We start from the raw sequence: 144,179 nt of genomic DNA on the forward strand, positions 1-144,179 counted from the left end.
TTAGAAATAAAAACAATAAAAAGATATTTTTTAAGGGGTTCTAGTCACAATAATAAAAAATACTTATTGGGAAAAATAAATTTGCTCAAATTTTTAAAGTGAAATGTGTGGTTTAAACTTTAAAGTATTGATACAGAGTAACATGCCAAAAAAAAGTTTATTCCATAAAAGCTCATCCAATTAATAATTTTCCCTATAAAAAACCTATATGAAGCCAAAAACATAATATAACATAAATTTTTCTTCCATTTTGGAACCAAGTTGTTAATTACCGACCGTATTGTGTAAACAATAGGTAGGTTATGTGATGGCAACAAATTTTGCATATCGAGTTTTCGGTGGGAACGTACTTCTCCATAGTAGGGAAGTGTAAATAAACTATTTTTAGCAACCTGTCGGTCTGTCGGTCTGTCGGTCTGTCGGTCTGTCGGTCTGTCGGTCTGTCGGTCTGTGTGTGCACGCGTGTATCTCAAGTTCGGCTGAACCGATTTTGATGAAATTTTATATGTAAGTTTGTTTCCACCATGGCACGGATCGATCAACTTTTGGTATATATCAGGCTTCGGGAACTGCACTTTTTAGCGGGCCTGTTTTATATTTTTGAACATTTTGAAGAAAATATTCAACCGATTTACTTGAACTTTTATGTATAAGCTCAGCTCGACCGTCCGCAAAAATTCGTATGTTTTGGAAGAAATCAGGCATCGGGAACTAGACGTTTACTACGGGCCAAATATACATTTTTGTGTATATAAAGAGAAATAATCAACCGATTTCATTGAAATTTAATATATGAACTCCTGGTATTAAAACAATGAACATATAAATTTTTTGGAAAGATCAGGGCTCGAAAACGGATTTACGGGCCGATTTTACATTTTTCACCATTTTGAAGAAAGTATTCAACCAATTTACTTGAAATTTCATATATAAGCTTTGCTCGATCATACGCAAAAATTCCTAACTTTTGGAAGAAATCAGGCATCAGCAACTGGGCGTTTACTACGGGCCAAATATACATTTTTGTGTATATAAAGAGAAATAATCAACCGATTTCATTGAAATTTAATATATGAATTCCCCGTATTAAAACAGTGAACATGTAAATTTTTTGGAAAGATCAGGCATCGGCAACTAGACGTTTACTACGGGCCAAACATACACTTTTGTGTATATAAAGAGAAATAATCAACCGATTTCATTGAAATTTAATATATGAATTCCTCATATTAAAGCAATGAACATATAACTTTTTTGGAAAGATCAGGGCTCGAGAACTGGTTTGCGGGCCGATTTTACATTTTTCACCATATCCACAGAACAAATTGATGGAATTTCTTTAAATTTGATATTTGAGTTTTGGTTGTTACCGAAACTAACTGGCGAGCATTTCAGGAAATTCGGGTAGCACAAAGCTAAACTCTACTAAGAGCCAAATTTACATTTTTCTAAGTATGTTAACTATAAGCTTACTAATGTCCTAAAAATTGGAAATAAGTATTTAACAGACATTTTTATATAATAATATTCTGTAACACTTTCATTTAACTAGACAATACACAATGCGGTCGGTTATGTGCTGACCACATCAGATTTTTTTCTTTGTAAATTTTGACTGTTTTCGGTGTAGCAGTAAGAATTAGTCAAAGATTTTTTAAATCGGAATCGGAATCGGAAATTTCACTATTTATTGCAAACGTTGGTTATTTGGTATATGATTTACCTTGTATTTGCGTGCAGCAAACAGTGATTGTTTATGTATGTGAAAGTTCTTTTCAGGCAAGGAAGTTTAAAAACTATATGGTATTTTTCAAAAAGCACATTAGCTTTAATATTAGAATGCTTTTGATGGTAAGTTGTTTTTACTAAATTATATTCCTTTCAAATTCCGTACCAAAGTTAATATACCCCTCACAAAGGTGCAGGATACAAATTTTCTCGAAAATTATATGTTTTAGTTTATAAAAACTTCTGATGAACTTAATTTTTATTTCAAATCAAAAAATTTTTTTAATTTTTTGGCAACATTAAAGTATGTAGAAAAATCTTCAGTATGTATGAAGATTTTTTTTTTAAAATATTTGCGTTTTTTTTTTCTTTTCGTTGAAATCCCATGTTGTAGCGCTCCAAAAATCTACACTTAAGTCGAAATAAATTTAAAATATTTGTTTAATATTTTTAGCTTTATGAAATTCTAATTTATGATGAATAAACTCTGTGGAAAAAAATAAAGAAGCAGGTCAATGGTGATTTTTTTTAAATTATATAATATGTATACATAAATTCGTTATGTATACATACTTCATAATCTTCAGAGATTCTCATTGACGTATTTTTCATCAAAATGTACATATGTATGTGAGTTTATATGTTTTAAAGTAAAATTTATTAAATTGAAATTCGAATAAAATTTTCAGAAATTTGAAAAGTTAAAATTAGAGTTAAATTCACAATAGTGTAAAAAATATAATTTTGTTTTATCAAAAAAAAGAATATTCTAAAGAAATATATAATTTAAATGTGTATGAAACATTTTTATGTATATGCAAATATTTATTATTAAAGTCATATCTTTGTTTTCATAAATAAACGAGTACTTTCACAAAGAAGAAAACGTTAAGCATATATTTGTTTTAGGTTATTCAGAAAATTTCTTTAATTTTTTGAAAAGTTAAATTTTTTTGCGATTATCTTAAAAAAACGGCTTATTATATGAATATAAATAAAGAGTCGCGAGTTTAGAAAAGTAATGCTCCATCGCGAACAACTTTAACTAATGAAAGCATTGTAATTATATTCTACGCAAATTAAAGACGCAAGCATAAAGAACATGTGACGATACATATAAAAACACTTATTATCCTTGTAAAAGTATAACAGAATTCATAATAAAAAACGTAAAATAGGAAGATCGAAAATTAATTGATTTAGAACAATAAAGAAAGAAATCACTAACAGCCGCAAGACTTTATCAAATTATAAAAGAATTAGAAAATAAAAGAGGGCGTTGGAGACGTTATAATACTATTATAATATTGTAATGTCTATAATATTATGAGGAATTGGAAGCTTAAATTATTTTATTCTCCTGAAATGGAATTCTTAATAAAATGATGTAAGCCATCTTATCTTTTAAAAACTCTTAACACAAAACAGATGAACCTGTCTCCAACATACACGTGTAACGCCGCATTACCATTAATTGTTCAAACATTGAAAAAAATTCTTCCAATTAATTAATAAAATCACATGATAGTATACAAAAAAACTGATTTAACACATGTTTTCGTTAAACCTCAACTATTTGGCTTTATTTTGTTATTTATAAAAAAATTTTATCGCATGTCCAAAAATCTGATAAAAGATTTTTTTCGTTTCTAAAAAATTAATGAACTTAAATAAAATAAAATCTGCTGGTGGTAATTCATGTGTTAATTTTAAAAGCACTACACAAAAAACACGAGAAAAAACAAAAACAATAAAAGTGGACAATTTAAGAAACTGTATAAAATCCCCTAAAATACTTAATCAGATTAATTCCATTAAATTTATAATCTCATTTATTCTTTTTTGGTAATTAAGTCACTTGTTTTCAAACATAGAAAAATGGCAAATAAAATTTAGTGTTTTTGGCACATTTTCAAAAAAAAAAATTGGAAAAATTATGAGTTTTAATTCCACACTACTGGAACTTTTGTCCGCCTGCTTACAAAACAAATAGATCTTAGTGTATATATTATTTCTCTACAACAATAATTTTTTTCCACCCCTTCTCCTTTTAGAACTATGGAATTTCAATATCGGGAAAATCCTGCAAGTTCCAAAATTAAAATACTAAAATGAAATGCGCTATTTTACAAGCCATGGAGCGGTGTACTAAATTTTTCATTTTAAATCTTTTTTAATTTTCAAAATTATGTTACTTGCTTAACTTATATATGTGAAGAGTTTTAACTTTTGGAAGATATTGAAAGCCAATTCTGCATTTGAAAACTTGAAACTGCTTTGTAATAAAAATGTGCCTAGTTCCTGTAACAATTACACATAAATTCAATAAATTTTATGCATAATTAATCATTGTTAATTTTTATTTCAATATTCTTCAACAATTTTATAAAATTACTGTAAGTTCTGTAGACATTCTTAGAAAAAGTTAATCGTTATTGTAGGTGAACTATCACAAGCACTCTTTCTTATTTTCATATCAAATAATTTTCTTTTTATATTCTATACACTGAAATATCTGTGAAGGTTCCTATTTGATAGTGTAGAATATGTAACGATATAAGCTTTACACTAAAAAAAGTGTGTCATTTTTTTGGCTTGCAATTTAGCAAGTAATACTAATGGTCCTGAAGTCCTTTGAAATACTTAGTTTCTATAGTCATTTTTTGTTTATGCAATCTTCTTATAGAGGAGCCAAGCACTACGCATACAAAATTTTTCTTATAATAAATAATATTTAAATACCAAAAGACAAATTTAATACTAAAAATCGAAGAAAACAAACAATAAACTGTTAAAATTAATTTTTATTAATATTTAATTTTTGTATCCTGCACCTTCGTGAAGGGTATATTAACTTTGGTACGGAGTTTGAAAGGAATCATCTGATGTACAATCATCTGATGTACAAAACTTTCACAAGTTGTTTCTTTTGTGCGAAGAACTGGCCCTATTATAATTGGAATAAATCGGATAACGGATTCGGGTAGCTACCATACAACTCCAAAAGCTAGTTTTTAATTTTTGAAAAAATTATAAAGTTAGATTTATGAAACTTAGCAGGCATGGTTGGACAGGTTTGAGTAACTGCCATACCACCATAAAGACTAATTCTAAATATTTGGAAAGCTGCACGTTTACATACTAAATGTCAAGGTGCAGGGTATAATTCAGTTGGTTTAGACCGACTGAAACTCTTTTACTTATTAAAATACATTTAAGTAAACTTAGTCTTTTTTTTCCTGTTTCTATAATCGTTTTTTATCACCAACAATATATTATACAATGGTAAAATGGATTTTAATCCTAAACAATTTTAAATGGGCATACAAATGATATTTTAATATTTTTATTATAATAACACCTTTCCATTTTATTTATTTTCATATTTTTTTTTGCGCGTGTATTCCCCAACTATGGTTATATTATGCTTAAAACATTTAAATAAAACATTCCCAAATATTTTTAATACACAAAGACATATTCAAAATTATGTTTTTTAATAAAAATTATATCATAAACCATGATTTTTATCCCATTTTATTATTATATAAATTCCTAATAAATCCATTGTTCATATTTTATTACTTTTTTTTCACAAAAAAAAACAAAATTTCGTTTTCTTTTATATACTTTAAATTTTTATACTTTATATTTTGTTATTGCAAAAAGAATACAAAAAAAGAAAGAAAAAAATTTCACCAGTCGCCCTCTACCCTCTATCCTGTACAGTTTAATCTAAATGTATGTCAAAAATAAACATTTTTCTCTTTCTTTTTATTTTATTTTTTTGTTATCCTTAAAAAAGCAACCAAACTCATAGTGCTCATAGCATAGCATTTGCGATTTAAAACATTTTCTTATTATGAATTATATCTAGTGTTTATAGATATTATTTTTCTGCCTTCCCTTTGTATTTCTATAAGGTTTTAGTAACAGAATTATATAATACAATATAAATATATAAGAATTGTTATTTTAAATCCTTTTAAATTAAACAGTGGTGAATCCGGCCCTAAATGCGATATTTATTAAATTTGAAGCATGTATGAAATTAGTACAAGATACCTTTGTTCTTCTGATATTGATCAAGTACTGGAGAGTTGAAAAATGATTATCACTATTAAATAAATTGACTCTATATTGGTGTCATTTTCCAAAAGGCCCTTATTAAGGGGACTTTAATTTAAAGAATTGTTGATAAAAATATCAATATGGTGTGGGCAATATCTAAAATCAAATACTAGGCCACATATTTTCAATGAAATCAAATAATTGTTAATTCTATTAGGAGCTCATTATTCTTGATTTAACATTTTGAATTAAAGTCCTTTTCGTCAAAATTTTAATTAATTCTTGAAGTCTTACTAAACAAACAAAGGTCTTTACGTGTTCAAATTGACGGTGTAGAACAAAACATTTTCAAATTCGATTAAAAAATACAAATTTTTAATATTGCTGAATTTATGGTTGTAAAGTATCATTAACAATTTTAATGTGGAAAATTTAATTATAATGTGGAATAAGTGAATTTCTAAGATTTTAGTAATTATGAAAAAAATTTGTCTAGAAGATTTTCGTATCGAATTTCACTTTACAAAGAAGACCTTATAATTTTCTTTGTTTGCTAATTTTATTGTTAAGAACGTAAAAGGTTTGCAATAACCTTGGGCAATAATATCAGCAAATCGTCACTGCTTTTAGAAATAAATTGTATACCTGATATAAAAAAGAAATGAAAACTTAAGAGGTGTTCCTCGCTTTCAATACATTTTTTGATATTCCTGAAAAAAAGTAAAAAGCTTTTATATAACAATCATGAATATTCTATTGCACAGTTTCTATCCTTAGGAAAGACAAAGCCAAAATAAAAAAAAAAGTATAAATAAAAATAATAAACATACTTTCAACACAGTTTACTTTCATCATGTACCATTGTGTCGCACCTGTGAAGCAACACTCTCATAGCAACACTCAACATTATTGTCATAGACAAATAATGAAAATGAGATATTAGAAATACGATGGCGCGCTTTATATAATCGCTGAGATGAAACAAGCTGATTACATTCAAAAATTTAATGATATACCAGTCAGATTAGATTTAATATTGAATTTATTGTGTGAAGTAAAAGATAAAATTGAATTGAAATCCTTTTTGTTTTAGTTGAAAATCGTGACTTATTAAAAAAATGTTATCTTGGCTTTTGAATTACTGAAATTTTATTTTTATTTAAAGATCAAATTAAATAATAAACTGAATATTTAAAAGGTTTCATTTTTGTTACGGGAGTGTTATTTTGTTGGCGCGACTACAAATGTATATGACGTCTATTCAAAATTATTATGTTTAAATATTTATATATGATTTTTTGTAAATATTTTGGGGCAAAACGAAAAAAAAAATTGTCCAACAAATTGCGTCTTTTCCTATAAATACTTCACAAATAATATCCTTTTCATCTATTCTATCTATATACCATATTACACCCCACCAACATCCGCATCCATTATAATATGATCTACCTCATCATTTTTATTTAACCCTATCCTTATACATAAAATATGTAATATTTTTTTATTATTATTTTCTTTTTTTGCTTTCCCTATTTCTCTATCTCTCTAGTATAGTACGTTATTGCTAACGTAATATATGCCTATGCAAAATAACAGCAACAACAATAATAATAATAATAAAAAAAGACGACAAGAAATAATATTCACTCTTTATTCAGAGTATAATCCGAACAAAAAGAAAAAAAAAAACAAAATTTTAGTACATCCTTTTCCACCTATTATTATGCCAGATTTTCTTTTTTAGGTGTATATTAAAATAACGGTGAAAAAAATTTCGTATGTCCTTTTTCACTTGTTATTTTTTACCGACCGTATTGTGTAAACAATAGGTAGGTTATGTGATGGCAACAAATTTTGCATATCGAGTTTTCGGTGGGAACGTACTTCTCCATAGTAGGGAAGTGTAAATAAACTATTTTTAGCAACCTGTCGGTCTGTCGGTCTGTCGGTCTGTCCGTCTGTCGGTCTGTGTGTGCACGCGTGTATCTCAAGTTCGGCTGAACCGATTTTGATGAAATTTTATATGCAAGTTTATTTCCACCATGGCACGGATCGATCAACTTTTGGTATATATCAGGCCTCGGGAACTGCACTTTTTAGCGGGCCTGTTTTACATTTTTGAGCATATTGAAGAACATATTCAACCGATTTACTTGAAATTTCATATATAAGTTTTGCTCTACTGGCGATGAAACCTCCTAATTTTTGGAAGAAATCAGGCGTCAGCAACTGGACGTTTACTACGGGCCAAATATACATTTTTGTGTATATAAAGAGAAATAATCAACCGATTTCATTGAAATTTAATATTGGAATTCCTTGTATTAAAACAATGAACATGTAAATTTTTTGGAAAGATCAGGGCTCGAAAACTGATCTGCGGGCCGATTTTACATTTTTCACCATATCTACGGAACGAATTGATGGAGTTCCTTGAAATTTGATATTTAATTTCTGGTTGTTACCGAAACTAACTGGCGCGCATTTTAGGGAATTCGGGTAGCACAAAGCGAAACTCTACTAAGAGCCAAATTTACATTTTTCTAGGTATGTTAACTATAAGCTTACCAATGTCCTAAAAATTGGAAAGAAGTATTTAACAGACATTTTTATAAAATTCTGTAACACTTTCACTTAACTAGGCAATACACATTGCGGTCGGTTATGTGCTGACCACATCAGATTTTTTTCTTCTACTATTTTTTCGTTGGTTTTTTTTTTTATTTGTTTGTTTGTTAATATTGTGTGTACATATACATACATAGAAGAAAGTCTGCTGGCCTAAATATAAAATCACCACTACCAGATGTGCTAAATTTATTTTTGACTGAGAAGAAAATTTTGTTTTCACTTTTAAACACACACATACCTAATAATATGTATGTATTGCATTTAAAAATATTTCTACAGATGTTTGTAATCAAATATGTTTGTATCTTTATTGTAAAGCTTTACTTTGTAATATTATGTACATAGAGAAAAAAGAAAAAAGCAAAACAAAAAATTCCCACAAAATAAAATGAAAACAAACAAAAATTCAAAATTATTTTTTGTGATCACCTTTCTAACCTTCACTAGGTGAAAATCCATAAAGTAAACAAAAACTTTCGAAGAAAATCAGAAAAATTCAAAAAGAGAATTTTTGTTCCTACCTCAACTCTAACTACGTACGCAAGTGCACATATCTACAAATTCATGTATCTATGTAGGCCTTACATACGTACACACATTTACTCTTTTATATAATATAGTTATGTACATATTGCGATATTGTAGTGTAAAAAGAGAATTTTGTTTGTCTTTATAGTTTATATGGGTACATCAGAAAAAAATGGATATAAAATAAAATTGAATTTTGTTTTAAGAGGAAAGATTTTGGAATATTTCATTTCCTTTAAAAACACAACAAAAAAAAATTTTTTTAATCCTAAATTAAATTGCATATATTTGGGTGCAATTTTATTTACAATTTTGCTTGTTTGAAAGACCAAATGTCCAAATCAAACTGAACACAAATATTATATAGAAATGAATGTGTTAGAGCAGATTTTTTTTCTCGGCTTATATCACTATATGGTAAATTTTATAATTACATTGTTTATATTTTAATATTTACAATAAGGCAAATACGTGCCAAATTCGTAATTGAAGAAAGTTTTTAATGAAAGTTTTTTGTGTCATAAATGCGAATTATTGCTTTTATAATCAAAATTTTAACCGCAAAGGTATACGCTTTTTTTTTTTGTACGTTTTTCAGGATCTCGTATTATGTACATTTAAAGACTGATTGTTTTAAGGCACTGTTAATACTTTTGAAATAAGTTATTTTTACTTGTATGGAAATATTTGTTTTAGATCTCATACAACTAAGTTGGAAACGTATACAATTTGATATGCATGTAGATAAAATTTCCAATTTTCACTAAGGTTAAAATGAATCTAATAAATTTCATGCTTTCTTTTATTAATAATTATTCTTTATCAATTGAAATTAAGTAAATAAATTGCAAAACTTAAAATGTAATTGAATTGAATAGGTGCTTCTACAATTTTAATTAAATTTCTTACATTTGATATAAAGATTTTAGTTGAATTTTAAAAGTGTTATTTAAATTTCAAAATTTAAGACGAATTTTTTGGAATGCTAGTGAAATAAATTTGGAATATATTTTGAGAATTAATACACATAAATAATTTAGACTTGTTTGTATGTCGTTCATTATTTTACGAGCAACACAAATAGATGTATTTATATACCTCAGATGAAAGACCGAAGGCTAAAAAGAAGGAAGATAAAGGGTAGAAATTATTTGAAAAAAAAGGAGGAAAACATTTTTATTGTTTCTTCCTTTTTTTCTTTTAAATCTGCGTTTCTTTATGATTAAAGTGTGGAAATTCGTTATAACAAAGTGTTGAAATAAGTAAAAACTTGGAAAAAAAGGATATCCTTTTTAACTTATAGGTATAATATTATAGCTCACTGCTAACCTAAAAAAAAGTGAAAAAATCAAAATATGTACGAAAGAACAAAAATTGAAAAATATGAACAGAAAATATTTTTGTGACCTTTCTTTAATACTGTGGTAAGTTTTTCTTTTTTATTTTAACAAACACCAAAATATTTTTATGCAAATCGGTTAAATGACAGCAAAAAAATTATTCAATTTGGAGATTTTTGTTAAAAATTTTAAATGATGCAATAAAAATCATGAATAATGTAAATTCGAGTTTTCTTATAAAAAATAATTTGAAAATATTAACTAAAATTAGTCGTTAGTTATGTTGAAGCAAAAATATTATGAGAGTTTTATTTGGGAATTGAATTTACTCACAGTATCTAGCTGAAGAACAATAAATGACAATTTCTGTATTAGGAGTAATTTAAACTTTGAATAAGCGAGACGAAGGTGAAGACAACGCATAGTTAAAATGATCAATTTTTAACAAAAAATGCTTAGCCATTCATTTTAATTTTTATTTTTATTTTTAAATTTTTATGAACAAATTTGAACATTTCAGCCAATTTTCAATAACTATTTCAAAACTATGTTCCAAACTAATGAAAAATTTTCGCATGTGCTTTTAACAAAACAAAAGTTTATAATATGCGCTTGAAACACTTAAAATGAAAAAAAATAAAAAAAGTTTATTTTGGTTTTAATTTTTTTTTACTAGAAATTTTAAAATTTAAAGTGATTTTTTCACATATTTTTTGGTTTCTCTTCATTTTCTCCTTTAAATCTAACCCAATAATCCCAACATATTGTAAAAGTATGCAGGGTGTTTCGCGTATGGTGGCGAATATCTTCATAATTCTTTGATAAATGTCCAGTAAAAAACTATGACGGTCACTCTATGCCGTATGGTATCTGGAAAACGAGTATATCTACACCTTTTCCCTTCCATACAACTTTTTGTTGAAAATTGATCAAAGAATCATCCCTGAAATTATTTAAAACCTTATGCGAAACACCCCGTTTATTATTGTTTATATACTTTTTGCTTTATCCTTGAAAAACTTTAAATTATACAATGTAATCTAAAAACGAATTCCATGAACTGAAAAAAAAAAAATTTTTACAAAAAATGTTAAAAAAGAAAAAAAAAATAAAAATAAATAAAAGAGTAACCAATTTTGACCCACTTTATCACATCCCAACCACACTTTATCATAATGCCATTCATATTATATTATAGTGTATCCTTATGTACACAAACTCACAAACATATACGTACTCGAACATTTGTAGCACATTATTAAAAATGTACGCATAAAAACATTTATTATTTAAGTATGCATATGTTGCTTGAAACATAATGTGCGAGAACGAGAATTACATACAAACATACATATAAGAAGACACATAATGTATGTATATTAATATATTATCTAGATCTACACAACGGACACACAATCGTCATTCTTATCACTTTCTATTAAAATATTTTATCAATTACAGTTACGTTTCATAATGATGGTGACGTCAGTTGCTAGACTTGTGCAAAAACCATATTATATAATCAATAAACCGTAATTATTTTTAAACAAAATTTAAGTTATTGAGGAGTAGATGATAGAAATAACTTAATTCGGAACAGAAATAAAAATCGGGCACTCTGTTTTATTGTAACGAAAAATGCAGTTATAATGGATATAAAATTTCACATTGTTAATATTGTTAAGTTAAGTTTATTTATTACGTTTTATTTGTTCCGTTATTAGTTTCATGGATATAGCTTTTCTTTATTAGACACTAACTAAAGATAAAATGTATCCGTTTATAGCTATTTATAGCAACAATTTTAATAAGAAAAAATATTTTAGAATCACATTACAATCATAAAAATCTAAAATGAATGGAAAATGTTCAATGAAAATCTTCGTAGAATCGTAAAATTTTGTTTAAGATTTGATTTGTATTTGATAATATAGAAAAAACTCAGGCCAGGCAAAAGACCATTTGAAATTCTAGTTCTTTTTCTTCTTGTACTCAACAATATAGAAATGAAATATTATCGTTGTGTTATATAATGGGCACGGTATAATAAAAAGGTATACAATTTAAACACTGATTAAAAAAATTGCTAACCATATGTTACCTTTAATCCCACGATATTGCGAAAGAAAATTCACTTAGTGGTGTCTACTAAGTAGAAAGAATTTCTTACTAGAGTCTGCTAAGAACAAAATATTCATCTAAATGGAAATTTCTTCATGCAACTGCAGAACAGATGGATGACGTAATCAAAGGAACGAGTTAAAGGCAGAAAAATTCATTCCTCTTGAAATTCGTAAAATTTGAATTTTTGACACCATATATTTCCAAAACCGCAAGCTTTCTCAAATTTTTATAAACGCAGAAAGCTAAAGATAAATTCCATGAAATTAAAAAATATAATTATTTTTCTTAACTCACACAATTAACCCTTAAAATCGAGCATTATGTTAACCCCTTTTTATATTAATTTTTGCTTTATTTCAAAGAATGCATAAATCGTTCATCCTAAATATATGCAATCCTAGAAATAGTTTTGTATATGAATGAAAATAAATTTTAATAGTATGATAGGTATATATAGACTGTATTTAAAAGCAGAATTTTCACTTGTTGAAGGGAAAAGTGCTACAATACAAACCGTTGGTTTGACCCAACTTTATTTTTTATATAATGGGCACGGTATAATAAAAAGGTATACAATTTAAACATCGATTGAAAAAATTGCTAACCATACGTTACCTTCAATCCCACGATAAAAGAAAATATTAAGCGGCTGTAATCGATTATAAATCAAAATTCACTTAGTTGTGTCTACTAAGTAGAGAAAAATATCATACTAGAGTCTGCTAAGAACATAATATTCATTTTTACAAACACTGAATATTTTCTCTTAATAATACGAGTATTTATACACAGACACAATATTTTCACCGTCAAGTTTTCTTGTCTGAAGTCAAGTATTTGTTTTTTCGTAATATGATTGATAAAACAACATGATAATATAATAATCACATTAGAATGTTTCAACTTTTTACCCTAATTTTTTATTATGAGAGATTTTCGGTTTTTTTTATTTTTATTGTAAACCTCATTCAGATTACTTTATGTGGATCCGCCGAACGAAATTTCCATTTCACTAATTTCATCTAATTTTATCTTCTATTTAAGTTCTTTTGAATTATAAAAAGTTAAAATTTCCTTACATTGAAATCCGTGTTAGGTTGAACACCGAACTATATTGCCAACCTTCGATTACGTAATATCTATAAGGTGATGTAAAATATTATTCAAATTAAATTATAAGAAAGAAATATCGAACAGTAGGGAAACTTTATCGTTTATAATCGATTTTTTCCTAATTGATTTTAAAAATTTTATAAAATCTTAAAAATTCAATTTGAATAAATTAGGTGCGAGAAAAAACCGAAAACTATTTTTTGACTTTTCAATCATCAAAAGGAAAAGTTTTACTAAAAGCTTTTTTTTTCTATGATTAATTGCATTCAATGTAATGCAATTCACTGATTAATTGCAAGATATTGAAATTCTGGGTGTTTACCTAAGGATCTTTTAAAGAGTTTTTTTTTGGAGAAAACTTTAAAATTGAGGAATTTGAAACTTTAACAGGGAGAATTAAATGAATTAAATGCTTGAATGAACGCATCATCAATTTAAATATAAATAATTTTGCATTTTGCATTATGAATTATTTTCAAAAGGTATAACAAAAAGGATAAAATTCTGAATAGTTGTCTTAAATGTACAGGCGTTATTAAAATCAAAAATTTTAAATATTTTGGTGAAAATTTTAAAAGTTCTTTAATATAGGAAAAGAAAACTACTTAAGCTAAAACCATCCTTTTTCAAACAAATTTATTTAACTATTAAAATTGTACCCTATACTTATATGCAAAAAAAAAATAAATTGAAAACTTTGTAAACGTGTTTAAGGGTTCATTAGTTTTTCTTGCTTACATTTCGCTCATTTTGCTTTGACAGACATTTTTAGGACTGTTTGTTTCTTTTTCTTTTACTTTTGCTCTCGAAATTCTTCCCTTAAAATTCTATTTTATTCGTCCTTTCTTTTTCATTTTGCTAAAGTGAGTGTTACATCGCGAAAATAATTTACACTAAAAATCTGTACGAAAATCAGTTTGAAAAGTATGCATGAGTTTTGGAATGTTTTATTGTTTGAGGCTTTTTCAACATTAAGAAATCGATTTCTTTTCATTTTCTAAAGTTTATCCAATACAACTCGTGATAATTTAAACATAATTGTATATTTCTAATCAGATAGAGACCAATATCAACGGGAAAAAGTAATAACCATTTAAATTTTAGAAATGTTTTTAAAAAGTGGAGACTTTAGTTTGGATCCTGACTGCAATTTACACCTTAGATTAAACTTTTATTATTATTATATGAATATTTAGAAGACATAACTTAAAAAATTATTTCAGAAAATGGAGATATAAAATTCCTACTATGAATCATACAATTAAAACCACTAACTTCTCTCATGACTCATTTCAAACCAAAATAGCAAAATTTGCTTTTACTGCAAGCTAGTTGCTACATATTGTACATGGCACTTCATTTCTATGAAAAGATTAACATATTATACAGAACGTCCTCTATAACAAAAAATCTTAAATCTTTGCTAACATATTACAAGATATACTTTTAAAAAATTATCCTTAAATGTAACATAATGTTTCACATATTTAAAGTTTTGCCTTTTTTTAACTTTAATATTATTCTTGTGAAGATTTATGTGGAATATAAATAAAATTCTTATATACTAGTACATATTTTCAAAACTTTAGATCTGATCTACTTCAATTAGTTAATTGGGTTGAATAAAATCATTACTCTATCTATTATGGTGATGAATAAGTGTTGGTATTTCAAATATATATATGCATCAATATTGTATATAAATGTATGTAGATAAATTAAGGCAAAAAACGAAAGAGAAAGTTAAAAATTTTAATGTATTCCAGTGAATTAACTTTTGAGTACTTGAAGATATTTTAAAATAATTAAAAAACTATCACCTAAAATAAAAATTTGTGAACATATTTTTTATCACAAATAACTATTTTACATATTACAGAATATTTACCTATATAATGCATGTATATAAAGCGTATATATAGAAAATTTAATAATATACTTAATTGGAGTTACTCCTGTTGCCCTTAAGTTTAAAATTTTTAATTATTTTTGGTTGGTAAATGACAAATTTGCCAGCTCTAGCATCGGTATTATAACTGAACTATTTTAATCGAAATATTTTTGATTTTGTTTTTAGTTTAAGATCATATAAAAATTTTTTAAGAAAAATAAGTTTTCTATGAGACATTTTACATGTAACAGAAGAAAACTGGGAATTTATTTGTGCCATATTTGTCCCGTTGACTTTATCACGGCAGGACCGTTGAATAGAATAAAAAAAGGAAAAAAACGAGGATAAATTAACGAAACAATACAAAAAGACAATGAAGATTAGTTCAAGAACTGGATCACTCATCTGCAGTACCATTCAACTAAAACATGTGTATACACGTTCCATAAAAAAATTTCTTATATACACAATCATATTCATAAGAGCTGGCTGGATTTTAGAAAAATTACAATATCCTATTTTGTGTTACGATAAATATCACTATCACTTAAAGTGATTTGGTTCTCTCCGAATAACCTTAAGTTTTTCTAAAATTCTTTTAATTGATTTAATAAAATTCGTTCATCTTTAACAGACCCACACCGTGAAATTTTCCAAACTATACTAAGAAGCTTTTTTATATCATATAGATAAAACGCGATATTTCCTTTTTTTATTTTACAAAACCATTCCAATGCTATACCCGCATACAGCAACATACACACTTTATCTAATATATTGTAGTGTGCACAAATAATAACGCTATTACATAGCATGCTTAGTACCATTTTCTTTAACAACATTACTACATACACCTAAACCCATAACTTTTATACCCTATGACTTAGAGATTTCTCTTTTTGCTATGCATATTCCTACATACTTATACTTTTTTGTATTGAACATTTGCACTTTAGTTTTTATTTGTTTTTTGTTTTTTTTGTTGCTAATCTTTTCGAGCATTGTGACATTTTGAAAAAGAAAAGCTTTAATTTAATTAAATAAATTGTTTTAATCCGGAATTTATGCTTCACATATTATTTATAAAATAATTAATTTAGATTGGAAAAACTTAAGCAAAAAAATTGAATTCAGTTCTGTATAATTTTTGTTGTACAAAAAATCTGGAGTAAAAAAAATATTGAAAGGAAAAATGTTTTTATATGTCCTTTTTAAGGATGTCACTTTCTTAATAAATTTCTTTTTTTTTGTTTCATTTTTGTTTCATACGAGTATATCAAATTAGTGTACAAAAACTGATACAAGCATGTATTTCCAATAAGATAATTAAAAAGAGAAGAGATAAATTTAAGTGGACAAAAAATTTTATCATATACCTACAAGTATAAATCTTAAAATCTTGACTGTAAAAGTCATAAAAACTGTCAAACCAAAAATAATATTAAAATTGTAATTGGTTATTAAAATTGAAATTGTAATGTTGAATTCGAATTTCTATTACCAAAAATTAAAATTTTGTAAGTATCTAAAATACAAAAATATATTCAAAATGATTGTGAACAGAAGTAGTTGGATCTAATCATTTAAAATGACGACATATTAAGCAAAACTTTTGATTAATTAAAATTGATTAATGAAACAAAGATTAACATAAATAGATTCTCGAATAAAATATTTACGGCAAACATATTCAAGGTTTGTAGTTCGAATTTTCAAATTACTTCTATATCCAAGCGTTTCTTAAAAAAATTTTTAATGAATTTTATTTTCAAACATTTCCGCGTCTCCTTTTTCCCATTTAATTTAATATTTACGAAAATCAATAAAATTTCAATTGACTACAAATCATTTCGTTGAATCTATAAGCCTTATTGAATTTCTACAAAAGCAAAAATGAAACAGTAAGTACCTTCTTTTTGGAAAGTGATATTGAACTTTTTTTTTACTTTAGTTGACCTTATATCAACTATGGTTTATTAATATTGTCCTCATTGTGCACATTTTTTTTTTAATTTTTTCGACTCCCTAAAAATATGCAATATTAATATCAAGTGAAAAATTATTTCTGAAATTAGAATTGGTTTTCTCAGAATAACTTGTTTTTTTTTGCTTTTTTTGAAGAAATATTCTACTTTTTTAATGACATAAAACAATTCTTAGAAAATTATACAATGAAATGGAAAAGATATATAAAAATTATTAGTTTAAAATAAAAACTGAACACTTCCAAAGCGTTTTCTAAAATTTTTAATAGCTATTGTTGAATACTAGCTAATTTCTTAAAATTTCATTTTCGTTTTGCAGTCAAAAATCGATTTTAGAAATTTTTATATATCAGCCCTGAAATTCAAACTGACTTTTAGAGAAAGGGAGAAGAATTGGTTCCCAATTTAATTTATTCCAAATACATTAAAATAGAAAAATAGAAACTTATTTTAATAAAAAATTTTTTCCAAACGAATATCAAAAACCCGACTTTTTGTTTAACCTTTAGGTGACCTATTATATGTACAAAACAAATCATATGAGAATAATGCACAGCAACCTCTTATAAAATATTCACGAATAAAAAAAATTAGAAAAAAAACTGTTTGTACATTCACTATATGGGAGGAAAATAGACTCTTACGTGTATATATAATAAAATATTCCTCGCATTTATTAATGATATCCTTTCTATTTCCCAACAAGATTCGAAACTTAATTATAACGTTTAGAAGTTTTAATTCATGCGGCTTAAAAATATATTGCCTTACAAAATATTTAAATTCCCAGGGATAAAATTGGAGTGGCAATTTCTTGCACATGCTGTAATTAAATCCTTCGTCCTAGGCTAGTTTCAAAAAGAGCAGTTTAACAACTTGCTATTTTAGTAGAAAAATTTACATTCAATCATAAAATTATTTTAAATAAAAAAGTTCAATCACAATTTTTTAAATTTTCCACGCCATAAACAAATTAATTGTCCATCGAAAAAATTTATTTTAAATGTAAATAATAAAAGTAAGTACTAAAAAAATTTCGAATGTAATTTTGTTATAAATTTTAAAAATCACATAAAAAAAACAGAATAATTTTTACTGTAAAAAAAAAAAAACTAAAGTTTTTGAAATAAATCCTGGCAATAATAAATTTAGAGCAATCACTTTAAAGTTTAGTATTTATAAAAAAATTTACGAGTGTAAAATTATTTTAGTAGGAAACTTTTAAAATTTTTATAAAATTCGAAAACGAATAAAAATTTTATGTTTCAAATTAGTAGAAATGAAAGAACGTGCGCTCCAAATTTTAGTTTTTCTTTTTTTTTTTCCATTTTGTTTTTTTTTATATCATTTTCTAAAAATACCAAATTAAATATTTTCCATTTTATATAAGGATTTCCAATTGACTTTTTACAAAATAGGGGCAGTTTATTTTTGTACAATTTAACACTAAAACAAATTAAGTTTATTGAAAACAAATTCGACCTTATCTAAACAACTCATGACCTCATTACAAATGAAAAGTAATGGAACTTAAAATCAACTTTTTATCAATTTTAGAGCTTCTCGATTAGCTTATAACTCTCGAATAAAACATGCAACTATATAAACAATGGTCATAATTTTTTTCTATACATACTTAATTTTCAATTTACTAGTATAGTCAAGGAATATTGATAACAATGTGGTGTTTTCATTAATCAATCTCGGTGAAGAGCACTTTATTTACTTTATATTTTGCTTTAAAACATAATAATTATTTGGAGCACTGAGCACAGCTTTTTACAAATAACTCGATACAAGTAAAAAAATTCCAAGTTTAGGCAAAATTCGTCAATTTTAAAACAAAAATTAAGAGGTTCAACAAAAAATTAACTTTTATGGACATGATGTATTTCTAATAGTTTGAAAGCCGCTTTTTGTTTTACTAATGACAATTCTGAATTAGGTATGATATTATATACCTGTTACAACGGTTTTGCTTCCTCTTATATTCTTGTAAGTGCCCAGTGGCAAAAAAAAAGGATAATTATTTTCAATTCCATATTTTTGGAGTTTAATTTGATCGTATCCTAAAATATGAAAAAAGTAATCGCTTGATTGCCTTTTGAATGCTTAAAATTATGCTTTATAGTGCAAATTGTTGCATTCTCAAAGATATGTCGAGTGAATTTAAGTCGAACAATATTTTTTATTTTTATCGCAATATTTGCTAGGTCGTTATCACTCCATAAGTGTCACGAATTTTGCAATAAGACATTAAGGCACTTTAATACAAAGCTGTTTACTAATTTCTTCAGTCTACTTACTTGTTTATTTATTTTTTCATCTTTAAATGATTTACTTCTTCAGTTTTACAAAAGCTAAAGTCTAAAAATACATCTTGATATTAAAAGAACTCATATTTTCTGCGTTCTATAAAAAATAAAGTGAGTTTCTGATTTTTTGCATTTTCTATTCCATATTTCCTTTAGAAAACATTCCATATTGTATTAGAACATCAATCTTTCACAACGTCACCTTCTTAAGTTTCTATCAACGATCACCTAAAAAAGTATGCTCTGTAAGTTACGATACTATACTAGTCAAATTTATTTTGACTCTAAAAAATTTGAAAGGGGATTTTGACTTTGTAGGTAAACTAAAAGAATTTTCTTTTCATCTTTCTCTAAATATCTTTGAAATTTGAGCGGTTTTCGTCCTTTTTTCCCATAAATATTAAATATTATTTATAAAACTTTGTGTCTTGCGTTTTTTTGTAAACATTTTATTTTGCCTTTATTCATTATTCTTGTACGAAAGCAAAAAAAAAACGATTAAATACATTAAAAAAAAAAATTTTTTTTTATTTGTTTTCAATTGCATTTTCGTCAAAAAGGAAAAATCCTTTTTTATTCCTAATTTCTTTCTTTTATTCTACAAGCATACTAAAGAAATCCTCGACACTTTATTGAAATTCCATATTTTTATTCATTATTTTTTTTAATGTCGATTTGCCTTAGCACTAAAATAAATATTGTGTTTCATGCAAAAAGAGAAAAAAAATAATCAAATATTCAAGTAACACGCTAAAGAAAACCGTCTCGCCATTTTATTTAAAACGAAAGATGAAAGTACTACCAAAAAAAAAATTTTTTAACTTAAAAATACAATTCGAAAAATTGGAATAAATTATACAAGGCAAAATTAAGGTTGTTTGTTTTTTCTTAATTAAACAAATTCTTTTTTTTTTTCAATTTTATGCAAATTGAAAATCCGCCTGTGAAATACTAAATTATGCGCTCAAAACTGACATGCCAATAAGAATTGAATTTGTGCAAAAAAAAAATTCATTCATATTAATATTAATTTTAAGAAATTTTGTATAAAAAAGTAAAAAATGGCAAAAAGTTTCCTGCCGATGAAAAAGACACATAATGCAAATCAGTGTTAACTCTTGTCAACTCTGTTGTGACATCAAAAATGAATAATTCTAGCTTTTCCACGTTAACTTTACAAAGATCTATTGTTTTTATAATATTATTAGAATTGTTATCAGTAAGAATTCGTGTAACACATAAGAAAATCAACTTGAATATTTTCTAAAGTATATTTATATTTAAAATGTTTAGAAGCGCTTAAGGCAGTTGCCATATTATAACCACATAGAAATTTTAATTACTTTTCTTCAGCAATATTTTCGTTGCGGCCGTAATATTTTCATTGCTTGGACGTAATTAAGGTACTGCATATCTGAATAATTTCTGATGTACAACAGAAATCGTTATACAACAAGTTATATGGCAGCCCAATAAGGGTTATTTTAAGACAGAAAATAATGACCAAATTTCAGTTAATGTTTATGCGAAATTCTAGCGTTATAGTCCTCGCAGCACTGAGATGTGGGAATAATTAATGTAAATTTGTGACAATAAATAAAAATAAGTGAAAATACATGACAACTGCCACGATCGTATCTAATAATTAATCTATTATTCTGACATTTAATTTCATAAAGCTGGTTGAAAATTTTCTCATCCTTTAAAGTACAGTTCTTGTTACACAGAAAGGAATTTTCTGTAACAAGCTTCATTTGCTTAAATATCACACCAAAATGAAAATTTTTAATTAATAAGTCTCCATTATTATTCAAAAAGTAACAAGAATCTTAGATTATAAAAATTGCAAATTTGTTCAATTAATAAATTAAATTTGAAATTTTAAATTCATTAAAAGTTATTCAGGTGATAATTTTACAATTAACCTTTCCATTAATCTATTAATAATAATTTTTGAATAAATTTTTAATACAAGAACTGAATAAAACTTAAGCATTAAAAACCTCTTCGGTACACATTTTACTACATTCTGACTGTAAAAATATTCCTTATATTTGAAATTACTTTAAATTATTTTGTAAATGAACACAATAATTTAAAAAAGAGTCTAAAAGGTTTTCCATTTAAAATACAAACCATTACAAATTAAATAAATCTATTTTTTGAACGGGTATCGAAAATTTTATTTATGTTAAAAATAAAATAAGTGTACGTCTACGTGAAAAGTACGAAAAAACATGTGGCATTATTTCAGACATTCTTTTTGAACACTTTACACTTGAATTATTCGCATAAAAAAAAAATTTATGGAATTATCATTTTTGAGTCTGCAATATTGTCTATTGTAATTTTCTATAAGAAAACCCCCTTTTTTTCACGTAACGTATTTAAACTCATGCTTAAAATTTTTCAGAGGTCGTTAAGAACATTTCTTTTTTTAACTATATATAAAATATTATAAATAATAAACGCTTAAAAAATGAAATTTTAAATAATAAAATATGAAATAATAAAATTATTGCTGATTTGTTTTCTTTTTTGGAATATGTGTCATGAAGTGGGTTCTCTGTTCCAAACATATTTTTAAAGAAATGGAAAAAAAATAAAGGAATTGAAAGAAAAACGAAAGAGAATTTTTTTAGTCTGGACAAAATTTATCAGATTGGCAAAAAAAAAAACAAAATGAGATAGAGAAAAGAAAAAAAAAATAAAAATTTTCCATTTGTGTTAATATTAACCATTCTTAACCTATCACTATTGACCTTATTTAAGGACTAATTTTAACATTTTTATGTAAAATTTTCTATTTAAGAGAAAAATCTTAAACGATATAAAATATGGTGTAAATCATGTTGGTTAAAATTAAGGTAAGACAACTGTACCATTTATTTTAAGTGTCTGTACCCAAAACAAAACAAAAGCAGAATCCCTTCTTCAATAACAGTTATTTTTAAAAGAAACAACACGTGGTCTTAAACAACTGATTTTCAAATTGAGAAAATAAATTTTACACATATTTGCCTTCTTTTAGATAAGCATAAAATAACTTTAATTTTCTGGAAAATTGAAGAAACTATTCATTTTCTTTGTTTAGCAACATTTAGAACAAATATTGGTAGTACCAGTTTCGTACGAAAGACACAGTACTATTAACCAAAAACACTCTACTATTGTAATGAATGTTAAAAATATAGTATAAAAGAAGAAGCTACAGAAAACTTAGCCCCGAATAATAATATATGCTTATATAAAAGCACAACTTCCTAATTTAAAAGGTTTGTTAAAACTACAGGACTAAAATCAAAAACATTAATGAATAAATTTGGGCCAAACGAATGGTTTGTATCGTGGTACTTTTCCCTTCAACAAATGATAACACTGCTTTTAAAAACAATCTGACTCTGTATTACATTATTAAAATTACTTTCATTCATATACAAAACTATTTCAAAAATTGCATACATTTAGGATGAACAATTTATGCATTCAATATCAAGCTTAACTATAGACTGAACTAAAATGTTCATCCTAAATATTTTAATTAAACACAAATTAACTTGAAAATTCAATTAAAAGTTTGCAAATAGTGTGGTTGTTCTTTTTAAAATCAGGAAAATTTCCAAGAATAAACAAAATTCTAGTTTCTATTCATATGTATGTACATAGGTGTATACCTATATAAAATCATACATCCATGTATGTTATAATGATAACCAGTATATGCACTTTAAATTTTTAAAATGAAAAGTAGATTTTTAAATTTTTATATTATGCGTATATTGAGCATGGGACAAGAACAAGAAAAGAAAAAAAAAACAAGCATGCTACAGCAGTTTTGATTTTTATTTCTAAAATACACAAATTTTCTTCAAGGTTTCGAAAAATTTTCATTAGATGAGAAAATAATTGGAACAGAAACTGAAATTTAAATTTTTAATAATAAAAAAAAAAATTCAATGTTGATAAATTTTTAATTTGAGGGTTAATTTTTAATTTAGTTTATATTGTTTCTACGATAACTTCGAAATTAATTTTCTATTTTTTTTTTGTGATTAGTAATCACAATAAAATCTAAAACAAGGATAATTTATGGAAATACACTTAATATATGGGAACTTAAATTTTTATAGTATGTAAATATGAAATAATTAATTTTGCAGATGAAAATTTTTTGACATTACTTGCATATCGAGATGTTAGTGCTACAACTAGATAACTCGCAATTATTGGTTTAGAGATATAAAATTTAGCAATAACAGATAATTTATCATGAAGATATCTAGTTTTGGCATTATAATTTTCAGATACTTAAGAACACTTTTAAGTTTAGATATTGGTCGGAGATGAAAGAGCATTCGATTTTATGACGTCTTGATCGATTATCTAAAAATATAAAATTTTCAAGTCATCTAGTTGTAGCATTAACCACACGATATATATGGCTTTTCGAAATTAATTAGTATGTTTATTTTATTAATTTTTCGGTAAAATTATATATTTTCTATTTAGGCAAAATATTTTAATTTTCTTTGAGAAAACACTTTTAGCAAAAGCAAAAAAAGTTGCGTTAAAAACCGCTTTTTCGGACTCATTTGAATTTATTATGTTAGAGTTCCTACTCCAAGACAAAATATAAAAGGCCTTAAAAATTTTTAAGTAGTAGCAGATACATTTTCTGAATACAGTTTTACCTTACTTTGCCGAGAAAATAATAAAAGCAGTATTGTAATACACTTTAGTAGGAAGTTTTCCCAATTCAATATAGAAAATTACATAAGAATACAAAATTGCTAACACAAATCGAAAATGACTTAGTGTTTAACTGAACTCCCATAATATACAATTAAAAAAATTTACTAAATTTTATAATTTAGCTATAGTGAAAGAAAACTAATTATATTTCTCATTCCGTTTAACATTTGACATTCAATAGACCTTGATTATTTTAGTGGCTTAATTTGCAAGTTTTTCAAATTTCCTTCAATTTGTTTTCATAACATTTTCCAGGCTTTTGTGTGACGTAATTCACTATTCTTAAAAAATAATGTTACAGAATGTAGCATATGACAAACTTGTATTATTTGCTTATCATTGTTTTGCGTAAAAAAATATTCCATTTACTTTCCACAAAAAAGTTACAATCTCAAAGAATGTAACTTAAAACCGCAAAAAATCATGATAATTCTTATTTCGATTTAAAATTTTATCGAAATTATATGAAATATGCAAAAACATTAATCGAAATTTTGTCAGTGCACAATAAAAAAAAATTGTATTAGATTTTCTGTATTTTGGTAGACAACACGTCATTTTTAATATAAAGGTTTTAATAGTACACATTAATTACTTGTAATAACTATTTAAAATTACTCAGAAACTTAAATATTACTTTTATTGCAAGAAAATGTGTTTGCGCGAATTGCAAGTGCATACGTATTTCGCGTGCTCGTTCAGTGATATTTGGGATCTAAAGTTCCGCAAGACTAAATTTAAAAAAGTCCTTGTAGAAAAGTCGGAATGGAGATTTTTGCTAGAAATCACTATCCTTGAAGAAAGTTTTTATCTTTCTTCAAAAAATTGTGGAACCCTTTAAAAAGTTATAGCCCCTAAAAGTCCTTCAAAGTATTAGAAATATTCTAAAAACGATATCTTGCAACAATTTGTTGTCTCGACATCACAATTATTTTTTAAATTTCGTAGACGTCGAAAAGTATCGACCTGTTTCTTTTACCCCGACGTGTATAGTAAATATCATTTTAGGGGCAAAATGTCCGAATTTAATCGCCATCTTAAACCTGTTTTTTTCACATTTTCAAGATCGTTTCTCTCTTATATGACAAAATGTATTGTAGGAATATAAGATTTTAACACTATTTTTTTTGAAATAATTTTTTGATATCTACAAACTAATAAAATCTGCCGATAAAATAGTTTATTTCGTCGAACAAACATTTTTTTACCTCGATTACTAAGTTATTTCTTCTCAAGCATAGGAAAGCTTTAAATTTCTTGTTTTGTAAAACTGAGAATATATTTTTGCTTGTTTAAAAGAAATGAGCTACTTTATTACCAAAGCATTTGATTTCAAATATGGTAAACAGTACCGTGTCGCCCAAAAATGATTCATTTATATCTAACCGTGATTGAAAATGCTAAGTAAAGAAAATGCAAGATTTCATATTCAACGGGTAAATGTAAATTTTGAATTTCTTATTTAAGTATTGCAAAGAAATATTTAAGTAGGTGTAAAAAAAAACATTGACATTTTTTTTCAATTTGCTGTCATTACCATATTTTTCTTTATTGTATTTACTCTCTGACTCAAACATACAAGATTACTGACTCTTTTAAAATTAGTATTTATGCAAAATTTATAGGCACACGTAAAAAAAATTAGGAAAAGGAATGATTTGTTGCAAGGATATTTCGAATACGGATTCATTTTAGGTTTGTTAGATTTTTTTCTCAAACTTTTGTCCTTAAAATATTTCATTACTTTTTTTTATTTTCGTCAATTTGATTTAATTGAGTCAAAAAGGGACAAAATAAATAAAAGAATTAGTTAAATAACCTCACTAATATGCAAGAAGCAAACATAAAGAAAGAGAAGAATTTAAGAAATTTTTTGTTATTTTAGACTAAGTAAATTAAAATGAGCGTGAAGAAAGTTATTTTGAAAATGGACTGAAAAACAGTTTTGCAATTTGTTGTAACTACTCAATTTCGAGTATTTTATATTTGAGTATTTTTCATTTTATTTGTTTATGTATAATTTAAACTGAAATTACAATGGAATTTTTACAGCGTACAAATAACGCGAGGCTGTATGCTGGCTTACAGGTAATATAAAAAGCATTAAAGTCTGTATCTCTTTGTAATTATATTAAAAACTTATTGGCTTAGAAATAGCACACTTTTACGAATATTCATTCCTATTCACGTAATTTATACTCAATTTTGATAATTCATAAACACAAAATACATAAGATGCTTTGCCTTACATAAAAAATTACAGCACTCCTGTATCATAAAATCCAAATTTTTAAAATTCCCCATTTCACAATAATTTATGAGAACGAAGAGAAACGAATATACATGGATCTAAAATAATGAGAAAGATCCTATTCAATGTGTAAAATTGACGCGATTAAAACAAAATAAGAAATATTTCGTAAAAAAAAATTAAAGAATATATATTATGTATAACACGCGTACATCATACATGTTTGCATACATAATATTATAGGTAAATTTAAGATCTATAAAAATTCATATGTTATTATTATGGAATGTGTAGATACATAATGTTATGTACATGTATATGCACGGCCTATATGATACTCGTTTGGTGGAATACTTAAACGGATAAATATGATGTGATCTACTAATATATTTAAACATTAAACACAATCCCTTTTTATATTATAAGGGTTCCATTCTGATGTAAATTGTGTTGATTGACACTTTCAAGAAAAAGGGATTCAAGGTGATAGTACAGAAAAAAAATTTGGGTTTTTAGTTTTTTTTTTGCTTTGGTGTATTTTGTTATTGTTTGATCGGTGTAAATATTATTTTCTAAACGGATTACAACAAAATAAATGATTCTTAAATTTTTTAAAATATAGACTGAGGAATTTTCAAATATTATTGTGATTGAGTGCGATTTATATGAAATTCGAAAATCCATTTATAATATGAACAAAAAAAATTATTGAAATTTTATAAAAATATTGAAAGTGAAAGTTTTAAACAGTGAGAAAATCTTTTACGTAGTTTTTGTAGAAAAATAGAAAAAATTGTAAAATGAAATTCCATTGGAAAAATTTTTTCTCGTTCTCCCCCCTCTCAAGCTTAAAATTATGTTAAAATTTTTTTTATAAATCTAAAATTTTTTCTTCTAAACGTATGCAAATTTAAGAACAGTTTATATTAAATCGACTGTTCCAGGAATCTTGTTAGACCTTACAAGTACTACGCTTTAATTGTTATTAAATCACAAATTATTAACCTTAATATTATTATTCATTTGAAAATTAGTTCATGTTTTCCAATAAAGCCTTATGTATACAAAAACATTTCCAAAAAAAGTTATTTGTCTCATAACTAGAATTTTTACCCTCATCGAAATAATACCAAAACAAAATAAAGTTGGGTCAAACCAATGGTTTGTATTGTAGCACTTTTCCCTTCAACAAGTGAAAATTCTGCTTTTAAATACAGTCTATGTATACCTATCACACTATTAAAATTATTTTCATTCATATACAAAACTATTTCTAGGATTGCATATATTTAGGATGACGCATATATGCAGTCTTTGAAATAAAGCAAAAATTAATATAAAAAGGGGTTAACAAAATGCTCGATTTTAAGGGTTAATTGTGTGAGTTAAGAAAAATAATTATATTTTTTAATTTCACGGAATTTACCGTTAGCTTTTTGCGTTTATAAAAATTCGGAAAAGCTTGCGGTTAAGGAAATATAAGGTGTCAAAAATTCAAATTTTACGAATTTCAAGAGGTGATAACTTGAGAGGGGGTGGAGATGGAAAAAAATTTTCTTCTAACAAAATGAACTATTTATTAATATCTAAAAGCTCCTAAAATTTCAAGCTTCTACAGTCTGGGGTCTAGAAGAAAAACGACATCAAAAATTTGGAAAAAAAGGACTTTAGATAACGGTAAATTTGAGCGGCCATTTTGTTCTTCTTAAGTTGAACTATAGTATACCACGCAAGGGGAAGCAAGCCACTGCCTTTCTGCGTTTGCAAAATTTCAAAAATGCTTATGGTTTCATTGCAACAAATATTTAAAAAAGGCCTTTTTTAGGTTTTTGGGGGGGTATAACTTCTAGAGGGGGGGAGATAGGTAAAAATTTTGTTCTACGGAAACAAGTTTCTAGTGAAGATCTATGTACGTATTAAATTTCAGCTTTCTATCTTCAAAGGTGTAGAAGTTTTGTAAACAGACACACGGACAGACGGACGGACGGACGGACGGACGGACGGACGGACGGACAGAGTGAAACTAATAAGCACTTTTTTCAAAAAATTTTTTGGAAAAGTGCTAAAAAAGGTATTTTAAAAATTTGTTTATTTCAAAAAATGATTTCAAAAGAATTTTTTCTTTTTTTTCTTATACACATTTTTCTTGAGATTGTTCTCAATATTTCAATAGAATTTTGAATAAACCGAATTATTCTAATAATATTATATTTAATTTGAATATTGTATTGATTTTTTTCTAGCTGCCTAAAGCTATGACTCGAAAATATTGTTGATATTTTAAAAATAACTATAAACTGAAAGAATTCTCTAAATTTTTTGGGAAAGTACCTTTGTATACAATCGAAGGTACCCATTTTTCGAAGATATATTGCGGTGTCTGAAGAGTATTATGCTCTAGTAGTGTGATTTTTAGTGTTGAAAATCATATAGAGAAATAATATAGTCTCAAAGTTTACATTAATGCGTCATGGAGTTGAGTACTTAAACATGAATCCTTTAACATTTTCAAACATAAATAAATTATATGTTTTTTTTTATTTCCTTTAAGTTTCGTCATTATCCTCTTATTTAAGTAAATCCTTGCTACTAAATATATTTTAAAATGTAACTATAAAAAAAAAGGTTTCACAAAAATGTAAAAAAATGCGTGTTAATCACGCGTTTGTCATGAACCTTATATTATAAAATATAACATAGTTTTTCACCTGCATTAAGCAAAATGAGACCGTTATTAATTATATGGGATTTACTTAAGATAAGAATATAGAAAGGACATGTATTTTTGTTATTTTCTTTTTTTTTCTTTTTCACTTTTTCTGTTAGAAACTCGTTTCTTCTATGTTATTTAAAGCATTCACAAATTATAAATAAGAATTTTGTTTCAATTTTATTTGAACTTAAGAAAATTTGTTAGGGATGGAAATGGTAATTGACAAATTTATTTAAAAAAGCAAAAATTAAAATTTAATGTAGATTTTAAAAACAATTTTGGTTTACGACAATAGTAGTATACTTGTGGTAATTGATAAGAACAATAAAATAAACGCTGTAACTCAGCAATAATTGTCGAAATTTTTTAAAAGTAAATTTACATTTTCCTGAATCAATTGAAGAGCATTTAAATTGAATTTTGCATGGCCAATTTTCAAAAAGAGAATCAACTACGGATTTTTTGAACCCTTTTCAAATTTGCTAAAAATTGTTATATTAGGTAAATTTTTTTAGGCATTGAAACTTCTCTTCACCTGGAAATTGGACAAAGATCTACGCATCAAAGAATTTTCGGAACGTTTTTAAACATACAACTAGAAAAAAATTTCTTGCAAGCAGACCAATTTTTAATCTTAAATACCTTAAAATTTTTATATGAAAAGCAAATATTAAATCAAAACAATGTTCCACTTACCGTATAGCAACTACTACACACACAATTGAACACAAAATTTGAAAATTGAAAACCTTACAATCTCTGGTATATTAGAAAATTATTTTCCAAACTTTATTGCAGCTATTTAAACCCATACCCCTATTTAATTAAAATTAAATAAATGTTTTGCAGTAGCTATTTTTAAAAATTTGTAAAAGTTTTGTAGGCACAGTTCAATGATTAACAATTTATGTTTAACGATTATTTTAATATTAATAAGAAAATTTGTGTTTCAACTTTTCCGACACTTTGTCCGGAAAATATCTTTTTAAAAGCAGTTTCAAATTGTTCACAATAAAACTGAAAAGTACCAGCACTCGAACTCTTGACTAAGACTAAATTGTTCTTCCATAATTTCTTTATGAGCCGCTCTATTAAAATCTATACTGATAAAATTATTAAGGAAATGAAAAAGAAATGTGAGAGTAATGAAAATCTAAAAAATGCACACAATCAAATTATTTTGACGTGATTTTTATTTTTATTCGTATTATGCACATTACACATACATGAAGACGTTTTCATTCTTGAAAACTGAAGGAGTCAAAAAAACAACCTTTATATAACTTTGTAAATAATGTTATAAGTTATAAATTATATAAACAAAGTTTTATATAACTTTGCTAAAATTTTAGCAAAGTTTCTGTTTTAAAATCTAGAATAAATAGGAAAATGGAAGAAAATTTTTATTTTTACTTTTGCTTATTAATTTGAAAAACAAGGCACTTTTTTCATTAGTAAAGTTCACTAGCGTTTTGACTTCTGATTCTACATAAAGTTTACAATTTTTTTGATTAAATGGTCACAAAAAGAGTAAAAAGTTGCTGTTGCAGCCCTATTGTCTCTGACTTTAAATTCATGTGTGAATTTTTTTTTTCTAAAATCTGAGAAAATTATAATTATAATCTACAATCTACACTCTAGGTTTAGCAAAAAAATTTGATAATGTTTGTATCTTATAGCACAACACATCGAATTTATCGTAATTCTATTTATTTCAAAGTAAGATCAAATTTCATTCTTAATTGCTTGCTTGTCCAAGAGTCGCTGTTTCTATTTTTAAATAGAATTATTTTAAAATTCTTTGATAACTTTCACATTTATTTTTACAAGTAAGAGTAAATTCTAAATATTAATTTAATAAATTTAGAACCCCGGTGAAGAACCCTTACAAATGTAAAACTTGAAATCAAGTTAATTTACTATGTATGTACAAATATATATCTAAATAATTTAGATCATGACAACGCAAAATTGTATAAATCGTGTTAAATATAAGAGATAAACTTATTTTAATTCCTTCCATTTTTTACAACATTTCCTTATTTTCACATGGGTACTTTGATATAGAATATGGTATACACATGAAGTACTCCTCATAGCACAATATGAATTTAATCCTATATAAAAGAATAACATCCTAATGGATAACGTCAAATTAATGCTGCCATAGAAATTTTTTTCATATTATGATAGAAAGAATAAAGGAAAATGTTTTTTTTTCTTTTTCTTACAATCCTCACGATACTCTTGATGAATTGCTAATTAGCGATTCACAATTTCACCAAATCATCTTCACATAAGAGACATGTGCACTTGTACGTATATACATACAAAGTTATTTAACCATATATGTATGTATTATTAGGATGAATATTATGAATATGTGTAAAAATAATTAAATTACTTTCACTCTAGGAAAACATTTTTTTTTCACTCAATTTTCACACAAGCAAAGAAAAATACAAGAACAATTTTACATTTCAGTTGAAAAAGGAAAATATGAAACCCTCTGTAAAAGAACGTGATGCGTAAAAAATGAAAAAAAAAAAATTTTTTATCATTAGTGCCATGCAAGAGTATGGCATGTTGATGCCACTGTCATCAGATGAAATTTTAATACTTTGTAGTTCTAAGGAAAAATAAAAATTTTGTATAAACTTTGCATAAATTTAAATTGTGTTTTTTTTGTGTAATTTTCCTGTTCTTAAACTTATTATAATGTTTGTACAATAAAAATGAAGCAAATAAATTATTTCAAAATTTATAAATTAGCATATTTTTATTGTTGTTCATTTTCAACTGCATGTTAATTGTAACGCTATTGCCAAACAGGAAAAATAAGTCAGAAACAAAACACGATTTAATTCAGTATAACTTTAGTGTTTATGTATAAGTAATAAATAAATTGAGCAAAATATTTTTCAATAGCGTTGATTGAAATATAATTGAAATGCAGCAAATTTAACAAACAAAGCATGTTCCTTAAAGTGCGACCAAAGAAGTCTTTGGATCGCGACAGCTCCGCACGGGAGCGCGCGGGAGAGCGAGGATATTATTCCTCGGTAACGGCTAGATTTATGGCCTTAACAATATCCGTAAAGGATGGATTGGAGCCGGTTTTCGAAGGCTCCGACGCCACAGGAACAGTGTTTCATTTTTCCTATCCCTTTTTGAGGGGTTGCTTTTTGGAGAGCTGTCATCTGACCTGCTCCGTTTAGATTTATGTTTTAGATCCTCTTGACCTCTGTCGGCAATTTTTAAATTAACCAGTTCGAGAGTCTTGTCGCGAGGCAGCCCCGTACGAAGCAGGTATCTGAGACGGATCTTCGCTGCGACATTTAAGCACCTTCCTTAAGGTTTTCTTTTCTTTTATCCATACACTGTAGGAATTGAAATGAGGAAAGGCGGTCGGCCACGACAAAGCCTGGGCAGTGGCAAGGCAATATTTAAAACGGAGGGGGCCCGGTGTCTGGAGTTCCGTGCTAGCGACCAAGTATTAACCCCCTTGGCCGTCAGCCCTAGCCGCACGTGTCTCACCTTGGCTTGCCAGCAGTAATATTTGAGCCACTTCACAACGAAAAGGTGGATTTCCGAAGAATGAGTTTTTTTTTTTTGCATTAAAATATATAATCCAATAGCATACTCGTATTTGTAATATTAAAAATAATAAAATTAAGAATCTTCTCTAACCAATTTAAATTTAATAACTAAATTAATTAAATTTAATAAAACAATATGAATTTTATTAATTAAATTTTTTATTTAACTTTCTCACATCATAAGTGTAACTTGCTACTGTTAGAAATTTAAATCATAAGAAGCAGGGGTCTAACAAAAATTGAAAAATAATACGACAAGGTCTACGCGAGAAAAACGTTTGGGAACCTGTGGTCTATACCTCCTAAAGTGGTTGTGATAAACGCTTATTATAAAACATTTGTTTTTAGAAATGAAGACTTTTACACAATTTTTTACAAATTTTTTGAAACCCCTACGATGTAAAGCCATTAAGACTGCTTGTTGTCAGTCGTAAAGTAGTGCATATACCATTTCGAAAATTTTAGCTAAAAAAATTAAGCTTCTTCACTTTTTATCTTGAACTTAAAATTATTTTAGTTTATGATGTTCAGTTATTTATGGGTTCAGTTCTCGTCAATATAGTTAATTTGCATGTGTACTGTTAGTGCAATAAAGAGATTACAATTTTTTTTTGACTACAATTGATTAAAAACAATTGAAAAACCGTTGGCGTAACTGAGGCTACTGATTTGTCTGCGGCCCAGGAATATTTAACATAATATCTGAATTTTTTTCATATCGAATATTACTGAATATAATAATATATTTCATAATAAAATCGGCATTGTAAAGTTGAACAAAATATGTCATACATCCCATACAGCAAGCAAATAGAGCTGATTTTGAATACTTATCCGAAATTTTTTTTATACTTTTTGTACTATTTCTTTCTCTATTTAGGTTGTTATTTTTTTTAGAATATGACACCATCAGGTCTATCCATTATACAATTTAATTTCGTAAAGGCTATTATTACCCAATTAACAAACATTTTCGAACTGATTAAAAACGATTTCACTTTCACAAATAATATAAAAATAAATTAATAAAAAAGGGTGGTTCAAATAATTCTTAACATTTTCATGGTAACATTCAATAATCAAATTGGTATTTACATTTTGCCTTATTTTTCATAAAGCGGTCAATTATGCTATAAATTAAATTTTAATTAAATTTCAACAAAATTGCTTACATCACAAAATTTTTTTTCTTATTGGTCTGTTTCTACAAGGATTTTAATTTCTATATTACAACTATATGGCAGCACAAACAACTTTTAACTAAATTCTTAATTTATAATACTTTTTATTTGTGCGACTTGTAAAACAAGAATTTTAAAAATTTTGTATATTTTTACGAGGGAAAATTTTTTTTCTATTATAAAATAAGTAGAAGTTTTTAAAAAGCAAACTTGAAGATTTAGCAAATATCTTTAGCATTTTTCGAAGCTCAAAGAAAAATGAGTCAATGATTTAAGTTAAGAGTGGAACATCTATAGCTTTTCGCCAATAAAATACAAAAATCTAAAGTACCAAAATTTAAAATAAGTTTCATATATTTCTTTTTCCTCGAGAAGAGAGCAAAACAAAATTGTTTTACTGAAATAATATATTTTTTATTGTAACTTCAAATCTATGTACATGCATATATGTCTAGATAGATAAAGAAATTTCTTGTTTTTGCTAACTTCAGTTTTTCCTATAAAATTGATTTTCGTATATTTTTTTGTTTCTATTTTTTTTACAATAAATTATTGAAAATTAAATTTCTTTCGCTGAAAAGTAGGGAAAATAAGACCATTACACTCGCTTCATAGAATTGTACTAGTTCTTGCTTAAAATTTTTCGAATATTAACTTTAGTCCTTCTTTCTTTGAATTGAGAAACAAAACATTATCAAAAATCCATGAAAAATGGATCACTGATTTTAAATGACAAGCAAAGAAAACAAAATTGTAACTTAATTTTTAGTGTCGGTTATTTAGGGCAAAACAGTTTTAATAAAGCAATCCACATTTGTGGTTTTTAGGGGTTCAATCCAGTTTGTGCTTTTTAGGGGTATTTATGACTTTTTGAGCAATCGAAAATGCGGAAATTAGAAATACTTGCCGAATTTTCTTTTAAATAACTTACAGAACTGGTATTCTGACGGATCATGTACCAGAGAACCAGAGTAATAAAGTTTTTATTAAGAATAAAATTTTAATTTATTAAGGTAAAGACGCATAATAACTATACCAAATTTTATGTAATACTTTCATAGTTACTTAACTTTTAAACTCACCAAAACTATACTTATGAATATTATCTTGGACTTGTAGTGCTGATATTATATACACATTTGTATATAAATGGGCAATACTAGTTGTTTGTCTATAAAATTACCAACATAAATAAAATAATTTGTTTTGCATGTCTGAGTAAAAATTTTGTGCTGATTTCTTTGAAAATATTTTGATAAATTCAAATTAGATATAAAAAATTTCTTTTTTATTTTTTTTTGTGTATTACTTAAGTCAATTTACTACCAGTTTTTCTTATTTTCCTTCTTTATGTACTTCCATTTCTATTGAGTAAGCATAAGTAAAAATGTGAGAGTGACAGTATAATTTTGTATGAGTAGAAACGCGTTTAAACAAAATTTCTTTGTTTTCATCCCGTATTCTTATTATTATTATTATATTTTGCCTTCAAATCCTTAATGAGAAAATATATCTTCCAAAACGCAATATTACAAATATTTTATCAACTGAGAGAGAAAAAACTACTGTTATTATTCTAGTATCCTTTAAACTTTTTTTTATTATTCTTCTTTCTTCTATTTTTATTACTTTGTTTTTCCTTCTTATTATTAAATGAATGTTTGAGTGTATTACTCTTTATAGTAATAATTTGAGTCTATATTTTATTTTTACTATTTTTGGTTTCAACAATAATTTTCTTCTCTTTTCCTCTTCTTTTTTTTTTGTTTCACGAAAAATTAACTTTTATTGAAATAAATTTTATTTGTTGTTTTTCTATATTTCCTGTAACAAAAATGTGTACTTATACACACATACACATAATATATGAAAAAAAAACATAAAAAAAAAGAGATTTTGGTATGTGTACAGAATTAACAAAATCTAGTATTTGGTTTTTACCCAATTTTTTATTGATCAGGTTAGGGAGGGGATGGAAGGACAAAACAAATTTTATTTGTTGTTTATATAAAATCAAGAACAAAAATGGAAAAATTTTTGTTTTTCATGTGTAATTTAATTGTGTGATAAAATTTCTAAAATAATTTCTAAAGTAAACGATAGACAAAAATTTGATTTTTAAACAAATAAATTTTTTTTTTAACTTCTTATATAACAATGTTAATATTCTTCTCTACACCCATGGGATTGAAATATGTGAATTTTCGGGCTTGATTTATTTTTTATTACAAATTATTTATAAATTAAATAGTCAAAATTAAGAATTATATAGAGCCAAGTCGATATTGGTACTTTTTGTGAAACTTTATTAGGTATGTAAACTTTATTAGGCATCAGAATTGGGAGATTTAAAGAATAACGTTCAATTTATTTATGCTATTCAAATGAGTTTTCAATTTTATTAATTTAACAGTAACAGTAAGTTTAATTATAAAGTTTCAATGCGATTTATATCATAGAACCCATTCTCTTCTTTATATTCAAGAAATCAAAATTTGATATCAAAATAACACAAATGAAAAGGCGTAAGAGCTAGTTTGTGAAAATAATAACAGTTACTCTCAAAATAAAAATAATTTAAAATAATTATGTATTTTATCTAAGTATTAAATGTAAGAAGTAGAAAATAATTATGTAAGTTTCTTTTTATAGCATAAAAGGAGGGACTTTCGTAATAAAAATTATTGATTAAATTTTTAATTCAAACTATGAGCATCTCGTCACGCTACCGTTAAATGTACAAATTTTATTTGTTAACAATTACAATATGTCGCAATGGCGTCTAATTGTATTTATATACGAGAAGGACGAAAAATATATAGAATCTAAACAAATTTTCTTTAGTTTTCGCAAATCTGTTAAAATAATTTTTTTTTTTTTTTTATATATTCATTTATTTCAAACCAAAGTAAAAATTGAATAATTCAATAGCTAATTATTTACTTAAAAAAATGCTTTTCGATATTCTTACACACCTCCCTACCCTCACATATGTATATGTGAGGGAGCTATATCATTGATTTTGGTTTTTATTAATTGTGCCTTTTCCTAAATATCTCATATCGACTTTATGAAAATTTTCAGAAAAATTATTTAACAAATACAAAAATTTACAAATACAAAAATAGAATCTTTTGTCTAATATCTCCATGAAATGTACTTACCTCAAATTATTGAAATGCTTCAAGTTGAATAAACTTTCTATGAAATTACAATTCCGGAATATTTCTAGAAATAAAAAGAAAATTTATTTTTTTTTTTAAATTTATATAGAAGTTATGAGTTGATTTTGTTTTAAAATAAGTTTTAATTATTAATAATTTTTTACTTTGAAGTTATTCGAAAATGTCAGTTTATTTCCCATCATTTTTTTATTTATTTTTCATTACTTTCATGAAATTCTGAATAACAAATAAAAATTCAGAACGGAACACTATCAGGAATTAAAATAGGAAGAAAAATCTCAAAAAGAAATAAAAAAAAAAGGATGTAAAAAGTAAACAGAAAAATAAGGATAATTACAGAAACAAACAAGTTGTTTGTAAAATCTAAATAAGTAACACAATTAATTACACAGAAAAAATAATTACGTTCATTTGCATGGCTTTCAGTACATGATAAATATCAAAATGAATCAAATGAAATTTTTCAACGAACATTTTTTTGGTAAATTTATTCTATGTGGATTAATCTCTTTTAATTGCCTTTAAATTAACATTCGGACCTGTACATCAGTCTTCACGAATGCTTCAGAACGTCTGCAGTTTCAAAGACACCAAATTGAAACATGACATTACTACGCAGAATTCGAGATGGCTACTGTTATTCGCCAAATATGAGGTTAATTCAATGATATTATGTCATAGATTTAAATCGACTTAAAATTTTTTTTACACAATTAATTTCGATTCTATAGAAATCCTCGTCATAGGAATCTGGAACAGGAATTTTTCGTTTTAATTTTCAAATACTTAAACACTACTATTTGTTTGACTAATAAAACTAATTCTTTGACCATAATGCAGCCTCTGAAAAAGTTATTAGTTCCTACAATTATTTCAGTAATGTAAATGTTTGAAAAATTCTTAGAATATCATAAAGAGCTACAATATAATTCTCTATATTTAAGTTTTATTCCTATAAACTTTTCTATAAACATGTGTAAAAGGACTCTTAAGCAGGGAAAATTAGATTAAAACCGTAAATCAAAGTATATACGTTTATTAAAATAAAATTTTTGTTATTCACATTAAAATTAATATTTACAATTTTAAGATGGAATCGAGCCCAATTAACTTCTACAGTAAAATGAATAATCTTTATAGAACAATGACTTTACGATGCAGTACAATAATTTACGAAGTTTCATTTTATATAATTATATTACACATTAACATTAACACCGTCAATTCTCATAATATTAAAATATTAAAAAAAAATATTTTTCGAATACTTTTTAACAATGAAATTTTATTCTATAACATAAAAGACAATATGATTTATTTTACAATATGAACAAAATAGCGTAAAAAAATTAACATTAAAGGTTGAATTATAATGAAATTTAATACGACAAAATGCCTAAAAACATTCTACAATTTCACAAAGTAAAATGAAAAAATCTTAAAAATGCAAAACCAAACCAAAAACAAAAAAAAAAATTAATAAAAATATAATCTTTTTTTTTTTGCCATTTGCAACGTCCTTAAGGAATTCTGGATGACCCAATAAAAAGTAATAATGAATAAAATATAACAGTTCTTTTTTTTTAACTTGGCAAAGCTTAACTGTCATAATATTTAAAAGTGTTAAAAAATGACACAATTTTCCTTTTACAGTTACTATGCATACGTATGTATATACATTGCAATATAAATTTTATAACAAACACACACACATATACAAATACAATACATGTATATTTAAACTTTTCTTCTTTTATTTTATAAGAAGAGACTTGCACTGTAAAAACAAAATACAAAACAAAAAAGTAGAAATCAATTTTCTGGCTGGCAAAGAGAGATTAACACAATTTCTTTCTCTCTTTTTTTAATAACAGAAAAAAAACTATATTCTTCCTTTTTACTTTCCCGATATATTAACAGAAAGCAAAAAGTTGTGATTTAAATTGCAAATTAAATTTTTATTCACTTTTTACCATTAAGGCATCATTTGGTGTTACAATAAAGTAGAGTTCGAGAGGGCTTTACAATTTGTTTGGCAATTGAAATTTCTTTATTTTAAATCTAATTTTTACCAATCAATTCCAACAATTTTCGAACCTGAATTTGATAACCTTAAGTTTCGAGCCTGAACCTAGTATTCTACATCATAATATTGTATATTTAAGTAATTAATTTCAGTCAGTTTCAACAAAGAATTGTTGCTATTTCAGTATTAAGCTTTATCGGACGCCATGTAGTTATTTACAGTATGTAGTTTTTTATTACAGATTGTAGTTATTTTTAATAAATATGAAAAAAAGAATTAGTTTTTTATTATTCATTTATATTCACTTCAATTTAACAATTTTCTTAAAAAATATTTATTGGACTATCACTATTCAGTTTTATAAAATTTTCTTTATTCATTTTTTGGATAAAAAATAAATTCGAACAATAAAAAAAGTTTTGAAATTTCACTGCATAACGTAAATTCTCTGTTAATAATGATAAACTGAAGAGATACTCAAATGAGCATTTAATAGACACCATGTTTCACGAATATCCAACTTGTCATTTCACATATGCCATACGGCCACTGCAGTAAACTACTGTTGCGACGTCATAACTGACTACGACCGATACTGGTTAATATTGAAATATCCAACAATTGTTCATTTATGAATATTTTTCATTGACTTACACTGATTGAATAAAGCTAATAAATTCAATAATTTCAGAAACATCATTATATCTCATAATTTGAACAATAATTTTTCGAAACTAATTCGGAGAAAAGGCGATTCTAGAGATATGAATATCAAGCAAAATCTTATGTTGCAATTGAATTATCTTAATTTTTAATACCTACACGAAATAAAATTATTTTCTTCTGTATTCCCCAAATATTCTCTTCTTAATTATAAATCGGGAAAGCAACACCACCATATTGTGTACTTATTTATATAGAATATTTTAAGTTTGTTTCCTTTTTCCTTTTGATATCTGGAACGGTGGGGATAATTTTATATGCCCAGCTGCATATTTCTGTAATAAATTTGTACTTTTCTTTGTATTTCTGTTTTTCTTTTTTCTTCTTCTTTTTGTTGCTCATTTCTGTACAGAAAATATTGTATAGCGACGACTTCTTTAGGACTTTAATTTTGTGTCCATGAAGAATATGAAAAAATATTTTATTATTGCTGAAAGCTATTATTACTGTTATTGCTATCTCTTCTACCTACACAATATTTCTGAATCTGGTCTTTTTATTGTTGCTATGTTTTTTAACGAAAAGAAAATTGTAAGTTTAAAATTTCCCTTTTTTTTTTATACAAAGTTTACCCGGTAACCACTTTATGTCAAAAAAAGATCATTTCAATAATACTGAATTCCTTTTATGTGTTTAAAAAAAAAACAAGAATAAAAAACGTAACAGGTAGAGAAATCAGAGCAACACATTATTGTTAAATGACGTTGAATTAAAAACCAAAAAAAAAAATATTCCCATTTATTTTAATTAAATATTTCAACAAAATATTTAATGTACTGTTTTAATTTCATATATGGGAAATACAATGAAATTCATGCATACGTTTTAAATCTTCAACACTTTTGTATTGTCATGAAATTGTTCAGTTCAGCTGCTTTTCAATTGTTTCAATTCAATAATAATATTGTAATTTACAATTGTTCTATAATCCGCAACGTTAACAAACGCGATAATGACAGATTAAAAGCACTTCCTTTAGTGAAATGAGGAAGTTTTTGGAGACCACAGTCATAACAAAATTGGGAGACATAGGTGGAATTGAAAAAGTACAACTTTCAATACAACTTCTCTGTGCTAGATTACTAATTAATTTTCTTAATATATTTGCAGAATAAGAAAAGCACAAAAATTTTTTTGTGCTTTTAAAACTCGTATTGTGTAAATTAATATAGAATTTGAAGCAGAGCTTTGTCCGAATTTGTTTTATGAAATAAATTTAGGTAAAGATAATAAAAACGAAAAATTCGCTATTTCATTCTGTTTTGATTTAAGTTAATTGTGTATAGCTAGGTAGCAATATTCGGATATTTAGTCTTCGTCCATTACCTTAATAAACAAACTTTTTTAAAAAAAGATACTCTTTATTAGCGAACAGCCTTTGTTCGGAAACAATACGTAAATTTTGTAAAATTTACCATTAAAGTAAATAACACTTACAGTATCATCCACACCAAGAGTGTAATTTTACACTCATACATTTTAAGTATTAAAATTAGAAATTTCCTCATTCAACTTTTCGAAGACTTTTTACCGAAATATCAGAAATGGCAACCGAAAATGTATACCTACATAAATAATATTAATTGACATGGATTTTTTATTTCCCTTTTCATTTTCCTTTCAATTTTCAATTTAAAATTTTCTTTTTGATTCAATTGAAATTCATGCTTTCATATTTGAAATTTAATTCTATCCATTTTAAATTTGGTATGAATTTTTAGATTTTGGTATGATATATATATATATATATATATAATGTTCTGCACTTATTTTCCGTGCTTAATATTATAAATTCAATATACATATATAAAATAAATATTGAAATAAGACTAACCAGCAACAAAATAAGTAAGCAATAATAATATTGTAAAAATTAGGCAATTCGGTACTAAATTATTTAATATTACTACAACCAAATTAGAAAAAAATGATTTGACAATCATTTAAAATAAAACCACACATGAAAAATAAATTACTGCCCCCAATTGTATGCAATTTTTTTTTGGAATCCGCCTCTAATTAATTTTGTTTCTCTTTAGTAAAACACTTTCTCTTTTTACCATTTTTCCAAAAAAAATCTCAAAATGTGATTATTGATTTCACTCTGTCCGTTCGTCTGTCCGTCCGTGGACGTATTTTCAAAACTTCTACAACTTAAAGATAGAAATGAAGAAGCTACAATTTTAGATGTACATAGATCTTTATATATACATATTTCAGATGTATAGAAGATAATTTTTACCTATCTTCCACTTTCTAAAAGTTATAGCTCCTAAAACCCCAAAATTCTTTTTTTTTTACTTTTTATTGTAGCGAAACTATAAGCATTTTTCAAATTTTGCAAACACTGCAAAAAGTAGTGGTGAACTTCTTCACTGCGGCATACCATATTTGAGCTTTAAAAAAAAAATAGCCGTTATAATATACTGTTATCTCAAATCCGTTATCTAGACCCCAGGTTGCGAAATTCTGAAAGAAAAAAATTTTATCCCATTCTTTCAAGTTATTGCCTCTCAAAAATTGTAAAATCGAATTTCTGGCACCCTATATCCAACACTGCAAGCTTTTCCAAGTTTCTGTGAAAGCAGATAGTTAACAGTAAATGCCATGCCATTAAAAAATATAATTCGGCAATTAACCCTTTTATTCTAGCATTGTGTTAACGGTTTTTTACCTTTTTTTACTTCATCCGAAATGTATGCAGCCTTTCAAATATTTTCGTATATGAATGAAGGTAATAATATAGATTCTTTTAAAAGCAATATTTTACCTAGTTGAAGGGAAAACTGCTACATTACAAACCATTAGTTTAACCTAACTTTATTGAAATTGTTTTTTAAATTTAAAAACAAAATATGTATGATGAATAAAACACGGTTACAATTATTTTAATTATATTTTTCCTCCATTTCTCTTATAGCTTAATATTCCAAAAAATATGAATTTTATGCCTATAACACTCGCATATCTATTGTTTTCTATTTATAGAGAAAAATTAAGAAGAAAGAAAATAACATCTTTATCATTTTTGTATTAAACCATATTGAAAGAATTATTTCTCTTTACGGTATATTCACGCATAAATTGAATAAAAAACAATTTCTTCCACGTACATAGCTGTATAAAAAAAATTGCGGTTCATTTTTAGCCACGAGTATATTGCAGTAACAAAAATTTAAAGCATTAAAAAAATCAAAAAGGAAAGAGGAAAATGCCAAATAAAAAAACACAAGCAGGAAAAAAAATAAATCCTCTAGCGATTATTTTCGTTATTATAAGAAAAAAAATCTTCAAGGTCGCTGCTATTTTCCTATTAACAAAAATTTTCAAAGCTTTTTATTATTTACGAATTATATAATATACATACATGCATTTATATAAACAGAAAACGAAAGAAAACTAATACAAAGAGCAGCTGAACACAAGAAACACAAAAAAAAAAGGAAAAATTACCAAAAACGTATTAACACAAGTCTCGCGTATTACCTACTCAGTGTATCTATATATACTGCTACTGTTTTGCGTTTTTATTCCGCATTTTGGTATTAAGCATAAAATGTATATGGCAATGTATATGGCACATAAAATGAGAAAAGAGGAATAAAGATTTTGTTGAAAAGAAAAATAAAATTAGAAAAGAAAAATTTAAGATCCTTTTGAGAAAACGCGACTTATCAAGTACCTACATTGAAATAAAGAAGAATCAAAATAAAAATAAAACGAAAGAAATAGAAAATGTTGAGCATGTAATCTTGTATTATATGGGAAATTCTATTGAAAAAAAAGAAAAACAAGAAAGAAAAATTCCTTTTCTTTTTCTTATTCAAATTTTCCTTTATAGTCTTCCATAACACCGGTTAGGTTGCATAAAAAACATACAAAATGTAAAACAACATTTTTGCTTTTCATTTTCAAAGCCTGGAACAACATGTCCAATTCAGTACGTTACATTCTTACTTGATTTGGGTGTTTGTTTTTTTTGCATTAAAAAAAGAAAATATTTTTTCTTTTCTTGATCCTAGTAAAATCCTACTTAGACATATAGAGTAAAAATTGAAAGTTTCTATTTCAAAACAGACATAAAATACATACATAAACACATATTTTATTCTTAATGCCTAATATGAAAATTAAAAAAAAATTTCCAAATGCAATGGATAGAAACATTAAAAAATTTTACATGGTTTTTTTCCATTGTTATTTTTCTTTTTTTCGTGCGTGTTTCGTGTGTATTTCGTGAAAGATATTGTTAAATGGATTATTCAGTAATTTGTAAAAAATAAAAATGTTAAAGTAGATTTAACACAATTATTATTTTAAAAATAATTTAAACGCCATGTTGACATAACATTCAAAGACAAAACGAGAATTTGTTACTGTTATACTTAAAGCACTTCAATTGTAGTAATTCTATACTATGTAGGTAAAATTTTCTGTTTGCAAAATATCTTAAAATTTTCGAAATAACTACATAAATCTAATTTTTATGTAGCATTACCCTAATCTCATTATGCAAAACAGGCTATTTTGTAAAAGGCAATGCTGTTCTTCCGAAATCATGAATCACTTTCAAAGTGAACTATATTCGATATATTGTTATAAAACAACATTCTTTAAAATAAAAATCCTAACATAAAATGGGTTCTACAAAGTTTTCTCTCCTAATTACATCTTCTGATTTCTAAATAAAAACAGGGGGTTTTTCTAAACTGTCAATTTCAAGTCCCTTTCAAAATAGTTTTGATTGGGCAAGAGTAAACTGAAAGCATTCTATGGTAATAGAATTTTAGTAAGATTCTATAGGAACATGAAATTGCTTCAAAAATATTATCGGGTCCCGATTACTTTCTAAATACAATAATGAATTAATGAACAGCGATTCTTATTTTGTTTAATTCCGCAATTTTAATTGAACACGAAAATTAAGAAAAGAAATGGAACTAAAGTCTCAAAAAATTTTAATACAAAAAAAATTTTGTAAAACTTCTATTAATATAGCGAATAGTTAAGAAAAAAAAAATTACTTGAAAGTGATGTTCAAAAAATATTTCAATTAAAATTTTCAGGTTCTTCTTCTAACATGATCACATCTTAAGATTCTCTCCTTTATGATCATCAACTTCATAATTGGAAACAAAATTTATTATTAAACGCTTAATGAAAACTTACATGAAAAAGTTTCCAAATAATTTATCAAAGAAAGTCATAAATTTTTATGGGTTATGATGTGTTCAAATTGTAATTAAGAAAATATAATGAAGACGTTCTCGAAACATTAATTTCAAAGATTAAAATAAAAAATCAGATTGCAGATATTTTAATTGGTTGATGTTGAATTGCAAAAATTGGCTTTAAACCAGTAATGCAGCCGGCAAAAATCAATAATTCAAACAATTTTCATTCAATTTAATGCATAAATAAACAACTAAATCAATTGAATGGCTTGAAATCTAAATTGAAAAATAAATTTGTCCAATACACGTAAATGTAATCGAAAACAAATGCAAAAACAATACTGAAAACCTTTGCTTTATCCTTGTAAGCGCTTCCTTGACGGACGAGGTTCAAGTCTATTATTACCTTTTGATAAAAATAAGAAGAAAATCTAGTTTGGCATATAAGTGCGTATTGGAAGAAGTTTTCTTTTGAAATATTAAAAAAATTAGCGAAAATTTCTTTGGTAACTTAAATTTAGTTCTTGCATATGGCTTTTGATTTTACATAATTAAATTCTTACAAAAAATAATTAGTTCCCTTAAATTAATAAGTGCCTGTTTAATATTCATTTAATCTATTAAGTTAATAGCAACGCATCTATTAAGTTAAGAAACAATCCAATTATTATTACATAACGCTTATTAGATTTTTCAGAAAAAAATTATTATTATTTAAGTTTCTTGCATGTAGAGTCATTATAATTCTAATCTAATATAATTTCCCAATTATTTACTTTTAAAATTTATATTTTATCATAGAAAATACCCTAATTTTCTTCTGAGTTTTCTCTTTTCTTTTCTTTTATATATATATATATACATATATATTTTAATTTCTCTTCTTTTTCGGGACTTTTTTTAATTCTTTTAAAAATTCTTGTATAAATAATAATAAAATTTTTTTCATCCCTATTAATTATTCCTGGAAATACTTAATTTTATTTTTATATATTTTAATTATAATAAAGAATTTAATTTTGTCCGTTTTAAGGACCTTAAATTTTCAATAAAACAACCAAATTTTTTTTTTTGAAATTTTATTGTTTTAAATTTAAATATTTCGTTATAAAATGAAAAAATATGAATGGTAAGCCTTTTATCAACGATCTTTTACTCCAAAATTTTTAATTTTATTATTTAAAAAAAAAAGAGAAATAATTATACGAGAGAAAAATAATTTTTAGAAAGCAAAAATTACAATTCCGAAAATATTATTGAAAGAAATGAAAAGAAAAACTTTTATTCAAAGAAAAATAAAAATAATGAGAAAAATTATATTTTGACTTTTTTGAAGGAGAATGAAACTGAACCGGTTTTATTACAATACAAAAATTATTCTGTCCCTCATTCGTCTTGCATTTCCGTTCAAGATTTCTAAATATAACCATTTTTTTCGGGTCTCTGCAATTCATTATTCTTTTCACATTCCTTACATTTTTTTTTCATTTTATTGAAAGATTTGACCCAAAAATAAAATTGTGTTTCTGTTAACTAAACAAAAAAATAAAAATTGTTTTTATGCTTCTTAATAAGTTAAAAATTAAAAAGAAAATCTTATTATGTTTTCCTTAAAATTAAAGTCTACCGGTCGCATTTTACAAATAACAAAAAAAAGAACGAACAAAAACAAGAAACAATCTATTATAAAAGTTATACACGAGCTTTTGTATGTTTGTATGCAAGAGTTCTAATGGCGGACACAACAATCGTTTGTACTTAAAAATTATTTTTGTTTTTGTTGGTTTTTAGAAAAAGGATAAAGTGGACATTTTGAAAAAAAAAAATATTTTGTTTTCATTTATTTTATTGAATGAAGAAAACAAAACAAAAATTAAAATAGGAAGGAGGAAAAATTTTAAATGAAAGAACCAATTAAACTTTTATTTTTTTATAGCGACCATCTATAAAATGAAAATCTAAAGGAGAAAATGCTTTGCTCTTAACTCAAATTATATCACATTTGTTTTTACACCAGAATATTTTTTTTTTATTTTGTAAAAGATCTAAACCAATATAATATTTTTCTCCGTTTAATTTTCTTATTGTGTCGAATTTCAAATAAAAAAAAAAAAGTTTTTAATGTGAACGACGACAAAAAGTAAAGTCTTTTAAGTTTTAAATAGCATTAAGAAAGAACAAAACCAAAAAACAAGAAGGAACAAGCGTTCTTGATAATTTGTTTCATGAAAAATTAAATCGTTTGACTTTCTACTTTAGATTCCTTGGTCAAAATATAAATTCATTTAAAATTTTCAAAAAAAAACACAATAAGAAAGAAACATCGAAAAAATTCAGCTTTATTGTTTTATTAATTCTTTCCATTTATAAAGTGACCAAAATTTAAAAATTATTTTGAAGGGTGCAAAATATCCAAAGTTTTAAAAAATTTACAAGTTTTTTAAACATTCATTTAATTTAAGCTTTCGTCTTTCCAATAAGAACTCATTTATTTTAGTACTTTCTTTGAGAGAATTCCTTTTTTCGAATTTCCCTTACAGGATTATTAGATTCGATAAACAAACTCAAATTCATTAGAATTATATTATTAGCCTTGCACATAGTAGTTTTAATCATCTTTTCTTTTGATCAAAAATTTGATAAAATGTGTATATAGAACGCGTGAGAAAATTTATTATTGCTATTGCGGAAATGTGTATAGAAAGTAGGGTGATTTTTGACTTATCATATGATCAATATTATCTATCAAAATTAATAAAAAGTTGGATTTTTATTTAGGCGTGACAACAAAATATTAGAAGTGAAATTTGTATTTTAATTCAGCTGGTCACTCTAATTTTTTTTGCTGAAACTCGAACAAAATTTTTAAAACCTTTTCACTATATCCACTCCAAATACTCTCTAAAATTTTGTTCTTCTTAGCACTTCTACATAAAAATTTGAAAAAAGTGCTTATTAGTGTCAACCTTTCTGGCCGGCCGTTCCCATGCTTGTTTAGAAACTTCTACACCTTTCAAGATATAAGGCTGATATTTGTGTAAAACTAATATCTTCAGAAGAAAATTTTTAATAATCATTCCTTCAACAATCTGAAGTTAAAGACACCAAATTCCTAAGGACCTAGGCCAGGCATTCAATTTTTAGTTTGCAACTAATGCTTGAGTGTAAAATCGTTGCGCGTAATATCTAAGTAACTAAACAATTGCGTCAATGCAACTCGATTGCGTTAGCTAAATATCGCAATCGACTTTAATAATTGCATGCGATCATACAGTTGCATGTGTGCGTGCTTGAATATAAACCTATGGAATACAAAAAAGCCTACAATCAAACATATCTGGTTGAGTCCTTAAAATGCAATTTTTTAATTATTTTATTATATCAAAATCAGAAAAATTTTTAAATTCTACAATATTGCAAAAAATAGGCGCTATTGCTTTCCTACTACGAAAAAACAAAGTTAAATCTTTTACATAATTTTTTTAAATGGTGTGTTATAGAAATCTAAAATTTTAGCAGATTCTAAGCATTGGAAAATAATTTATTTCGTTGGAAAGAAATTTTTCCTCCTCCTCCTATAACAAATTCCAAGTTTCTAAAACTTTAAACTTTTCTAAATTTCTATTAAAATAAAAATTTAATTTTTCTCGTCACCCTGAAAGTATGCAATATTTTCCATTCTGCCATCTATGGAAATATTTTTATGTTTAAACAATTTTTTTTCTTGTTCAGTGGAAAAGTGCTACTGCACCAGCAATTGATTTAATCCGAACTTGTTTACTTTATCTATTATTATTATTATTTCTCTTTTAACTACATAAGGAAACGAAATTGTTTTTTCGCATGAATGGAAAATTATTTCGAATTAATAGCATAGAATTGAATTTTGATTAAAGAAAATGAAAAAGAAAATTGAAAACAAAAGTTTTACTACGCTTTCAAGAAGACATAAAAAAAGAAAGAAAATTGTGTAGGACGTATCTAAAATTATATTGTCGCCTTTTACGGCTAAATAATCGTGCCACAATCCCAAATGATGGTTTATGATTTGGAATACGTAATTACAAGCTCCCAAAATATTTCTCTTGTAGGTATACCTTAAATTGCTTTCTCCGTAGCTCAAGAGAATATTTAATTAGATGTAAAATCAAAAGTAAAATGTAGGTAGAGAATAACATATATAAAATTAAAAATGATTGTGGATATTTACGAAATAATCAGAAGAGAAATTTAAAGCAGGTGCAAATAATGAAAGCATGTATTAAAAGCATGTATGGTAAAAACATACGCGTATACATAAGATCATAAATAAAAAAGCAAATATTAAAGAAATATTCGCGAGGGAGAGAAAAATTTTTTTAGTATTCTAACGAAACTTATTGATTGCATACTTACCAAAATATTTTATATGTGAAATCATGAAAAACTTTTGAAAAAATTTTCAAAATACTGATTATTTATTCTATCTGCAAAACTTCTATATATTTACATATTTTCCATTAGAATATATACAATATGAAAATATCTGTGAGTTCAAGGTTAAAAAAGAGGAATCTGAGAAAATTCTTTTTGTCACATCAGTTTCAATTTCTAGAGAACTTTAAGAAATACATATAATATGTGTGTGTGTATATAGACACAACATATTCTTAAATTTTTGAGATCCTTAAAAAATATTTTGAAATTATTAATATTTAAATTGTAAGCATATAATAACCTTAAGAGTGCTTGGTTTTTATAATGATTCATGAGATTGCTTTCATTTATATATGTAATTTTGTTCTAGTATCTTGCCAATTAAATTTGATAAAGAGCAAGAGAAAATTATTAAAATTAATAAAAGTTCAACCGTTGTAATAGACGTAAACTGTAACGTATAATCGATGTAAAATTAATATAAATGTTTAATTTGAAAATAACCAGGATTTTACCTTTTAAAAATTATTTTATATATTATTATTATTCAGAAACTGAAGTGTAATATAAAAGACACGACTTTCAGTAAATAGCTGTAAAAATATGATAAAAGTTTGAATAATTCGTTAAATTGCAGAGATTTACCGTTCGATAACGCAACTGATCTTTTACAGTATTTCTTAGAGTATTACTAAAATCTTTTACAGTATTCTCTAGAGTGAAAAACCTATATGTATTGGTTTTTACAAATCGAGAAACGAAAAAAAAACTGAACGGAACTTTATGAAAAATTGGTCGGAATATGTTATTATGGGGTAAACATTATGGAGTATACCTAATCTCTCTAAAAAGTAAAATTTTTTATTTTGTGGAGAATATGTTTCAAGATATTGGCAACACTTTTTCGAAGTTTTCGTAAAGTTATAATTATTATCATTTATTTTCTAATAAATATTATAGAAATTAAAATTTCCAATATATTATTTCAACATTTACCTCAATTCTGAACGAATATCAAATGTTTTTAATATTGAAAATCAAATTTGATGGGAGAATCATTATAAAATTAAAATTAATTAAAGAGCACTTTTAGGCGAAATAGATATTAAAGGGAAGAAATGTATTATTTACTCTAGCAACAATGAAAATAAATCATCTGGATGTATTTCACTTGAGCACTTCACTTTGCATTTCATTTTCCATTTCTTCTTTAAGCAAAACTTTATGCTACATATATTTCAAAGACCGGAAGGAATTTTAAGTAAATTATTACAATTAAAACCTGTACAATCTTCCATTAAAATAAAAAAAGAGGGTCTTTGAAGTTCGATGCATACTTCATGAAAAAGGAACCGAATATGAATGGTAATGGGCCTGATATCCTTATTATAAATATAATTGTAGTTTTGGCTTTATCTTAATTAATCCTATTTAAAGGTATTGATAATTATAAAAGCGGTAATAATTTGTAAAACAAAATCCAACATTTCGTATTATTATAATGTGCAGGGTAAAAGAAACTCGCAGGGGTATTCTCTAGAAGAGGTTATAAAACAAATCCAGTCGAATATAGATAATACGAACAACTTTTCTTTTTACTGACATGTTACACGATCGATTAGTTTTGAAAATCAGTTTAAATACTAACAATAAGTTTTTTAAATATTTTCCTAATAAAAAGGTTGAAATATCCTAACAAAATATAACAAATATCTTTCAAAAAGAATAATATTGCATTTGAATTAAATTTTATAAGCAATTGGAATGAATTCTTAGAAAATTCATTGCAAAATTATTTCGGTGCAGTCGGGCAATTTTTTCTCAACAATCACATAAATGGCATCATTTGAAATTCTAAAACTATTGATTAATTTTTTCACATTCCTAAACAGAATTTATTTTTCCTCAGATATTTTGAAAGGTACGTATGGCATGAAACAATTTCTTTAACCTTATGTGTAATGAAACCATAACGACAAACTGGAACCATAATATTGGAAACACAATATTTTACCAATCGAATTAATTAAAAAGCATAACTTATACTTTTAAAAATATACGCACAAATATACGTACGCTCACAAACCCTCACCGATATTTTTTTAATCACTCCGTCTTTAATTTACCAATAATCGAAAAGTGCGTACTTTATAATAATAATTTTTTTTCATAATTTTTACCGTCATTATTTTAAATGACGAACACTTAAAAAAAAATTATTTTTAATCAAATTACAAAAATTATAGTAAAAAATTCATGCCAAAAACATATTTCAACATTTTCATTACTTTGGGAGAACAATAATTTTAATTAATTACTTTAAAAAAGAAAAAAGCTTTTCTTTATTGTAATTTCATTTCAAAATTTTTAATTTTAATTATGTAAAGATGTTAAAATGGAAGCCCTTGAAATATTTCCAAACTGAAAATTTAAGTACACAAAAAGGTTGTTTACTATAAAATAGGGTGCTCCTTTTCTCTCCTCTGCAAATTTTTAAGTTCTTTTGTAGCATAACCACCTTAAATGATACTTTATTATTTTAATTGATATAAATTATTGTATCTACCTGAAAATAAAAAATAAAATTTTAAAATATTTTTATCGTTTCATTAATAACCGTAATTTTATTTGTTTTATGTTATAACAATTTTATTATAATAATCATAATTTTCTAGAAAACAAATGTGCTGCAAACCAGAAATGTGTGTGGTTGTAAAATAAAATAGTTATCGTTATTATTCTTAATTACCTGTTCTTAAGTTATTTTTAGATAAATTTTGATTCTTTAAGGTTTATTCCAGTCTTTAAATGAATGTAGTTTTTCTAAGTAAGTAATAAATCATATGAAGTTAACTCTTTATAGTGGCTTGGTTTTGGCACATACTTTCAACAAACACATGAGAAAAATAATATAAATTGTACAATGTAGGACGACGAGTGCGTTTAAATTACTTTACTGTTTAAAGCTTGAACTAAAATTGCTTCACAAAATTAAAGAACAAGTTGCTAAAATAAAGCATCATAGGGTAACCATGCCATTTCATTACCGTTATATCACAGCGGTCGAAATATTGTTATATTTCTTTCATTCACAGTTTTATTTTGTATGTGCGGTGTGAATAACAAATGCACTTTTAATAATTATTGCTAAATTTTGATTTATCAACTCGGATTAAATATTTAACACAACATCATATTCAAGAAGTATAGATATGCGTACCCATAATAAAAAAAAATTGCCGAGATATTGGCTCATCCTCTCGCTTACAGTTTCGATAACCTATGTATATTCGTCTTAGGGGTGCAATATTACTGAAGAGTAGCTTTCTTAAGGCAAAATTATAAGGGTTTTTCATATATTTAATAGTAAATATAAGCTAAGAAAGTTAGTCAGCTTAGAAGAAACAAGGAAGAATACATTGTATTCAATTTTTTTTTAATTCAATCAGAACTTCTATAAGTCACAATTTTTTTGAGTAGAAAATTGTAAATTTATCATTTTAGATACTAAAATACGTTAAAATGAAATCGTTTCCATCCGAAGACGCTCAAAATTTAGGGGCCAAGCTAGTCTTATTTACAATTAAATAGGGCTGAGGTGATATTTTAACCCGATAGATGGAAAGAACGTTAATTAAATTGCAAATAAATTTTGCTAAATTTTGTCTTCCGATCCAATTGATTCATACATATTATCTATTTTCCATTTTCAACTGAAAAATTTTTATTTCTTAAAATTTTATTATTACAATTATTAAAAATTATCATTGGTAGTAAAACATTTTTCGTAATATAAATATTTTTAGTACCAACCAATTAAATTGACTATAATAATGTTGAAAACTATATTCATATTAAACTACATTTATTTATGAATGAGTAGACAGATGGACAATTAAAATGAACATATTTGGTTACTTTTTAAACATTAAAAAAAAACAGAAATTTATGAATTTTATGATTAATGTGACAATATTATATTACAAAGTATACACAAAAAAGAAGAAACAAAGAACAAAACAAAAATTATGAGAAAAAATGAAAAATAAAATGGAAAATTATGGAAAAATTTTCATTATTTTTATTGCAGGTACCTTGAGATGTAAAAATATAACAAAAATTTATTATGACAAGGAAATTAATAATATTGTTGCTGTTTTTGGATGGTTTCTTTATTTTTATTTCTATATTTCGTGTCTTTCTATCCAGCTTTAAAAAAATTTTCAATCGCTTCCTATACCGTTTTGTTTTTTTTAAATGATATCAATTTTTTATTAGGCTTATTTAGTTGCCTACCTTTCTGTTTTATTAAAAAACAAAATATACAATGAAATTTGCGATAATTCAATTAATAATTGATTGTAATTAACTTTGATATTTCTGTGAATAAATGTTTTTTTTTCTCAAATATTTTTCTCTTAAATATTTTTTACTCAAACAAAATTTTTTTCTTTGAAAATCATCCCTTTAATAAATTTGTTGTTTTTTTTTCCTTTTAAAAAAATGTGCCAATTTTCTTCACAGAAACACAAATCACATCATAAATTGTCATAAAATTAAATGAATAGAAAAAAATAGAAAAAAGGAATTTTTTAAAGGATTGTTAAAACAACAGTGAGAAAACATTAAAAAAAGACAAATAAAACAAAGTAGGATATTGATGGAATAGGCCCAAAATAAAACAAAAAATAAAGGCGTGTTAAAAACATAAAATGCTCTACTAGTATTGAGTTAAAAAACCATAATATAAAAATATTATGGAGAATTTGATTTTTTTTTCATAACTTGTAACTCTTCATGGTATATTCATCATAATCATCAATATTCTCTTATAATTTTTATTAAATTCCAATGAAATTCAAAAAGGAAAAACGAAATAAAAACCAAAAAAATACGAATGTAAATCAGGAGCGAAAAAAAAGAAAAGAAAACGCCGTAATAGCAAAGGGCGCCATTTTCTTTTTACATTCAAAATGAATAAATCACAATTTTTAACATAAAAAACAAAAAGACAAAAACATAGAAAACGAAATAAAAAGAAATCTATAAAAATAATGTGATGGGATCCTTAAAATTTATCCTTCATGCTGTGATTTAAAGAAAGAAAATGAAATGAAAACACAAAAAAAAAAAAAAAAAATGAAAACAAAGCAAAAAATAAATTTATAGGATCTTAAATGTCTTATTTTTTAACCCCAATTTCACTAAAAACCTATAATGCATGGAATGTGACTTGAAAAGAGAGAAAAACAAAAATAAAAAATATTTTAAAGAGAAAAGCCGAAATTTTTTGTTAAAAAAAATAGAAAATTTCAAGAAAAATTACAATTTTTATCCTATGGTATTTAACACAAATACATAAGGATAAAAGTCAAATTAATTTGTAGTAGACATTTTTAAAGATAAAATAAAAATAATCACATTGAAAGAGAATTAAATTAATATTGGCAGCTATCGAAAATTTTATAGTCGGCTACTAAAATGGTATATAAGAAGTTGAATAAGAATGGCTTAGCCCATTATCGTAGTTTTAATATTTTTGATTTTTTTTATTCTCTACTAATAATATTTACAAGGAAACAATATTTCGAAGAAAATTTGGTGTATAATTTTCGTAACCAAGCGTTGTTGCTTTAACCACACATTAATCCATCAAATTATAATTCTGAAGCTTTCCATTCAAAGGAACTTAATGAGACACAAGAGTGGCCATCATTTAAAAAACTATTGAAAATTTTTTAAAAAATACATAAGATCCTTACAATTAAAATAAAATAATTCGAGGAGTACTTGAAAAACCTGAGCTTGATGGCAAAATTCTATTGAAATATTTAACGCCACCCGGTATCTGATCGGACATATAAAATATATTTTTGCAAAATAGATGACCTTACATATTGCATGAAATTCCAAAAACAATTAAGTATTTGCACTCATTCTATGCAACAGAACTTATTATTGAACCCATAATTGAAAAGTCTTTAACGTTTCCTAAATAAACCTTAACCATAATTTTTATAAAATAATAAAATTTATATAAAATAATATATATAAATATTACAGGACATAAAAATAATATTTACATATGTACATACAATATGTATGCATATGCTTACACTAATATAAAAGAACACAAAGGGTTGTGATTTTTACAATAAATATTTTTGACAAGAACACATACGATTTTTTTCTCCAACTTTTTAATAAATTTCTTCCGAATTTTTTATATATTTGACAGTTGATTTGACAGCCACAAAAATATAACAGAAATTTTTTTTTTTTGAAAATATTTGCATGATTTTTTAAAAGCATTTTTCTAAATTGATTTTTCTATAAATGTCTTAAATGTTAAATACAAACATAACTCTTTTTTTTTTTAGACATAAATGGAAGATTTCATAGGCAATTTTTGAATGTTTAAAAATTAAAATTAAATTATGAATTTAAAATTTAAAAAATTTATGTTAAACATTTTTCAATCATATTGTGTCTTTGAGATTCACAATAGAATAGAAAAATTCACAATAGAAAACATACACCTATTAAATTATCTAGCGAAATTGAAATTTTAAAAATTCAAATTCAAAATGTACTCTAGCTTTATTAATATCCAAAATAGTTCTTGCATAAAAATTAAAATTTTTTAGAAACACTTCATTTATAATATTGACGCGATTTCTTAGCATTTTAAGTACACGTATTTGAGCAAAAATTCTGAAACGCTTAAGAAATATTCTAATCTCGTATAATCAATTCGACCAAATATCCCAACAATTATTAACAAACATTAAATCAAAATTTATTAAATTATGTACACTTTTGAATAAATTTAAATCTTCACCACAATACTAATGAGAGCCTATGGCTTTACTGATTCTTTTAAATTTTTTAATAACAATACAAATTCATTATTATTTTAATTCTATCACGCTACTAAGCAAAAATTCTTACAAAGTTTTATTCTTAGTCAAATTTAAATATGACGTTGTATTCAATTTGTTTTAAATTTACCTTTAGCCAGCATGTCTGCTGAATAAAATAACCTTGTACCCAAAAATACCTACTATATAGTTCAAATTTTGTATTTACAATAAAGGGTGATATTTAAGGGAAAGATATAAAAAAAATTCAAATACAATAGGTCTGGTAACTTAATCTTTTTCAAACAAACAAGTTAAGAAAAAACGATATTTTTTATTCTTTAAAAACATGGGTTAAAAAGTTCAAGATTCTAAAATCTAAATATCACCATAATGAGAAAATTGGGATCAAATAACAGCTGGTAATCAAATTCATGTTTGTAACAATAATTAATAAAATAAAAGGAAAAGAGAAAGAATAAAATGGCTATATTGTTTTGCTCTCACGCATTTTTTTTTTTTTTTGGTAATTGTGTTGAATTTTAAGGAAGAGCGAGGAGGAGAAAAAAAATTTTATAATGAGAGAATGGAAAACTGATTGGACTAAGTACGAGTAATAGAATTTTACTTTGAAATGTTTGTTTTAATCTATGTTCTTGAATTTTTTCTCAAAATGTTACTGTCCCTGAACTTTCTTTAATTTCTATTTTAGAAAAAATGTCTCTTCCTTAATTTATTATTGTTTACCAATTATTATTTTTATAAACAAAATAAATATTTAGTAACATTTCGTGAATTTCTCGAATTATTTTACAATATAACAGGGTAATCAAATCAATTCTATATTATCAGACTCTAGGGACTGTACTTAATCAAAATGATTTTAAGAACACATATTTGGGAATAGTTTAATAATAGTTTTAATAATTTTAAAGAGATAATAATTAAAAGAACACAAAGAATGTGAAGATACAGCTTACAGCATGCCATTTAATTTTATGGTAACACACTTTTAAAGTTAGACACGAAAATAAATATTATTTTGATTATGATTCCATTATTCAACAATATTTTACTAATACTTTCTGCGTATATGGATAGGACACAGAACAACGTCAACTTAACTCTATGTGATTTAAAGTTTAAAAATTCCAAAATTCGAATATTAAAGGCTTGGCTATATTATTTAAAAGATAAAATCCTTGAGACAATATACTTTTTGCTCCAAATAATCTATAAATCATCGGATACCCACGTCTACTACAAACCTTCTCATACAATATAATCCCCGCATAATCTATAAATCTCCGAACTATATTATATGGAACGGCATAAAAATATATTGTCTTACTCAGCTTTTGATTGCCTTGAAGTGTCAAAAAATTTCGAAACTCTTCCTTTTTTTTCCATTCAGATCGGGAGAGTAAAAAATAACAAATATATCGCAGATAACATATACATTGATAAAATTTATATTATAACATTTTCAGGAGTAGGGTATACCTATAATTACAGTTCTTTTATTAGAGTATATTTTTGTAAATGATTCCTATATCTTCTTGAAAAATGTACATAAATTTTTTATTTTAGAACACAAAATTTTAAAAGATTTCGAGGAATTCAACGAGAACAATAATTATTATTATTCTTATGAATTTAGGACTGAAATTATTTTTCTTAGAACTTCTTTTATATTAGCCTTGTTAATTTTTTAGTCTGGATAATATTCAATGAATTATTTTGGCAGTATTGTTTTATTATGCAAATAATTTTGTAGAATACAATGTGAAAATAAAATAAGCGGAGGCATTTTACAAGAAAAAGTTTTAATGTAAAAAAAAATTTTTTTTTATTTATTTTGAGAAAACAAAATCAAATCTAAACTGATTTATTATGTACTTATTTTTAAAGCCGATAAAATATGCATAAGAATAACAAATATTTTAATTTTTCAATTGTTTACAAATGATCAATTAAATAGGATCAGGATAATTTTCATTTGAAAACGTAATTTTATACTTATTGCGTTTACTTTTGTTTCGACATTTTATTGTTTAATCAAAATCAGACTTAAGTTGTATGAAAATATTAGCAAAACCTTAGAAAGTTTATTTCTTAAATGCTTACAGTTTTAAATGAATATAATTCGTCTCAAACAGCCGATGTACTTATGGAAAAATCTATAATTTTTCCAATACAAGAATCCTTGCTTTAATAATGTATCTACTAATTTTTATGAAATCTTTTACAAAAAGCTCGAAATCACCAGCTGAATTCAATCAAATTTCAAACTACACACAATGCAACAAAATTGGGTGGTTTATGAAATTTTGTGAAGTTCTAAAAAACTGTAGTTGACCCCATTTATTTTATTTACAACGAATCTAACTTCGTTAAATATGTGAGACAAATTCTAAATATAATAGTCTTTCTTCCACTGTTGACACTATTTAATAAGATTGACATTGTTTAGACTTTCACTTCACAGAGTGCGAAGTATAGCTTGTATAGCTTAACTTATAAAAATATTGTTATAGAAGTTGTTTTTTTAATTAATGGATTAATATTATATTTTATAGCATCTGCGATATTAACCCGCGATTTACAATAATGCTTTCTTTAATAAATGGTTTACGCTTAGACGTCACTTCTGATAAATGCGGTTTAATATTTAGGATTAAAGATGTCTGATATTCAATTATTGCGATTAAAAATTTTCTTACAGCTTTCACACTTTTATGCTTTATAATTCTCTGCTAAATATTTGATAATTCTAAATAAAAAATTTAATTTTGTGACACTTTATAAAAATTACAGCAAGCAGACGTGAACTCTACTGCACCAACCAAATTTTCCTTTTTTGTTAATCTAATAATCAAACCCTTGCCGAATTTCTGTTGCCCCAAACAAGAGTCAAAATACTAATGAACTTTACTAATACAAAAAGTAATTTTTAAAAATTAAAAAAATAAATTTGTGAAACTGTTGAAAAATAAGAGTAACAAAGTGTTATAATGATCTGGTACGTATTCAAAAGGTCTATGTGGAAAAATCGAAATTTTATAACAAAAGGTTTGTTATGAATAATTATTTAAATTTTTTTTTTATTTGAATACTCGGTTTTTCCAATAACACTATTGCCTAAAATAAACTTTTAATTTCATTTCGTTACACAATATTTTTTTACATTTAGAAGTAATTACATAGAGAGCTTCTAACTCTTGCTAATAATATAATTCAACTCTGATCAATTTTTTATATTTTTAGAAAACTGATTAGGTCAAGAGATCTTGATTTATTGACACTCGTTACAATTTTCTTATAATATTTTACTTGGTTATCATAATTATTTTCTTATCTTTAAAAATAATCCTTTGGGTCTGGTCATAATATTGAGGTTACTTATCGTATATATATATATATATATAAAACACAGGATCCATATAATAAAAAATAATGAAAAAAAAATTTACTTCTTTACTTTTATTACAAGGTGAACGACTAACATAAATTCATTTCTAGGATTCAATGTTATTACGTTGTACATTTTATGTAGGTACCTAAACTTTTCTCATACTTTTTTTAATTATTTTAATTTTCCTCTTTCCTTTTCTGTAATAATTTTTTTATACTTTATTATGATTTAGTTTCGTTTCTGCCTCAAAATGTTTTTTGACTATGATGAATTAGTATTGAGTAATAGCTTTTCAATAGAGGGAGGAAACACAAAATAACAAAAAAAAAAGTATTAAATAGATTTTTAGGTCCAATAATAAAATGAGGTTACCAGTTTATCAAAAAATATGAAAACTATGTGATTTGGGTTTACTTAGAATCATAGACATCGTCAAATTTGACAGTTTTTAAATGGACATACTTATTTATTTGACGCGGCATTTTATATAACATCTATGTATACTAACTTTAATTTTATTCAACTTGCAAAATTTTTAAACTTTCTCTAAAAGATTTAATTCAGGATCATTTTTGATTGATTGACTTAAAAATCGTGAGCATATTATTGTGCACAACATCCCATTTTGTACGTGCTTTTTATTTTAATTATTTATTTATTTGTAGGCACAGTGACGGAAAGTTTTTATTAAGTAAGGTAGGTGGATGCTTTAAATTTTGCATGGATTTAAACAAAGATTTTCAAATTATGTAAAAATAAACAGAAATTGAAAAAAAAAATTTTATTGAAAATTCAACACCTACATTTGCTGTAAATTTTACCTGTCAAGAACTAAAAGAAGATTCAAAAAACAAAAATGTTAAATAGCTATAATCCAGTTTAGCACTGCAACCATTTTTAATTGTGTAAGAAAGCTACTGTTATTCGTTAGCAATCAGAGTATTATTAAATTTGTAAAAATTCAATGTATATTTACATAGAGATGTGCGCAGATATTGCTACAATTTCAGTATAAATAGTCCAGGTAATATTTGCCGAAAATATGTTGGTACAATGAAAATGTGATATGACCTTTAAAAAAATTTAAAGTAGCCTGACATTAGTTTCAGAATTGTTTAATAACCAGAATTGTAAAATAACTGCTTAGAAAACGTTGTCGATTGCCAATATTTCCTAAATTGAATTCATATATTAATTTTAAATCGTAGGGGACAGGCCCTCTTTATCAAACGTTTTAAAAATTTTGAAACAAATTCAAAATACTATTTCGCTACTATTTATTAAAAATATATATAGATACAATGATTACTAGTCTAGACTTTAATATCGAGACTTATGCTGAAAGACGGTAAAAAGTTAGGGTCTTTAAGCAGGCATGCTTTTTTTACTTTTACAACGATTTGATTGTTTACTTATATTTCATAAGTTTGTAGTCAAGCACGCACGCATTCAACTGTATATGATGGCGTACAATTAAGCAATCAAGCTAATTGGAATTTTCGTTAAACGTTAAAACAATCGATCGAATTTGGCGCAATAGTTTAGTTGCTTAGATGTGCGCGAAAGATTTTACAATCAAGCAGTAATTTGAAAGCTAAAAAATTGCATGTCTACTAGCCCTTAGCAATTTCGGCTAGTACAAAAATTTCATACTGAAAATTCAAATGAACACAATTTTTATTGGTATTTTTAAATGATATTCAGTATCACCAGTATTTTGATTTAATATTGTGATTTGGATCCATTAACACAATCCTTAAAGAAGACTTGTCAACAAATTGATTTCATCACTTTTCATTCTTAATACCCAGAATAATATGTGTACATCTGACAACTCTTCACATTCAATTTTATTCAGTTATCGATAAAGTTTTACACTTTTATTTTTTTATATGATATTTATATACAACCATATTATACATAAAAATATATAATAATATTATGTACATAAAAAAAAAATCGTGTAAAAAAATTCAATACGAATGATTATAAGTATTTTCAGCATGGCTTTTTAAAAGTCAAAATAAATTAGGTAGAAAGAGGAATGATTGATTTTGTTTGTTGCTCGCTTGATTATTATCAGCTCTTCCTACTTTTAATGTTTCTTTTCTTTTCTTTTTTTTACGAGTTTTCAATAGAAAATATATAATATGCAATATACATTTATATAATATCCTTGAACTATTATATTACACAAATCAAAACATTTAACCAACACCTTTTGGTTTTAAGAAAATACCAAAGTACTTCAAGGGTACTTAAGTTCTCTTTTCTTTAATAATTTTCTTTTTTTCTTTTCTTTTCTTTGTTTTCATATAATAGATAGCTACTACTCATACACGTACATCATCAAATATAATGAAAATAAGGAAAAAAAAAAAATTACAAGAGTATAAAATATATAAAAGGATACCTAAGCAAAATCTAAAATAGGAAATATACGCTACGCCTTTTTTCTATCCTTTTCTAACAAATTGCACAAAAATAATATTGTAATATAGGAGGAAAGCAAAAATTATTAATGAGAATAGTAATTTAGTCGTTCTTGTTTTACGGTTATGCGATTTGTTGATAATGAAATAAATTTTATAAGAAATTGGAAAAATCTTTCATCCTTAAATCGTACATATACGAGTACAAAAAAAAATGATTTTCAGATAGATACGGAAAAATTTTTTTTGTATCCTATATCTTATATTTTGTACACAATGTCCATATTATATAGTTTGATGTGGTGCATATAAAGAGTGAATTATATTATAATATTATTATATAATCCAATATTGTAATAGTGTTCTGAAAATCTATATGTAAAAAAAAAAGTATTCTCGTAATAACTATTTAATTTGAAAATCAATATTACTTCTTCAACACTAATACAAATTTCTGCCCTTTCATAAAATTTTTTTCTACATTATTTTTTTTTGAATAGATTATAAAAACGGGTTACCAAATTAAATTTATTTCTTTCTTTTACAAAGTGTTACTCATGTACTTTAACTCAATATGGAATATTTGAATCGAATGAATCGAAGATGAATCGAATTTTTTAAGTCACCCTGGTAAAATAAGTAGATAGCTACAGACCACTTGAATTAATAACTTCATCGACTCGAGACAAGTCATGCTCTTCAAATTAGATTATACGCATTCGTTGTCAATTAAGTTTCTGAGTTGATCACTTGTACTCGTACAACAGAGAAAATCGATTTTAGATGTAGTTATTGTAAATTTATTTTATACTTGGGGAAACAAAATTGCAGTAATTTTTTTTTCTCAATGACTCCTTAGCATCTGTAATAATATTCTTTATATCAAATTCAAGTTTAATTAACATGAGCACCATTGAGAAATTAGGGCGTTTACATCCTGGCACCGCAATAAGGCCTTTGAATAAAATCCCTATAGCATTACATCATAGCTCTAATAAACTTGCAGTATAAAGTAAATTAAATTTCTATGAGTTTTATACATTTATGCATACAATTTTTATGTAACTTTAAGTATTTAATGTAATATTGCAAATTTCCAAAGAAGTGAAATACGGAATCAGTTCTAGTGAAATAAATTCACTAAATAAAATCTAATAAACAATAAATAATAATTACTTTTTGATTAATGACAATTTCTCATTTTATTAAAAATGCAATTTGAATAAGTTTAACACTTTTACTGGAACCATTGCATTATATAAGCCTTACGAATTAATACACCAAAATTGGTAACCCGAAAATAAAGAAAGTGAAGATTTTTTTTTTTTAAATAATTTCCTTATTCATAAAAATTCAAAAGGGAAAAAATGTAACAAATCATTTTTGACACTTTTTTAAGTGAGAAAAATATTGGAAAATTATTGAACTATACAAGGATAAAGGCGAACAAAATTAGAACATCAGAGCATTAAATGAAAAAATTATATACAAAATAACTAATAGAAGAATAAAAAAGAAATTCATTTTATATTTTTATTTCTTGTGAAACTTGATTTCCTCAAAAAGAAGCTTAAAAAATAACCTAAAAATAATATAAAAGAAAAAGGAACTATTCATTTTTGTTGTGTACGTTTAAGAAAAATTCGAATGAAAGAACGAAAGCGGAACAAAGTCGTACATAATTTTCCTTTTATTTTTATTTACTCGGATACATGCTTAATAAACACCGAGCACGTGTAGCGTATATATGTATATGAAAACTGTTTGTCATGTTCTCATACAATTTTTTCTCAATTATTGCATTAATATAAACATTTTCGAGAAAAAATCTTGAAAAATATTTATGTAACAATGCCAATCATAATTTATTATTCATATTATTCGTGGAACTTTCTTCATTGAGCCTTTTCTGATGTTAATTTAAAACTGAAATTTTATTATATAATATAAAGATTATTTTTTATTTACGTAAAACATTTAAAAATTCAGTTTTTAAATAAAATTTTAGTGTGGCATACGAGTACGAGTATATGACTGCGAAATCGTAAATAAATAACTGCGTCGAATATAAAGTTACGCTGAACACATCAATATTTTCAAAAGAAATTTAAAATAATATTATGAAAAGATTCAAAATAATTATTTCTATTTCTTTATTGAATACGAGTTGAATCACTGAAATATATTTGCAAGAAACCAAGCATTTCCCAGAATTATAACGCAAAAAACAAAACATTGTGATTCGAATTTTTGTAAACTGAATTTTTTATAAATCGAAAATAATATTTTCTTGTCCTAATTTATAAATTAGATTCCAATTTTTTGTTTTTGAAAATAGACCAAAGAAATTTATTCTGCCAATATTAAATTTTTCATTAATAACTTTGCATTCGTCAGAATCGTCTTTTGAAGAACCTTTTTGAAGCTCCAAGTGCAGATAATTTAAATTTTCTAATTTAAACTATTTAGAGAGTCCCTTGAAAATTCGATTTAGCAATTTTAGAAATTTTTCGAAGCGCTATCTGCTTTTTTTTCGTACTCAAAACAGTTTACAAACAATTTAGAACTTACTAGAGCGTCGAAAACTTTTAGAATCGAATAAAGAACATGAAATATTGAGGGGTAAACATTTTCGTTACAATATGGTAACCGGGGTATATCATAAAATTGAAAATTTATAATATGTATTCGAAATTTAGGTGGGCAAATTATGTATTTTTTTTTGGCCAGGTGGCTAGCTTTTCAAAAAACATATTTAAATATTATTAAAATTTCAAATTTTTTGATTTGAAAAAAGCTGTTTAGTTTTAAAAAAGTGTTATTAAATTTTGTAAAAAAAAATCTAATGTGGTAAACATTATAACCAATATGTCAGCATCATAATCTAATAGAACCAACATTAAACAGCAATGTGTCTAGTTTAGCAAAAGTGTTAGAGAAGGTTATGAAAATACCTTTTAACGCCTCTTGTTAATTTTGAGGAAGTTGGTAAGTTTCATTTTGTGCCGCCCGAATAGCTTGAAATGTTCATGTGTTAGTTTCGGTAACAATTAAAACTCAAATATTAAATTTTAAAAAAATTCCATCAATCCGTTTCATAAATATGGAAAAAGAAGGTAAAATCGACCCCCAAGTTGTTAAGGGTTTAAGAGCCTTGATCTTTGCCAAAAGTATAAAAGTTCATTTTTTTGATATCCCGAATTTGAATATTAAATTTCAAGGAAATTGAATGATTGTTTTTATTTATATACCAATTTTACAGGTCTAAAAAGTTCTTGTTTCTGAAGCGTAACACATCACAAAAGTTGGTAAATCTATGTGACCTAGCCGAAATCAACTTACATATAAAATTTCATTAAAGTTAGTTAGTTCAGCCGAACTAGGTAAACCGACGGACCGATTGATCGAAATCTCTCTAATTATAGTCTATTTACGCTTTCCTGCCATAATAAAGTACGTTTCCACAGCAAATTCGAATTGCAAAATTTGGTGCTATCACATGACCCCCCTTATTGTATGCAATGCGAACGGTAATAAATAAGTCAGCTTGTTCAAGGATTTATTGTGATTGTGACTCAAAATTGCTATATACAGTATTAACTTTGCTATTCTTTACATTTAATATACAAAAAATTTTTTAAATTTCAAACGAAATGGAAAATTTTTTCTTTTACTTGGTACTTTATTTAGAAAACCAAATTATCTCATCATTTTGAAAAAATATTATCAATTTCTATTCTATTTTTTTGCCAATATTTTATTTACCAACTGTGACCTACTTATTTAAAATTAAAATTAAATGTTACAACAAAAAAATGAAAAAATTCCAATATTCTTGTATAAGTTCGCTCATATGTTTTTTTCGTTAAATTTCTCTTCAAATTATTTGAAAAAATAATAATAATAATTTTAATATTTATTTTAAATCAAATAAATTTATTTAAAACAAATGAATGTTTTCATTTCAAATTTAAAAAATTTTCCAATTTAATAAACCAGAAAAAACATAAAATAAATTTTCTCTTATTTAATAACTGCATTCTTAAAACACAAGAACCAAGGAAATTTTCTTCAACTCTACTTGATGAATTTATTTTTTTTGCTTGTTTTTTTTTTCAAATGACATTAAAGTCAAAATACATAATAATACGAATGAAAACCATAATATTTCTGGTGGAAGTATATTTATCCACCCTTACACTAGAAATATCCTTCTCACATACAAAACACTGTTATACAATTCCCTTCAAGACACATAATAAATGAACCGATTTGGTTCTTGATTTCTTGGTAATTTCCCACTTTTGATGCTGTTTTTTTTGTTATTTTTATTTTTCGTTTTTTACTTTTGTTTTTGTAAACAATATTTTATACTAATTCAATGTACATTAGTTGAGTACAACAAGCATTTATTAAACACTTATCTTGATAGTTAACTCTATACTCGAATCATATTTCATATGATATGGGTTTTATTTTGATCAAGACGAAAATTTTTTGAATATAATATACACAAGTACACATACACCCATATAACATAGTTTTATATGAACATATAGGAATAAATGTTTGATAAATTACATAAAAACAAGTTCATATGCGAGGCTCATATTTTACAAAAAGCGTACAAAAAAAAAAAGATTAAAAGAAATAAAGCACGTACAGTGTTACCACACATACTCATACCAGAAATAATTTATTTTTATTCAACTTAAAAGAGAAAAATCTGATTTTCTCTACATTCAGATTAGTTTCGAAAATGTGAAACGAAAAAAATCTTTATATTTACAACAATATTAAATTTTATATAGGTGTAGTGTATGAAAAATTGAATACGACTTTCAATAACCTTTCCTGAGGTTAGAAAGTAAAAAATTTCTTTTTATGTTTTGATATTGAATCGCAACTAATGAAGTAAAATGTAACAATTATTTTGAAATAAATTTTTTACATGATTATTTTCATTGGAAATTGTCATCTATATGTAGGTAGATTGCATATAAAAGAGGAAGAGTTATTTAGTTGAGGTTACAAGATTGTTATTGATGTTGTGATGTTACAAGGTCGCCAATCATTTTTATTTTCATCTTTTTTTATAAACTTTTATTTTTATTAAGGATTTTACCAAGATTTTGTATTGAAATAAAGATCAGAATCAGGGCTTGTTACTCTGCTATGCGGTAAAAGAAATTTATGTAAAAGAGAACAAATTGTTAAAATCTCATAATACTATACGAACACCTTAACAAATTTAAGAAGAAAACCAAATGAAGGAAAAGCTTTTAACATAAATAAGAAAAATATTTTACAATTTGAATAAGGGGAAAATGTGAATATAAATAAGAAAAACAAGTTAAATTTGATGTTACAAGATGGCCTTAATAAATTCCTTTCAGAACAAAGTTGCAACGTTCTAGCAACTCTTGCTTCGTGAACCTATCTCCCAATACTACCAATAACTCTTTGAATTCACAAATGTTTTGAAATCAAAGAAACTATAACATTATTGTTGTCCAATTTTTCTTATTCTGTGACTGTATAAAATTTTGTAAAGAATATTAGGTATTATAGAGATTTTGTAGGTATATATGAAACGCCTACAAGTATAACAAACACTACACACATTGCTGATATTATAAACACACACAGAAAACTTATTTTATTTTCCTTCAAAGTTTCTTAAGAGTTTCTAGACATTTTCATAAGAATATACAATAATTATATATATAACTAAATGTAAATGTATGTAAGTGTGTATAATAATATAGGTACATAATATGATTTAATCCTTCTGGGAATATTTTAAAAGAATAACAAACTTCTTTAAAGAAAAAATGAAAAATAAAATATGTTTAGCAATCGATATTTTTGTAATGTTTGTATGTTTGTATTTTTTATTTATATTTGCGTATACAAACACACATGTATAAAATTGAAAATATCTAGTATAACGAAATACGTGGGTAGTTTTCCTTTCCTGTTGTATACATTTTATTCAATTCCTTTTTGCATCAGATTTCAATTATTGTCCTTGGATAATAATTTTCTTTATAATATATATGTATATATATATATATATATCCATATTATTAACATACATACATTATTTTCTTATGAAGTTTTCATAATAAAAACAAAAATTATAGCTGATTTTCGTGAATATTTTTCTTTATTATTTCGTAAGGATTCAAGGGTGTATACACATGTGTGTAAACTTCTTTTAAGTTTTTTTCTTTATTTTTACATTTTGTAGGAATTTCTAAGATATTTTTGTAAACGCACGTACACATTATAAAATAATAAGAGATCTTTTTACCTGGTTTATTTTTATATATTAATTTTTCATTGTAAGTATTGACAGATTGAATTTCTTCTTATGTTTTACAAAAAAACAGCAGAAAAAAAAGGAAACAATCATTATTTAGGGTTAAAAACATTTTATTGGGTTCTATCAATACTTATTCCTACATATTTTGAGGGTGTTGTGGAGAAGATTGTTTATATATTTAAAAATTTATTTCCTATATTGTTTTTAAAATTTATATTGATTCTCCCTGGTTAACAATTTGAAAATATAGTAAGTTGAATTGATCCTTTTCTATTTATAAAAGAGTCTACAAAGAATAATCGATAACAATGTCAAAATAATGGACTTTCAAAATTATTGTATTAAAATATAATGTTTCTTGTTTCAGTTTATTATAAGACTTTTTGTTTAAAACTACTTTTAGAAATTCTGCACCTTGTAAATAATTACGAATAATATTGTAAGACAGTCATATTGAGAGACAATCTTTCTTGAAAGGTATTGATTTTAAAAACAAAAAACTTACCTCTACATCTGTTCACAAGATGATTTTTTGTTAGAATCAAGAATAAATTTATTTATTAAAAAAACCAGTAAAAATATCCTCAGTCTAAAGTGAATAAAACTGTTGAAATTAAAATATTTGGAACGTTTCAAAATACTTTGATACTCAATTTTAATACTTAAATTTATTGATTATAATATATGTATATTATAATCGAAAATAGAGATAGTTGACCGTTTCAACTCTGCCATACCCGTACGAATAAATGATTTTCAAATATGGGAGCTAATTGACATACAGTTTCATACAAACTCTTGCTTTTTATATGCTTAGTGATATTTTATACATTAATGATAGTTATACACAATCTTAAAGAGTTTATTGAAAATGATGGCCTAATCACCAAATTTGGTTAATCAAAATTTCAGTTTTGTGGCTTCAATAGTTTTTGAGCTATGTGCAAATAACTTATGACGGACGGACAGATACTGTGAAACCGACTTAGAATTCGACGCTGATTAGAAACATACACTTATGTCTATAATTATTAAACAATACATTCACGTAAATTCAAGTTGTCACTTGATATCTTAAGTTGCCAAAAAGTTATCACTTGATATTCCGAAGCTTAATCTAAATTTTTACCATAAAATAAATGAAAAACCAGGTTTATAGATCATAGCATAATATAAATTATTATTTTTCTATACTAATCGAAAAAATTAAGATTTTACAAATCCCTGACTCAAAAATAAGTTGTTTACTTTGTGCCACGTGCTCATAATTTGTCACAGTTTCGTAGATTTCTCACAATACGACTAACGTTTTATTGAAAAATCATGAATTTCACATTGGAAACTTTTGATTTCACTCTGTTTTTATAGAAAGGGGACAATATTTTTAAAATAAAAAGTTTGTTAAAATAAAAAAGTTTTTTATTTTACTTTTCTCCGGAAATCTAAAGAAAACTTCACCTTGAATTCATTTTATTTCACTTACACTACTATATGATCAATACACTATTCAAAATTTCGAATGTTAAACACATAATGCTCGTTACGAGTTTTATTATTTTACTATAAAAAAACAAAAAATTATATTGTTATTTGTAAAACAAAAAGACAAACAAAAATACTTTTACAAACTTTTAATAATTCAATTTGTAATAAAACAAGATACTTATGAACTTATATAACAGAATACTTACACAATATAATATTATTATTATAGCCTTATATTTTGATTTCGTGAGTATTTTTTTTTTGTGTATAAAGACATGAGCTATTCAAAACATCAAATTCTTGGGCTTTTTCCCGCATTTTTTTTTTTTTGGAATTTGTATGTTTTGTACATTATTTATAGCACATCTTAGTGAATTAATGCTTCCCACAGGCATACATTTTTATAAAGGACAACATAAAATTGTATATATAGTATAACATCAGTTCGAATTAATTCTTCTTTGGCATGCATGATTAAACCTAATAGCGTATGACATGCAATTTAATTATATACAGAAAAAGAAATTGTATGACATTCTGAGAATTCTTTCCTTTAAATGAGAATAAAAATATTATTTTTCTTAGAAAAAAAAAACATTTGGAAAATAATATATTTTTGCAGTAATGGCAGAGCTACATTACATACCAATCCCACTTATATTTTCCATTAAAAACGCAATTTTCATGAAGAATAAAATTAATATCTAATAAAAATGAAATGTATGGAAAATGAAGTAGGATGGGTTGTTTGTATAGAAGTTTCTAGATTTAGAAACGTAGAGTCCGCTTTTAAGATCTCTTAAAGATGTAATATATAAGGACTTTATTACTATTTAAATTATACACCTATCTGAAAATGAAATGCCTTTGCAAGAATAGGGTTCACTAACTAATACAATACCTATGAATTGAGATATTGGGCACTACTTTTAATTCATTCTTGTATGGAAAAAAATTTAAAAAAAAATCGTGGTTTAAGTTTTGATCGAAAACTATGCTAAAAATTTTCTTTCAAAATATAATAAATAATATAGGTAGGATCTATACACAAACGTTAATGGATTGAAAATTTAGTTTTTATATATATTGCATGAAGTTAATTTAAGTGACTCGAGCGGATTTCAACAAGGGTGCTCATGTGATGGCCCCAAAGTTCGTAGTTTTTAATTCCAGTTCAGTTTTCGAATCAAATGTACTATCTATCTGACAGACGAATTTGTCTTTCTTCACGAGTGCGCTAGTCTGTCTGTTAGATTTTCTAGATACCTATTTATCTAGTTCTTAAATAGTTTCGCTTACAATTAGCGCATGGGTGTTCTTTAACCATATTATGAACGGATAAATTTTTAGAGCATATCATGAGACGACAGCTCGACCTATACCGTACTGGTAAATTTTACTTTTACGTAATAATCGTAAATTTTATGATTATTAAAAAAATAATAAACTCATTTTTTGGAAATTTCATATTATATAGCCTCCCTATTATAATATGACGAGATGCCTATCTAAATTCTTAAAGACATCAGACGACAAAAACTGAACTGGAGCTCTAACTGTACCTGATATATAGCGAAAAAATCAACCTTGAAATTGTGTTGACATTTAATATTTTAATTGCGCTCGGTGAAAAAATTATCCGGCAGATTTTTATTTTGAACGGGAAACAAGACCTTTACTCGGGCTTCATTTAACATTTTCTGCCACTTAAGGAATTAATGTGCGAAATTTTTTTGATATTTAGTATTTGTAACAGAAACCAAGTGAAAAAGTTTTTAAGGAAATCTGATTCCCGAAAGTTAAACTCTTCTAAGAACGAAATTGTATATTTGGAGGTACGTATATAAATTAGAAAAGCTATTATTTCTCATAAATTATGGAATATGTCTTAAAAGTATATTTTCTCAATCTTTTGTGCAACTTTTTCGTCCAATAAAGAGGAACCATTATTTAGGATTTTTTTAATATTATTCGGAAAATTCCGGTCGGTTATTAGGTCACTTGAGATTTTTTAAATTGCTATGAATTACTTAATTCAATTCTTAAGGCTTAAACTTAATTTTCACAAAAACCTCACTCCAACTTTAAGGAAAATTTTATTTTATAAATTTTTTATTGAAGCAAAATTATAATTTATAATTTTATAAATGAAAAAAATAATGCATTAAATAAAGCAAATAATTTTTTTAGACTAAAAATATAGTCATGCATTTTTTTTGCAGTTGGATATAAGCCAAAATTTCATTAACATAAAATGCTTCTTGGTAAGATACGAGTATAAAAAGTAAATATTTATGTTTTGGACATCTGAATTTTAAAATTTTTTTTTTTATTTTTGGATATTAAGGATATTGAAGAGAAAAGCAATTTAATATCTTTAGAGCAAACATATATGCATAATGTTAAGTTTAATTGAATTAAATGGATCACAAACATTAAATTTAAATTCTTTTTGAAAATTATTTGATTTAGGAAATTGCAAATATGCAAATGTGTAAATGCATTTGAAAATTTATAGCACATAAATTAAAATCCTTTTTAATTTGAATCTGTGTTTTCAAATTTATACTTTTTATTTGAAAGTTGAAACACCAAAGCAAGTAAAGAAAGACTTGGTATAAACTATTTGTTTTGCATGTTGAATTGAATGATATTCAGTTTAATTGGCAAATATAATATTCTGGTAATCTATGAATAAAATGCTTTTAAAACAAAATATTACGTTCATTTTTCATTAAACTTATTCGGGCGACAGACAAGGCAATCAATTTATGATGTAAAATTATGTGCGAGTTTCGGGTCAGAACTGTAGCATTTCCTAATTTAAAAATCAATTAGAAATCATTGTCTATAGCGTGGCAGAGGTTCTGTGTTCCAAAAGAATTTAATGGTGAATGCTCTGTAAAAGTGAAATAAAGAAAATGTCGAGATGAAAATTTTAAACATCTGTCAAAGTTTTAAAGACCCAAAGTCGTTATTTAAAATTAATTGAGGTGAGTACTTTTAAGATGGTTGAGAACTATTACAAATGCTTGCTCTTTTACGTCTTTCGAGATTTCTATACTCCGTACGGGGTAAAAAAATTCATACACCCAGTAGCAAATTTTAATAATATTTCCAAAACGTTTTTTTGTTGTATGTGATTTACAATATTCAATATTTACTATCCAAAAATAAAAAGCTAAGGGTGTCTAACAAAAAATAAAAAACTAAGAATCGTATGTAGTTTGCAATTATTACTAAATGTTTTAAATCATTTTAAATCAATGAAAAAATCTCAAATATTTTGTTTCGTTAATTCTATAGCTGCTTTAAATTTAAGAACTACACTATTGATACAATGGGACTCATGATAACATTTCTTTTCTGTGTTCATTACTGAGCATGGGAAAAATGTAAATACCCACCGTTTTAATAATGTATTGTATCTATGTGCCCCGATAAGTATGCAAAATTAATTTGCCTGTTTAAGAAAATGCATTTAAAACTAAAGTGTGTGTAAGTTATCAATTTTTCATTCTAGAAATATGTGGTTCCTTCCTAAGAAATTATCTTTTCTTTTTTAATTAACTTTAAATTTCAATATTATTAATAATAATATTTTTATTTTATATTTAATGACTGTAACATACGAATTTTAAATTTGTATTCTTCTAACGTAGAATTTTCTTCCTATAATGAAATTTAAACTAAAAAGAACTTTATCATTTCTTCCATGTACACATTATGTACTCAATTAATATTTGACTATAAAAATATGCTATTATAATAATTATGACGTGTTTTGTACATATTAGTGTACAAAATAATAATATGATATTGGTAGCTTCTTGTTCCTACAGAAATTTCATCGATTAAATTTTATTTCAATTATAATACCATAAAAATTAATTTAATCTAAAATAATAGGTGCTATTAATGATATTGAATGAAAATTGACAGCATTGAAGACAAAACATATTTTTTTTATTTAAAATTTTAAATAAAGTACTTGTAAATTTTCACTATACTTACAAAATAATATTTTACGAAATTAATATAATTGAGTGTAATTAAGAGTTTTTGTTTTTGAAATAAAATGAATATACTTAAAATTATCTTATAAGTCTTAAAATAAACCCCTATATATTTAAAACTAAATTATTAAATTACAAAAGCTTAAAATATTAATAGGATTTTCTTTTTTGAATAAAATCCATTATAATTATAAATTTTGAAGTGGCTATTAACATCACAATAATCTTAATTTTGTAATCTACTTCTAGAATGTTTTAATATTCACTATAATAATATCTAATAATATTTATAGATAATTGATATAGGAAAGTAATTATTCTTAGTAATTATTTTAATACAAAATTATAAATATAACAATATCATAATATAAAGTACGTTTGTACTCAGATTTTATTAACAAATCAACTTTACCAATATAAGTTTAATATCCTGCTTTATTAATATCACCATAAAAATAATACTTATACGTTATATTGGATATTAAATACACAAGTTTTATAATTTCATGAAATTTTTTTTTAAAATTGAAAATTACCCAACAGAATTTTATCAGTTTCTTATTCAATTTCTTATAAACCACAATAGAATAATTTAATTTCTTATTTCGTTATTCACAGTAAAAATTAATAAATATATGCTCAAGGTTGTATACACAATGTACTATCAAAGTCAGAATATAGTTCCATATATTATTATATTTTCATGTGTGTGTATAAATACTTTAAAATGTTATCTATATTTATAGGAACTAAAATAGGTTATAAAATTATTTGTTACTTTTCACATTTTATAGTAATTATTCCTTATGGACAAATTACATAGAATATTAATGGGAACAATTAAAAGTAAAGGTAAGTATAATGTAAAAGAGCTTTACGGCAATCATTATCATTATTATAATTATTAATAGTTTTAATTTTATCGATTTAACATATTATTATGCGTGTATGTATTATTGTACAAATTTACATTTATGTGTTAGTACAACATACATTTAAAATTCGAAGATATAAAATAGTGTTAATTTATCTTTTGGTATTAAAATGACTCCAATGCTATTAAGATTCCTAGCAAAAAATTACTTTCATTATTTCAGTGGAATTAGCTGTTTTCTGACAATAACTGGGAAAAGATAAAGGTGTTCGTTTTGAAATTTTCTTTTAAATTACCACAACCATCTCTAAAACAGGAAATTTTAAAAATTTGTTACGTAATTTAGAAGTAAATTAAATTTTAAATTTCAAAAACAATTTTAATTAATTTGAAGCGAAAATTAAATTAAAGTCGGACTCGGAACATAATAATAACAAAATTGTAATTTCATTTAAGTTTTAATAGGTTTTGATGTGATTATTGGCTTTTATTAAATAAATAACTTCCATTTTCAATTAAAGCTCATCTATGTACAATTGACAAACTGACAAATTTCCTATTCTTATATAACTTAACAAGAACGAGTTAAAATAAACGTTTTCATAATATTGAGCTACTCTTAAAAAAAATTCATAATATATCAATTGATTTAATTTTTAATTTCGTAATAAAAGTTTCGACATAAGTGAAATTGATATCAAATTTAAAACTTGAAAACTAGTCTCATGTTTTATGCAAGTATGCTGCTTTGTACTCACGGCCTCAAAGAAAATGAACGACAATTAAGCGAAAATTTTCGTATTAAAATAATTCAAAATTAGTAAAATGTTTTACGAATTATATACATGCATGGGTATATCTCTGCTTTTCAATAATGTGAGTAAAAAAAACTGGACATGATAAGCTCTCTTGTTTGTCTACAAGATTACGCCTAACTTATTTATTTGTTACTTTACAATTTTCTAATTTTTCCTTATTTTCTCAAAATAATGTTTCAGTTTTGGAATTTAATAATTTCAGGTATTGGAGTACAATAAACCACCACGAATATTATGATTTGACAATTTTTAGTCAGTAAATGTAACAATGCCTACAAAGTACTTATATGTATGTATGCGCTTGTTACCTAAACAAAAATTGTTACTGAAAAAAAAAACGCTGTCCTACATTCAACCCCATAAACAAATTTACTTTTACAAATTGACAATAAATAAATTTAATCAAAAATTAATTTGAAAACTTTATTCAAAAAAAAAAATTCTAACATTTCAATTTAAAAAAACAAAACACGTAATAAAATGCTTCAAGCCGTAAAACTTTTGACTCATACAAACAGTACTGTTACTTCTCAGTACACCTAAACAAACCAGTAAATAATAAATTTTCTTTGAAAGAAATTTGTTATGTTTAATCTGGTTATGACTGAATTAATTAATAAGTGTAATAAAAGGTATGCAGATGAAAAATAATCAATTAGACCTTGTATTGTATTTTATTAATGATGAAGAAATTTAAAACCTTAATTGTGTTTATTTTATGTAACATACAATATATATATATATATAATATAAGCTAAAATACCTGTTTTATAAATATTTTTCAAAAATTTCTTCAGAATGTACGCTGTTGAAACATACGTAAAAGTATACAGTATAACCAAAAAAAATTGAACTGCGGAGAGAAAAATATTTTTCATAGTTGGTTAAGTGAATGTTTTTAGTGAGGGTAAGTTTTATTTTGTTGTTTCTTTTTTAAAGACCAAAGAAAAAGTGCCTGTAGAATTTTAACTTAATGGAAATTTCTCCATGCATAATGGAACGAGCTAAAGGCAAAAAAATTGATTAAAAAAATTTTTTTCTCCTCGAACTTGACTCGAACCAGTGACCTACCGGATTCTAGGCGGACGCTCTACCAACTGAGCTACAGAGGTATGAAGAAATTGCCGGCGAAATGTTCTCTACATTGCTTTATACTGTAATCTACATGATTACTAAGTATTTATTTACATTGACTGCTACCTGTAGAATTTTCAGGACATTTTAAGTTCTCTCTAAAGCTATCTCATTAAAATAAGTTTTAAGAATATTATAAGTGGGTATTTTAAAGCATAAAATTTTTTGGTAAATTGATGCGTATCTACGATTTTTCTCTTTCGGACTCGTTTTTTCTCATTGCAAATAACCTTCCTTTCATTCACAATTTTTTGTATGTCATTTTATATATTGGATGAGCTCATTCCATTCAAAGATATGTCATAGTATGTCAGAGAGCCTCATTCCATTTAAAACAGATGTGAAAACTATGTGATCAAGACATTTAATTTTCATTATTTTCTCCAGTTTCTATTTCTTTCTAACAATATAAAACAAGCGAGGTATTTTTTCTCAATTCTACGGCAATAGCTCGTCATCATTTGAAGCAGTGTAAATAATGCAATCAGTTTTTCGGTCACTTCGAAAATTTTTTTTATGGCTATTTTTCTCACTTCAACTGATTATTTGACGCGAATATAGATAAGAGTTAATTATTGTATATTTAATTTTTTTTCTGTTTAAAGAACGTCTTTTTTTCGAAAAATACACAAATAAGACACAAAATATGTGATCTACAACCATTAAGTTCGTTTTAAACAAGTTATACTGCATGCGATAACATTTTGTTTTTTGTTTCGCATTCAAATTACATAATGAAACCGCAAAAACAAAATAAAAATTCTCTCCCCTATAATAATATTAGAACATTTTTCATAAAAATGTCATTAAAATTTTTTTTAATACATAATGTATGAAAATGCTATGCGACGAATATGAGTGAACCCACCCCACCGTTTCTTAGTATGCCAGTCAATATTGTTTATTTAAGTAAACATAAAAATTATGTCATGTATGTATCCAAAAGGATCTAGGGAAAAAAGAAAATTAAATATTCTCCATATATTTAAATTTTATTATATAAAATTTTTGTTTATTTTTTGTTTTTGTATGCTAATTTAGAACATAAATAACAACATATTCTCCCATAACTTATTCAACAAAAATTAATTTTGGTATTAAACCATATTAATAAACGAAACAAAAACAAAATGTTAAATGAAGGCACTGATGAATTTTACTATAGCAGAATGCATACCCCTTCCATATTACATTTAACTACATTATGTATTATAAGAACCCCTCTTTGAAAAGAAACTTTGAATTTTTTTGATTTTCTGTCAAAAAGAAAATAATAATAAAAAAAAACCAAAACAAGAAATCACTGCATTATTATATAAAGCGTGTAAATTCCATTTTAATAAAAATGAGTGTTTTTTTTGTTGTATTTGCTGCAAAAAAAAAAGAAACACAACCAACAAACTTTCCTTGTTTTGTAACTTCATTTTAGATGTATGGCTATTTACACCCACATAAACCAAGAAATTTTTGTTTTTTTTTTTATTTTTTCGCTTTTATATTGTTTTTGGTGTTGATTTATAGAATTTTTTTTCTATACCAGCATCCTTTTATTCATTGAAAATAATACGGGTGGTAAGTTTTTGATTTGATATTCTTTTCTAAAATTAAATTCATCAGAAATGTCTTCTATTTAATATAAATACATGTGTACCTATGTATGTTTTATGACATTCGAAATCATGAATTTTTTTTTTAAGCACACGAACAAAATGTATGTACGTACAACATAATAATTTTAATAAAGTTTTGTAAATGTAGTTGTGTGTGTGTTTTTTTTTAAATATTGGACTTAACACATGTTATAACCTATACAATATTAAATGGGTGATTCTTTGGAAATTTATCTAAAAAATTTTTTAAATTGAAATAGAACGCAGAAATATCATCTACAGTAAGGGAACAAAGAGGTACAAAAAATGATAAATAGAAGCGTAAGTACCCACTGAGAAATAAAAAAACAGTAGTCACAATTAATGTTTTACGTGTAACTGTAAAGAGTGATTCACATCTCTTACTGACATATTATTCAAAACATTCTAAAAAATTGAAGAAATGTTATAACTCTTATTATATTACTTGCTAGTTGCAGACTCAACTTGGACCTCATATTCAATTCTCGTAATAAAATTTTTTGATTGCAACTAATAATACAGTTTGTAGCGCGATCGAAACATTGTTGATATGCGAATTAAAAAATTTTCTGAATTTTTTTCGAATATGCTTAAAACTATTAGAATTTAAATTCTTACTTTATACAACTCTTAGCAACCGCATAACATGAAACAAGTAATGGTATGCGTTTGCACCAGATTTTGTAACTGAGTTTTATGGGAAACCAAGTTTCTCCCTACTAAAAGGCGATTATGAACTGAATTTCAAACAGAATTTAAAAAAATTTGCATCTGAATTTGTTTTGCGTATATAACGGTTTGATAAACTATGTGGATATGTAGTAATTCGATCTTTATTACACGCATAGATGTTATATTTTTTCTCACACGAAAAGGAAAAATCAACAAAAACTTTTATTGAAATTTATTATTGGAACCCTCCATATTAAAACAATATCAACTAGTAAATTTTAGGTAACATTATGGCTCGGAAATAGAGATTCGTAAGTCGCCGTACATTTTTTACTATTTTTACATTTTTTACTATACTCGTATCTAATTGAAACTAATCAAGGGGATTTATTAAAATTTAATATTTGACTGCTGGTTGTAAACAAAATTAACTTGAAAACTTTGCGGGGAAATCGGTGCTTCTCTAAACTTCTGCTAAGAACTAAATTTATATTTTTCTTTACATTAAGTTAAAGATTTACCAACTTTCATATAGAATTTGAAATTTGTGTTTAAGGAACATTTTCATAATCTAATTAAACAATTTAACAACACTACCAATTTTTTAATACTATACCAATTTACATAAATAATGTTGTTAATTTTGGAATTGCTCGAATTTAAATAATGCATGTTAATAAAAAAAAAAAAACGAGAAAGTTAAAATGTCATTCACATATGTTACATGTTTATATTGCATATCCCCATTGTCAAATAGCGTTAATTATGAACACTCCATTTTCCTTCTTTTGTTAAAATAATAAAATATTAAAATGTAAGTTATTATAATATAGCTTACACTCTATATAGCTTACATGTATATATTATGTATTATTTACATCAATGGAATATAAATAGAATGTAATTAAAACGAACAAGGATACAAGTCAAGGGATTTCAATGCATATAAGGGTTAAAAGATGAGATTATTTTAATTTTATTTTTGTATTGCCCTTATTTTTTTGCTCCTGTTTTTGTTTCTCTTCGAGACTTTTTAATATATATACATATGTGTAGGAATAATTCCAAAATTCAAAGATACAAGTATTACAATTATAACAATTTTTGTTGCAGTATTTATACATATACATAGTTCTTAAATATGGCACTTATATTTAATACAAAGTGGCAACTGAAAAATGATTTGACAAAGAGAACTCTCTAACAAAAAAGAATCACAAGCAACAGAAAAAAAATCTCTTTTTTATTCTTTGTCAATTTGATATTTTTATGGTAGAAATTTATTTTACAATTTATAATACAAAGAATCTGAATGTCGAAGGAGACATAATAATAATGTTATATAATGACATAAAAGTACATACAATATGTACATACATTTATATGAAAAAAATTTTTAGGGTACAAATGCAAAAGAGTTTTCTATGATGAATTCATCAACCTTGCCGGAAATTGTAATTTAATAAGAAAATTAAAACGAATTAAAAATTTTTTATATGATCCTTTAGAGAGAAAAAAGGTAAAAGAAATTATAAAAAAATTTTTTATTAAGATTATAAAAGTAGAAAGAATTTTTAAAATGAATTTAAGTGTAAAAGTGTAGACTATTGTGATTTGGTATATGACAAATTACTTTTGAAATAATGTTGCAACATAACGTATGCATGTTCGAACATACATGTATGATCATACATAATCATTTTTATTTTATTTTGACATCACTTGAATTTCTGTAAAATCAACAATATATTTTTTCTTCCAGGTTTAATTTGAATTGCTTGCTTCGACTCTAGCGTGCTTTACATTTTGTGATATTACTAATTGCGTATAGCAGAAGTAGCTTATGCTTATAATGAAAAATTTTAAAATAAATGTTCAGACTTCATTCATCGCATACATTTTTGTAGATTCTTATGCAGAAATATACAACGACAATCTAATTGTCTTTATTAATCAAATTTTAAGAATTTTATTTGAACATTAAACTGTTATAAAGGCATGACGTATGAATTTAGCTTTCCAGAATGTTAATGTTTTTTCATATTCCATTAATAATACACACTATGAGTTCTAAATTTTATAAAATAATTATGTTTTTGATTAAAATCAGAAATTTACGCGTTTTATACAAAATTATAATTATATTGTAAATTTTAGTTAAACTTTTAATGAATTGTATGGCTACTACCATACTTTCAAAGAATTTACCCGAATATTTTGCCACTCTTGTATATGGCTGGTTGGCTCTAAATAAATAATATTAAGCAAATATTTCGATTTAAAAACTGAAACAATGTTACTATGAAAATTACTATAAAAATCAAACGTAACTTTAATAGGAAACTGAAGAAAAATATTTGAAAAAAAGTCAAAGAAATTTGAAAGAAAAATAATTTATTCTAAATTATTATATTCTAGAAATAACTCGAGAAATTAGTGTGTTCACCGTAGGAAATTAAATTGAACAGATTTTAATCATCAGGAAAAAAATAATTTTTCTTAATAATAATTATTTAGTAAAAATGTTAATAAAATCATTGTTCAAAAGTTATGATAAAGAAACTAACGCACACCAAATTTGTAGTTTTAATATTTTATTTAATTCATAAAATAAACCGAACCGAACTCCTGAATTTATGCAATATTTTGATAAGTTAAAAAATATTTCGTAGATTACAACCGATGTATATGAAAATCCTAATATCTACAGCTATTTTAGTAAGAATAATAATTGCATGAATTATAAAACGTGTTTTCATTTTCTAAATTAATTTGGAAAATACCAACATTTAAAATTAATTTGGCAAAAATAAGAAAATACAAATTCACTTATACCGGAAGAAAACACATAAATATTATATTTTGTGACAATTTGTTTAAAAAAATTTTAGATTTTCATAAAACAGAAAAAAAAATTGTTATAGATATGTGCTTACCTAAGTTTTATATATACATATGTACAAATATAAATTTTAAATGTATGTATATTCTAAGCCTTGAAGAAAGATATTTTTTTCCATTTGAAGAACCAAAAGCAAAATATCCTGCCATAATTGAAATTATTTTTCGAATATTTGATTTTATAAAATTTTATTGTTATTTTATTTTCCGTAGGCAATATTAAAAAAATATACTTATACAAAAAAATAATAACGGTATCTATATCTCAATTATATTTGAATCAAAAGCAAAGAAAATATTTCTGATAAATAAATCTTTTTTTTATTTTTTTGTTCGGTAAAATATTTCAATAAAAAATGTAATTTAATGTTGTACGCAGGAAGATTTTGTTTACATAGTATAGGCCCTCTTTTTGGAATAATTAATTTTACAATGACTTCCTCTGGTTTTTTTTTTGGAATTTTTACAAGAAATAAGATATCTTTTCTTATTTATTGCTTTTTTTTTGAAAATATTGACAATTTTTTCCCAAAATAAAATTAAATACTTGTTTTATTTTTCTTTCTTTGCCAATGGATTCTAAAGAAATATATTGGCAATGAAAATTTTATTTAAGATTTATTATGAAAATCTTAAATTCGCTGATAAAATTTGAACGGAGCGCTTGTAATCGCAATTATTTTTAATTATATTTTCATTAAGTAAAATATTTTTTTGAGAACAAATATTCTCATGATAATTTCCAGAAAATTAATTATGTATTATTATTTTAAGTTTATAATATTTAAAATTTTAAATAACAAAAATTATAATAATTAGTAATTCATTAATAAATCCTAATAAAATAATAGGGAGTTAGACTACAAAGCGATCTACATAGATTTTTATTTATTTTAATGTGTTAGCAAAATACATTTTCCAAAATAAAATAAATTTACACTATATTCATAAAAAATTTACTGATCTAGATTCAATGAGTCCATATTATGAGATTTGTAACAAAGAAAGCACACACAAATTATTCGTTAAACCACCGAAACCAACTCCACTAAAATTTTTAGAAAATAAAATAATACGGTGCAATAACAACAGAATCCATCCTTGGCACAAAAGAAACAACTTGTGAAAGTTTGGTGATATCTGCTTTATTCGTTTTTGAGTTATCGTTCGATGAGACCAACGGACAGATGACTCCTTCAAGCGATTATAAACACCGTACCAAAGTTAACATACCCGTCATGATGGTCAATATTATAAAAATCACATTTCATATTAAACATTATTATTAGCAGGTTATATTATTCGGTTTACAGAAGAAGGGAGTTTATGGTTTAGGCATCATATCTATCCTTGGTCGCGGACATCATAGATTCAATTAAGAATAAATGATGGAGGCACATTGTCACCATGTTTTACAAATCTTAATTCTGCAATCTACTCTTCCATTGTAACTTTAAGGGCAGCTTAAAAAGACAAATGTTACTTGATGTCTCTAATAAATGCATTCTATTTATAATCGAGTCTTTCACACGCTGTATATCTACAATATAGGCACATTAACAAACATGTACAATAAAGGCTTGTGTAATATTATTAATAGATTTTAATTTAGGAAAATATTAAATAAAATGGTAACACAATACGAATAAAATTTTACATTTATAGTTACTTAAAAAACCATAAATTATGAAAGAAAATCTGTAAATTTGTTTTGTGACAAGAAAAAAGAAAAACTAAAATAACTTATATATTGCGCATTAGTATGTCATAATATTTCAATTTTGACTTTAATTAACCAAAAATAAATTAATGATTTAAATAAAATTGAAAAAAAAATCCACAAGCACAAGTTTCTCTGAAAATTTTATAATTTTACATTGGAAAACAAAATATCTACACAAAGAGTTCCTATTCTTGGTGGAAATATTTACAAATATAACAATATCTACATAATATTCTATTTGTATACATACTTATTATGTACCAATAGGAAAAAAATATAAATCAAAAATGTGAAAATCTAAAAAATTTCATTATTCTAATATTTCACCCAGTTATCACACCATTAATTTATTAAAAATTTTATAAGTATTTTTAGCATTAAAAAACAACAAGGAAAATACAAAACAGCCGAAAGGAAATCTTTTCAATTAATTTATTACTTTATTAGTTTTCAATCTACAATCCCTAGTGTATAATAATTCAAAAAATGTTTTTTATTTTTAAATAAAACAACTTTTAAATTTTTGATTCTCGAACTCTGTAAATAAATATTGTTATTATTTTATACACGATATACATACACATATACAGTGAAATATTAATGGAGGAACACCTTATGCTATTCTCTCTTTATTATGAGTAAAACAATACAAACAAAATAAGTGAAAAATAAAGTTGGGTCAAACCAATGGTTTGTATTGTAGCACTTTTCCCTTCAACAAGTGAAAATTCTGCTTTTAAATACAGTCTATGCATACCTACAGCACTATTAAAATTATTTTCATTCATATTTAACTATTTCCAGGATTGCATATATTTAGGATGATGCATTCATGCAATCTTTGAAATAAAGCAAAAATTAATATAAACAGGGGTTAACATAATGCTCGATTTTAAGGGTTAATTGCGTGAGTTAAGAAAAATAATTATATTTTTTAATGTCGTGGAATTTACCGTTAAATTTTTGCGTTTATAGAAATTTGAAAAAGCTTGCGGTTTCAGAAATATAAGGTGTCAAAAATGCAAATTTTACAAATTTCAAGAGGCCATAACTTGAGAGGGGGTGGAGATGGAAAAAAAATTTCTTCTAAAGAAATGTTAATGTCTAAAAGTCCTTAAAATTTCAAGCTTCTACAGGCTGGGGTCTAGAAGAAAAACGACATCAAAAATTTGGAAAAAAAAGACTTTAGATAACGGTAAATTTGAACGGCCATTTTGTTTTTCTAAAGTTTAGCTATAGTATATCGCGCTAGGGGAAGCAAGCCGCTGGATTTATGCGTTTGCAAAATTTCAAAAATGCTTATGGTTTCATTGCAACAAATAGTTAAAAATGGGCATTTTTAAGGTTTTGGGGGGGTATAACTTCTAGAGGGGGGGAGATAGGTAAAAATTTAATTCTACGGAAATAAGTTTCTAGTAAAGATCTATGTACATACAAAATTTCAGCTTTCTATCTTCAAGGGTGTAGACGTTTTGTAAACAGACACACGGACGGACGGACGGACGGACGGACGGACGGACGGACGGACGGACGGACGGACGGACGGACGGACGGACGGACGGACGGACGGTCGGACGGACGGACGGACGGACGGACGGACGCACAGAGTGAAACTAATAAGCACTTTTTTTTCAACATTTTTTTGGAAAAGTGCTAAAAAAAAAAATTTTCCGTAATTTTTTTTACTCTCACTTAATTTATTTTCTTTTAGCATTAAGAAGAAGCTTTTCTTCTATTTTTGAAAAAAATAAAACAGAAATGATTTCCTTTGGATCATCTATACCCAAGAGTTTTCCCAGCTTTTCATTTTGTTCTTAAATAAAATTATAATCTTATGGAATAAAATTGCTCTAATCGTTACACTTTTTGAAGATGAGAAGCAGATACTTATTATATTTTTTTTTTCCTTCACTCCTAAGAGGAGCTTAGGGCTAGCCCATAATATCATAAACAATCTTGTCGAGTTTCAGTGTGTTATACAGTTTTAACTAGGTACGTGACTAGCCTGCCGTAATTATATTTTTTCGTTTTTATATTAAATATTTAAGGTTATCGATATTTATTGTTTATTTTTCGAATATTATGGATATATGAATACTTGTGCACTAATTTTTTATTTTGGTGCTATAACCACTGTACCAATGGTCAGGTAGATACTTATGTATAATATGTAATATACAAAGGCAAATTCAAATTTGAATACTAAGTGAAGATCGCTATATGAACAAAATATAATCGGCAGACCAATATTAATAAAGCTTAACAAAATATCAAAAAAAATCCTAGAAAATCTGAAAGTCTTTTTCAAAATCTTGCTAATATAATTTTCATGAATCCGAAGGTGCTCGCTAATTTTAATTAATTGTAATTATTTACCGTATATTTAATATTTTCTTTAATATATGTAGTTTCTTTAATAGAATTCTTCTAATAAATTAATTGTCCAAATCTTAAAAATTCTTTTAAATATCTAATAAAGTTGACAAAGGCATAATACTCGTATTATATATTTTCCACGATTCTAGCTTAATAATTAATTTAAATATCAAATATTAATTATTCATGATCAAAGATTAGGAATGTATATTAAGAAATAGTAAAAATAAAATTAATAGTTAAGAACATGGAAGTAGAATTGGTCTAAAAGAAAATTAAATACGTGCTTTAACTATTAAATAACTTTGACATAAACTAATGGAATTTTACAACACTACCTAACGTTAACCAATAACGTTAAACAACACCATTAGCTGAAGAGAATCAGTGCATGACATATTAAGTGGCTTTGTATTCCAATAGGACGAACAATAAAGTAGAGTATAATGAATACAGGGTTAAACTGAATTCTAGTAGAAAATTTTCAAAAATTTAATTTTCAAATTGAGAAACATCAATATCTAAAAAATTCACAATGGTTTTCAATAATATCTAAAATTTTTTTATTCCTTGTTAATAATTTTCTTTTTTTTTCAGTTTTTCTTTTATGTTTTGTAGGGTTTTATCAGGAAGGAAAAAATCTTCTTCCATTAAGGAAAAAAAGTCCTTTTTAATTTTAACGCGTAGAATTTTTTAAAAAAGATTATAGAACAAAATAATAGCAAAAAATTACAACAATAGAAAAATTTGAATAAAAAAAAATAATTTAAAAAAAAGCTTAAAGTTCCTCGTGGGCATACACAAAAAAAATATTATAAAAAGAAAATGATAAGTGAAAACACAGCATTATTTTCTTTGTTGTTGTTTTATGTGTAGATTTTATGTGTACAAAACAGTGTAACATGTTCTTTAAAATAAATAATAATAAAAAAAAAATTAATCTAAATTACACAAGCATTATTTATTACATAAAATTGGAACCGCATTCTTTATATAGCTCTAGGATATTATAAATGATAATTTTTTATTATAGGTGTGTTAGCCATTATTTTGATATTAATTTATTAATGTACATTTAGACCCTGTTCTTGGAATTTAAAAACATGCTCCAAAGAACTGTTGAATTTGTCAAATAAAAAAATAAGAAAAGTAAGCAGTTATTATTATATTGAATCACAAGTTCAATTAGCTTGAAAGCATAACCTGAAACATAATACAGAAATTTCCATAAACGAAATATAGCAAAAAACACGAACTTGACTCACGTTTAATTATTTTTAGCAATTGTATAACTGCAAAACAGATGATTTAACTACCCTAATTAAAACAGTTCAATTACATTGACGATAAATTAAAAAAATATTTGCGAACAAAATTGATTTCTAACATTTCTTTATGAAAATTAATAAGGGGGAGTGTTTTTCTAGAAAATTCTTTTAAATTATTAATAAAATTATAGCATCTGAACTGTTTATGGTAATAACAATTGCCACAATTACCACACTGTCATTGCATTATAACATATATATAAGGTGTTGCAACATTTTTTCGTCTAATTAAAATGTAAATTTCGTAATAAGGTGCAAATGGTATAATTTCCAATAAATACTTTTTTCTTAACGATATGACGCAGTAATGAAAATGACTCTTAACCATAAAAATTAGGAGCTTTGTTTTGAAAGTATTACTTCCCATTGCCTTGAAGATTTCTTTTAGATTTTTTCGTTGATTCTAACTAATTCACACAATTACTTATATACCCCCACAAACGTGTTTCCAAATTTCTGTTCTGTATTGCGTGAACTTAAGATTTATTAAAATCTTAAATAAAATATTATCATCCGTCATAATTTTATAAAATTTTAACAGTGTTATAAATTTAAATTTTACGATTTTAGTTTAAAGTTCATGTACTCTAAATGTTCAAAATTATATGAAAATTTTAATTAAAAATTTGATATTTTAATTTGTATGTTTAACTTACTTTGAATATCATAAACAAAATTTCCTCATTATCATAATTAACATAAATTATTTTTGTAAACTAACAAGATTTTCCTTCTCTGTCTTTTCTTTTCTTCTAAAATTTTAATAAATATATTTATGAGGATGTTAAAACATAAAACAAACTTTTATTTAACATAAAATACATAATTTTATAATTTATGAGTTTATTTTCTTCTTAATTTTACATAAGTTTTTCAAAACAGTTTTTTTACCATGACATAATAAATTATTAAACGCCTATATTCTTACTGTACGACAACTTATACTTAAAAGTTCCAAATATCTATTAGAAAGGATAACAACTTTTTATGTACTGATGTATGCGTAAGGATAAACAAACACCTTCATAGCTTCTCTTTATAAATAGTTTTTTGAAAATATTTTTTTCCTATTCGTAAGCTAATGAATTTAAAAAGTATTGTTTTAGTAAATTAGAAATTCTATTCCCATCAGTTCTTTATTAACACAAACTACAAATTATTTTTCATTTTAAAATACGAAATTTCTTTGAACATATTTTTTATGTGAAAGACTTATAAAATACGATTTTAAAAAAATTTTATTTAAAATTATTTGTATGCAGTCCTTTTCAATTGATGAGGACAAAAATGTTTTCTTTAAAAATAATCTAAAATAGCTGATATTAATCTTATTGACATAACCAATAAACAAGAATTATATTATTCAATAAAAATAATATTGCATATCTTCAAGATAAACACAAATACATATTAGAAAAAGAAGCATTAAAGTGATGGTCAAATTCAACATCCAATAAGGTAAAAATTATATTTTTTCATGGCGTAAAATTTACTGTTATCTTTTTGCTTTAGCGGGAATTTAAAAGAGTTTGCAGTTTCAGGAAATTTAAAATTTTTCTATACAGCATTAAAAATATTATTTACCGTTTTAGAAACTGCTAAAATTTCATACGTTTACAATTTATACAAGTGATAAGTCTAAGAGCAAGCAATGTTTCTGAAATTTAAATAGTTGTAAAAATTTTGCAAAAACACGTACAGAAGGATCGACAAACAAAATAAAGAGCAGATATGCGAACGGGCAAAGTAAAACTAATGAGTTTCTTGTTTGAAAATTCTGTTGGAAAAATTCTGTAACGAAACGGAGTATTCTAGTTTAATTGAGTATACAATAAAACTCAATTAATTTGAATTTCATTTTTAAAATTCAGCAAAACCTATATCTAAATTTAACGCTTAAAGCGTTCAATTCATTGATAATATATTGACAATCAATATCTGAACGCTCACACAATTTGGAAAACACAGAAGATTATTTTCCTGATGTATTGATTTTGTCCTGAAGGTCAGCCATAATTTCCAGTAAAATTAAAACCATTAGATACCCACTTGTTTGTAATAAGAAGAAAATCTTAATTCCTATTTCGAAACTATTTGAGTGGGAGTACGGAAAATAAAACGCAAAGAGCAACTGAAATTTCATTCAAATGCTTTAAAGAGCTTCTTCCTCACATAATTTCGGTTTCATTTGCATCAAATTTTAAATTGTAGATTGAGGCGATAATTTAAAAATCTTATAATGAAAAATATTTTATTATGATTTAAGTTTGTTTCTTTTTTCTTTTTTAATAAGGGGTGAAAACAACTTTTTTTCCCTTCTTTTATTAGTTATTATTTGTGTTGTTATGAATGGAAAAAATATGGAAAAAGTATGAGAACAAGAGCAATAAAGTGGAAAAAAAGGAAATTCCGATTTCAAAAAAAAAATTTCTTCTTCTTCACAAAAAAAAAAGGTTAAAATAAACTTTTAAGCAAAATTTCAAAAACTTTTACTTTTCATGTTAAAAAAAAAGAAAACGACAAGAGTGTAAACAAAGTAATTTTACTCGGCTGTAAATTTTCAATTACCATCTTTTATAATTTACTTTATACACATAACCACATTCATGAATATTGGGACTTAAGCATGTATGTGTTAAATAGTAACAAAATGTGTTGTGTGTTTTGTACACCATACACTTGTTTTAAATATTACGCACAGGGTATTTTTCTACTATTAGAACTTTCTTTGAAAACTTTAAAAAATTTACATATGAAGACAAATCCAGACTTTAATCTAACTGCCTCTTAAAAAAAAATCTTTTAAATGCCTTACCCAACTTTGATTTGCATTGTAGTCTGCTGTTATTTTTAACAAACTGAAATTCTAATATATATTTGAAAGAATTTACTTTCACTTATATTCGAAACTGCAGTGCAAAGGAATAATATATGGTAAGGTAAAGACGTCGATTGTATTGCAATTAGCGCAGAAAACCTGTACAGGCCGGCAAAAGATAATCGTTTAAAACTACATAATTCAAATGCTTCCCCTTTCGTTCAAAACAAAAAACTGTTAAGACCAAGGTGTTCGCTTATGTATCTAGAGTGGCATGTTATACGCAAATTTCATATGCACAACTTATCACCAGTTGATTTGTCACCAGCTTTAAACTTTTCGGTGGCAATTTTGGAACTTAATAAATAATTTGTAAATATATAAAGTCAGATCTGTACCAAAATCAAGTACGTTATGTGAAAATAGTTTCGAGTAAAATTGTTTTTCATATTTTTTTTTTTGCCTTTGACTGGTTGAATTTCCATTGAACCATGTTCAGTAAGCTATATTATTTACCAAATTTTGTATGACGTACCCACATTAATTAAAAAAACACCATGTCACCTTGTACATGGTGTTTTTTCAAAGGCGTACAAATCACAAATTATTTAAAATGAAAAAAAAAAATGTTATTATTTTTTTGGTTTTTTCAAATTTTCTCTAAATTTATTTTTAGTGTATACTCGTACCTTTCAATGAATAAGAGTTGTGTATACAGTCTTATTATTATTACAACAAATAATCTGAGGGCAAGAATATTAGATTCTCTTTTGTTTTCTTATATTCTATTCAGCAGGATAAATAAGAGATATAGGTCCTTCCTTTTGTATATTATTAAAAAAAATATAAATAAAATTTTCTTTTGGTTTTTTGTTGTTGTGTCTTAATATCTTATCTTTATACCTAAAATGTTGACTTGAAACAAATGCCATTTCAAAGGGCAAAACATAAAGAATGAGAAAATTAATTTACCCTTAGAAAACGTTGTTTTCTATTAAAAAATTTTTTTTTCTTTAATGTTTTTGTTTTTTGTTGTTGTTTTGTATTGCTCTAAGAAGTTTTTTTAAAATTTGTGTTATCTGGACAAGACAAATTGTTTTAAACCGGAGGAAATAATTTTTAATTTTTAACAATATTGGACACCATATTGTAAAGACGGTTTTTTGCTTTTTTATTGAAATTTTATTTTTTATTTTTAAAAATTTGTAGCTGTTAAAATTATTGTTTTATATGATAATAACGTGTCAAAATGTTACGTTTAATAAAAATAATATAGACAGCTTCTTGTTCATAGTAATAGCGCATATAATCTTGTCCAAATTAAAATAAAGTTCAACCGATTTTATTTTGTAACATTTTAGTTAACAGTTTTCATTAAATCTTCAATTCTTTCCAGTATACTACATTTATTTTGTAGTTTAGTTCTTTATTCTATGTATGCTATGTGGATATTGGAAATTTTATCACTGTAAGACTATTATAACAAAATCAATCTTAATATGAAATTTTTGGAGTTTTATGAAATTTCTGTGTCCAAACTTTATTAAGTACAAAATTTATAATAAAGTATCCTTTTATTTTTAATTACCAAGGCAATCTATAGTTTTTTATCTTTATTATTAATTCTTATAAGAATAACCAAATTGAAATTTCTTCATGCAATTGTAGAACAGATGGATGAAGCAATCAAAGAAACACGAGTCAAGGCAGAAAACTTCAAAAATTTTATTTGCTTAAACTGGACTCAAATCAGTGACCTTACGCTTACTCTATCAGATGCTCTACCAAATGAGCTACAGAGGTATAGAGAAATTACCACCAAATTGTTCTTCACATTGCTTATATGAGATTAAAAGTATCCATTTAAATTATTTTTAGTCCAATTAATAATTTTTAGTCCATTGCACAAAGATTTTTTTATTTTTATAGGGCAATTTTGAATATAAAACTTAACTGTGATGGAAATTCTCGCATTTTATTCTAGTATTTGACTAAATAATGACATATTTTGGATTCTATAATTTATAAATAAGACTTTGTGGTTTAAATTCATAATTAAATGGGACAGTAGCACAAATACTTTCGGGTACTTGAGATTCTGAAACTTTTTTTCAGTCAGTGAGAATTCTGTAATTCTTTCTTAAGAAAATAATTACACTACTACCAATCAGTTTTTAAAAAGTTTTAAAAATTTCTCTTAATTATTTTTGAATTGAACTTGGTATTATTGACAAAATTATAAAGTTGCTAAATATCTAATTTAGCACATTTTATTTTAAAAATATTATCCGGTATAACTTGACTCTTTCTCAAAAACAATTTTCAGTTCATTTGAATTTTTACATTAATAATCTCTCATTAATAAGCTTCTCAAAAATATTTTTTCACTTCAAAAAAATTAAACTGAAATTTTTGGTCTTATTGAAATTTCAATTATTTTTTATTTTTTGTGTTCCTTGGAAGTAAAATAACTGATTTTCTTTTGCTTTTCTTGTACAAATATTCATTTATTACTTTTTTTCTTCAGTATTTTATTTTCTTAGAATGGGAAATAAAATAAACTGATTAGAAGTATACAAAGTACAAAAAATGTCCTTCAGGGTAAAAAATTTTATGATCTGAAAATCAAAGATAATAAATTTGTTTTACCTTTTATTCTTCAATTTTTATGAAAGAAAATGCTTTGTTTTTTTTTCCCCAAAACCAAAAAGGCATCTAGATTCCAAAAATTTGAAAATGGTTGTTCTTTTTTCTTTTGTTTTATTTTAAATACAAAAAAAATTTTTAATTGAAAAAAAAAGAGTTAATTAAAAATTTGGAAAAACTTCATTTATTTTAATTTTATTTACTAAAAAATCCTTGAGAAAAATTTCAAAAATCTTAACAAATAAAAATAAAATAAATAAAATATTCAAAAGTTCAAAGATTTTTGAAAATTTTTTCTTCAATTTCTTCTTAGAAAAAGAATAACAATATTTTAATTAATACTTAATAATCCTTCTAGATTCTATATAAATTTCTAAGAATTCTTAAATCACTTTAATATCATTGAAGGTCATCATTTTTCATTTTGAGCATTTTCAGTACAATATAGAAATGAAACCAGTAGTATAAAAACTGTGGTTCTTTCCATTATAATTATTTATGAAGTATTTTCATATTTTTCATATATATATATATATTTTTTTAAATTATTTATATCCTTCCAAACAGTTTACCATGGAGTCATCATTTTTAAATGCTCATCTTAAAATAAAATTAAGTTTTAATTTGACTTATAACAAACCAATTGTTGATTTAATTCGAATTTGAAAATTCGAAGTTGAAAATCGTGAAAACAGAATTTTATTTGCAGTAGACATGATCATAAAACTCGTGATCTTAGGTTCTTATTCGAACTCAGAAATGTTACTCTCAGTAAATTTTGTTAGTAAATAAATTATAATTTAGTAATACGTTCCGGTAATTTTTGAACTAGTTTTCTTGAATCTCCACGAAACAAAGAACTAGGCAAAAATTTCACCATAATTCATTACCGTAAAATTTCATTCTGAATGTGAAAATGTTTCATCCATTTACTATTAAAAAATATAGTGGCAATTCTGTCAACTTATTCCATCGGCTTATAAGAGCAACAAATTTCTAATATTTATTTTACAATTATTTACAAATTTCAAGGCCGTTTTGCTAATTTAATTTCAATATTCTCACATCTTTTAACTATAACAGAAAAAAATCCAAATAAAAAAGGAAATAAATACAAAAAAAAAATTTTGTGAAAAAGAAAATGAAAAACATAAAAATAAAATTAAATTTCAAAATCCTCATGTTTCACTCCTTTTAACTAAATATATAAATAAATTAGGCTAATCCTTGTATACGAAAATTAAATGAATATGACAACAAAAAACTTCTTCCCACGCAAAACCATTTTGTAAAATATAATTTCTATATCCTTTTTCTTTGAATTTCTTTGAATCCTTTAAAAAATTTCCAGCTAGTATTTGCTTTTTTTTTGAGAAATAATTTATTAAATTTTTTTTAATATTTATAAAATGTAAAAGAAGAGTAGGGAAAACGTTAACTTAATCATAATACAAAATTTTTCAAGAATTATTCACAAAATCTTACCTTTATTGCTATAAATGAAAAAAAAAAACAGGAAAAGTCAAAAGCCATTTAAACCAAAAAACCCACAAAATGAAAGTTTCCACTATACAAAAAATCACAAAAAAAATATAAAATAAAAAGAAGACATGAAATTTTCTAACGTAAAGAAAAAAATCTATAACTGTGCGAATCAGAATTTTTCATAATAATGAATTTATTTTCCTTTATCAATCAAAATGACTTTTCTTCACTATTGTAATAATTTCCTAAAAGGATCACAGAGCATACATAATATAAAAAAAACCAAAAAAAAATCCATAGGAAAATTAAAAAGGGACCATTTTTATATTTTTTCCCTAGTTTTAGGAATTTAATAAAATTTATTTGTTATCTCGCTTCTTTTTCTGTTCAAAAAAAACAAAGTTGTTAACAAGTACCTTGATCTTAAGAATTGTATCGTAAGAATCCAAATACAAAATGAACACTTCTATTCTATCAAAACCATGTTCTACCACCATACAGCTTCGATCCAATTCAAATTATCATCCTTTGGGATTTGATCCTTATATACAAAGGTGTAGCAGCAGTACAAGTTAACTATACAAAATATCCATTAACGCGAATCAAACTCTTTCATTACCATGATGTCCCAAACAAAAAAAAAAGGGAGAACTATAATTTTAAATGCAAGAGTTTACAAATTCAAGTTTATGCATATTCTTTTCTGTACTTTCCTATAATATTCTTCCATCAATTTTATAAAAAACTTTGAAAAAAATATGCAGGTATCAGTCAATGTCCTTCATATTTTCCAAGAAGGAAAAAATATGATTATGATATTAATTTCTGTGTAACTAGTAGAATAATATGTTCATTCATAAGGGCTTATATATGAACGCGTTATGTGTATGGTAATGTACATGTACAATGTAATAATATAGGAATCTAACGTTGTATGGGTGGCCATGTAGAATTTATCTTAAAAAGTTGAAAGTTTCAAAGTTAAGAGGAGAAAATTCATAACAAAGATAAAGAAAAATGAAACGAAAAAAAAATTTGTTTGAAAAAACTTTTTTTTTTCTTTTTTCTTATTTTTTTTTTTTTTGGGTCTTAGAAACAAAGTTTTATTAGTTTTGAACATTTTAATTTCTTCAGGGATGAATAAAATCAACAAATACACGTTGTCGTAAGTTAGAAAGTAAAAAGTCTTCTTCTCATATCTTTTTTTTGTTGTTGTATTTGTTTTTTTTTAAAAAGGTGTTTATTTTTGTAATTTTATTTTCTTGCTTTTTTTTGTTATACTGTTTTTGGTTGTCATTTTCCTGCTCTTGCTTCCCATCTTTTAACTTTTTATTCCTCCTTTTAATTTTAAATAATTTCATAAGCATAAAGGAATGTAATAACAAAGATCTTACATTCGTTGAAATAACAGTACTTTACTGCAATTTAAAACAATTTTTACCGTTGTTTATTACATTACAAGAGAATAGGAGAAAATTATTTGTTGTTGATATGAAAAAATATGGTTAGAGATGGGAAACATGTCACTTTTGTGTTATATGCAGTTGAGCTTCCAACTTTCTAATTCCAATATAAAATTATTTTTGCAAAGTTAAACGGGGTCAATCGCAATAATGAAACATGGAAGTGAAGACAGAAATAAGAAGAATGGAAACGTATTTTACATTTTAATACTGGAATGCATGCAACATTAATTGTTGGGCAGGTAAAGGCAAGAACACACGAGAATTATCCAATACATTATCTGCTTACTCATATTTATATTCTTACGTAACTCGTATATATTTTATATCGTTATTCTCTATTCAAACACAACATTGACTTATAATCCTACTATGAGAAACGTAAGTGAAAAACACTGCAGAAATTTTAGTTTTGAAGTGGATAACATCCAAATTGCTGATACACTATTTTAAAATCTCATCAAATATAATATTATAATTAATATGTTATAATTTCATTGAAATATCAATGCTATTCTTATCAATTGGCAGTGAATAATCTCAGAACGAAAATATTCGCGGATTTCTAATTAAAAAAATAAGCTAATCATGATAATAAAAATCAGAAATCAAGATCAGATTTTGTTCAAGAAAGGGTGACTTCCATATTGTATAAAAACAGTTTTTAAACCGCCTTTAAACTTTAACATTTTTACTAGATGGTTAAAATAATGTTTAAAAAATGTGTAAATATTTAACAAACAGAAAGATTTTATTTAATTTTACATTCAGTGGCAACATCGCTTAAACGAACATCAGAAATTTTTTTGAGCCGCTTTCTGCTTTTTTCTGCGTATTCAAATTTGGAACTTACTACAACATCGTAAGTTTCTCAAATATAATATTTTCTACGTTGTCGTTTTTTAAAACATTGAAGCGAAAATGATTTTTTTTCAGAATATGGAGTCCAGAGAAAGTCTTTAGGATACCAAAAAAAATTCTTTTAAATAAAGTCATTTGTTATCGAAAATACTTTGATTTGAATTTTAATTTCGCTTGAATTTTAATTTCGCTCTTAATTCTGTAAAAAATTTTAATAATTTTAATATATTAATATGGTAAATTTTTAGAGCTATTTAACTATGATTTCCAATAGAATTTGGTAAGAACTCAATAATCAAATTTATCAAGTCAAAATTTAACATAAAATTCGGCAAATATATCGTGATCGTAAATCAGGAAATCTTATTTTTATACCCTCTCTTGCTCTTCACATTATCGACAAAATAACTTTTTTAAGCAAGTGACATCTCTGTTCCTTATCTAAATATAGTTTATAATTTTGTGGTAATAGAATAACAGTAAAAATTCCTTATTGGTCAAAAAAACATAAAATTAAAGAATACACCGGATGATAAAGAAAACTTCATTTTTCAAAGGTAAAAAAAAAATTCAAACGAAAAAATTAAGGGAAAAAAACACACAGAATATAAGAAAAATAAAAACTTTATTTAATTTAAATTGTTTATTCAAATGACTTTTATCATCTCTAAAGTTGTTAATAACAGTCAGGCTCACCAGAGAACTAACTTTCAATGAAAATTACTTCCATTTCTTCAATTCTTTTTTTTATATTGTCCATTTCTATACTTTAAACTTGTATACGATTTTCTTGATCTCTATATACAAATTTTTTTTTTTTATTATTATTTTTGTATCAATACAAAATTTCAAAATCAACAGGAAATTTTATTTTAAAGAAAATTAAATTTATTCAAAATAGAAAAGCAGTTACTTTCGTTCTATACAAATAATAAACTTTTTAACAAATTTTTTCTTTTTTTCTATTCAAATTAAATTTTATGGTGACCATAGTGCTTGAATTAGGTTATATAGAAAAATTATGTGTGAAGAAATAAAGCAAGTTTCCAATCAGATCACTTTTGTGTGATTGCAGGCATCATTTTTACATTGAACGTAATTTAAAAATTTCATTTGATCTAAAGAAAATTTATTGTTATTATTTTCAAATGTCCTGATTTACAAACTAGCATTGTACGGAAGAGCTAAAACAAACAACATTTGGATGTAGAAAATTCGAGTATTAGATTGCTAAGCAAAAATATCTTCATTATTATTTAATTAGGATTTGTGAAGAATGTGTAAACATAAGAATTTATTAGTATGGCAGACACAAAAAGAGATAAATTTCAACAAATTACTACATATTACAATTTATAGCCAAACATAATACAAAATTTTCAGAAAGGTTCGATTTAAACATCATCATTTTAGTCTCATACTGATTGTTTCATACTTGCACATTTCTTTGATATTGAAAAACTGAAATAGGGAATCCAAATACGGATTTCGGAATTCCGGATTTCTGGAATGCTAAACTTCATTTGTTTTTATAATATTCGAATTTCTGAAATCCAAATTAATAGATTTCCAGATTATTCGAACTTCTGACTTGAAATATTTTAAACAGTTACTTTTCCTTTCGATTTTTTTTTTTAAAATAATTCCGAAATTTTACCGGAATTCCGAATTTCATTTCATGTAATTCTGAAAATTTCGAATTTCGTTTTTTTCATTATTTTAATAATTTTTTACCAAGAACTTTGTTAAATAAAGCCATATTTAATACGTTGTCTGTCCTTATTAAATTCCGATATTCTGTACGTGTATTGTAAAACAAATATGTATATATATATATATATATATATATATATATATATTAATAAATGCACGTTATATATATACATTTCGTAGAATTTAATAGATCTAATGAAATAAAAATATTATCTAGTATAAATAAAGCATAAATTTCAATTGAAAAGAAGTTCAGAAACTTTAGTTTTCCACCTACATTAAGAGAATCAAAATTACGTCAAAAAAAAAACTTAATTAACGGCATTGCCGCAAAAAAAACTTTCTATTTTTAAAATATTTTTATTGTATCGTTCCACATTCTGCACCAGATGGTTATGATTACTCAATACTACCTATCTACACCATATTATTATTCTAAAGTCGATTAATATTGTTTCTGTTTTCGAAAAATAAGAAAAAAATTTTCCTCTATTTCCCAGTAGGAAAAGATATTGTGTTTTGAAGCTTGAAGGCATTTCATTATTTAAATTTTTTCTAACATACAAAAGCAAAAATAATGTTAAAAGAATATTTTTACCAGAATAATTCCTCGTTCCTGTTTCTGTTTTTTTTTTTATTTTATGTTTTACCTTCAAAGATGCAAAATATTATTAAATAAGTAGAAACTATAAATAGAAAAAATTTTAATTTTTTTTCTGTACTTTTTGGAAAGTGATGATTTTTTTTAAAAGTAAAATGAAAAAAAATTTTTTTTTTTTTATATACAAAATTAAATATGGAGAATAACTTTTAATTTTTAAATTATAAAAAAAAAAGTAAATATTAAGAAAAACTTATTTTTGAATAATTTTGCAATGCAAAATTCTGTAATATTCTATACTTTTACACAATTTATAATATGGTAAAACAAACCTATAAAATTTTAATGATTTAAAAAGTTTTAAATATACTAGTTTGCGTTTTCTATAAACAGATCAAAACTAAACATAAATTAATTTCAAACTGGTAGAAGGAAAATTTTATAGTTTGGTTAACGAATGCTTACTTAAGCGTAGATTAATTATAAAACTCAAATATTTAAAATATTAAACTAAATAAATAAATAAATTTTCGAGGTTTCTTTATTAACTTTATTAATTCCTCATACAAAATTTATTTTATTAGAAAATACACGTGTTACAAATTTTGAGTGGAAACTTTTTAGGTGAGTTGATAAATAGATTAATTTATTTTATCTCAATACTTATATGAACAACTTAATTTAAAAACTCAAACATTTCTGCTACGTACGTTACTTAAAATTATCCGGGTATCTACCACATCTAGGTTGACGCGACTATCCGAGGATACTTTTAGACCAAGTAGGTTTACATCGTTGTGATACCGCTGGATCTCAATATCCCCACCCTGAGGTGAATCAGTCCGCCCTGTATAAACCTGTTTAGATCTCTCTTAGGCATTTACATTTACCAGGTTCGTAACTCGTAAAAAAAAATGCATGAGAACAGTAAACAAACCACCGTCTTCATTGTATTGAGAAACTACACTGTATCTCAAGTGAAAATTTTAAAATTTTGCTACCACTATGATTTTGCTTATTGAACCTCTCCATCACCTGTTACAGTACTTTTAATACAGAAGTAAAAAAAATTTACTTTGCATAATACAAAAAATTCCCAAAATCTTCAGGTTTAAATTCTATCGTTTATATTAGCCGACAAAATATTTTCAATTACATTATTTTATTATCATTACCTTGTAATAATGATTACCTTGTTTATCATTAAATTCTTGCACAAAACATTATTTTATATTCAGTTATTTTCTACTTTTAGGCAGTAACTGTAGTCAAACTTTCTGTAAAAATTTATTTTTTTTTTCCTAATTAAATTTGCATCTCAACCCCTGAAAGTATGCAATTTTTACAGAATTTTCTGAAAAAATTTAAAATACTGAACATAACTATTACGTCACAAATTTTCTAGGTAAAAGTTCTTATCAACATATTTTTTTATTACTTTCAATGATTAAGTAGATCATATTTCTACTATTTTGCCTTATTGTTGTACATCATTTTTTTAATAACCTACCGAGTCCAAATTTTTTACTTAAATAGCTATTTCCATATTGAATCAAGGTATTTTTGTAATTTTATTAAAACCAGTTTTTAATTTTTTTTTAAATATTAAATTTTTTGTACAACATTTAAAATTCTCTATAATTTTTATAAGTACATAATATAAATGTTTATTGAAATATAATAAAAAGTTACTTACCTTTATTAAAATATTTAAAATGGAAATTTCTTTATTGTGATGATATCAAATTGAATTCCTGTAAATAAGAAAAGAAAAAAAAATTAAATAAATAAATATAAAATTAATATACCAAGAAGAAAAATGTAACAATAATAAAGTTGATAGTTTATTAAAATAAGATTTTTTACTACGACCATCATTAAATAAATTTGGTTTTTTTCATAATAATTTTTGAGTATCCTTAAAAAAATATTCATTAAAAATAAAATTCACAAGGACAAAATAATGCACAAACCAAACCAAGCCAAGCAAATATCAACCCAATATGAGAAGAGAAGAGAAGGAATGAAAAAAAAAATAAAACATAATGTAAAACGAAAACCAATTACCTTAATCACTTTAATCGGCAGAATCCTTTTAAGATAAGTATCCTACTGCCGCTTTCCAATCTTATCTACTCAAATTTTTATAAGTACCCACCTATATTTATACCTATATTCCCCATTACTTAAAATTAATAAGATTTTTATTTTTTTTTTCTGGTTTTTTTTTTAATATTATAATGTTATAAAAATTCTTAAACATCTTTATTTACATATACACAAATAAAGCTATGAATGTGTATACATAAGTATTTTATATAATTTTCTTCGCTTTTATTATATTAGAGAACTACACCAATAAAAGTCTGTTTCGGTTTATTGGTATATACGACAGCATAAAAGATCCATGAAATTGAAAACACAAGACGATTACTTAAAGGTAACAAAATTAAAGCATTATAGAAACACAACATTGACAAAAGTAACATTATAATTCCAAGGGACAAAAAAAATGGAGAAGACACTTAACAAAAAAACAAAAATAATAATTAAATACCTCATTCCACAACTAATGATCCTTCATAAAATATATGGTTACTGTATCCATTAAGTTAAACGAAGACGTGAAATGTACATAGGTAGATAAGCATTTCAATAATATAAACGATCAACTAAAATTCTAATGTAAAAAATTTAAAAAGGAATCATTTTATACATTACAGTATATTTAAGGAAGTTTTGTCCTATAAACCCGGAAGAAAAAAGCATTAATGATCGAAAATCAAAGTACAATTTCTTAATTTCGATTAAACTAATCTTTATTTTTTTTATTTCTTTTTCGGCTGAACTTTAGATAAAATTTATTTTTATGATGGTCACCATCATAATATCCAGCCAAAAACAAAAATATAAAACAAAAAATACAAATTATGCCAAAGTAAATTGAAGAAAATCTATTTTTACTTTTTTCGCTTTGTATGAGTTTCCTTTTTATAACGATTGACCTACCTGAACTTGAAAGGTAAAATGGAGTTAAAAATAATAAAAGGCAAAATAACACAAAACAATTCAATATTAGACCGAAAAATTAGACCTTCCTTTATCATCAAATACCTATAAATATTATACATACATACATACAATGTTATTGCTGTGTAATACCGTTACCCAATGCCAATATTAATAAAGAAATGTACATATACACATTTTATATTATGTCCTTCTTGTTATGTCTAATAGAATTTATTTTATTCTTCAACAAAAAAACAAATAAAAATGAAAATGAAAGAATTAAATACTAAAATCATCCTGGGAACAGCATGAGTTTTAAAGTATAAAAGAGGCTTCCAAAAAACAAAATAAATAGAAAAATCTTTTAATACAAAAATTTAAAACCTACCCACCTGTTTTGATTTTTTTTTTTTTTTTTTTTTATTTCTGTTACTTTTGCAATTGCCATTTAACCTGGATTTTTCTATTTTTCTAAATGAAGTTGTAATGATTCGAATTTTTTCTTTTTATTTATCATTTTTATGCATATCTACTTATTTTAACACTTATATACATACATACATACATACGTTTATATTTTGTGTATATTTTTAAAGAAAATTGTAGAGGTTGGTTAATATTTTTTTATTTTGTATATTTAAAAAAGTTCAAATTTTTGAAAAAGGTCACTTCAATTGAAAAAAAGAAAGGAGAAAACAAACAAGAGCGGGATAAGCTCTTGTAGAAACTTGTAATAGCAAACTTTTTAAGAATTAAAAAAAAAGGTTTTAAAATCTAAAGTAATCTCTTGGTTAGACTAAAATGGTTGAATGTAAAATTTTAGTATTTCGGTATAAAATTTAAAGAGATTCACAATATTAATTATTAAAATGCCTACAAGTATGTAAAATAAAAAATTGTAACTGGAATCTTCTTGAATTGAGATTAATATTGTAATTTGTCAAGTGAAGAAATCATTAGATTTGGCCTGAAATTAAACATTATTTATATTAGCATTAAAATATAACATCATTTAATTATAGCATCAAAACTAATTTCTGGTATTTTGAGTAAATAAATTTGACTATAAAAAATGTGGCCGTAATTAACGTAAGCTAAAACAGCTTAACGAATGGTCGACGCTCTTAAAACTCAAGTCATATACACATTTATATGTATTTCAATGCAATGTAGCTTCCTTTCTAGTAAAATTAGTATAACATTTTGTCCAACACTTTGAAAACAAGAAATATTTCAATGATTTTGTACTATGATTTGAACAATTTTGTCAAAATTTGAATTATTTAAATTTTAATTCTCTCTGTCTGCCTTTAAAAATCAAATTTGTAAATATTTTAAGGAAGGATTTAACTCTTTTATATACAATTAACGTATATACATACAATATTGTGTATATTGTAATAACTTTACAAAAATTTTTAAAATATAGTTTGTACAGAGAGAGGTCAGTAATAGAAAATCATTCAAGTATAACTAAATTGTTATAAGAAGAAGTGTTGACTTGTAATGCATAAAATTTAACAATCCACAACATTTTTTTATAAAAAAATATACAAACATTAAAATGCTTGCGTTTTTTTTTTATTTTGCCTCCTAATCGCTTGTATTCATTATACATAACGTATACACATTTATAATTACATATTCGACCTACACATACTTCTGTTATACGTATAATATATTATACATATCGAATAAAATAATAACAAGATAGGGGTTTCCTTTTTTTTTTCTTTTATTTTTACAGAACAGTAAATACAAATCTTAAAAAATATAACTATGTAGAGAGCACGAACAACAGGCAAATGAAAAATTTTCTATATACATACACACATACATACGTATAATGATAAAACATGTAAAAGGTAAGTAAAGAAATAAAAATAAAGGTTCATTTTCTTAGACAATAAATGGCATTAAGAATTGGTTCATTAAATATAGAAAAATCTTCAAAAAATATAAAATTGTCAAACAAAAAAAAAAAAGGATATTTGGTTACAAATAAATTAAGGGATTCAAAAAAATCTATAGAAGAGGACAAAATACGAAATGTGTGTGTTTTGTACGTTTAACATAAAATTTAAAATTTTTTTTTTATTTTTTTTTTCTATTTTTGGTCAAATCTCCCATGAAAATGTAGACAAAATAATCATTGTAAAAAAATTTTATTCATAGTCACAAACATTCGAATACATTTTAATATGAAAATTACTGAAGTAAATGGTTGACTATTTTAAAATACCATGTAACCCAGTTTATTTTTTTCTTATGTTGCTCTTCTTTAAAAAATGTATGAAAAAAAAGAAGATTATAGAATTAAGTAAGCTTTAAATAATGTTCGATTTTGGTTTTTGCATAAATTTCTACTCATTTCTTTTTACTTTTTCGGTAACAAAAAGAGAATATCCTTTTAAAATGTTTTTATATTTTGATTTTGTACTTTTTCCATTCTATTTCTGTTATGTCCATCTTATGGATGAGATTCATAAGTTTTCGGTATAATAATGTCAAAATCAAAGCAGAACATAAAAAATATGTAAAAAAAACAAAACCAAAAATAATTTTAATGTTTATGGGAAAATTATTCAAATCTTCTAATGTCCAATAAAGGAAGGTTTAAATTAAGAATTATAACATTATAATCTGTGCTATACGCATACACTCTTGTTTTATGATTGGAAGAATGTATGAATATTATTAAATTTTACTCTGTTTAAAGGAAAAACTTCAGATCTGGTTATACTATGTATATTTATATTTGAATAATATTCAGAAATTTGACATAATTGCTTGCTTTTTCCGATTTCCTTTACACTTGGCAAACCATAATTTATGACCAAATTTGATAAAAATAAATTAAGAAGAAACAAATTCATTTAAAAACACAGTCACATTGAATATTGGGTATATTTTTTAGGAAAAAAAAATGTTATTTTCGAAATTTGTTGCAAGAAAACAGTTTTTTTTTTCTTTCCTTCTTTACTCTTGAACATAGGGCTAGTGCATGATATCATAGATAGTCATGCTCCAGTTTTATTGCATCATAGAGTTTTAACTAGGTAGGTGACCATACTGCCGTAGTTGCAAAAACTAACAAAAATTTATTAAAAAGTATTTACCTTTTTCATATAAAAAAAAAATAAATTAAATTGTAATTTACAAAATTTTTGATATTTTCCTGTTTTATTGGAATTTTACTAATTGAGATTTTTTTCACATAATTTGTTGTTAAGACATTATTTATTAAAATTAACCGCTTTTGCTCCTAAATTAACCAGTGAACTGATATCTTTGGAACATATTATGACATGTAATATTCAGATATCACGGAAATGAAAAAGATGTGGCGAATTTCCTCATTTTATAACGTAACGAAATTGCTTTGTAGACATTATGACGCAAATTTGCTCAAATTTTTTTTCAGTGTATACATACTTATACGTTCTTAAGAGTATTGAATTAATACACATACACGCATAATTGAATATTTTCATTTTAAAAAGCAAACATTATCTCTTTTTTGGTAACTATAATCAAGTACATACATTTTACTTATTGTAAATATGTATATGGATGTATGTACTTACATTATTTTAATGTGACTGAAAAAATAAGGAATTATTTTTGAAAAAACTACGACCATTTATGGTCATTAAGGGATTTTCTTACAGTATATAATTACATATTTCATTAAAAGAACAAAATAATCCAAAATATAGGTGGAATATCTTTTATCTGAAGAAATATTTTGTAGGTTTATAGAATTTTTATTAAATTGGCCATTCAGTTTTAAAATTTTTTTTACCCATATTGATTTCACATACATATATGTATGTTTGTAGGCTATTTTACTTAAATATACAAAATAAATTTCAAAAAAGTTGAATGAATGCTTGTTGCTTTTGTAAATATGTGCATGTATGTGTATAGGTATAATTTTGAAATTAAAATAAGTTTAATATTTTCCAAAGGTACGGTTTTTTTCTTTCATATTATCAATAAATTGCCATATTTTTCCTTTTTATTTTTAACATTTATTACAATTTATTGTGGAAAGATTTTAGTTGAAAAAGAAAATGAGGAAATTTTCTGTAAAAATTTGAAACCTTATTTTAAATATATGAAAAAGAAATGCCTTGAAAAAATTATATAATTTATGAGGTACTCTAATGCAAAGCAGGAATTGTAATTTATAAAAAAATATTCGGAAGTAAGAATTGATTCTAAGGTATAAAAAAAATGTATTTTTTATATTATTGAATTTTCCAACTATATTGTAATTAAAACGAAATTTAGTTCAACATAATTCTGTTAGAACAACGAATATTTTGGGGATTTACTGGTATATTTTTTCCTACTAGTAATAAAAATACATGATGGATTGCTCCGTGTTATAATTTTTAGAGTATGTAGGTATTCAGTGAGTGGAAGTTAAAATTTTTAAACGAAAACGAAATGCAGTTTTAAACAAAATGTTGTTTATTAAACATTTACAATAATTTTACAATAATTTACCGTTATTTAGATAAACACATGAATTTTTTTATTAATTATAAAAAATAAAAAAACAGTGCTAATTAAATAATTGTTTTTTTTGTTATTCGTCAAAATCTGTTCCACAAGATTATGAAAATATTCTTTAAAAATTTCTTTCAAAGTTAAAGGGTCCCATTAAGAGCTGTTAACATAATTAGAAAAATGGAAATTTAGATCTAAGAAGAGTTTAATTTTTTGTTATTTTTAGTAGTAAACAGAACTATTAAATTGAAAGAGATTCTGTTGATTAGTTCTCTAGACATGGTGAAAAATGTAAAATCGGCTCATATAGTGAAAGTCCAGTTTCTGAGCTCTCGTTTATTATTCTTTTCACTTCTCTTGGGTTCGAAATATTAAATTTCATGAAAATTGGTTAATTTCTGTTTTTCAGTTCAGTTCCGAGGACCGGACATATCCCGAAGATTGATCATGGCATAACCACAATAAAATCATATAAATTTTCATGACAATTATTTCAGCCGAAATTGAAATACGCGAACACAAAAACATACCGAAATCTTGCCAAAAATAGTCTTCCATGTCAAAGCGCATTTCTGTCGGAAAATCGACAATTTGGTGCTATCACTAACCCTTCTTGATTTTATGTAATGTGGACAGTAATAATTTTTCTCTATTGAAATTCCGCACAAGCCAATATATTATTAGGGCTGTTAAGTTTGATTAAAGCCATTGAAATTTTTCGACTGCTTGTGGTAGGCTCCATATAATTTTATAAATTGTTCAATCATAGCTCAGAAAAATATGAAGCTACAAAGCAGATATAGAAATTTGAACAAACAAATTTAGTGATGTGGCCATCACTTTCAGTAAAACTCTTTTAAGTTATATAAGTTTGTATGCTAACTAATATTGGCAAAATAACACTAAATGACTAGATAAAAAGCAAGAGGTTGTATGACCCTGTATGTCATTTATCTCCGAAATTTAAAATCATTTATTCGTACGGGTATAACAGCGTTAACACGGTCAACTTTATCTATTCTCGTTTTTCGTGAAATTAAATTTTAAAACTAAAATTGGAAGTCTGTCGCCTGTTATAATTCAATAAACTGAAGTGGAATCTTAAATAATGAATTTTATTTCAACGATCTGAATTCGTTATTTTTTTTTTAAATGCTAGAAAATTCATTTTAAATTCAACAAAAAGAATTTTTACATGCGTGGAATTTATAAATTATTTAATCATCATCCCCTTTATTCTTTCAATTCTAAAATATATGAAATTTACTATCCCTATTTTTACTGAATTACGATATCATAATTTTACGAAATAAAAAATTCCCAACATAATTTTAGATCCTTATTTTTCTTGTCTATCTGCAAATTTTCATGTTGCACATTTTTCATGTTGCAAAAGTTTTAATTACATTTCATAAATTTTTTTTTATTTTTTTCATCATTATATAAAAAGTTTTGAATTGAAACAATGCTTCAATGTGTTACATGTGTTATTCATTAATATTAATCGGTATAGGGTGATGCTACTATTATCTTAATGAAAACAAAAGTAAATTTGTGATGATTTGCTTATTGTCATAGAATTTTTAATTTTTTTTTTTCATCATTATAAAAATATGAATTATAACAATCATATTTTTTTTATTTGTGTTTTCGAATAAGAGCCACCCTCTAGCAATATGAGAAATTCACTGCATTTTTCAAGTTTATTGTTATAACCCTTTAACAAGCCTATTGTTCTTAAGCTATTATTCTATATCTATATTCTAAGATACGAGTATATACAGTTATTTATCTTACGATTTCTAGGTAAGTGGAGCACACGTTTCAATTAGATAAAATGTTTTTTTTCTAGATTAAAGAAAAATTAAGCATGAACGTGAATCTAATGCAGTAGATTTGTTTCTTATGTTCTTGTATACATAAAGTTTTTCCTTTGAAAAAAAATTTTATTTGAAAAATTTAATGGCTCGAACGGAATATTCGTTTCATTCGTTAATTGTTCTGAATTCCATTTTTTGATAATTTCAAGTAGGATGTCGCGTTATTATAAAAATTATCTTGAAACTTTTTACAACCAAACTGTCTAAAATTACCTAAACTAGTAAATAGTTTTTTGTTGTATTAAGTTATCAAAAACTAAAAAGAAAATTATGAAACTGAACTGAGTGTTTTAATCTCATATGTTATTCTAGGGCATAGGTCTTTTATTTGAAAACTGTATTTGTTAAATTTCAAAAAGTATAAAAAATTTTACCTCAAAAGCAACTTACCCATATAATTTTTGCCTTAATTTATTTTATATCTTAATTATCAATAAGAGCTTGTGAGAGTAGAGAGCCACTACTTGTGAAGTTGAACGCACACCATTTAGCCTATTGTAATTATTTTAATTTTGCACCAAAATGCTTTTCAAATGCTTTTATTTAAATTTTTTTCCACTTTTCCAAAAAAACATTTGAAAAGAAGTGATCCGTTTACAAAACTTCTGCTCGATTGAAAATAGAAGCTGCAATTTCAAATGTACATAGATTTTCACTTTATAGCTAACCCCTCAAACAGATATAGCTTCAAAAAACCCTACAAATGCCAACTTTACTATTTACGGCAACAAAACGACAAACAGTGTTTAAATTATAAAAACGCTTCTAGATTAGTGATTGACTTCTTTTATAGCAGCATATCATTTTTTTAATCTGCGAGTTTTACAAATCTGATATTGTAGCAGATTTTAGATACTAATAATATATTGTTTTTTGAAGAAAATTTATCGTTCTACTTGTAAGCTCTCAAGTTACTTGAAAATTCCATGCTAACAAAAAAATACAATTTTCTTAACTGAAACAATTAATCCTTGAATTCGAGCCTCTTTAACGCCTGTTTAATTTTTTTAAAAATTACATACATATATTGCTTATCCTAAATGTATGCAATTTTTGAAATATTTTTTTATGTGAATGAAAGTAATATTTTAATAACGTAGTGGATTATTTTTAAATGCAGTATTTTTATCTGTTGAAGCGGAAAGTACTTTATATTGCAAACTATTGGTTTGACCAAACTACATTAGTACGTGAAATGATTGAATACGATAAGTTATGCTTAATATATCGAAACTTTAAATAAACGATTAAAATATTTTTCTCACCACGATATTACTTGGTGAATTAAATAGTTTTAACGCTTTCTTCTTAACTAAAATTGTTTACGAAAATATTTAATATCCAGTGTACATTATTGGAACATAATTGACGCAATATGGAAGTTTTATTTACGAAAAAGTAATGTTCACAATTTTCTGATAAATATTAAAAGTTTTCTATAAGAAGTTTTAATTCATTTTGAATTTATTTGATAATAATAAAAATTTCACATTTTGTATCCAATTTTAATTTCAAAATATTTTAATAATATTTAAACTCATTGAACAAATAAATTCTTAAACATTATCCTTGAAACTGAAATTGGTTTCACTAAAAAATTGGAAGCAATTTAAAGTTTATGCGCAGTTGAACAGTAAACTAACAGTAAAAACTAACATTCTGTTCATGTAATACAAGTAGTAGTTTGAAGATTTTAAAAAATTTTTAAAATTAGCTATGCCTGTTTAGTTTTTCTGTTCATAAGTTTTTCTTTTTTACTAAACAAAATAAAAATATTAGTTAAATTGAAAAAGAAAAAACGATTTTTTTGTTGGCGCAGGAAATATTCGGGAAAAGAAAATAGTCACAAATCTCGATTAGTTTAAGGACCATTTACAAGTAATTTAAAGTTTTTACATCACTAAAATTGTAAAAGAAAAATAAAATAAATTTTTTTTTGAATTTTCAAAAAACATTTTTATTTTTTTACACATACATTCTTATTTATGTTAGAAATAACTTTAAGATTATTAAAAAAATTATTTTTGAAATCCATGGAAAGTAGAACTCCTCTTCTTTACGTTAGAACTTTCATTTTTATTCTAAAAAGTCAGAATATTTTTCATTTTATCGTTATAAAATTTATTTTAAGTCCTTCAACTAACTTCAAACATTCACTTTTTTTTATTTGTTATTGATTCGACATGTACATACATATGTACTCGTAAATGTACAGTTAATTTAACGTAAAAAATAAATAAAATTGAAATTATTTTCGTATGATATCCTGTAAAAATTAAATTCAGTGTTATTGACGTAAGGATTTTGAGTCAAGGATAACATAAATGTGTTATTTGTTTCGTAATGAGTAGCAGTCAAAACTATATGAATATTTTAATTTAGAAATATATAAGCTCGAGTTATATTATAATAAGATGATAAATTTGAATTTCATTAATTCAAAGAATGTGAATACTTTAAGTAGGTAATTTCGTTTTCTATGAATTTGTCTTTGGAATTATTTTAAATCTATTGAAAAGGTAATAAAATGCAAGCAGACAACTTGATACATTTTGATATTTACAGAATGCTAGTTTATTATGTGTAAACCATCTTATTGTACATAACAGTTTTTCCAGATAACTTGTAATTTAAAATTATTACAATAAAATAATATTAAAGTTCGAAAATTATCCATCATTCGTGTATACGAAAATTGTAGATCATTAGAATTGAATTAGCTACAGTTTATCTTCAGATTTTCTTAAAAAAGTTTCCTGAAGCTTTCAAGCTTCGAAATTATACTAATTTTAACACATGTTTAGTTATCTTTTTTGAGGTGATGACGAGAAACGCAATAAAATAATTAACGACGGCAATTTTCATATTTTGAGGGAAAATTTCAAATGACGGAAATATCCTTATTTAACGTCGATGCGTTAAAATGAAAAAAAGTTTCAATCTGTTCTATTATCAAATGCAAGTGTTTTCAAGCAGAGAACAGAAAGTGAACAAGATCTATTTATCATACAGTATTGGCTATAATTTAATTTACTTCTACTCCATTCTACTTTTAATGTTGCAAAATAGATTAATATACAAAAATATTTTCGAAATAATATAACATACACTCTTACATATACAAACACAATATACATATGAAAGTGTATAATATAATTCAAAAGTTTTTTTTTTTTTAACTTTTGATTATTTTATATTTTATATATTTAAATTTGGTATATACATAATAATACTAGATAAAATATTCTAATATCAAGGATAAAGAATGAGAGGAAGACAACAACAACAAAAATAAAAAATAAGCTATGAAAAAGGATAATACAAGGATACCAATATTATAATAAAAAATATATTATATATGGTTGTTAGTATGTAACTAACTGATAAAAATAAACATTAAAAAAAATTAAAAACAAAAATGAAAAAATAAAATTGTTACGAGATTTCTGGCGACAATAAATGACGGCGCGGCATGTCAAGCATATTTTTCTAATGTTGCAGAAAGAAATTGCTGATTTTCATAAAATGGCAGTGTCATAGATGAGATTTGATTTTATTTATTTATTTTTTTTTTATTTCTCTTCCTTCGGTTGTGTTTCCTATATCGTCAATTTTATTTAGAAACTTTCATACAATTTTCATATTACATGTTTTATTTACATACTTATATGCATGTACATATGTGTATTCACGTATGAATACAAATAATATATACGATATAGCTATTACAATATGTACACATTTTAAAAAGCAGGATAATTGATTTAAACTAAAATACCAAAAAAAAAAAACATTTTTTTAATAAAAGATAAATTACGCAAACATACACACATTTTATAAATTGAAAACATTTAAATAACACATATACAAAGAAAATACATAAAAAATAGAAGAAAACGTCACTTATTTTATTATGTTAAACTTAGTTTGAATATTAAGTGACAGTCGCTGTAAATAGGTTAGAAAAAGAAGTTTAATAAATTTTTTTAGAATAAAAACTTATTTTGCAAAAATATTTTGTTCTAATTGTGATTGAATGAATATTATTTCAGCTGTCGGATTATTTGCTGTAAAAAATAAAGTTGGTTTAAACCACCGGTTTGTTGGAAAGCAATATTTCCTTCAAAAACTGAAAAGACTGTAAAAGCAATTTACTACAATAAGTTATTTAAATTGCATACATTTAGGATGAGCAAAAAAAAATAAATTAAAAGAAGGTTTAACATATTGGTTGGATTGGACGAACCGTATGGAAATAAGATTCTAGTAAAGAACGTGTTCATTTCAACTTTCTATCTTCAAGGCTGTAGAAGTTTTGTATACAGACACACGGACAGACGGATGAACGAATAAGCACTTATTTTCAAAATTTTTTGGAAAAGTTCTTAAAAAGTAAAATGTTAGCAATTAAAAAAATATTATTGTACAATTGCGAAATAGATTATATTGAATTAGGAAATAACTACTGATATCAAGTTAAATATAAAATTAAATCTCAAATTACTTAAAAAATTCAAAGAACTTATGCAAAGCAATCCTGTAATCACTCACACATTATCACATGAAGTGCAGCAATCTCGTTCCAAATGTTGCATTTTTAATCAAAAATCTAGGTTTTTACTAATGCTCGTGGTAGACTCCAAGTAACGAAATTGTTCTCTTAGAATTGTAATTAAAAAATTTTTCTATTTAAGAACAAAATCTAGGCTCGACTTTTGGTGGACCTTTTTGCTCAATCATTGTCAGTAAGGACATGTAAGTAAATCATTGTCATTTAACGTATATTTTAAATAAATATGCTCACAACTTTTGATATTACCAGAAAAATTAATTATAAATTAAATTTAATATACCAAGTAAGCATCTTATAATTACGACTTAACTGCTAATTGGCATAATATGTATAACAAATAGCTATATAACAAATAAAAAAGAAATCTTTTTAAATCATTCCAATTTATTTTTTCATTTTACAAAAAATTTTTAATAAATAAAAAATATTAGTGTGAAAAATAAAACACATGCACATTACATCCAATAAAAGTATTCACTTTTGCTGCTTTATATATGTGTGCATGTATGTACGTAGTGAGGTACTTAAGCTTAATACCATGCATTTATTGATTTCTATCAATTTAATTTTTACAAAATTGAATTTTTATTTGAATAATTTTTGTTTACTTTCTAACGTAAAAGTTTTTCAGTTTTTATTCAATAACCTTGAAAATCGTAGAACCTTCAGAACGATATATACGTTCTGAATTCAAGGTTCTTACGCTTCGAATCAAATGCAAGTGTTTATCACATATAAAGGTCATACTTAACCACTTAATAATCTTTAATTGAAAATATTTGTATATTAGTTTGATTTCTTTGTCTGCAATTCTTTTGCAAATTCTATTAGAAATCTAATATATAGCTACTGCAAGGCAGTGTGCATGGTATTTATTTGGTCCTAATAAATTTTTGATATTAACAATATTTCTAAAGGTATGAATTGTATTCAATTTGTGTAGAAGTTTCTGCATTATTGAATAAAGAAAGAACTTTATAAATTTTATTGAAAAGTTGAAATCAAAAGATTTTTTTGCATTACCTTGTAAAAAAAAAACTTTAAACTAAACAAATATCGGTCTTTGTTAAATTTGAACAGACGAATCCTCGTTAAATACAGATAATTTACAAATATTTAAATTAACTTACATAAATAAATTATTGAAATTCTTCTGAGAGTTATAAATATTGTAAGTATTAATATTATAGAACGGAAACTGCTAGTTCGTATACATTCAAATCAAATCTCGATTTAACTATTAGGTTATTAATTTTAAGAAGTTCAGATGTAAAATCAGTCACAACGTGCTAAATGTATAAAGTAAAAATATTTGCAAAAATATGGCTGCAAAGGCGTATATTTATTCAAGCACATTATTTCATTATAGAGCCAGTATTGGACATAGGGATAGAAATCGTTATTAAGAAATCTATTGTTTACAGAAAATTCAAGAATAAATCACGATCGGATTTACATTTTAGAAAAATAGGGGCCCACATCAACTCGAAGAATCGAAATTTTCGACCCTACCCTGCACTGTTTAAAAAATTAACCTTTGTATATTAAATTGATTTTAGTTATGCATTAAAGAGAAAAATAAATAAATTTATTTTAATTTTAAATATAAAAGAAAACAAAAATTTATATATAAAATGGTACATTACGTTGTTTAATTATTAATTATAATCAAATCAAAGAGAATTATTAAATCAAACAAAAGTAATTTAATAAGGCTTCACAATATTACATATATATATAATATATACAGGAATACAATCATTTTAACTCAGCATACTTAATTATATTTAAATTAATTCCGTTCATATTAAATCAATTACCAATATAACATTGAATTATTTATCAAAGTTTCTCTTATATAAAATAAAGGTAATAAAAACAAAAATGGTAGGTAGCTATATACTTACTTAATAATAATAAAGAAAAATAAATATATAAGGTTAATTTAATTTTATATGTAAAATATTTAATAATAAACCATTTTATTACAATCAATCAATAATAAATAACCTACATTAACTTTTAATTATGTATGGTATTGGTATATAAAAAATTTACATTTCAATTTTTTTTGCCACTGTCAAGATTGTAAAATTGGTTTAAAATAGCATTTTGATTTCAAAAGAGATACCATAATTTAAAAAATATTAATTATGCACTAGCATAGATACATACTTTTGTGACATATACATAATATACATGCATTATTGTATATGTATATATATTTAAAATTGTTGCCCTTTTTTGGAATTCAGAAGAGCTTTGGTATACCACAAAAAAAAAAAGAAAAGTTATGTATATTTTGCTTATTGTTATAAAATATAAAACTGGGTCAAAAATTTATACATTGGTTTTCGAATGCGGTTTAATGAGAAAATTTCATTTATAAATTGCACACAATTTGTAACAAATTATATGACGTCCTATACATAAATGTTAATGTATACGTACTCTTAATATTATGTTTATAATATGTAATTTCTACCTATACCTATTTCTTTTATATAAATTGTACTGTAGCATATAACCTACACTCATACCTCAAATACGATAATACTATAACGATAGGGTTTGTTTATAATGTTAATTATAACAAACCATTTTAAATGTTTATAATGTATGTACATAGTTAAAATTTTTAGCTTTGTTTCGCTCATTTTAGCCTCTTGAACCATATTCAACACTTTCACAAAGTTTATAGCTGTAGGATGTAATATCAAGTTCAAAAGCAGTAGGCTCAACATAATATTAAAATGTTATGAATGTGAGGCAAGATATTCACTATTATTGTATCAGCATTGGCATTATTTTACAAAAGTTAATCTATTGTTTTCATTTTTAGAAGCCAATTTTATTAACATTGAGTCTGTAAATAGTGAGTAACACATCAACCATTTGTTGAATTTCTAAGAAAGCAAAAATTATCCTTTCAGGAATTTTGCAAAAGGGTTTTGAATGTAAGAATAGGTTAAATGTTCCCAAATTTGAGTTCGATCGCCTACAGTCTGTTATTGTTACAACAAACAGTTAACATAATAATACCATAAAAATCAGCATCGAAATCGCTGGCTAATCACAGCTGTACTAGTTGATACAAATATTTTTACACAATTTTTTAAAAGGCATTTTGTAGTTGAAAATACGCCAAATATATTTGGCTTTTTTGGTCCTCTTTCTAGCTGGCATTTAGCCCTTTTTAAATTTTACTGATTCCAACACTGGCCTTAAGTTAATTGGAGTTTAGTCAAACTTATTACTATTTTACATTTTTAAAATTTCAAAAATGTTTAAAAAAAAATGCAAATAATCTCCGGTTGTAAGTTCTAAAAACTGTTCTGAAAAATTAATTTTTGTAATATTTTACGCTAAAATGGTCATGAGGTATTGATGCTTTTTCTTCTAATGTTCATACATACTAAATTTTTCTATGTAAAGCGAGGTATGAGTGTATGAAAATATTAACTATACACAGAAATGCCTTAATATATCATTAGTTAACCACAAAATTAATGTAAATACAATTTAAATTTTATTAAAAAGAAATAAAAAACCCTGAATGAACCTATATAAAACATAGCTATACTTATATAGCTATGTTTTATGTATACAATATGCAGGAATGTCTGAAAATTCCTACTAGATATGCATGTGTTGGATTTTGCACAAATTACAAATTAAAAGCATATTAGATTTTTATATTAATTCATTAATTCAATTATAATTAATTACGTAATTAAAAATTAATTTTAATGTGAATAATTTCTTTTGACCTCTGAAATTTAACTGTGTAAAATAATTTTAATGGTAATGTGCTTTTTTCTTAAAACATTTCTGAAACATTTACTCAATATTGGATATATTATTCTATTTTATTCGAAGTTTTTCACTTGTTGTTCCGTTGTTCCTTAAGTCTAATATTAATTATAGCGATGCACAATTGCAATATTGATATTTGAAATTATCTAATATTATTATTTCGTAATTTATATTCAAGATAAATAATCTATTTTGTAGGTTTACTTTAAATATTAAATTAAAAATTTAAATTTTCATATATTTTAATAGTATTTTATTCAAGAAAGGAAAAATATGCACATATTATGTGAACAAGCTGGTGAATTTGACCCTTAATTATTGTATTCTGATTCTTAAAAGACATAATCATTTTAATTTGTTTCGAATGTAAGTATAGAAAGAAAATCTTATTAGAAATTCATCAATGATTAAAATTAATTTTCCCTGAGATATAATAAATTTTCTACAAAAATTGTGTAGTTACCTAAATGCTGCATTGCGGATGCAATAAGTTTGCTTAATTTGGAAATTTTTTTAGATTTTTTATAAACTATTTCATCTAAGTATCTAATAAATTGAATCTTATAAATTTAACAGAATTACAATAAATTTCAAATTCAGAGCCCTAATTACCCTTAAGACGTATTCATTCAAATAATATTAATTTAGCTCAGCTAAAGCGTAAAGTCGAAATTAAATTAAAAGATAAATTAATTTTGTATTACAATTTTTAATAGAATTCCACAAAGTACCTTTACTCTATTATAATATTAAAGCGCATTGTAATGGTCGTTTAAAAAAAAAGTAAATAACATCCTTTACGCACAAATTAATTTACTTTTTTATAAATTTGACCTAATTCCCTTCTTCTATATTTTTTATACTTACATTAACTAAATACACAAATGCACATAATAAAAGTTTAAAAACCCCATTTCCTTGTTTCTGTTTTTATTATTTTCTTTGGTCCTTTTTATAATATTACAAAAAAAAGACATAAATAAATGAGTAAAATTTTTAGTTGAACAAGTCAACTAAAAGATATTTTCACTAAGCAAACTGAATGTGGGTAATTGTTATTTAAATTTTCATGTAAAATGTTGCCAAGACGAGACCAAATAACGCACTATCAAAAATTAATCTAATATTGAAAAAATTAAAGTTTTAAGTTTTAGGCGAAATGCTTTTGGAAAATATAGATAAGGACCTTTTGCTTGGCTCACCTTTGCGATTAAGTTTGTTAGTTATGTACATAGTTACCATCCTTACATAAAACAGAAAGCTCATCCCAAATTATTGTCTTAAAGTTACTTACTGTACTTTTTAAATACATGTAAGAGGGAAAAAAGACAGTGTTATAAATATGCCGATTTCTATAGAAATCCGAATGAAAATTTTTCGAATTCAAAGTAAATATTTTACTCTTAAAGCGACAGTCAATATTATTATTGCCCCAATATAGAAAATCAGAGCAGTAATTAATGAGAAGTTCATGAATTTCGCTATTTGTGTACTCAGCCAATGGGTAAAAAACGACATACGTTTAATTGGACTGTTAAATAATTAAAATTTTATAGAAAATGTCTCTGAAACTCAAAAACTCTTTTCAAAACTAAACTTTAGTTTAATTTAATATTAAAAAAATTGTAAGAGGCCTTATTAGAATTATGACTTATAAATAACTTTTTAGTTTTTCCCAGAAATTTTTAATCATATTTTTATCCTAATTCAGCATAGTTTCCCAAATTTCAAATAATAAGGACGCTGGAATAAAGACTCCTAAAAATAAAGCAAGACAAAATGTCACATACTCGTCATTGAAATTGCGTAAAACAACTTCAAAACACACTCGAATAAATTCAGAAATATACGTGAGCATAAGGAAATCGAAAATTGAACATTAAACGCACATCGTACGTTCCATTGGCTATAATTAAATTGCCTCTATCTACTTTTATATTATGACTGTTTATTTGACATCTAAGGAGTAAATTTAAAAAAAAAAGATTTAAAATAAAATGTAACAAAAAGAAATGTACTCGTACCTATATGGTGTACATACAACATATACATATACTTAAATATTTTTTGAGGACATGACCTAAAAATCAATAAACCTGATTTAGGAGGTAAAACAAAAACCAGATATAAAACAAAAAAAACCCAAACCAATCAACCACCCTCATTTACCTTTATGACAAATCATATTTACAAACTGACATCCTTGTGATTTTAAACGTTAAAAAATTATATTAGATATAATAAATTTTCTCTCTTTTTACACTTATACAATAAAGTAATATGTGTACATGTATATGTATATAGCAACATATTGCAAATTATATTAAAAATATGATTTGCCATTTTTTCGTTCCAATTTTCTTGTTTTTACTTTTTCTTTCTTTTTCTACTTTTATTTTGCAAGTTACTCAAAACCTGCACAATAATTGTAGATTTTATCGTGAAAATGCAACGTCAACTTGAAAAACAGTCATTTGACAGATTAAGATTTTATAAAAGTCACGTTCCGATACTTTTAGTGCTATTATTTGAAACTACATTTAGGTATGTAGATTTACATATACTGTAATATAAAAATAATAAGAAAAAAATAAATTATTTCATTCACAAGATATATTTGACTGGAGTTGCCAGATTTAATTTAAAATCATTTGAATTTACAACAAAATTTTGTGATTATAGCGGTCAGAAAAAAAATGAAAAAAGCTAAAATTTAAAAATAAAGAGAAAATTTTTATTTATTTAAAATATTCAATAAATTGTTAAAAATTAAAGTCTGATGTCATGGTCAAAATTGATTTTCCATATTATACCAGCTGATATAATGATTAGCTGCATTACTTTCAAGTAAAATTTATACATTTTATGTGCGTACTTACATAACATGCACAGAGGAAATTATGTCACATTTTATGAAATTTACGTACCTGAGTACTTACAATAGTAGCATAGTTCACCTACAAGTAGGCAATTTTTTTGATTAATTCTATTATCGATAACTGAAATTTCAGTCAAGACAATTTTATTAAAAGAAACAATTCAATTGAAATAAATCTACTATTTAGCTGATCTTTAACCCTACTTGCCTAATTTCAATAATATTAGAGAACAAATTCTAATATAAAATAAAATTGTGTGGCGAATAAAAATTTCAATTTTGCTATAATTAAGAGATTTCCGAAAATTTCCAATAGATTCTTAGAGAATAATAAAATTTTTAGAAATTGAGTAGCAAATTATTAAAATACCTTCCCGAATTTTATATTTTAATAAAATTTATAATTTTATTGTGTAATGTGTTAAAAAATTATTTCAAAATTCTCAATACATACGGCAATACTAACCATTTTTTCCACCACGCTAACCACTTTCAAATAAACCTCAAATACATATTATAATTTTCATAAAGGTACGTATTACAAAAAAAGTATAGATAAATGATATTATAAATAACTTACTGGCGAATATGAAGCATTGTTAGTAATTGTCCTTTTCTACTTTTGGTCCTTTTTTGGTGTCGTTTTTGATGTCGCTAAAAAAAAACTTTGTGTTCTTTTGTGTAATTTTGAAAAACAAAAAAAAAACAGAGAAAAACACCACTAAAATTGCTTTATGAAAGTGCATAAAAATAGAATTGAATTTCATTTACTCTTTGCTTTTCATATTCTTTAAAAAAAACCAAAAACTGTAGTCGTCCTAAGTAGTTTTTCAAATGTCATATTTTCGAAAAATAGGTTAAAAAATAATTGGTTGGTTGATTTTGATAAAACAAAAATAAAAAAATTAAAGAAGAAAGCAAAATATGTTTTCTTGATAATCAAAATTTTCATTTTCGCAGCTACTGAAAAGACAAAAAAAAAAACTAGCACGTTCGGCTCGTTTGACCTCTTCTCCTTTTGTTTGTCTTCTATTAGCATTTTGAATACCATACATATAATTTATAACACTTTAGAACATTTCTACAATAAAGTATAAGACTTAATATCCTTAAATCTTTAACACTTTGGAAAATTGAAATAAAAAAAATTTTTATGACACATAAATATTTTTATTGCTTCGGGAAATTTTTACTTCTTTTTTTTTTCTCGTGTTTTAATAAGAAAATGTTGCAGTTCGTTTAAAATTTATGATTGTTAGAAAGCTTTTTTTTTTAAAATTACATTTAATATTTTAAGATTGAAATATTTTCTTAAAAAAATTTTTAATTGCGCATAAATTAAAGCAATATTCTGAACGGCTCTATTTTATGTAATAAAGTACTAAAATGCAATTTTAGTACACATGACATTCTTAGACGAGAGAAAACAGCAGTAACATTTAAAATTAAAAATATATGAGTAGTTAAAGGTGTAAATGTAGAAAAAGAGCATCACAGTATGAACAAAGTAGATAAGATGTTTGTTTTTAATAAAGTATGTATATAGTATTAAGTAGAATAGTTTAAAAGTTGCAACTACATATTTGTATATTTATTTTACTATTGTAATAAAAAATTCAATGTAAAATTTAAAGATTTAAAAATATCGCTGGGAATTAAAAAATAATTGTGCCACGTGAGTTCTGTTTATTATTCTAAAAGTAATCATTATAGCAAACGTATTGGACACATTTTTAACATTGCTAGGTGTTAAGAGAAATTAAAAAATCTAAGTTCAATAAAGTACTTTAGATACACTAATGTTATATAGAAAATTTAGCATTGTCTGTTTGACAGACTGTTATTTTTAAATGAAATGACCTGAATTTTGAAGTGAAAAATATTTTATTACTATCCATTTAGAGGTCGATTTCATATACTTATTTTAACGGAAGGAAATTATTCATTAATAAAATAACATGGAATTAAATATTTGATTTCCATTCTGCAAAATCAAAATTTTGGAGATTTAACAATTTTTGTAATTTCGAAACGCTAATCACAAATTTAAAACAAACTAATAAAGGATCTTCGCTGATCGCTTTTGTATTGCTCACATCAGACTTCTTAGCACAAGACAATAATATTCAGTAGTATTAATAAAGACAATATATTCAATAATTTAATAAAGTTTTCGGCCTTTACATAGCGTTTTATCTCGAAAATTTGCCTAAAATTGGAGAAACCAATAAGCAATAATTTTTCTATTTTAAATATGATTATTTAAAAAAACTACTCTTAATGCAATTAACACCCAATTTTATTATAAATTTTTCTTTATTTCTTTCACAACTCAAGTAATATACAATTAAACTTTTAAAACATTTCAGATCTAAAATTATATTTAAAGAACTAAAGAAATATTAATAAAACGAATTTTTCTCTTTAACAATATTCACGTATAAGAGTATACATCACACGCACATATAATAATATTATTTTCTTAATGCCCTAATTTTGTGTTTTAAGACGTAGGTCATTAACGCAACCTCGCCTTAGAATCTATTTTAATTTCATCCTTGAGAAAAAAGATTGTTGTATTTTGCCGTCGTGTTCTCGTTAATATTGTTATTTTTTGCTACACACTTTAAGATTTTGCGTAAATTTACATTTTAATTAGAAGATTATGTAATGCCTGTATTGTTTTTATAACTTACAATGACATAATTGCATTTGCAAAGGTTATGTAATTATGCATAATATTTTGTTTATTTCAATTATAAATTCTACTATTATTTAAACAAGCTGCCTTGCAACCTTAGGACACCAATTATTTCAACTATATTTTACAAGGTTACTCAAATATTGTCAAAGCCAGAAGAAATAAAACGTCTTCTTTTTTTATTCACTAAGAATAATAATGAAGGCTTCAATAATGAAAAAGCTAGTCAAGAATCAACAAAATATGAAATGTTGTAGAAAAATTAAAAAATTTAATATTAATAATACGAGATTATTAAAGATCTAGATGGGATTTTTTAATTAGTTGAAAAATTTCTTTAAATTTAGAATCACAGATTTTAGAAATGATGGTTTCATTTGAGTCTGAAATTCTTATTCTCATTTTGTTACTTAAAATTTTGCTTCTTTATTACAAAAACAACTAATTATCTGGTAAATCATTCACACCATTAAAGCTGGCATAATGAACATTCATTTTTTTCTGTAATTAACCAGATAAGAGGAGAAAAACAATTGCTTGTGTAATTTATTATTAAAAATATGAGTATGCACAAGTAGCAATAGAATAATTATGGGCAATTTAATTGATCTGTAGACTAATTATTTTGGAAATTATTGTGCAACATCATTCGTAAGTAGACATGTGAAAATATCAATTACAAATCTCACCAAATGAACCACATTCATTTTATTATTTTTTTTTTCTAAATTCTTAGAAGAAAAACACCCACATTGGATATCAAATTATTTTTATTTGTCTTCATAATTGGAATCGTTGGCTAGACATACGTTTAAATATTTTTTTTAAAAAACATAAGTTAAAAATGAAACCTAAAGTTTCTTAGAAAGTTTTCTTTGATCTTGTTACCTAAATATGAAAATTTTGAAGAACGACCTTGAATAATTTTTAAAAAATGCTAAGAAAAATAAATATTAATACAAATATTAGCATAAAAATGTTTTTTCCTTAAATACATACATTTCATAACTTTGGGAAAAATGTTTTTCTTTATTTTTAAAATGAGTAATTGTGTAAGTTTTATTGTAGGGGACAAGGCACATTGCCTATATTTACTAAGATAAATCTTGTGTTTAACAATTTGTTAAAATTGCTATTCGCTTTCTCGGAAGGTGTACACATTCAGGCTGTTAATTGTATAAAAATCTGTAATTGCAATTTTCAAAAAGAAAAAGGGACGATGAGAATCAAAGGAAAATTCTTTTGAGTTATTTTTGATGATTTTTGAAATTTGTGTAAAAAATACATAGCAAGAAAATAAATTTTTTAAAAATTTTAGAATTACAGTGCGTACATAGTTTATATAATATGTCAGTACATGTACCATAAATAACAAAATGATTATATTAAAGCTTTTATACTCTGGCGAAGATTTTAAAAGAAAATTTTTTGAAAACTTGTCATTTCGAAAGCTGTACCGAATTTTTTAAACAGAAGTTTCTGTCACATTAAAATTGAAAAACGGATTATTAATAAAACCTAAAGGCCTAAACTTTTGTTTTGTTTAGATTTTTGCAAATGAACGCCATGAAATCTCAGGCAGTTCAGAGAGTTTTATCAATGAGCTACTCTTGATCACGGGAGACATCTTCAAGTCACCGCATAATATGTATACATAATTATGACACGTAAGTTATACATGATTAAAATTTCAGTATAACTATCTACCAGTGCCATATCAAGAGTAAGATTTCAATACATTCGAATAGTTTGTCAATTTAGTAGAATAAATAAATAAAAAATTGTCAGTTCCATTCTTCGATGATCGCGGAAACAAACGATTGATTAGTCCACTTTAATATAGTATAAAAAGGACTGCAACAGCAAAATACTGGTGATAAGTAATACAATGACAAAGCTTTTCGTAAATTTTGTCGAGAAAGTGACAAAATTCATAAGTCTAGGAATTTCTTTCAATAGCATAATTTTATGTTCCGCTCATAGTATTATAATAACGAAATTATTATGATAATAATTTAATAGAATTCAATACAAGAATATTAATTATAAAAATTTTGAAATGTCTTATAAATCCAAAGGTTAATCATCAAGGAAGTCGATCTTATTAAAATAATTTTTAATATTGCTAATTGCTAAAAATTTACTCTCTTTTTTCCTAATTTGTAAGTCTCAATAATTTATGACACGATAATTAGTCGAAGGTATTCATAATATTCATAGTATTTTTAAATTCAAATTTATTAACAAAATATGAATAAAGAATCCACAAAATCCTTAAATTTTCAAATTATAAAACGCAAATATTTATACGAAACTAATTTTCAATATTGTTTTTAGTAGTTTTCAGATATAAAATTAAAGGATAAAATTTTTTCAACTATAAATAACGTCCTTTTTGCACCCAATTCTTTTACTCGTCATCCCATTTTTTATTGCACGTTATATATTTTCACTTATTCCGAAAAAAAGGATATTATGAATCGTGATATTCTTTAACTGCTATTATCTAATCACGCTACTTTCTCTATTTAAAATATTTTTCCGTATTCTTTGTATTTTATAAGTTTTTTTTTCGTAATTTTCCTTATTTTATTACGTGCTTTTTCCTTGCAATTTTCCTGATTTATTATTCATCGTTAACCTGTTTTTTTTTCTACTTTCTTCCTCACCTTTCGAACATTTTTCCATATCTGTTATTGTTTCCACTTTTTTTTTTGTTTTTTAACTTTAATAAAGGTTTCAATACTAGCAAAGCATAAGAAAGCATGATATTATTACATTTTACATTGTATATACAAATATATATATAAGAGCGGATGGGCTTGTATACATCTGTATGCATAAACATACATATACATATATATATTGTACATCAAAAGAATGTTAAAATTTTCCTTTTTTTTCCAATTCACTGTTCCAATTCATTTCATTCATTTCCGTGTTTGGGTCATCTATGGAATTTTTTATTTAAGAAATTATCTTATAAAATGGTACCAACCACCTTTTTCAATTATTGATTTCTTTTCTCCTATACTCGTATATAAATTGTATAAATAAGTATTCAATAAGCGTTTTCAATTTTTCTCTTTCATGATTTTTATTCTCTCTCATATAATGTTAAAATAATAATGCTACAAAAAAAAATTGTTTTCAATTGATTATTTATTATCTTAGTATAAAAAGAAAATTAGAGAAAATAAACTACATTTCCAATTAAGTTATTTTTTTTCTCCCCTTCTCTCTCTCTCTCTCTCATCTGTTATATACAAAATGCTTTTAAAATAATTGATCCTTTTAATGTTAATGGACATTTAAGTATTGAATTTTTTGTGTTATGATATCAAAAATAAATAAACTTTTATTTTGAGTACACAAAATATCAAACATTATAGCTATTTAGCTACAAATTAAATAATATTATGTACACTCTTCTATGTTGTTTAATGTGTGATTGTTTTTGCTCTATGGTTATTTAGTCATAAAATATTGAACATGTGATTCACTCTTTGCATAATTAGGTCACATAAATTATAAAAAGATACAATATGATATTTAAAATATATTAATAGATATATGTATGTAGAAAGCAAATATAATAAAGAATGAATTAATTATAACAATGTACAAATTGCAAGAAAATATGAAACTAAATTGAACATTAACAAAGCACTCAATTTTAAAATTAATTTGTATTTTGAACCTTGAAGATATTTCGGCAAAAATTTTAAAATCAACAAGATATTTTTTAATTTTTCTATAAACAAATATTTGTCGAAAAAATTTCGGTTAATAAGTTTTCTTCTATATTTTGAGTTTGAGTAAAGACTCCGCTTTTGATGTAGAGCACTTCAAAACTTCAAGTCAAACTTATAACTTGCGTAATATTTACGAAGTCTCAGTTACTTAAATCACTTTCTATTACGCCTGGCGTTTTAAACACTTCTGAACTATACTAAAGAAAAACAATCATGTTTTCAAAGAGTTAAAAATTGAAATCGAAAAAATTAGTAAAAATTGAATTTAACGGAATTTTTACTTATTCTAGGTTTTGGGATTACAATTTTCATTCTGAAAAAGATAGGAATTTCAAACAAACAGTTTCTGAAAGGCCTAGTAAAGAAATACTAAGCATTCGAAGTTAAGAGAAAATCAATTTATTCCCTTATTTCTAAAATCTTTTTTAAAATCTGGAAATTTTTTTTATAGAATTTTTCACGGCTATTTAACAATTAATTTAAGTCCTCAAACTAAAATTGAATTCAATTTAATATTTCTTTACCAAAAAATTTGGGATAATACAGATTTCTTATCCAAAAAGTTTACAAATTTCTTAAAACAAATACCAAATTTTCTAATGAAATTCACCAAATTCGGAAAAAATTTACGTTTTTCTTCTTTCAAATCTATTTCTATTTCAATCGCATATTTTAAATTAGTTGCATCAAGCATATGCCAATTTTGTTTTTCTATAAATATGTTTAAAATTTATTAATCCCATTTCATTATTTATTAATATTATTTATTCTTCATAATATTAATATCTTATCATTTACAAGCTCCATTTTGTAAAAAAAAACTAAATTTTCCTATTAAAAAAAATTTTTTTCAATTCGAATGTCAAAATTTGTATGCCATTGTTTTTAAAAATTCGCTCCAGCTAAATAATTTTATAACTTCAGATGCCAAATAATGTCTAGATATCGCAAATATTTTTTTCAAATTTTTAAATTTCACCCAATTTGAGAAAAATGGATTTAAAATTTTCAAACCATATAGGTACCATCTCTTATAAAAATTGGCAAAAATAAAAAACCTATCAATTTTCTTTACCAAGAAAAGTTTCGAAAAAAAATTTTTGAATACTAGATTTTTTTTTGTTTTTTATAATAAAAAAATTCTAGTTTCTCTTTTCAAAAAATTTAAAATTTTTTAAAATCAATTTTTGTTTTTCAAATTAAAAGTTTGAATAAAATTTCGGTTCAATTTTGTTATTATTTTGTTACATTTCAATAAAAACGTTAAAATTCAGATTCTTTTGCAAAATGACGGTTCTCAAAAAAGTCAACAGTGTTTTTTCGAATGATTCTAGTCATCAAAAATTAATGATATTTGATAATTACAACGCTTAAAATTTTTGCCTTTAAGGGTCTTTAAAGTCTTGACATAGAAATGGTTTTTATACTATATCTTCTGTACCATAAAATTTTTTTAATATTTAAAGACTTAAATTAAAGCTTAAGCAGCTAGGCAAAATTCTATAAAAAAAATTTCAAGGTTTGAAAAAATTTCTTACGAAATTATCTACTTAGAAAAAACAGAAAAAATCAAGGAAAAAATTTTATTTTCTTTAAAGTTCGAATGCTTGGTATTCCGAAGGTACATAAAAAACTCCTATCTTTACTCCTATCTTTTTCAGCACCGAAGTTATAAACACAAAAAACCTGGATAAGTAAAAATTTCATGAAAATTCGTTAAAATGCCTGAAAACTCTTGAGATTTGGCACCCATGGCATGTTGTTTATAACTTTCAAAATTACTCTGTATAATTAAATTCAAATTGTATACAAATATTATTAACAATTAACAAATTACGATTGTGTTAGCATTTTCACAAAAAGCAAAATTAAACCATATTCAGCGCTAGATCTACAAGCATACCATTGAAAACGTAAAAAAAAATTAAATTTTAAAAAACAAAATTTACAGCGAAATCAGCTTATAACATGCATTTATATGTAAACATTACTAAGCAAAAAGCTATGAAAATTTAATTCTAGGCTCTAAATTCGTGACTGATCTTGCACTCAAGGATTTATTATACACAATATACAATGTTTATTGAATATTGCTCATTGTTTTGAAAGTGGTGCGAGTGACGGAGGCGTACTTTTGGGATACCACGTATGGTTCTGAACAAATTTGAACCGAGCTTGACCTATATTTTGCAACAAATCCAATCTTCTTTCTCTAGAATAATAAAAATCCGTGAAAAATGAATCTATCCATTATTAAAAACACTCCTTTAACTTTCAACTTTTAAAATTTAAAATTTCAAAATTTTTATGTGCGACAACGACGGGACCTACAAACACTTCTTCATCTATTTCATAAATCATTTTTCACTATAAACTTCTTCCTTTTATATTTAAACAATATTAAAAATAATTTTTCATATTATACGTCCTTTTCATGATAAATTTTCAATTTATTTATAGTTTTGAAACAGAAAACAAAAAAAAAATGTATGCATTTTTTTGATATTTCCATTTTACGAAAGCAGTTGCTTGATATATTATGCGTTAAATAAAAAATTAATTTAGACATAAAACAGAAATGTCAATCTAATAAAATGTTTAAAAAAGGATTTTGACATTAAAGGATATCAATCAGTCAAATTATTCTCTAGTATATTTATGCTAATTATTTATTAATGTTTCGATCACACTTAAAAGGTTTAAAATTTTATAAAATTTTCCTATAAATAAAGCTATACAATATTGCAAATGCTAATTTCCATAATATATAGAATATTCATTAAAAAGAAAATATTTATATAGAAAACGTTTTAGGATGCGCGCTAATTCTTTTAATGCAAATTGATATCTGAATTAATGCCTTTAAAATTAAACTTAGTCTCGCGCTATTTTTCATTAAAATGTGCACGTATTCATTTCATTTACATTATGTTGTATGTTATGAATGAAAATAGAAAATATCAGAGCAATTAAACTTAATAAAAGTACAAATTGCATACTCTCAAACATTTCTAACTTTTCATTTAATATTAGGTAATAATCATGAAATGAAATTCTAATATGGGATGTTATTCTAGATTGATTATAGATTATAATATTTATGTGCCGCTTTTGATTATTTGAAATAGAATACTAAAAATAATAATATTATTTTGCTAAAATGTGTCAATTTTAATTAATTTTTTATACTCAGTTAAATTTTAAATAAAAATTGATGAGTTTATATTTAACACAAGAATTGTTTGAAAAATTGTTTGTAAATTAAAAATAGCTGATTCCAATATAACTGGAGTTATATAATAAGAGCTGAAAATATATTGATCCTTACAGATCCACAATTCGTTTAATTGTAGAAATATGAGTCGATAAATCATTAATTTACTCTCGTGATAATAAATAACTAGTTAAACTAATATGAAAAGGGGTTGTATTTCATAAAATGTTTGCACAAATTGAAATTGAAAACGAAAAGAGATGGAGGTGATTAGTTTGGAAATTATATTTTTTTTATAGGATTTCTTTTAGTTTTCCTTGATCGCTGTAAGTAATATGACATTATAAGTAAGAGAATAATATCGAAATGCCCCTACTTCCACCCTTTCGTCTATCATCGAAAATATTAATTTCAAATTGTTTAAATTATCTAGGAGCTTCTTAAAGAACTGACAGTTTTTGAAGCATTAGTTAAATATGATTTTTTTAGGGCTTTTCCAAAGATAGTTAGAAAAAATGGTCTTATAAGTTTCACTCTTCTTCCCCGTTCAAAGTAGTCTGTTTAAAAAACTTCTATAACTTTATGTTAGAAAACCGAAATTTTTAAACAAATAGATCTGTAAAAGAAACTTATTTTTGTAGAAGAATATATTTACCTATCTCGCCCCTTTTGGAAATTCTAGCTCCTCAAATACCTAAAACTACGATTCATCCGGCTCCATGTTACCTCTCGAATTTTTGAATATTAGAGTTTTCCGCACATTTTAATTGGGAAACTCCTAAATTTTTCCTAATTTTTACATTTTAAGACTAAGTTTTAAAGTAGATTGCTTTTTGTTAGTGAAAAAGTAATTTCACTTATTCAAAATATAAAAGTGCTACTTTACACACCGTTCGTTTATTTCGAAATTATTTTCATTCCTTTAAAGCTTAAAGAATTTATTGAAACCCCATACTATTCATTGTTTTTAAAAGAATATGGCGTAAAATTTATTTACATATAAAATTCCTCCATTTTTGTCCTCATTTCTTTATCCTCTCCTTATCTATACATCTTGTTATTCGCCATATTTTACACAAAATTATTTTAAAAAATAATTTTACATTTTAGTACTTTGGTCATCAACACATTAATTTATTTCAGGATATTGGAACGAACCAACTTTACACAAAATATAATGCAATATTGTAGATAAGTAATAAATTAATCTTATAAAAAATTTATTTAAAAGAAAAACAAAAAAAAGGATTTTTAGGGGTCAATATCCTTTCCACGTCGGTTATTCATTTGCAGCAATAAAACGGAAATATAAAACTATGTCATTCAATCAAGTCATGCGAACTAAAAATAAAAGAAACAAAATACAATAAAAAAATTTGCAACAAATTCGTTTCTTAATAATAAATTTATATATGGGATCAAAAAGAACAAAAAAATGGAAAACTAAGGGTAATAAAACTACAAAAAAAAGAAAAAAAAGGAAAAATTAAACTTTTGAAAATAATGAAGGAAAAAACTTTTCATGTTTCTTTAAAATGCAATAAACTTGTCCTTATAAATTGATTGGCATTATAAATAACAGTAAAAATAGTTTTTCACCATTTTTTAGCACTTTTCCAAAAAAAATTTTGCAAAAAAGTGCTTATTAATTCGATTCTGTCCATCCGTCCGCCTATCCGCCCGTGAACATATTTACAAAACTTCTACAGCCTCGAAGATAGACAGCTGAAATTTAAAAAAACAAAACGGCGTTAAAATTTACCGTTGTCAAAAATCTGTTTTATCCCAATTTTTGATGTCGTTTTTTTCCAGACCCGAGGTTCCAAAAGTCTGAAATTTTAACTGCTTTTAGATACGAATAAATAGTTCTAAGAAGAAGAATTTTTTCCACCTCCCCCCACCCTCTCAAGTTCACGCTTCACGCAATTTATTAAATTTGGATTTTTGGTGTCATCCCAAATGTATACAATTTTTGAAAAATTCTGGTATATGAATGAGAGTAATTTTAATAATATAGTATCGACGTAGATTGCCTTTAAAAATTGTATTTTTACTTGTTGAAGGGAAAAGTGCTACATTAGAAACCATTAGTTTGACTCAACTTTATTTCATTATTCTATCAAAAATTGAATTTTATTTTACATTTAGTGCCTATTTTCGACAAAACAGTAAAGTAAAGGATTGAAAATATTCTACATGTGGTTTTCAATATTACAGAAAACGATTCTTGTAATTGATAAAATAGAACAAAATTTTATTATTTTTGTGTATTTGAAATAGCAGTTATAACAAATAAAACTTAGTCGTGTAATTCATATCCGTTTTTATTTAACAAGTTGGAGTTTATTCACATAATTTTCCCATACAAGATTTATAAATAGGAAGTTCCTTGAATTTTAGAACGAAAGCATCGTTTATTAGTATAACAACACAATAATTTTCAAAAATTCAATTAATTAGGACTGATATACTAAAAAACAATTCGTATAGGTACCTATAATTGCTGTAGAAAACAACGCAGAGCACAACAACAGCAAATATTTTAGAAAGCACTGGTTGCAATCTAGGTTGAAGACCATTTTTTTAACCCTTGTGGCACAGTTCATCTTTGTCCCGATTCATCTGTTTACCGTTTTTTAAAGCTTTATTTTTCTGTAAAAAAATTATATTTTATGAATCAGTATTACAACACAGAGCTTACATTGAGGCAAGCATTGTTTATAAATTTTCACAATTGCATTGATTTTTTAATTAACACAATTTCCCTTTACTGAACCAAAGCATCAACAATTTAAACCTTACTGTAAATTTCTTTTAAAACCCAAAATTTAAAAAAAATCTCATATATTATTTCTCATTACATGGATTTATTCACTTAATGATAGATATCCTCGCATACATACCTGTTATGTAGTAAGTACATGCTCTTATATTGTATACATTGATGTTATGCGAATAATAGCAATATATGTAAATGTGTACATGTAGACAAAATGTGTACATCGTATAAGAGGCGGTTAATTGGAAAACTTTCTACTCAATGAGTTGTAATTTCAGTTTCACGAAAAAAAAAAATTTTTTTTACAATGTTTTAATTTTCAATTTTTCCTCTTTTCTTTTTTGTTTCTTTTGTATTAATGCAAAAAGAACCTTACGTTACCCACAAACGAAGAAAAATAATTTGAAGTAGCACAAAAAAAAAACCAAAAATAAAATAGCAATTCTTTTGTAAAAGTTACAAGCCTTCCTTCTCTGAAAAAGCGATTTTTTGAAAAAGAAATCAATAAAAATTTTTCATTTTGGCAGCAAATAAAATTAAAAACTACAAGATTTTAAATTGAAATTGGAACAAAAAGTGAAATTAACCAACGAGCTAAAAATAAAAATTACAATTTAAGTGCATATTATTGGATTTTTATTGAAAATTCGATCTTAATCTGGTATTCTGGTGACGAATGTACAAGGTGACATACTTAACATTTCAGAAAACATTGGAAAAATGTTTAAAGTGTTACCAACGAAGTTTCATAATTTTTTAAGATTCGTAGTTGTGTTAAACTTTTGATATTTGTTTCAAAGTTCTAAAATTCATATAAGGGTAACTAATCAAAGGTAAGTAATCAAAGAGTAAGTAATCAAAGGAATAAGTCAAGACAGAATAATTAAAACATTTTTCTTTAGGATCTAGTTTCGAACCAGTAACGTACCACTTTCCAGACGGTTGCTCTAACAACTAAGCTGCAGGGGTAAAGAAATTACCGACAAATTGCTTTTCCCATTGCTTTACAGTACATCTACATAATTACCAAGTATTTATTTACATGAGAGCTACATACAATCTTCTATTCGAAATATACACAATCATAAGAACATATAAATAGGTGTGATGCCTATTACACCAATGATCACTAATTGCCAATACAACGTGTAGGGTGTATTGCCTTCTGAAATTGAATTAAAATTATTTATAAAATTTGTAAAGAATTTTACATTATTTACAAATTCATTAACAATAACTGCCCCTTTTATTTATTTTTTAATATTGGCCAGTCATTTTATTATTTACAAAATACATGCTCTTTTAGAGCGCCAGCAATTTCAGAATCAACAAAATGTGGGTTCAACACTTGGAATGTATGTACATTTATATATGAAAACTAATTGTATTAATCGAATGCTCAGTAAATTCCTGTAAAAGTTAAATTAATAATGTTATTTATATAGTCTCGTTACCTCACTGGAAATCAAATTAAATTAACTGCGTATTTAAATTAATTTCAATAACACAGTTTCCATAAGTGATTGAAAATTTTTGCTTTCCAAAATTTACATATAAAATTCTTCTTTAAAAACTTTAAACATTGAAAGCCTTGTCCCAACCCAATTTTTTTGTACTTTAGTTAAAATATTCTTAGTATTAAAATTATTAGGAATATGAAATATTTTGACAAGGACTAAAATAATATCTCGTATTAAAATTAATTACTTATATGTTTACCAATACTTTCTTTAAAGTGCTGGTTATATTTTGTTGTAAATCGCCCCTTGGAAGCAACTCAGGAGAAAATCTTAAGACACAGGAAAATCTTGATTCTTATACATTGGCTATAATATGCGATAATAATGTTAAATCTCAAAGGGTTAAGGTCTATATTGTTATTTTATGTAATTTTTATATTGTTGTATGATTTTTTTGGTATGGAATCAAATTGTTTTTTTCTATACCACACTCAAAAAAATTTCACTATTTTTTTAATAAATCGATTGTTAAAAAGTTTATTAAAAACCTTAACAATCATTTTTGTTAAAATAATATCATTTATTATGAAAGTAATGTTATTTGTTATTATTTGAACTGTAAAAGATTATCTTTTTTATAATCGCCCTGTTAAACTTACTTTTAAAAAACAAAATTTTCAAAATAATCGGCAAAACTTTTGAAATAATAAGTGTTATTATTAAAACTATGTAAAAAATTGTCAAATATATAACATTCTCTTAAATACTTTCTCAAAATTTTACTTTTAAAATAATAACAAAAATTGTTAAAATTTGTTATTAAAAAGAAAATATTTGTTATTATTTTGATAATATAATTTGTGATTTCGAATGGAAATAATGAAATTAATGGTGGAAATTATCAATAAAATGTAACACATTGTCAAAATTAGAATCGATTTTTAAAATAATAATCAATTTGTTCGTTTAATAATTTTTGCTATAAAATTTTCGAAATTTTTGAGAGTGAGAGAACAATGTAAATTATTAACAAGAGATCTTTCGAGTTTTTTGAGCAATGTAGGTTTCAAGTCATTAATATAATAGCATTGCTTATTAATCGAATAACAAGTTTATTATTTTTGTTGAAATATCATTATACATTAATGTTATTACTTACAAAATTTTCAAATATTTTGGGAGTGGAGACAGTTGTCTACTTCTTTATAACGGGATTTTTGAGAGATATAAATTTCAAGTTGTTTAAATAATAACTTTGCTTATTATTTCAATAAGAAATTTATTATTTTTGACGAAATGTTATAATTTTAATAAAAACATTTATCAAAATAAAAATAAAAGGAAAGAGTTTTGCAAATTTCTCATTTAATATTTTAGTAGTTATCTAAGTAGAAGCAAAACAAACAACATATTCTGTATTGTTGCAGTAACAATTGTGAAACTTTAAATAAAATTCAGTTCTATTTGTCAAAAAAAAATTAGTGAGAATTTTAAAGTATTTATAATTTTAAATAAAGAATAAAATAATAAAATAAGTTATAAAATAATATAAAATAAGGAAAATGTAAAATTAAGGAAATTTTTCAAGGTAAGTTAATAAACGAAAATTTTCGTAAAGATTAAATTAAATTTTTTTATTTTTTTTTCTTATGTGTATACCTAGAAGCAAACATAGATGTGCAAACATTATTACATTTGCAACCATATTCAATTTTTATTTGAGACATACAAGTATATATACCATTAGGAGCTCAAGTGCTTTTAGAAGAACGCATTTTTGTTTGGCAAAAAATTGAAAGTAAGTTTAAACTATTTTTTCTATCAAAAAGAAATTAATTGGGAAAGTTAATTGTCATTGTAATACTTAAATTTAAATTTCAGATTATTCAATTCAACATTTTAATACAAGGGCTATTGATATATGCTTCAAATTATTTCATGTGTTTCATCTTAAATATCCTCAGCCAGCATCATTATTCTGGACTTTTCTTCAAGAGTTTGTTTTAAGAATTAAAAGAAAATAACGGACATCCAACAATAAAAAATTTAAAAAATGACCTACAACTCAATAAAAATTTATCGCGAACTTAAAATAATAAATATATGTAATCAATTTTGTAATGAATAATATGAAGTATGAAATAGTGTCATGAATTAGTTCATCAAAATGATGAAAAATAAAATTTGGTTAAATTCAGTTTCAAAGCATAACTGTAATGTTTTATTTTCCAAATTAGAAAGTTATTGTAAAATTATTTATTTAATAAGAGAAATTGTTACCGTAAAGATAGTAATTCGATGGTTATATTAAAGATACTTATTACTTTCAAACTGAATTGTTGTTGATCCTGGTAAATAAAAAAAATGTTAAATTTTTTTATGATAAAAAAGATTTTACCAAGATAATAATTTAAATGTGGTAATAAAATTATTATCTCTTGATAAAAATTTTTTTAGCATAGAAAAAATTGGTTAATTTTTTTCTTCACTAGGAACAACAGCAATTTAATTTCATAATAATAAATATTGTTAATATAATCAACGAATTATTAAATTAACAGTCACAATTTCTTTTATTAAATCAATAGTTTTTACTATTAATATCACCCTAACTTGCAATTAATTTAATAGAGAGTATTGTTAAATTAACAATTGCTACTGTTAAACAAATGATCTTTTTTTATTAAATTGACATTTTGGCCAATCAATTTAATAAATTTCTTTGTTAAAATTAGTAATCTTATTATTAAATCCACAGTATGTGCTATTAAACAGATAGCATCAATTTTTAAAAAAATAGTATTTATTATTAAATCAATAGTCTTAAAAAATTAAAATAAAGTTTTTATGCATTAAACTAATAATCATTGTAATTAATTTACAACAACAACACTTAAATTAAGCTCTCTCTCATTTTTCATTCTCTCTCTTCTAAAGTGTTATTATTTTAATAATTCGCTATTAATTTGATAGTTATTCATTATTGGATGTATTTTAATGACATTTTTATTAATTTGATATCAATTTTATTAAAATAATAGTGAAAATTTTTTCAGTGCAGGATCATTTAGCAAAACTGAAAAATAAGAAATTTCAAAAATATTTTAGAAGTTATTCTTCTTACCTTTAAATAAAAATACAAGATATTTCAATGAATTGAAATTAAAAAAAATATCACATTTTTTGATAGCAAAAATATTGAATTAAAACATCAATTTGCTTACAAGTTTGTATTCCTTGTATTCGATTCTTTGGTAAAACTATTCCATGCGGTTAACATAGACATAGGTCGTTAACATAATATTTTCTAAGGCAAGCAAGTAACGCATATGTGTAATAAAATCATAGAAAAATAAAAGTAAGACCTACATGAACATATTTTTTAAAAACCGAACTAAGTGACATTTTTAAAGTTTTACAAGTAAGTAATATTGATTTTCACTTTTAAACAAAGTTTTAATTTCTTTAAAATTTTTAAGTTTTAATTAAAGATACGTGTAATTATATCTCCAAAAAGTAAGTTGAAACAAGCACAAAAGCAGGTTCTGTTACTTAAATAAATAAAATTTCTACAACTTAAAAACTTTAGTTACATAAAAACTTTGATATAAAATATTTTCCTTTAAATAAAACTTTTCTTTGGCAAAGTAATAAAACCTGCATAGTATTTTTAGTGATAAAATCAAAATATGTACTTTTATTTTTAACTTGAATTAAAATTTTTAAACAAATAATCAATTTTTTGTTATGTAGCACCCCTATATGTATATGGGGTGCTATTTCATCCATCCCAATCATATTTCAGAATCAAGAGAATTTGAATATGATTCTGACTTATTCCTATTTAAGAATACAGAATGTATATTTTGTTTCAAAATTTTACTACTTACTCAATACCGCATTAGTTAGACAGGATGAATTAGATTGGATGTACAGGATTAGTTGGATAATGAATAATTGTTTACTGTTTAATGCTCCTAAATCTTCCAATATATAAATACCTAATTCAGCATTTCAACAATGCTTTTAGTCTTAAGTTCTTTTAATAATAACAAAACTAAAAATTAAAATTTTTTCAGAGATTAATGAAATTTAGAGGTAAAAGCTATATTATTCCCAATACTAATACCGGTATTACAAATAATTTAATCAAACTACCAGTAAAGTTCCAGAATTCTAAAATTCAAAATTTACATGCTTTTTAATTTTATTATCGTAAATTATTAATAGAATATACTTTTATATAAAATAAAATAATATCTAGAAATCAGTAAAATTGAAATTAATTCGCATCAAACCAACGATTAAAATTTCAGGACATTTCCTTTAAGTACGAAATCAGTTTAAACATTCTTTTTTGTTATAAGATGACATTTTATTTATATGTTCTTTTTAGCAATATTTTACAGGAATTCATTTATTGTTAGTTTTCTGTTTTTGCAAAAATTTAGAAAAGTTCACAACCTTAAAATAAAATATGTTGCTTAAAATTGAAACTTGATTAATTGGCCTAAATTAAATAAATGCGAACAATGTGAAAAAAAATGCACTCTGACAAAATTTCAACAAATTTATTTTATTTATAAGTTCTTCCAGAATTATTCCGTTCGCGTATTTTAAGTTTGAAACACAGTAATATTTGTTGCAGATTCAGCACAAAAAACTTTGAAATTTTTAAGTATACATAAGAAGATAGGGGTTTTCCGGAACTACAATAAGAAAAAGAGAGAAATAAATATAAATGTCTCTCTTTTCAACTTCAAAAATGTTGTCTATGAGCATATGCGTAAGCGGATGGAAAAGGGTACAGAATAATAACTATAAACACATTTTTTTAAAATTTGATCGAAAATATCCTAGAAAATCAAATAAATTCTTAAATATTTTACTCGCATATTAATATGCCATGTTTTAATTAATATAAAATTAAACTAGCATAAAATTAATAAAAACCATCAAGAAAAAAAAATCCCTTACTTTTTTTCCCCTCAATTCTTTACCGTTAATACTTTATTTACGGAACCGGAAAATCCCTTTTTACAATAATTAACATATCATAACCACTTTAATCATTTTATAAAGCTATTTAGTAAGTTTTACTATTTTTTTCTCTTTTCCTTTATGATTTTATTATTTGAAATACGAAATACAAAAAAAAAAAAAGAAAATAAGTAACATACTTATACAAATACAAAGTACACATAAACAAATAAACAAACAATAAACTTTTTTAATGCATAAAAGAAAATCTACTATGCTTTTATAATTTTAAATGTTTTTGTACATTTTGTACTCGCAATAACATTATTAAATTGCTACTGTGCCAAAGTAAAAGAAAATTTTCAGTCTTTAAAATATTAAAAAGGTCTTTAATGAATTTTTTATTGCATTCATTTTTATTTCCAATTTTTTTTTTCATTTTAAAGTTTTTAAAGAGAGAGAGAGATTGTTACGAGTATAAAGAGAATAAAAAATAATATTATATACCAACAAGGCAGGGTTAGGGTAGGTAATTAATTTTAATTTAAAAATAATATTTTTTTATTTTTATTTCTTGGATTTAGATTTTCATAAGTATGCATTTATAATTATCAAGTATGTGTGTACATATGTGACGTGTAATTGTTAACATATTAAAAAAGCTAATTTTAATTTTTTTAGAAATAAAAACAAAATGCATAAAGCGAATTAGAATGCTTGCATTAATAAATTATAGTAGACATTAAAATTAAATTAATTATATTTAATTAGCAATAGAAGAAAACGTCATCGTTTTGAAATTTAATCTCAAGATTATTGAAATTTAAAATTTAATCAACTTAATTATGAAGTTACGATATTTCTAATTATGAATTTATGATATTACGAGAGCAGTTCTAATCAAATTTTATTACTAAGAAAGTAGCACGTTCTTGAAAAAGGTATTCAATATTAATTATTTAAGGGAATATTAAAATTATAAAAATTCAAAAGTTTATCAAGACTAAATTAATGTATAAAATTATATAAAATAAATTTTTAAATTAGCTACCTATGTCTTATATTATTAATTATTAATGTTGAACTTTCTTTTCAGGAATTATCAAAATACTGAAATAAAAGAGTTTCCTTGTGAGATTATATATCTTTAACAGACGATTAGTACAAGCTTCTATAACATAGCAAAATAAATATCACTTAGCCAACAAATGTGGTTATCAGTAACTATAATTCATATAGTCATCATTTATAGATGTAAAGGGAAGTGAAAGAGAAAATGGGAGAAAAAGATAATATTAGTAGTAACAATTTAAGATTAATAGGTAAATTAAGAAATAAGCAGCCAAATTCAAACGTACACAACTACTATACGGTGAATCAATAGAAAACGTCACATCAATCGAGAATAAATTAAATGAAATTAAATGCTACCATAAAATCTGGCCTTAAGCACCCTTTTACTTAGGTTTGTACAAAAAAACAGACGACAGTACTATTCCGTACTATGGCTTGGCATATTGCTTATTGTTCATAAGTGTTTAATTAAATATTTATTTTCGTTAATACATAGTTTTACTATAAATTCTTGTTAACAACTCTAATTGAAATAAATAAAAATTATGTAATTTTTCTTCATATCAATCTTGAATTTACTATGAATAGAAAAAAAACATTTATTAAATTTTAATTAACACCCCAAGCTATAAATTTTTAATACAATCACCAATAAATTTTTTATTCTTTGTTTCAAATAATGATATTAATTTTCGAATTTTTATAAATTCTGAACGTACATTGAAATAACAAAGATATTTTGTATTGAAATTTAAATTAAAGAATTTAAATAGCTTTCGGCGGTTTAAGGAAAATAGCCATAATCCTGAAACCTAATGAACGTAAATAAAATATTTTAAAAATTTCAATATTTTTAACATGAATCGTCATTTATATTAAAACCGTGTAGACGAAAATGTTCACAATAATTATAATGGTGATTTCTACGTATAGCGATTCCATTAAAAAAACACTTAAATTGCTGTAATTTAGTTTAATTCTTTGTTTTGTGTATTTTAATGATATTCTGAAATTAAAATGGATATTTAATATTAATATAAAATAATGTTATTTGTTGCTTTAATATTTAAGCAAAAGGCAAAATATTAAATAAAATAACATTAACACCTTTACATTATCCTTAATAAAATTATTATTTTTTTTTTTTTAGTTTTGAAAGATTTTAATTGACAAAAGAAAAATTAAATCGGAATTTGGTTATAGTTAAAATGGAAATTGTAAATAAACAAAAGTTTAATTATTAAAATTAAAATTTTAATATTGCTAATAATAAATGGGAAAGCAGAAATTTTTTAATTTTTTTTTTTAAATCGCATTAAGAAGCCATTTACTCTCACGTTTTGATTATAAAATAATATTGACATCGTATTCATCATTTTTGACAAGCAATGCTTAATGGAATTAATAATACTGCCAGATACAAAGTTGGAAGACAACTGAAAATCATTTTTTTTCCTGGGCGAAAAGCTACTTAAAGGACAGAAATAAAATATGCTATAAATTTCCTGTGACAATGTGCTTTAAGTCCCTGCAATTCTAACAATAATTTTTTTATAAAACAAAACCCTCCCTTAAACTCAAATGAAAATAAAAAAAACATGAGAATACTCCATTAATAATCATCCACAGCATCCAAAAATAATAGAGTTAAGAAGGAACAAAATCCTTAAAATCATAAAAAACGAATTCCTTCCCCATGTAAAATAAATATAAAAGATATTGTATTTGTTTGTAAGATGCTTTATTAAAAATTCTAATGAGTATTGAATTTTCTGTTTTTTAAAATACTGCAAAATATTTGCATTTCATAATTGCTCTTGTTTTCATTAAATTAAATCACCCAATTACATATTCGCTTATTACACATGTTTGACCTTTCGGCAAAAAACATACGGCAACCAATTATTTCATTTTATAAACTCACTTTACAAAATTACTAAAATGAAAAAATCCTTCGCTTAATTTATACACAACGTAGAATATACATTCAATGTTTTAACATCAAACCTGTAAAAGAATTTTAAGTAAAACATACATAATTTTAATTTAAAAAAGCCCTTTCACTTACATAATGTTAAACATTGCTTTATAGAATTCTAATAACACACATGAAAAGAATAAACATATTCCTTTGAAACAAAATGAATGAAAACGTGTTGTTGTCCTATTTTTGTCCCCCATTTTAGTGTTACAAAGTTTTTTTAAAACCTGAATATCCTAATTAACCCAATAACCTAATAAATGGATGCGATGTATAATATGGTAAATTCATAAAGAACTTCTGTGTAAAGCTGCATTTGGGACTTTTACGATATGCCTCCCGTCGTCTATATTATTTTATTACATAACAAGTCATTAAAAAAAAGTTAATAATTTTTTAAAATATGCGCAAAAAAATAAACATTTTTTTTTTTATAAAAATTTTATAGAAATTTTAATTAACACACTTTACAAAGAGTATAAAAAGGTTTTAATTTTAACTTATTATGAATGCGTGAAAGACTTTATAAATTACTTGTGTTTACAGATAAATAATTAAAGACATTTTCCTAAAAGTGTTTTGTAAACATGAAAATAAAATAAAGTTAATAGGGTAAACGAGTTTAAAATTCAGTCTAAATATTACATTCTCTTAAAATTTGCCTAAATTACACACTTCCGAAGTTAATTACAGCCTAATAAAAACTTACAAATTTTCAAAATTAAATCTCAACTAATATAAATTGTAATTTTTTCCAAAAAACACTAAAGCAATTCAAATTAATTAACAATTCAAAACCGTTCTAATATTTAGTTTATACGGACTTCTACGATAAAAAACAATTCTCATTATTTAATGTCCTCCCTATTCTTATAGAATTGTATAGCTAATGCAATATTTCGATTTATAATTTATATTCACCTCTCACTAAATTTATTAAGTTTGCTACGGTATGTAAGTACTATTTGACCTCAACAAATTTCAAAAATAATTAATTTTATTACAAAATCACATAAAAATTCTAAGCTCATCTACATATTGTAGTCACCACAACGGGCTTTGGTGGCCTAAATGTACCCTTCAGGGAGCCGTACAGCTTACATACTACATATAGTTTGAAAGAACTTGCTGTTTAGCAGTTCTCTTAGAAATTTTAAGTGATCAGTAAATTCGTTATACGAACGTCCATAATACTTAAAATTAATTCTCAATTATGCAGTTCAACTTCAACAATGTAATTCAGAATTTAAATAACAATAAAAATAAAATATTCAACAAATTTAAGCCCAAACATTTTCATTTATTTTCTGTATTTTGTTCTATACTAACATTTTGTGCAATACTAGGTCATTAAACTTTATAATTGGGAAAGTTTTTTTTCAATTTTACAAAATATTATAAATAGATTTTATAATAGACTTTATTAAAAAAAATATTGAAAATAATTTATTATAATTAAATAAATTATCTTGTATTGCAAATTGGAATCTGACAGATAAAAACATTTTTTTTCTTTTTTTTCCCGAATTAATTCCATTTTTTGCTCTACCTTTTCATTAAAATTTAATGAAAAAAGTACAATCAAAACAATGGCGTTTAATGACATAAATTTCAATTGTCATTATTTCAATTCAAAATTTTAATACTTTATTTTTATTATACCAAAAACACAACCAAAAAAATGAAATAAAATTATTAATAAAATTTTCATAATTAATAAAATTTTTTTTTATTTTTAATTTTTTTACTTTCAAGTATTATTTTAATAAACTATTAATTACTTTTTATCACATAGGAAATAAAGTGAAATTAAATTTGACTTGAATTTATTCCACTGGCAATTTTTAATAGAAGTTTATTATTTTTTGTTTTTTTCTTTTAATTTTGTCATCCATTTTCAAAATTTGGCTTCGATACTGAAATACTAAATTTTCAGAATATGATAAACTGTGTATATGATAACTGTGTACTCGTATAATTGTACAATATTCAAACCGAAATTTAGTAAAATGAAAAAATTGAAGCTTAAAAGTAAAATTATGACAAACTAGCTCTAGATTTATTTTCGTTAAATTCCAACACTAAAAATTGCATGTTAAAATGTAACGAATTCAGTATTTTTTCAAACCAAATTGAAAAAAGCGTAACCCCTGCCATATAGAACTTCAAGTTATACATAAAAAAAACATTTAAATGACCTATTTTCATAATTAGGGAAAATAGAAATCG

This window comes from Condylostylus longicornis, unplaced genomic scaffold (assembly GCF_029603195.1).
Source record: "Condylostylus longicornis isolate FDR11 unplaced genomic scaffold, ASM2960319v2 ptg000048l, whole genome shotgun sequence".
In the NCBI taxonomy this organism is placed as follows: Eukaryota; Metazoa; Arthropoda; class Insecta; order Diptera; family Dolichopodidae; genus Condylostylus; species Condylostylus longicornis.